At 46.2% G+C, this 144179-nt stretch overlaps 1 protein-coding gene across 2 annotated transcripts; it reads left to right on the plus strand.

Annotated features, from left to right (window-relative positions):
* Window positions 9838-119506, plus strand: CRTC3 (CREB regulated transcription coactivator 3). 2 transcript variants are annotated; one of them, XM_021098911.1, is made up of 15 exons: window positions 9838-10225; window positions 19892-19990; window positions 73806-73925; window positions 82690-82751; window positions 84379-84441; window positions 87168-87268; window positions 94794-94829; window positions 97805-97890; window positions 99867-99916; window positions 105472-105689; window positions 108094-108392; window positions 112713-112913; window positions 112999-113079; window positions 115165-115267; window positions 115769-119506. In XM_021098911.1, exons 1-15 carry the CDS (start codon window positions 10094-10096, stop codon window positions 115975-115977), a joined length of 1860 nt encoding a protein of 619 aa, XP_020954570.1. In that variant the 5' UTR covers window positions 9838-10093; the 3' UTR covers window positions 115978-119506. The 2 variants fall into 2 exon arrangements, with proteins under 2 accessions (XP_020954570.1, XP_020954571.1); XM_021098912.1 differs by having other exon boundaries at window positions 115772-119506.

Raw genomic sequence — 144179 nt, forward strand, 5'->3', positions numbered from 1 at the left:
GACAGCCATCTGGGCCCTTCTGCATCAACCCTGTGGGACTCAGTGGGCAAGAGGATTTGATGCCTATGCTTGTTGCTGTGCAGTGTCTCTGACCCAGGAATCTCATGCCTCCTGCCAGCACTCATGAAGTAGTAACAGGTTAAGGTACTAGTTTGTAAGTAGGGTAAAATCCCAGCCTGAAAGGGTAAACTCTACCATAGCAAAAGTGAACAAGGAAGCTTGATTATCTCTGGCTGGGCTCTGGGAAGTGGGGTGGGGAGCCCCTTGAGAAAGCCCAAACTTGGCCCTTCATGGGTTTAGGGTCCAAAATCTACAGTCTATATATAATAAAATTCTAACGTCTAGTAATTGATTCCCTTGCAGCTTATGGAACAAAATAGATCATATTCCCAACTACTCAGGATACCCATGGGATAAAATAATCAAGCGTTCCTAAAGATGAAAACATGATTAGAAACATTAGGAAACAGTCTACCATAAATAAGAGCCAGCAAATACAACAAACAGGATTAGAGTCCTCCAAATTTGAAATGAGAGAAATACATGCTGAAAGAGAATATAAAATTGGTATAAACAGGAGTTCCCATCATGGCGCAGTGGTTAACAAATCCGACCAGGAACCATGAGGTTGCAGGTTTGATCCCTGGCCTTGCTCAGTGGGTTAACGATCCGGTGTTGCCGTGAGCTGTGTAGGTTGCAGATGCGCTTGGATCCCGTGTTGCTGTGGCTCTGGCATAGGCTGGCGGCTACAGCTCTGATTAGACCCCTAGCCTGGGAACCTCCATATGCCACGGGAGCAGCCCAAGAAATGGGAAAAAGACCAAAAAAAAAAAAATTAGTATAAACAAAAGCATAAAAGAAGGAATAAAAAATAAGAACAGGACTCTGAGTAAATGAGTAGGCAGATTTGAAAAAGAACTAAATTGAGTTTACAGATGGAAAAATATAGTTCTTGAAGAAGAAAAAACTTGATGGATAAGTTAAACAGCAGATTAGACACAGCTGAGAGGAGAAGTTAATAAAGTGGAAGATAGATCTGATGAAATTACCTGGAATATAGTACAAAAATAAAGAGTGGAAGAATATGAAAAGGAAGTAAAAAGACATGAAGAATAGAATGGAAATGTTTAATATGCATCTAACTGAACTTACAGAGGGAAAGAACAAAGAATGGGGAGAAGAAGCAATATTTAAAGAGATTTTAGAAAAATTTCTTGAACATTTGAAAGACATGTAGCAGAGTCTTCCAGTTGTTCTCTAGTAGCTGTTCTCCTGGTGTCTCAAAGTAATGCACCACAAAGTGATGTCCCAGAGCAGGCATCCTCAGCATCACCTGAGAACCTGTTAAAAATGCAAATTCTCCCTACTATCCAAGATATATTGAGTCAGAAACCCAAAGGTTTCTGAGCTCAGAAGAATTTGAGCCTCAAAAGGTGCTCAGCTATCTGTGTATTAACAAGCTCCCCAGTGATTGGGATGGGTGCTAAAATTTGAGAGCCACTGTTCTATTGCCCTAGAGTCTTGATTTTTAGTTGGACACATGTTTACTTTGTATCTAGGTGTGGCCATGTAACTAAGTTCTATTCAATGTGGTGGATATAGAAGGAAGTTCATGTAGCAACTTCGGAGAACCTCTCTTAAGAGACAAAACCGGGCTCTGTACACATCTCCCTTTCTTTTCACCCTCCTATGCTGCTTAGAATGTTAATGTTTTCATCTTGCATCTTGACATTGAGGGCGTGAATGGCAGCACAACAAGACAATACTTAACTTTTACACAAGAGAGAAATAATTTTTTTTTTTTTTTTTTGCTTTTTAGGGGTGAACCTGCAGCACATGGGAGTTCCTAAGCTAGGGGTCAAATTGGAGCTGCGGCTGCTGGCCTACACCACAGCCACAGCAACTCGGGATCCAGACCACATCTGCGACCTACACCACAGCTCATGGCAATGCCTGATCCTTAACCCACTTATCGAGGCCAGGGATCAGACCCACGTCCTCATGGATGCTAGTCGAGTTCGTTACCACCGAGCCACAGTGGGAACTTCCTACTTTCATTTTTTTAAGGATACTTCTTGGGAGGTTTTCTGTTACAGCTAAATCCAATCAGAAATGGTACAATTATTCAGAATGAAATAGACTGAGTTCCAAACAAGAAAACAAAACAAAACAAAACAAAACAAAAAATCCATATCTCAACATACTGTTACAAAACTACAAAGTAGTGCAGAAAAGGAGACAGATTATCTACAAAGGAAAAGAAATTAAGCTAAGAGCAACAGCGACAAAAGAGACTGGAAGACCACATAAAGTACTCAAAGTTCTGAGATCGATCTGAAAATAGCTGATAGTCACAGATAGTGAGCAATTTTCTTACAGTCTTTATGAAGAATGAAAAGGTATGAGAACGACTTAGACCAGGGGTCAGCAAGCAATTGCAAAGTGGGTCAAATCTGTCCCTCTGTCTCTCGTTGTAAATAAAGTTGTATTAGAACACAGCTGTGTCCATTTATTTCTGTGTTGACTGTGGCTGCTTTCATGATACAATGGCAAAGGTGAGTAGCTACAAGGAGATAAGACAAGATGCCCTGCAAAACATAAAATGTTGATTATCTGGATCTTTACAGGAAAAAAGTTTTCCAATCCCTGACTTACCAATCCCAGCAACTGGAAAACTTTTTTCCTGTAAAGGTCCAGATAGTCTCAGTGAGGGTGGATTCCCAGTGTCTTCCTTCTATTTCTCTTAGAGGGATGCTCAGATGGTAGCAGCAGTGGTCAACAGGACTGAGAGAAGCACATGGGGAAGTGACTTTGCCACTCTGCAAGCGAGGTCACCTGGATTCTGAGACTGGGTTCACAGTCCTGAAATTTGTGGTGTGTCCAGCTTATGCAATCTCTCCTTGCCCATGCCTTAACTTTTAACTTTTATCCAGTCAGGGGCTTTCCTGTGGCCCCACACATGTGGACCGATGGTAACTGACAAAGCAGAGCATAAAAAGCTGAAACCAAAGTGCATGAGAACCAGGGCAGAGGGGAAAAACTCATAAGAAGCAAGATGATTTGGAGTTTTCATTGCGGCTCAGCCGACTGGTCTCCAGGAGGATGCAGGTTAGATCCCTGGCCTCACTCAGTAAGTTAAGGATCTGGCATTGCTGTGAGCTGCAGTGTAGGTCGCAGACATGGCTCAGATCCCGCATTGCTGGATCCCGCATTGCTGTGGCTGTGGTGTAGGCTGGCAGCTGTAGCTCCGATTAGGGCCTCTAGCCTGGGACCGAGGCACCAGAGGAGGGGAAGGGTAGAGCTGCAAATACAAACACTGGTCAAAAGCAGGTACAAGGAGCAGTCAGACGCCCAGATCCCCTCCCCGATGTTCAAAGTAAGATGGTGACTCCTTTCCACCATGACTGTAGATGGGAGGTTAACTCTGGGGAAATGGAGCCAGAGCAGTTCTGGAGTTAGGATGAGGCAGAGAAAAGGCTGGGAGTGAGGTGCCATCTGAACACCAAGAGGTTAAGATCAAGTCAACACACATCAAAGACTGAGATCCTTAGCTCTTTTTTTCCCACGAGACTCTCAGAATCCCAACAGCTTATTTATGCTCCTGGATAGTCAACTGGAAGATTCCTTAGGCAGGGGAAACTGACCTGCCCAAGAAAAAAAAAACAAAAACAAAACCAAAAAACCTCCTCAAATCCTAGGGATGTTGTTATTTGCGGAACATGAAATGAAAATTCTGGGTCTCTGTCCCACTATCCCACAGTGAGCTCTCTAAGCCTCACACATGCACAGAGCTGTTTAAAAATAAATGATATTTGTCTTTCTCCTGATTTTACTAGTACTATATATTCATACATAATGAATTGCATATAATTTAGAAATGTTTTACACATTTCTTGGAGTTCTTGTCGTGGCACAGCAGAAGTGAATCTGACTAGGAACCATGAGGTTTCAGGTTCGATCCCTGGCCTTGCTCAGTGGGTTAAGGATCCAGCATTGCCGTAAGCTGTGGTGTAAGATTGCAGACACGGCTCGGATCTGATGCAACTGTGGCTGTGGTGTAGGCCGGCAGCTGCAGCTCTGATTGGACCCCTAGCCTGGGAATCTCCATATGTGGCAGGGTGGCCCTAAAAAGCAAAAAAAAAAAAAAAAAAAGAGAGAGAGAGAGAAAGGTTTACACATTTCTAAAGTGCAACATCCTCAAAGACAACAATTATTAAACCATCTCTCTATATGTTTACAAAATTTTTTCAATTTAAGTATAGCAAGTTCTGTTTCACTTCTTGAAAAAAAAAAGAAGGCCAAAATAACCAGGCTTTAAGCAAAATTGATGCTTCTCTCTCAGCCATGTTATAGTTCAGAAGCAGTCTAGTGCTCATATTGTGGCTCCACAGGGCTGGGAACTCAGGTACCTTTGCTACCATCGTTCTGACACTCTCAACACATCATTTGCATCTAATGGTCTAAGAGCTGCTCCTGATCTAGTTCCCAGATCCATACACCAGCCAGTGAGAAGAAGAAAAAGGCCATTCTCTTTTTCTTTCTTTCTTTCTTTTTTTTTTTTTTTTGTTGTTGTTGTTGTTATAGTTGCTATTTCTTGGGCCGCTCCCGCGGCATATGGAGGTTCCCAGGCTAGGGGTTGAATCGGAGCTGTAGCCACCGGCCTACGCCAGAGCCACAGCAACGCTGGATCCGAGCCGCGTCTGCAACCTACACCACAGCTCACGGCAACGCCGGATCGTTAACCCACTGAGCAAGGGCAGGGACCGAACCCGCAACCTCATGGTTTCTAGTCGGATTCGTTAACCACTGCGCCACGACGGGAACTCCTATTCTCTTTTTCTTATTTAAGGGCATGAGCCCCAAAATACCTGTATTTTTTCTGGAAACATCTGTTGGGCAGAACACAACACATGACCATACCTATTTGCAAGGGCGAATGGGAAATGCAGTCTCTATTTTTTTATTTTGTTGTCTTTTTAGGGCCGCACCCACGGCATATGGAGGTTCCCAGGTTAGGGGTCAAATCAGAGCTGCAGCTGCTGGCCTATATCACAGCCACAGCAACGCTGGATCTGAGCTGAGTCTGAGAACTACACCAAAACTCATGGCAACGCCAGATCACTAACCCACTAAGCAAGGCCAGGAATGAACCTGCATCCTCACGGATGCCAGTCAGATTCATTTCCTCTGAGCCACAATGGGAACTCTGGGACATGTAGCCTTTAGCTGACATTAGCTGGCAGTAAAATCCCAGTATATCTTTTAATAAAGGAAGGAGGGGAGACGGAATATTGAGAGACCATTTGCAACCTATACCACCGAATATATAAAAATACTTATTTAAAAATATTTTAGGAATTCCTATTGTGGCACAGTGGGTTGAGAATCCAATTGCAGCGGCTCAGGTTGCTATGGAGATGCAGGTTCGATCCCTGGCCAGCGAGGTGGGTTAAAGGGTCTGGTGTTGCCACAGCTTCTGTGCAGGTCACAGCTGCAGTTTGGATTCAATCCCTGGCCTAGGAACTTCCACATGCCGTGGGTGAGGCCCCCCAGATTTCTGGAAACACGTGTTTCTGTTGTGGCTCAGGGGTAATGAACTGGCTAGTATCCATGAAGACTTGTGCTTGATCCCTGGCCTTGCTCAGTGGGTCGGGGATCTGGCATTGCCATGAGCTGTGGTGTACGCCGCAGACACAGCCTGGATCCCTCGTTGCTGTGGCTGTGGTGTAGGCTGGCAGCTACAGCTCCAATTTGACCCCTATCCTGGGAATCTCCATAGGCTGAGAATGTGGCCCTAAAAATCAAAGAAAGAAGGAAAGAAAGAAGGAAGGAAGGAAGGAAAGAAGGAAGGAAGGAAAGAAAGAAAGGTTGATTCAGAAATCAGGAAGAGCATTTAGAAATTAAAAACACAATCACAGAAATAAAAGTTCACCACAAGGGTTGAGACTGAGCGACAAAGTCAAGAAACTTTATCAGGAAATAGAATGACAACAAAAGACAAAGAAATAGAAAACAGGAGAGAAAAGATGAGAAAGTTAGAAGAGCAATCTAGGGGATCCATGAACTGACCAACAAAATTTTCAGAAAGAACAAAGGAAGTAAAGAGAAGAAAACTCTCAAAAAGATAAAGACAATTTTCCAGAACTGAAGGTTATGAGAGTCCAGTTTCCACAAACATACCCAACGCCAGCACAGTCAACAAGCACAAAAGCCCTACACCGAGGCACATCATCATAAAATATTGGAACACTAAGCCTTCAGAGAAAGGGGAGGGGGGTTGAAACGAAAATAAATAAACAGTAACAGCCCTCAAAAAACCAGGTCACCTACAAAGGAAAGGGAAACAGAATGTGAGTGGCCTTCCCAACAGCAACACTGTAAGTGAGGAAACAGTGAAGCAACACATTCAAAGAACTAAATGAAAAGGATTTCCGATGAAGATGACTATTCTTAGCCAAAAGTCCCAACAAGTCTGGGGTGGGGGGGGGGGGAGTTAAAACACCTGCATATGTACAGTCTCAAAAATATGATATTTTATGTATTCTTTCTTTCCCAGGAAACTATCAGAGAATGTCTTGCACTAATATGAAGGTGTACACAAGAGGCCAACTTGGGATGCAGGCAGCAGACGTCAGAAGATAGGAGATGTCAGAAGAAAGGAGAATGGAACCCTTGGGATGATGGGAGGAGAGCCAGCAGCTAGCAGGGCAGCAGGCCTGGAGAGCCAAGAACAGGCAGTCCAGGATGGGGCAAGAGGGCAGAGTGCTCCAGGAGAGAGGTCTTCCCGCTCACCCCAAACTGACCATTCATAGGTTCAATAATGACTTTCACAGTTCAGGGAACTTTATTTTTTAAGGCCACACCTGTGGCATATGAAGGTTCCCGGGCTAGGGGTTGAATCGCAGCCTGCCGGCCTACACCACAGCCACAGCAACGCCAGATCTCAGCCACATCTTCGACCTACACCGTAGCTCAAGGCAACGCTGGATCCTTAACCCACTGAGCAAGGCCAGGGATTGAACCTGTGTCCTCATGGATACTAGTCGGATTTGTTTCCACTGAGCCACAGATGGGAACTTCCTAGAAAAAAGACTCTTAGGGGCACCAGAAGAGGGGAGGGACAAGGCTAAAAATCCAAATTTTATAAAATCAGAAAAGCATTTTTAATGAGTTGAGAGGAATCTAAGCAAATAAAAGATGAACTCAGAAAAATTCTGTAAAAACAGAACTATAGTTGGCTGTGTAAACATTTAATGATGACTTACCGAAAATTATATAACTACATTGAACGTGAGCAGGGACAATCATATTTTTTTGTTGGGGACACAAAAGAGCCAAAGTATCCTTTCCTATAACAGAAAATGAATTGTTAACATCTAAAATTGAAAAATAGGAGTTCCCATCATGACTCAGTGGTTAATGAATCCGACTGGGAACCATGAGGTTGTGGGTTTGATCCCTGGCCTTGCTCAGTGGGTTGAGAATCTGGCATTGCCGTGAGCTGTGGTATAGGTTGCAGATGCAGCTCGGATCAGGTGTGGCTGTGGCTCTAGTGCAGGCCAGTGGCTATGGCTCCGACTAGACCCCTAGCCTGGAAACCACCATATGCCTGGGTGTGGCCCTAAAAAGACCGAAAAAAAAAAAAAAGAAAAGAAAAGAAAAAAAGAAAAAGAATCACAAAACATTAGGAAAAACTTATTTACAGTGGGAATTAGGACTTATTTTAAAAGTATAGGCCTTGTAAAACTATTGTTAAACAAGGCATATGTATTTATTTGATCGAAAAATTAAATTGAAAATGATCAGATCAACCATAGTAAGAATACAAGTAGGATGTATTCTTCCAAATTAGGGGAAATATGGAAATAAAAAACAGTCATTCCATGTAACAGAATGTGGATACTACAGTTACAAGTACATTTCCTAAATGTTACTGCATCTAGGACTCTGTATCCAATTTGGCACTTCAAATCAAAGGTTCTCTTATTTGATAGGGAAGGTGGCAGTGAAGCTGAGTCTGTGTATGTGCTGTTTCTATTGGTGGGGACTGTGGTGGAGGTTTTCTGGCAGTGGTTCTTAGCACATGGTTCATAAGGGGCAAGTGTAGCGACAGCTCTCTAATTCAGCAAGTGGCTTCCAAATTTTAGAAGAGGCGGTGGCTCTTTTGCTGGATTGGTTTTGCAGCATGGCTGTCAAGGTCATTCCTGAACTGTTCAACCCAGAGTCAGCTTCCTTGGCCCTCCAAACAAGTCCTTAAAGCCATTTTATACTCTATAATAAATCCATTTGTACTTAAACTATCTAGAATGAATTCTGTTCTCTGAAACAGAACCAAATGTAACAGGAAAGCAGAAAATAAAAAAAAGATGCAGAAAAAGCATGTGTAAATCATAGCAAATAGTTCCCGTTGTGGAGCTGCAGAAACGAATCCGACTAGTAACCAGAAGGTTGCCGGTTTGATCCCTGGGCTTGATCAGTGGGTTGAGGATCTTGAGTTGTTGTGAGCTGTGGTGTAGGTTGAAAACACAGCTCGGATCCCACGTTGCTGTGGCTGTGGTGTAGGTCGGCAGCTATAGCTCTGATTCCACCCCTAGCTTGGAGACTTCCATGTGCCTCCGGTGGGCCTCTAAAAAGAAAAAAAAAAAAAAATCATACCAAATAAAATAGAAGAATTAAATCCAATTATAATTAATACAACAAGCTAACCTAGAGATTAGCTGATAAAGATATGCTCTCATATTACATTTTCTAAGAAAATCTGAGACATGAAAAACAGGTAAAATCCTACACAGTAGTTAAATGAATCAACACAAACGAATCTTTAAAACAATGGTAAATGAAAAAAGTTGCAAAAGATAATTCAGCATGATGTCATTTTTGTAAAGTTTAACCCCCATATTTGGTATCTGCAGTTTGTGGATCCATACATTATATGCAATAAAAGTGTAAAAACATGAATGTGAATGATATGCACCAAATTGAGCCCAGCGACAATCTCACAATCTCTACGGAGGAAGGAGAAATAATAAGGGCGGGGTTTTAATTCTGAAGAATTTTATACTTTAATGAATACCAAGTGAATGAAGCAAAATGTTTTGATATATTTAATCTTGATAGCGGAGGGCGTGGGTGTTGTTAATATCATTTTCTGCACTCTTCGGTGTGTCCCTAATGTTTCCTAACTTACAAAAAGCAGACACACTCTCAGAGCTGTCTGCACATCAGGAGAGGGAGGAGAACCCTTGAGGCTGACCGGCTGGGTATCCACGGGGAGTTGACACCTGGCCGGAGCTGGAGTTTGCAGAAGCCACGGAAACTGAAAATGCCATCCCCGCCTGGGGGTGAGGGGTGAAGAGGGTGCCCCCGGGCGGGGATGGCATCTCCAGTTCACGCAACTCGGGGAGATGGTCTTAAAAACCGAGATGCAGATTTAGTAACTTTTTCTCGGGTGGGCCTGAGGAGACTGTCAGCGACACACATCGAGGGAGGAAGCGGGCTGGGAGGCGGAGGACGGAGGACAGACATTAGGCCCCACGGTGTGGGAACTGAGGGAGAAACTGCTCAAGCGTAGGTCGCCCGGTTTTCACGCCCTGAAGGAAATCATCATAACGGGGGGGGGGGGAACGGGTGAGAAGGGTGTTAAAACTCTGTTCTAAAATTGCACTATAAATGCAAAGGCCGGGATGTCCCCACCCCGGAGCGTTTCAGTAAAATGGTACCCGAGCTGCTCCCTCACGTCGGATCCGTTTTGCTCGGCGGTCTGGGCTTTCCGCTGTGTCTGCGCAGCGGGTTGCGAGCGCAGCTCAGGACGCCGGGGAAAGCCCTCCCGCTGCGGGCGCGGGGCCGGGCAGCGGGCGCGGGGCCGGGCGGCGGGCGGGCCGCGCCGAGGGCGGGGCGGGGCCGGGCGCGCGGGGGCGGACCTCGGCGCGCTCCCGGCCGCTCGCTGGCGGTGGGGCCGCGGCGGCTCCTCTGCCGGGTCGCGCCGGAGGACGGGCTTCGGGCGGCGGCCCGGGCGGCCTGTGGACTGACCGGTGGGCCGAGGTGCAGGCCCCGCACCCGCCGTCTCCCCTCTTACCGGCCGCGGGCCCGCGCCATGGCTGCTTCGCCCGGCTCGGGCAGCGCCAACCCGCGGAAGTTCAGCGAGAAGATTGCGCTGCACACGCAGCGGCAGGCCGAGGAGACGCGGGCCTTCGAGCAGCTCATGACCGACCTCACCCTGTCGCGGGTGAGGGCCCGGGCCGGCGCGGGCGGGGGCGGCCACGGCCGCGGGCGGGCCCCGCGCGGCGGGTGAGAGGTCGCGGGGCCCAGGCGATGGCGGGGCCCGGCGGGGGCCGCGCCCGGGGAGCGGAGCCCAGGAGCGTGGCCGGCGCAGCCGCGGCCTCCGCGCTTCTCCGCCTTCCGACACCCGCTAGCCGTTCGCGATCGGCGTGGAGGTGGGAGGGTTGCGGGGCCGAGTGCGCGGGGAGATGGGAAGGGGCCGAGCCGGGGAGGGCGGGCCGCCGAGTGAAGGCGGCCTGAGGGGGAGGGTGCCCGGGAGCCCCGAGAGGAAATCACAAACAGCTCGGAGGCGGGCAGTGCGGCTTCTCACTGCTCCGAACATCCACCGGCCTCGAGCCCTTCTGGCTGCTCGGCGTGGAGGGCCCGAGGGTCCCACCCACTCCTTCGGGAAAGCTCCGCTCGCCAGGAGATCCAGGGCCCGCCCCGGGCTGCTCTGGGGTCTGTCTGGGTCCCGAGAGGTGACTCCGGGTCGAGTGTGGGGCTTTGCTACTCTCAACTCCTTGGAGGTGCTTTATCGGTCCGGTTTACTGAATTCAGCTCCCATATTTCATGACAACTGGCAAGGTGCACAACGTTGTTGCCGACTGAGGAGGGTCTCAGAGGAGTGAGTAAAGCGCCAGCCGGGACAAACACCCGGCGAGGTTAGGTAACTGTGGAGTGAGGCAGTGGAGGATGGAGAGCCTGCAGGAGTGTCGGCGTAGGGCTGTAGGGAAGGAGGGTCAGCGTGATCCTGAATGCTGACCTTGAAGGACCATCAGCAGGATGGGGGAGGTTATGTAGAGGCGGGGGCGGGGCGGGAGCAGCCTGAAGGAGGGCTGAGAGCAGAGTGGCAAACTGGTGGTCCCTGGCTCGCTGCGCTGCAGACGCGTTACTTTTGGGCCAGAAGAGTTTGGGAGGACTTCATGGATCTGTTGCCAGAATTGGGAGGTTTTCGTAGAAATCAAAACTGGAGGTTTTAATGTAAAAATCGAAATTTCTTTCTATTTTAAACAGTTATATACATTTCAAGTCGGGAGACCTAATTTCCCATATGACAGCCATTGGCTGGAGCTTGGTGGCGGCTGCCCCCGCAAATGGAGTGCTCATTCTCTAGCTGGCCACAGTTCGCACCAGGCCCTGTCGTGACTCCCTCATCCCCAGTGCTGAGGCTAGGTGTCACTTGCCATTTATCATTTTTAAAAAAGTTTTATTGTTGTATAGTTGACTTACAGTGTTGTGTTAGTTTCAGGTGTACGGTGGAGGGAATCAGTTATCATCTCTGATATCTGAAGAGTGAATCAGTTATCATATACACATATCCATTCTTTTTCAGATTCTTTTCCTGTGGTTATTACAGAGTACTGAGTAGATTTGCCTGTTCTATAAGTAGGTCCTTGTTACTTATCTATTTTATATATAGTAGTGTGTATATGTTGGTCCTAACCTCCTAATTTATCCCTACCCCCCCCATCATTTCCCCTTTGGTAACCTTAAGTTTGGTTTCGAAATCTTTGAGCCTGTTTCTGTTTCGTATTATTTTTTTTTAGATTCCATATAGTAGTGATCTCAGATAATATTTGTCTTTATCTGACTGACTTCACTTAGTATGATAATCTCTAGGTCCATCTATGTGGCTGCAAATATTTTGTTCTTTTTCATGGCCGGGTAATATTCCATTGTATCATATTTTTTTGATGGTGTTTCCTTTTAGTGAAGTTAAGGGGAAAGTGAAGTATTCCTTATGCCTACATTTCTATCATGAGAAAAAAAATACATAGGTAAAAAAGACTGAGGACTTATAAAGAAATTTTTTTTCTCATGCTCCAGCTGGCTTTACTCATTTATTACCTGCCTGGTATCCACAGGCATTTGCATTTGTGACCTTGGTTAGATTCAGGGATGAGCATGACAAGCTCAGAGCACATTGATGAGAATGAGTGAAAGTTGAGGATTTAATGCAACTTTGTGCGTTAAGTATGTGAAGTGTACATATAGAAATACATGAATGCTACATGTCCATATATCTAGAGTTGATCTAATTTCTCATCTAGTTCAAGAATCCCCTTTAAAGCGTCCTGAACAGATGAGGCCATGAGTAATGTACAGATTTTTAAAGGCAGAACATTTCCACAGATCCTGTGTTCATTGAAATGAGTTGATTATGTTACTCAAATATGTTCAGTCATAAATTTGTATATAAGGTCCTTTGCTTATAGCTGTGATACAACCGTAAACTAAAACACAGGTACCAAATAAACCAAAGTTACAAGTGCAATAAATTCAAATGGACAGTAATTTAATGTGCTAAGTGCCATTTTGCTGAGCCGAATTGAGGCTCTTAGTGTGAATCTAGTGCTAAACCCTATAGCTCAGTTCTCTTGAGCTTAGCAAGCCTTATCAACTGTGCCCCCATGGTAACCCGATTGGACCACCACTTTTCACTATTCTAATTACTATAAAATTCTGATGTCATTCTGGCCCTCACCTTGTACAGGGCATTATTTACATGTTAATTCTGCCTGTGTTCTTTTTTCCTCTACCAATTGCAAGTAAAATAATAAGTGCTACTTGTCTACCCTGTGTTCATAAACACAAAGGCTAATAATAAGTAAATTTTCCCAGTGGTGTAAGTTCATTTAAAATTACAAGGGTAATTTTCATAATGAAATCACAAAACTGAAAGACTTCTCACAGAGAACTCAGGTCCCCAAGCATGTGTCTGTGAACCTCCAGGGTCCAAAGATTCCCAGATGGGGAAGAATCCATCTAGTTCATTCTTGGTAACCAGATGGAAGATAGGACTGACTTTCCACTACCAGCCCATGGCAGACAAGCTTATGGATGGGACAGACATCACCATCAATCTAGGTACTCTTTCCTTTCTGAATCTCTGTTGGGCTTCAAGTCTTTCTCTGCATACTCAGAGCCAGTCCTTGAGATGTAGAGTTAAATCCTCTGTGCTTAGTAGGTGGGATAGGCTAGATCATGCAGAATTCTTCACTCTAGCTTTAGGGGCTCAGCCTTATCACAAAGCAGTGGAAAATTTTTGAGAAGAGAATGTCAGGAGGATTACTTCGGTGGTGGTACCTGGGATGATAAGGAGAGGGAAGAAAGTGGAGGCAGATATGCCTGAAAAGAGTCTGTTCCTTTGTTCATTCATTAATTTGTTGGTACTTGAGTGCCCAGTGGGGGATGTGCGTGTGTGTCGGAGTGGGGGAGGGTAAGAGTGGGGATGGGCGGGGGGAGGTGAAGATAAGTTGCTTTCAGAGATCTTATTCATTTGTTTAGCAAATACTTTTTGACTCTCTAGTGTGAGCTGGAGGTTAGGATGGACACTGGGACGCTCATAGATTTCAGGGTTTAATGGGGAAGACATTCATTTGACAAGTAAGGATATATTTTGATGAATATTTCAAAAGGGGACACAGATGGAGCTCAGGAGCATAAGGTGGGGAGTCCTCACCTCTCCTGATGGCCCAAAGGATCAGAGAGAGTGAGGAAGGCTTTTGAGGGTATATGCTTTTGTGTGGAGGGAGGGAGAATGTTTTAGGCACAGGGAACCAAGGTTCACCAAGGGCCTCAGGTAAGTTGACTGTAGAGACAGGATTTAGGACTTGATCCTAAGAACAATGAAAGGTCGTTGAAGGGGTTGAACTGGGGGAGATTTGCATTTTAAAAGAATGCACTGAGGGTTTGGGATGGAATTGCTATAAAATTTGGTTGTGATGATTGTAGTACCACTATAAATGTAATAAAATTCTTTGAGTTAAAAAAAAAAAATAAAAGAATGCCTCCAGCTCCACAAAGTAGGATAGATCGGAGAAGGAGGTAGCAGAGAAATTGTTTGGAGTCTAGGAGCTGTGATGATAGCATTGACAAGGGTGGTAGCACAGGGAGGCAGAGAGGTGAACAGATTTGAGGTGGAGAGGACCAGACTTGGTGAATGGATGAGGGACGTGAGAGAGAGGGAGGACTGCGGGATGATCCTGGTGCTCCAGTAGCAGAGGGAGCACTGGCAGGAGCAAGGTGGAACAGGCTCAGTGTCAGGAGGTGCTGCGTTCAAGGTGTCTGCGGAGCAGGCAGATAGTTGTGTATGTGTGGTCCTGGAGCTCAGGAGGGAAGACAAGGCTAGTGATGTACATATGGGAGTCTTTGGTGTATAACAGCAGGAGTGGATTCGGCTGCCTAGGAAGAATCTCTAGAACCCATCTTACACGTTGGTCACCCAAATTCTAATTTAGCCCTCTGGTATTTTTTTTTTTTTTTTGAGGGGAGGGGCCAGTTTTTTAAAATTAGGGCCAACAATGTCTATTGATATTTTTACCTTAAAATCTGGACTCTGGCTTCTTTTGAAAAAATGGGATCATCTCGGAGTTCCCATGGTGGCACAGAGGAAGTGAATCTGACTAGGAACCATGAGATTGTGGGTTCGATCCCTGGCCTCGCTCAGTGGGTTAAGGATCTGGCGTTGCTGTGAGCTGTGGTGTAGGCTGGCAGCTACAGCTCCAATTCGACCCCTAGCCTGGGAACCTCCATATGCCGCAGGAGCGGCCCTAAAAAGACAAAAGGAAAAGAAAAAAGAAAAATGAGATCATCTAACAACACTTACCCTACATTCCTGCATGACAGTGATTGCCTGAAGTGGAGTAGTGGCTGCCTCCCCTTCAGTTTGTCACCGGCCCCATCACTCCCATGGTTTTCTCATAGTGATTCTAGCCCCTTTCACTCACTCACCTTCCTGATGTCACGCTGGTCGGCATTTGAATTGGAACCCCTGCTATAGAATGAAGTGCAAAAAGGGTCTAGGAGGAGCCCCAGGAGCTCCATTATTTACAGGGGAGGTAGAGGAGAAGGAGCCAGCAAAGAAGACTGAAGAGCAACCAGAGAGGCAGGAGAAAAGCCAGGAGGATTGTGGGTAAGAGGAAGGAATGTGGACCCGCTGAGCCCAGTGCAGCTGCCTCGGTCCGAGGTGATAAGGATGCATCCTTTGGTCTAGTCCTGTCTTGGTGACAGCCACTGCATCCACGGGGTGCTGGGTGGATGGGGTTGTGAGGCTTGGAGGACTTGCATGGAGGAAATTGGGACAGGGTGGGGCACTTGTTGAAGAAGTTTGGCTTTGAAGGAGAACTTGCAGTGTGGAGAAACTACAGGATAAATAGCACATCAGTCCGAAGTGTTAATTTCGCCTGACCCTTTGGGAAAAACCATGGCTTTTATATTAAACAATAGATACTTTACGGAGTAGTGAGGCCTCTGAGAGAGGACTAGAGAGATTAGATTTAGGCTAAATTATCTCTTTGCCAGGCACTGTGCTGATCATCTTACATTCGTTATCTCATGTAGTCTCACAATAACCCTATGGAATGTGTATCTAGAATGTTCCTTGCTTTGCAGAAGAGCAAACTGAGACTTGAAATGTACCTGGCTGGTTGCGTGACTGGTCAGTGGCAGAGCTGGGGTTTGAGCATGGTTGTCACACACAAGGTCTATATGCTCGGCTACTTTTTTCTTCCATAGGGGTATCTAATTGTACCAGCAGCATTTGTTGAAAACCCTTTTCTGTCCCCATTAAATTGCTATGGCACTTTTGTAAAAAATCAATTGGCCATATGGATATGGGTCTATTTTTCTTCCCCCTCTTTGGTAATTTTATGGGTCTATTTTTGGATCTTTTTGTTGTTCTGTTGGTCTGTACATCTCTCTTTTTTTAATTTTTAAAATGATTTTTATTTTTTTCCATTATAGTTGGTTTACAGAACCAACTCTCTTTTTAAGATCTCTCTTTTTTTTTTTTTTAAGATCGATCCATGGACTATGATAGCTTTATACTAAGTCTTGAAATGATGTACCTTAAAGCTTCCATCTGTGCTTTTTAAAAAATGTTTTGGGTACTGTAGGTCATCCACATATCCATAAATTTTAGAATTGTTTTGTCATTTTCTGTGAAAAGGTCTGCTAGGCTTTTGCTTGGGATTATAAGACTTTTTCAACAAGGAATTAGACTTAAGTCTCATTTTATATAGACATTGAAGGAAATTCCACCATGGTGTGTGACTATAGGCCACAGGTGCTAACTCAAGGTACCAGGTGAGGCAGGTGAGGAACATGAGTGGAGAGGCCTGGAATGAGATGATAAAAGGGTAGCTGATCTCAGGCCAGAGTGAAGGAATGACAGGATACAGGAGGGACTTGGGCAAATAGGAGAACCCAAACCTTGTCTAAGGGGGCTGCCACTTCTTAGCTCCATGCATGGTTGCCATGCAAGAATATGTGTTCAGTGTTTCAATCAAGGGAAATGGAAATGCAGCTTTTTATGCATTCTTGAAAATTTAAGATTTAAAACACTGGATGGGTCAGTATCATGTGGCTCAAACAGGACTCTCTGGGCTAAACGTGGCCTATGGCTTACCAGTCTGTGACGTCCGCCTTGGGCTAGTCATTCTTTGGCCCTCGTTCTCCTCATCAACTAGTATCCATGAGGACGCAGGTTTGACCCCTGGCCTTGCTCAGTGGGTTAAGGATCCAGCATTGCTGTGGCTGTGGTGTAAGCTGCCAGCTCAGCTCCAATTCGACCCCTAGCCTGGGAACCTCCATATGCCGCAGGTGTGGCTTTTCAACATTAAAAAAAAAAAAAAAAGTGTCAGAATTACTCAAGGGTTTAGGAGGTGGTTGAGGATATCAACAATAATAATATTTTGAGAGGCTGTCCATCAGACTTTTACATGTTACACACCCCGCTGTCCTGTCTGTTCTCTGTGTTAATCCTCATGTCACCTTTGTGAAGTTGCTGAATAATTTGCCGAAGCTCTTGGGAGCCCCAGGTTACAAAATCAGGTCTCCCATTCCAAATCCAATGCTCTTTTTACTGTAGCGCAACAGTCCTTGAAGATTCTAGAAACGGGCACTTTGGTGGGGACAGCAGGGATGGGAGAACACGAGAGAGCCTCGGGCTGAGTTGAAGGCAGGTCTCTAGCTAGATTTAGAACTTATCTTGGTTGAAGTGTCAAGGCTTTTGGGTCAGAGTTCAAGCCTCTCTGAGACTTCCCTGAAGGTAGGAACTTTGGCACACATTCATTCTTACTAAGCCAGTGCCTGGCACAGTACTTGTCACCAGTTACAAGTTTTTATGTAAGTGAATAAGTGGATGGATTGATGGAAGAATCAAAGGCTTTAGATCAGGGGTGGCGGGGTGGGGCTGAGAATTTTGTCCGGAGAATTTTAAGAACAGGGAGCAAAATGCTTCTGAGTGAGAATGCTAAGGTCAAAGGCTGAGACTTGATGCTTCTAACTTAACTGATGGATGAGGAAAGCTCACCAGGGCCTCCTTCTCCTGTTTGACTCTCAGATCTGGATTTTGATTAATAGATTATAACTGTTTCCCAGGGCAATATGTTTGAGAAATCACATACCGTGGGTATGAGGAAGCTGCCAAAGGGTTTTTTTATGCCTTAAAAATCTTCCAAACAGGTACAAGTTCTTATCTTGGGGGATGTGTATTGGAAATACGGAATGATAGGATGTCTGGACTTCTCTCAGCGGGGTGCTACGGGTAGGGGAGGAGGTAAAGATGAGTCAAGACTGGACATAATTCATCATTGTTGGAGCTGGAAGACGAGGAGGTGGGGTCTCACTGTACTCATCTCTATTTTGTATGTATTGGAAAAAGCTCATAGTAAATGTAAAAACAAAGCAAAATAGGAGAGCTTCCTAGGCTCAGCGATGGTTTTGGTTCCCCAAACTTCACTTCTCTTGGAGCTTTGAATCGTATGATCATTGAGGGAGGGAGAAGTGGGACAAAGGAATGTGGCAGAAACAAGAATGTAGGTTTTGAGCCTGTCATCGCTGGGCCTCCTCCAGCTGTGTGGCCTTGGGCACATCTCTGAACTTCCCCAAGTCTGGGTCTCCAGGTTTGTAAAAGCAGAGTCACGTGGTCTCCCTTAGTGGTTGTTAAGAAGGGTAGAGATAAAGTGGGCGGAGCTTCTGAGGGCAGCTTCTGGCTCATCTTAGGGGCTGGTATCTAATAGTTTCTATTATTATCAGACGGAGACGGAGAGTAATGAAAGGGGAAGAAGCTGCGATAGGGTTCCCACCTAGCTTTTCTTCCCTACATGAATTACAAGTGCCAAGGGTTATATAACCACAGAAGTAATTTATTATTTCAGAAACAGAACTCTTAAAGACCAAATTGGACCACTTTCGGGTTTACAAGAACTGTAAGCAGTTTACTGCCTTTTGAAAAATGAAGCAAGTAAGAACTTACAGAAGAAAAGCATATTAAAACAGCAGGGTACCATTTTATACCTGTCAAATCGGCCTTCTTCTTTACCCCAATTAGGAATAACATCCCCTGTTACTGAGTTTTTGGTGAAACTGTTTTCTCATATATTCATTGGTATACCCTTTGGGAAAACATTTTGGCAGTGTGTCTTGAGAGCCATCAAAAGGCCCAAACCCAGAGACTTAGTAATCACTCTTTGGAATGTCTTCTAAGGAGGTAATTCAGAAGAAAAAAGTTAGGTAGCCATTGAAAGTGATTGTGTAATATCATAGAAAAAAGTTATGCTGTAAGCATGCAGGATTATACCTATATTCTGTCCACCACACTGCAGTTCTTCCGCATAAGTGTTAACTGAGACCGGAAAAGGGAGCACAGGCAATGTGTTACAGTCATGGACAGTGGCTTGGTCTTTTTTAAGAAATTCTTTTATTGGAGTTCCCGTCGTGGCGCAGTGGTTAACGAATCCGACTAGGAACCATGAGGTTTGCGGGTTCGGTCCCTGCCCTTGCTCAGTGGGTTAAGGATCCGGCATTGCCGTGAGCTGTGGTGTAGGTTGCAGACGCCGCTCGGATCCAGCGTTGCTGTGGCTCTGGCGTAGGCCGGTGGCTACGGCTCCGATTAGACCCCTAGCCTGGGAATCTCCATATGCCGCGGGAGTGGCTTAAGAAATAGCAAAAAGACAAAAAAAAAAAAAAGAAATTCTTTTATTGCTGGAGTTCCCATCCTGGCTGCCCGATGGGTCCATGAAGATGTGTGTTCGATCCCTGGCCTCGCTGAGTGGGTAAAGGATCCAGCGTTGCCGTGATCTGTGGTGTAGGTTGCAGACAGCATTGCTGTGTTGCTGTGACTGTGGTGTAAGCTGGCAGCTGTAGCTCCAATTCCACCCCTAGCCTGGGAACTTCCATATGCCACTGGTGCAGCCCTAAAAGGCCAAAAAAAAAAAAAAGAAAAAAGAAATTATTTTGTTGATTTTATTGCTGTTAAAGATTGTGTCTGCACGCCTACCCACACACACAGACACACACGTACACGTACGTACGTGCGCACACAGACAGACAGACAGACACACACACACACACAGACAGACACACATTCAAAGACCTCCCTGTCATGGCCGGGATATTTAGAACATGTGTAAATTCTTTCCAGAAATGCACTAATAAAAAACCCAGGAAGCACTGGAAACATGAAGATTTTTTTTTGTTTTTTGTTTATTTCTGAAGGTTTTAAGAAGAGAAGAAATCGAAACCAAGACTTTCACTCTTGAGCCATTTTACTGCGGAACACCATACTTTGATGCTTCTTTCAGATCTTTGCCGTCATCTCTCATCAGCTTTGAAATCTCTCTCTCCCCAGGTTCAATTTCAGAAGCTTCAACAACTACGCCTTACACAGTACCACGGAGGGTCCTTACCCAACGTGAGCCAGCTGCGGAGCAGTGCCCCTGACTTTCAGGTACCTGTGAAACTTAACTTTCTTCAAGCTGAGTGGAGTGTAAAAAGATAGGCCACACATTTCCCTTGGAAAGATGAAGATAAACTGGGCTTAGATATAATTCAGTCCTCTTTGGAGAAGTCCATTGTTCTTTTTCCTAGTTGCTGCATGGTAAGACAATGTTATTGCACAGTTGGTCTAAGGCAGCGCTGTCTAATGAAAATATAATGTGTGCCATGTCTGTAATTTATACTTTTCTAGCAGCCACATTAAAGGAAAAGAAAGCCATGTCATTAATTTTAATATTAAATAATTACTTGACCCAATATATTCAAGATACTATTATTTCAACATATAATCAGTATAAAAACATCGATGAGATCACATTTTTTTTGCATCTTCTTTGATTGAAATCAGATGTGTATTTTACACTTAAAGCACATCTTAATTTGTACCAGTTATGTTTCACTACCTTCATGTGGCTAGTTTGTATCGTATTGGACAGCACAGATCTGTATTGCATTTAGATTAGTGCAGTGTCACAGATGCTTCAGTCATTCATATTAGTGAAGAGTCTTGTTCAAAACAATGTGGAATTAGTGATTCAGACAATGGTGTTTGATACCGTTGTAAAGATCTAAATGAGATTTACACATCCTAGTCTCTGAAAAATTAGGCGTCTGACATTCTGATTACATAGTTTAAGATTTGGGGTTAAATCTGAGATATAAACTTTAAGGTGAAGTGTATCTTTGTTCATTTGGATGCCTCTTCATTTTAAAACTACTCTCTCCTTTTTTTTTTTTTTTTTTTTTTTTTTTTGGTCTTTTTTTTTAGAGCCATGCCCTGGCATATGGAGGTTCCCAGGCTAGGGTTCAAATTGGAGCTGTAGCCGCTGGCCTACACTGTAGCCACAGCAACACCAGATCCAAGCTTAGTCTGTGACCTACACCACAGTTCACGGCAACACTGGATGCTCAACCCACCGAGCAAGGCCAGGGATCGAACCCGTGTCCTCATGGTTCCTAGTCAGATTCGTTTCTGCTGAGCCACCATGGGAACTCCACACTCTGGTCTTTCTTTGCTGTGAGATCAGGTTCATTTGTTTGATGATGTCCCATAAAAGAAAAGTATTCCTTAAATGGAAACTTCCATTTGAGAGTGCTGATAGGAACTCTTAAATATAATATGATTAGAAAAAGCACTATGTGAGTATGTTTGTACCTTATTACACTGGAATCTTGTCTTTAATATAATGAATTGGAATCCTATATTAGAAACTTCTCTTTATAGCTCAAACTCTCCTACATATTGGCCTCTGTCCAAATAAAGCAGATCTCTGTTTTATACTGGATTTCATCCTTCAGAAAATAGTACGTTGTCAAGGTATGCTGTGTTTGAGATGCTGATTTTGTGGTACTTTCCTTTAGAGGAATACGGAATTTGCTGTAGTAAATAGGATGCAGTGATAGTCCCTGGATTTCCTAGGATTCTTTCTTGGGGTGCTTTTAAAAGTTTGAAATAGTCACAGTCTTACAGAAAAGTTGAAAGTACAGTGAAAGTAATTTTTTTTTCTTTCCCTGTGCTGACCTGATGCCCTATCTAACCTCAAACACTTCACTATTAGTATTTCCTGCAAGCAAGGACATTGTTCTGCATGACCTAAACAGAGCCATCAAAATCAGGAAATTGACAGTGATGCGTTACCATTTGATCCTGAGACCCATTTAAGTTTCCCCAGATGTCCCATTACTGGCATCTGTAGAGCACATACATTGACTTTAGTCTCCTTCAGTCTAGAATAATTTTTCAGTCTTTTTTTTTTTTTTTTTTTTTTTTTTTTTTTTTTTTTTTTTTTTTTGTTGTTGTTGTTGCTATCTCTTGGGCCGCTTCTGCGGCATATGGAGGTTCCCAGGCTAGGGGTTGAATCGGAGCTGTAGCCACTGGCCTACGCCAGAGCCACAGCAACGCAGGATCCGAGCCGCGTCTGCAACCTACACCACAGCTCACGGCAACGCCGGATCGTTAACCCACTGAGCAAGGGCAGGGACCGAACCCGCAACCTCATGGTTCCTAGTCGGATTCGTTAACCACTGCGCCACGACGGGAACTCCCAGTCTTTTATTTTTGACATTAAAAAATTATTTTTGACTTTCAGTTCCTTGCCACCTGTGAAGGTCACAGGGCAATTACTGTGTAGAATATCTGTCAGTTCAGATTTGTCTGCTGTTTTTTTTTTTTTTTCCCCCCCAGGATTAGATTCAGATTATGCGCCTTTGGCAGGAATAGCCAAAGTAGTACTGATATTGTATCCCATTAAGCAGGTGATTTTTCATTTTCCTGATTACCTTTTTTTTTTTTTTCTTTTTAGGGCCACACCTGCAGCATATCGAAGTTCCCAGGCTAGGGATTGAATTGGTGCTGTGGCTGCTGGCAATGCTGGATCCAAGCTGCATCTGCAACCTACACTGTAGCTTGTGGCAATGCCAGACCCTCAACCTACTGAGCAAGGTCAGGGATCCAACTCGCATCATCACGGACACTATGTCGATTTCTTAACCTGCTAAGCCACAATGGGAACTCTTCATGTTCACTTTTATCACTTAATTAAGGTAGTTTTTGTCAGTCTTCTCCACTCTAAAGCTACTCTTCTCCTTTGTTAATTATACATACTTTGTGAGGAGATACTTTATCCTGATTCTCCTCAACTTTCAATTTGTGCATGTCTTTATTTCTATGCATATGGTTTTATGATTTCTTATTTTATTCAGTGGGTTATGATCTATAACTAGTACTGTTATTTTGACCCTCACATTATCCTGATTCGGCCAGTAGGAACCCCCTCCCAGGATTTTTGTTAAACTGATAAAAAAAAGAGAATCCCAGAGGCATAGAATTTTTTTTTTGAGCAAACATTTTTGAGGAGTAATGTACATAAATTGCAATTGACCTTTTTTAGATTTATGGTTTTGGGTTGTGTAATTACCACCACAATCAAGATATAGAACAATTTTATCATCCTTAAGAAGTTTCCTTAATATTCTTTTGTAATCTCTTTCCACCTCCCTCTGGAACCACCGATCTGTAGTTTTGCCTTTTTCAGCGTGTCCTGTAAATGGATTCAAAAGTATGTTGATGGAGTTCCAATTGTGGCATAGTGGAAGCAATTTCGCCTAGGAACCATGAGGTTGTGGGTTTGATCACTGGCCTCGATCAGTGGGTTAAGGATCTGTCTGGTGTTGCTGTCAGCTGTGGTGTAGGTGACAGACTGAGGCTTGGATCCCATGTTGCTGTGGCTGTGGTGCAGGCTGGTGGCTGTAGCTCCAATTTGACCCCTAGCCTGGGAACCTCCATATGCTGCGGGTGTGGCCCTAAAAAGACAAAAGACCAAAAAAAAAAAAAAAAAAGGTATATAGTTGTTTGAGTTCTTCTTTCACTTAGCATATTGCATTTGAGACTCCTCCATGTTGTGGCCACAAACTGGGTGGCTTAAAACAAGTTTCTCTCCCACTTCTGAGGCTGGGAGTCTGAAGTCAAGGTGTCTCCGTGCTCTCTGGAGACTCTAGGGAAGAACTCTTCCTGGTTGCGTCCTTGCGTCGTGTTGGCTGCCACGGGCCCTGGCGTCCATTGGCTTGTAGCTGTCACTCCACTTTCTGCCTCCATTGCACGTGACCTCCTTTTCTGTTTGTCTATGTCTCTGTGTCCCAGTCTCCCCCTCCCTTCTCTTAGAAAGACACCAGCCATTGCATTTGGGGCCCACCGTACTCCAGTGTGACGTCATGTTAACTTGTTTACACCTGCAAAGATTCTCCTCAAATAAAGTCACATTCCCAGGTATTTGGTGTTGAGACTTGAGCACATATTTTGGGGAGAACATGATTCAGCCCATGACAGTGCAGTTATCAGTAGTTCATTCTTTTTATTCCCGAGAGGTCCTTGACTGGCAGTACTATAATTCATTTATCCCTTCATCACTTAATGGGCATTTAGATTGTTCCAATAAAGAGAATCACAGCCAGTTTCTGTGTAAACGCCTAGTGGGGGAACTGCCGGATCATACGGTAAGTATGTATTTCACTTTGTAAGAGACTGCCAGACTGTTTGACAATGTGGCCCTGCCATCTCATTTCCACCAGCAATGTGTAAGGGTTCCAGTGACTCTGCATTCTCTCCTTGGTATCTCAGTTGTTTTTTTTAATTGTGGTCACACACACACACACACACACACACACACACCATAAAATTTATCATCTTAACTATTTTTGAGTGTACAGTTCAGTAGTGTTAAGTATATCTACATTATTGTGCAACTCATCTCCTGAATTTTTTCATCTTATAAAACTGAAACTTCATACTCATTAAACAACAGCTTCCTATTCGCTCATTCCCCAGCCGCTGGCAACCACAGTCCACTTTCTGTCTCTATGAATTTGACTACGCTAGGTACCTTATGTAAGTGGAGTCACGCAATGCTTGTCTTTTTGTGACTGGCTGATTTCATCTAGCATGATGTCCTCAAGGCTCATCCATGTTGTAGCAGGTGACAGGCTTTCCTTCCTCTTTAAGGCTGAATAATACTTCATTGTATATATATGCCACATTTGTTTATCCATTCATCCATGGATGGACACTTGGGTTGCTTCCACAATTTGGCTGTTGTGAATAATGCTGTTATGAACATGGGTGAGATCCTGCCTTCAATTCTTTTTGATACATACCCAGGAGAGGAATTGCCGGATCCTATGGGAATTCTGTTTTTAATGTTTGAAGAACGCCCATGCTGTTTTCCACAATGGCTGTACCATTTTATATTCCTGCCAGCAGTATGCAAGTGTTCCAGTTTCTCCATGTTATTATTTTGTTTTATTTGTTTCATTGGTTCTGTTTGTTTGTTTTGTTTTGTTTGATAGAGTAGTCATCCCAATGGGTGTGAGGTGGTGATGTGTCAGTTTAAAGGCTGTGATCATGCTGGTACATGTTTAGTGGTATCCTGTGGCATTTTTTTGTTTTATGTCCTTTTGTCTTTTTAGGGCCATACCCTCGGCCATTCCCAGGCTAGGGGTCTAATTGGAACTGTAGCCGCAGGCCTACGCCACAGCCACAGCAACGCCAGATCCTTAACCCACTGAGCGAGGCCAGAGTTTGAACCCTCAACCTCATGGTTCCTAGTCGGATTCGAGAGCCACAACGGGAACTCCTTGGTATCCTGTGGCTTTAATTTGCATCTTCCTGATGACTAATGATGTTGAGCATCTTTTTAATGCTTATTTGCCACTCTTCTTTGGATAAGTATCTGTTTTTTTTTTTTTTTTTTTTTTGTCTTTTTGCCTTTTCTAGGGCCGCTCCTGCGGCATATGGAGATTCCCAGGCTAGGGGTCTAATCGGAGCTGTAGCCGCCAGCCTACACCAGAGGCACAGCAACTCAGAATCCGAGCCTTGTCTGCAACCTATGCCACAGCTCACGGCAACGCCAGATCCTTAACCCACTGATCGAGGCCAGGGATCAAACCTGTAACCTCATGGTTCCTGGTTGGATTTGTTAACCACTGCTCCACAACGGGAACTCCTGGATAAGTATCTGTTTAAATCTTCTGCCCAGTTTTTAAATTGAGTGTTTATTTTCTAATTATTGAATTGTAAGAGTTCTTGATTTTTTTTTTTCTTAGGGTCACACCTGTAGCATATGTAGGTTCCCAGGCTAGGGGTCGAATCAGAGCCGAAGCCACCAGCCAGCACCACAGTCGCAGCAACTTGGGATCCGAATCTTGTCTGCAACCTATACCACAGCCCACGGAAAAGCCAGATCCTTAACCCACTGAGCGAGGCCAGGGCTCGAACCCACATCCTCATGGATGCTAGTCGGGTTCGTTAACTGCTGAGCCACGGCGATGAGAACTCCTCTTGATGTGTTTTGGATATCTGCATCAGATATGTATTTTGCAAATGTTTTATCCTAGTCTGTGGCTTATATTTTCATTTTCTTTTTTGTTGTTGTTGTTGTTGTTGTTGTTGTTGTTTTTGTTGCTATTTCTTGGGCCGCTCCCACGGCATATGGAGGTTCCCAGGCTAGGGGTCAAATCAGAGCTGTAGCCACTGGCCTACGCCAGAGCCACAGCAACGCGGGATCCGAGCCGCGTCTGCAGCCTACACCACAGCTCACGGCAATGCCGGATCGTCAACCCACTGAGCAAGGGCAGGGACCGAACCCGCAACCTCATGATTCCTAGTCGGATTCGTTAACCACTGCGCCACGACGGGAACTCCTATATTTTCATTTTCTTAAAGAGCAGGAGTTTTACATTTTGATGAGGTCCAATTTACCAATTATGTTCTTTTGTGATTTGTGCCTTTTATGTTTTGTGTCTAAGAAGTCTTTGCTTAACTCAAGGTCACAAAGTTTTTTCCTATGTGTTCATTTAGAAGTTTTATAGTTTTAGCTTTTACAGTTAGGTGCAATTTTTATTTATTTATTTATTTATATTTATTTATTGTCTTTTTGCCTTTTCTAGGGCTGCTCCCACAGCATATGGAGATTCCCAGGCTAGGGGTCAAATTGGAGCTGCAGCTGCCAGCCAATACCACAGCCACAGCAACGCAGGATCTGAGCTGAGTCTGCGACCTACACCACAGCTCACGGCAACACTGGATCCTTAACCCACTGAGCAAGGCCAGGGATCGAACCCGCCACCTCGTGGTTTCCAGTCGGATTCGTTAACTGCTGTGCCACGACGGGGACTCTACTTGTGTGTAATTTCAAGTTAACTTTTTTATGTGATGCAAAGTATGGGTTGGAGGACCACTCTTTTTGCATATGGATGTTGAATTGTTCTAGTGCCATTTATTGAGAAGATTTTCTTTTCCCTATTGCCTTAGCACTTTTTTTTTTTTTAAAAGCGTTTACAGGTATGTTTTATTTTATTTCATTTGCTTCTTAGGGCCACACCTGCAGCATGTGGAAGTTCCCAGGCTAGGGGTCAAATTGGAGCTGCAGCCGCCGGCCTACACCACAGCCACAGCAATGCGGGATCTGAGCGGAGTCTGTGACCTACACTACAACTCACAGCAACACAGGATCCTTAACCCACTGAGGGAGGCCAGGGATCAAACCTGCATCCTCATGGATCCTAGTTGGGTTCATTAACTGCTGAGCCACAAAGGGAACTCCACTTTGGCACCTTTGACCACATATGTGTGGGTCTGTTTCTGAACTCAGTTCTTCTGCTCCGTCGATCTCTGTGCCTGTCATTTTGCTGTGTCACATTGTCTCAACTGCTCTATCTTTATATGGAGGCTTGGAATCAGGTAGCAAGTGTCCTTCACCTTTGTGCTTTTTCAAAGTTGATTTGCTTATTTTAGTTTCTTTGTTTATCTGTAGAATTTTAGACTCAGCTTGTTGATTTGTACAGAAAACCCTGCTGGGATTTTATTTTATTTTATTTTTTTGTCTTTTTGCCTTTTGAGGGCTGCTCCCGAGGCATATGGAGGTTCCCAGGCTAGGGGTCAAGTGGGAGCTGTAGCCACCAGCCTACACCAGAGCCACAACAATGTGGGATCCAAGCCACGTCTGGAACCTACCCCCAGCTCACTCAATGCCAGATCCTTAACCCACTGAGCAAGGCCAGGAATTGAACCCGCAACCTCATGGTTCCTAGTCGAATTCGTTCACCACTGAGCCACAATGGGAACTCCCCTGCTGGGATTTTAAATGGGGTTGCACTGAATCTGTAATCAGGTTGGGAAAAATCTGACATCTTAATACTGAGTTTTCTAATCCGTGAACATGGTACAGAAGCAGAAATTTTGATTCAAGTTAAGTTGCTTATAATTACTTATTTAAACACAATCTGCTTCTTTTAGGTCATTTTAGAGTTTACAAAATATTTTCACATCTATTATTCTACTCGATCTTTCATATGTTAGTAGCATAACACTGTGTTAATATTGAGTAAAGACCAATTTTCTATTCCAGTGGAGGATCTAAAAGCACATTCTTTTCCTCTAACCCATTGGGCCCTTATTCAGAGAACACAAACTTATCAGATGAGTAAACCAAAGGAAGCTTTTCAGGCTGCCTTCTCATAATCCTTAGCAAGAGGCAGGCCATCAGTCAGAGGCAGCTAGGGATACAGCCCTCCTCTCTCTAGGCAGGACCAGGCACATGAACACTGAAGGCAGAGAGAGGAAGTGGGCATTATCTGCTTCTCTGAGGGCTCGGACTGTCTCTTCTGGTTCTTCCGTTCTTGAGCCTATTCGGGCCTGCAAAACTGCAAGAGCACCTGCTGGCTGTGCAGCCTGATTGGCAGGCAGCTACAGAGAGAGGGACAGAGGGCGTGTCTTTGTACACCTCTGTCTGGGTCCGGCTTCAGCCTCTCATTGTAGAACCCACCCTCCTTTCCAATGCTAGCTGTAAAAACTAATCGCACTTTTTACTTTTCTGACTACCAACAAAAGCGATTTAACAAAAGTGTGCCATCTTGTTTATAACTGAAGTTTTACAAGTTCTCACTAATTTAGGGAGCAATCTAGTGGCCAAAGGAAGAAAGCCCTGTTGCAAGGCAGTAAAGACCTGGATGACCAGATCCAGAATGGTGATTTTTCTGAGACCCCTGGCCAATACAAGTGGGTATAATGAGGCCTAGAGTAGGCATAGCAAGTCTGTAAGAGAAACAAAACTTAAAGATTTTGAGTCTTTGACTCCGAGTTCAATGTTAATGGCTTTCCTTTGCTGCATTTCCTTTAAATTTTTTTATAAGATTCTTTTAAAAATGATTGGCTAAAGATATATCTGTTCAATTCAAACAAATGAAAAACATAAGTAGGAATATTAACCTCAAAATATTACTACTAAAAATAGCTAACATTTTGTGAGTGTGTCCTGTGTGCCGGACACTGCATTAAGCTCACTATATAGTTACTTAATTTTCGCAAAAACCCATTGGGATTGGATATGTATTTGGTAGTTGTCAGAGCCATTATTTACACAGCAACAAATTGCAAAAAGCAAAAACGAGTAAAATGATGGGAATTCCTGTTGTGGTGCAGTGGAAACGAATCCAACTAGGAACCATGAGGTCTTGGGTTTGATCTGTGGCCTCCCTCAGTGGGTTAAGGATCCGGTGTTGCCATGAGCTGTGGTGTAGGTTGCAGACATGGCTCGGATCTGGCATGGCTGTGGCTGTGGTGTAGGCTGGCAGCTGTAGCTCCAATTTGACCCCTAGCCTGGGAACCTCCATATGCTGTGGGTGCAGCCCTGAAAAGACAAAAAAAAAAAAAAAAAAAAAAGAAAGAAAGAAAAATGAAAATTAAAAAAAAAAAGGTACCATCATGATGATTGCAAGCACCATCGCTCTCTGCAGTCCCAGTGCACCTCTCAGAGCTCTTCCAGGCCCTGGTCCTCCCCAGTGCGGGCCGTGAGGGCCTCACCAGGGAGAAGGGGCAGCAGAAGCAGGTTCGGACAGAGGGTGGAGATCTGTGCACTCAGCACACAGCTCAGGGCCCCCTCCGAGCTTTAAGGAGCTGAATTCCAAGAAGATGAGAAGCTAGTATAGTGAGACAAGAGAACCTGCTTCTCCCTGAATATCCGGAAGCTAATGCAGCTTATGTAGGGCCGGATGGTGAGGTGACAGGGCACCTCTTCCTGATGGAAGAGCTGAGCTTCCCTGACGCTCCCTGGACAGCCTGGTGTTAAAGGACCCCAGGCCCTTCAGTTCCCCCTCCCACTGAGCCTCCTCCGACCACCTGCAGAATTCTCCTACCCGCATCTCTCCATCACAATAATAAAAGTCACGTATTAGAGTTGTTGTGAGCATCTAATGAATGCAGGATAAATGCAGAAGCGCTTTGGAAACTGTAAAGTGCTAAGCACCCATCAGTTATCAACACAAACAGTGCTCAGGAACAAATTTTAAAGTAGGAAGTTGGTATTTATCATTTTCTACTTTTTTTTTCTCCCTGTGCTCTTCTCCTTTCCATCCCGCCACAATGTGTGCTGTCTGGTATGGTCGTCACTAGCCATATTTAAATCTTTAAGATGAAATGAAATCGGAGTCCCCTCTCTGGCACTCTAGGTTAAGAATCCAACTGTAGCGGTTCAGATCCCTGCAAAGGTGCAGGTTCCATCCCCCAGCCCAGCGCAGTGGGTTAAGGGGTCTGGCACTGCCGCAGAAGAGGCTTGGATGCAGTCTGTGGCCCAGGAACTTCTATATGTCATGGGTGTGGCCATAAAAAGGAAAAAAAAAAGGATGAAATGAAATGAAAGTTTCAGTTTCTCTGTCATACAAGCCGCAGTTCAAGTGCTCTGGAGCCCTGTGTGGCTACTCGAGCATTCGGCACTCTCACACAGCGCCCAAGTCCCCATTTCAGCACTGGCTTAAGCCTTCACCTGCCCCTAAAGTCCTCTCCCTCCTTTCCTTCATCAGCTAGTCAGATTTCTTTTTTTTTTTTTTTTGTCTTTTTTTGCTATTTCTTTGGGCCGCTCCCGTGGCATATGGAGGTTCCCAGGCTAGGGGTCTATTGGAGTTGTAGCCCGGGGCCTACGCCAGAGCCACAGCAACGCCAGATCCGAGCTGCATCTGCAACCTACACCACAGCCCACGGCAACGCCAGATCATTAACCCACTGAGCAAGGGCAGGGACCGAACCCGCAACCTCATGGTTCCTAGTCGGATTCGTTAACAACTGTGCCACTACGGGAACTCCAGATTTCTTTTTTCTTTCTTTCTTTTTTTTTTTTTTTTTTTTTGTCTTGTTTTTTTAGGGTTGCACCTGAGGCTCATGGAAGTTCCCAGGCTAGGGCTCTAATCGGAGCTACAGCTGCCAGCATATACCCCAGCCACAGCAATGCCAGGTCCAAGCCGAGCCTTCGACCCACACCACAGCTCATGGCAACGCTGGATCCTTAACCCGCTGATCGAGGCCAAGGATCAAACCCGCAACCTCATGGTTCCTAGTTGGATTCGTTTCTGCTGTGCCACGATGGGAACTCCAGCTAGTCAGATTTCTGTGTCTTGGCTAAAGCACTTGTTTGGATTACAAGAAAAGTGTTCTGATTAAATTTCACTAAAAAATTATAGGATCGTCCTAGAGGTTATCTTACTAAGTAAGTCAGAACAAGCCAAATACCGTATGATATCAGTCATCCATGGAATCTAAAGTATGACACACATGAATTTATTTACAGGGCAGAAACAGACTCACAGGCATAGAAAACCAATTTTTGGTTACCAGAGGGGAAAAGAGGTGGGAAAGGGGTAAATTAGGAGTTTGGGATTACAACTACTGTATATCACATAGATAAACAACAAGGTCCCACTGGATAGCACAGGGAACTAGAGTCAATATTCTATAAGCAACCATAAAGGAAAAGAATATATATGTGTATATGTTTAGCTCAGTCACTTTACTGTTCCCCTGAAACTAGTACAGCAGTACCAGCCAACTATACCTCAATTTAAAAAATAAATAAATAAAAAATTTCAACCTCCACTTCCCTACTCTGAGGCACCTGCATTTCAAACGAGGATGCCTGCAAAATCAAATCTCCACTTGGCAGAATTCCCCACAATAAATGGTGGAAGTTAACCTGGAAGACTGTGTAGTTTTCTAAATCTCATCCAGAAGCCCAAGGTCACTGCCATGTCTCATTATATCTAATAGTATTTGGCAGTGACCTTGGGCTTCTGGATGAGATTTAGAAAACTACACTTACAAATTATTTTAGCATGCATTATTTCTAGGAAAGATTCTCACTGATTGCTAATATCTATCTTATGATACATCCTAGTTTCTTTTTCAGAGAGTGATATTTTTCTGACTTTGTCCCTAAACTGGGTTGAGGAGTTTGTACCTCCAAAACTAGGTGCACTTTGCAACTGTTATTTTTTTTATTTTTATTTTTTTACTATCAATCTCTGTGTTTAATTTGCTTCCTGGTTTGCCTTTGATTTTGACTTCCAGTGGGATGTTCTTCTCTTCTGCCTTAGGAAATAGAAGCACAGAAAGTTAGGGACTTACTTAATAGCTTTGGAATGTGCCTCTGTCCCAGAATAGGAACTGTGACCAAGAATATGGTTGTCATATTTTTAATACAGATTTGAGTAGTACTTTTCCCCCTTCCTTTGTATCTAACCATACATGTTGAATAGAAAACTTATATAGAGCGAAAGAGAAAAGTAGACAACTCATGAATCTCTAGTCGTTGGGAATTATACAAGGGGCAAGGTAACACTGGCCCTACACACTGAATTAGGAGCATCTGCATCCCTGAGAACTTGAACAAGAGACCTGGCACGTTGACCCTTTCATTCTGCCTTTCAGGCACTCCCAATTGTTCATACGATGGTGGGTCAGGACTAGCATGGAGACTCCAAATAATGCTTTCAAGACTGAAGTGCATTTCATTCATTTAAATTTTGTATATGCCAAAAAAGTGGAAAGAGACGAGAACTTGTCCTGAGAAGTCCATCCATAGGATAAAACCAGTGGTCTGTTTGAAAAGAAATACTGAGAGGACTGCAGTGTACATTTTGCTCTCAAAGAAGAGCTTTAGCTCAGTACAGAGGCTGCATAGTATGATGGCCAAAAGGTCAGACTCTGCATCACATCTGGCCTCTGCCACCTTTCAGCTGGGTGACCTGGGACAAATCATTTAGTATCTGAGCCTCAGTTTCCCCACCTGTAAAGTGAGGATGGTAGTAATGCTGATATCAGGGTTTTGTCACGAGAGAATGAATGAGTTCATATATATATATATATGAAACACTTGCCTGGCACGTTAGAGGTCTCTCCTCTTGTCATCAGTGCCCCCCACCCCACCGCTACCACCACTGTAATAACTGCTAGCACCACCTCTGTTGCCGCCTCTAGCCACTACTGCCTCCTGGGCTTTGGCATCAGCCTGAGTTGAGTTCTAGCTCTGCTACCATTTAACTCCTCGTCTGCATTTGTCAAATAGGAGTGTTAATAGTGTCCTTCCCAGGGTCCTGGTGAAGATGACACCGGGATGATGTGTGTGGGGGGCTCTGTGCCCACACCTGGAGCCATCAGCAGCTTGTTGCTGTGGCATCGTTACTGCTGCAGCTCTCAGCCAAGGTGTCACCCACCACAGAGTGCCGGGCTCCGTGGTGCATTGCGTCACAAGTAATTTGTTCTTATTAATAAGCTGCCAATGCTTGAGAATTATTTCCAAAGGTAATTGGAGCTAAGTCAAGGTGATCCCCACGTAGCATTGCTGCTCGCTTCCCTTTTGAAATGTGGAAGGGTGCCTGGGGGGTGGGGCCACCCTGGGTACACCTGCTGCTTTCTTGCAGCTGAAAGTTGAGTGCTTCGTGTGAGGCAGAAAGCAAGTGTGAGACATGTAGGTCTGGGGGTGTTGTCCTTTCTGCCACAGAAGGTACTGTTCGCAATCTCCCACATTCATGCCCCTCCACATGGCAGACCTCTGTTCCTGCTGCTTGTCAGACCAAGTGCCACGGTCCCCAGCCCAGCCACTCTTATGCTATCCAAACATATGTAGATAGTAGGATAGTACTTGTTTTGACTGTTACAATCTCTTTCCTTATATGTGAAACTGCTCCTGTGACTTGCCCCGACTTTATCCATTAATAAATATCTACTGAGTGCCTGTTAGGAGTAAGCTAATATTGGGCTTACAAAGATAACGTAGAGAATATCCATTTAAGATCTTATAAGAAGTTTGAGAGACAGGTTGTGTACACAAGAACTGTAGCAGGAAAACATTGGCTCTAGTGTTCTTTTTCTATTTTAGCGTTCATTTTTAAACTTTTTTATTTAGGAGAAGTACTATATTGTGTCTTCATTATAAAAGTAATGCATGTTCATTGTGTAAAATTTGGATAATATGTTAAAAAAGGAACAAAAATTTTCCATATTTCAACAACTAGAAATTACCATTTTAAGCTTTCTTTTTTCCTCCCTTTTTATGGCTGTACCCATGGCATATGGAAGTTCCCATGCCAGGAATTGAATTTGAGCTACACCTGTGACCTACACCAGATCCTTTAACTCATTGTGTTGGGCCAGGGATCAAACCCGTACCTCTGCAGTAACCTGAGCTGCTGCAGGCAGATTCTTAACCCACTGCACCATGGCAGGAAATGCACCATTTTAATGTTTTCAGTTATTTAAGTTATTTTTCACGTGTATTTTTTTTGGTAGCACCTGAGGCATGTGGAATTTCCTGGGCCAGGGATTGAACCTGTGCTGTAGCAGCAACCAGAGCTGTTGCCATGACAACGCCGGATCGTTAATCCCCTGTGCCACAAGGGACCTCCTCATGCATCATTTTTATAGGTAATTCTCCATGTTTATACACTTTTAAAAAAATTTCAGCTATGGAGTTGCCATTGTGGCTTGTTGTTAAGAACCCGACTAGTATCCATAAGGATGCAAGTTCAATCCCTGGCTCTGCTCAGTGGGTTAAGGATCTGGCATAGCTGTGAGCTGCAGTTGTAGGTCACGGATGCAGCTTGGATTGGCATTGCTGTGGCTGTGGCTGTGGTAGAGGCCACGAGCTTCAGCTCAGATTCGACCCCTGGCTTGGGAACTTCCATATGCCGCAGATGCAGCCTTAAAAAGATGGAAAAAATTCAACTATTATATATTCATTATTTCCCTAAGTTATTAAGATGCTTTATAAGTATAATTTTAATAACTAAGTAATATCTTAATCACAGATGACTTCTCATTGATAACTGCTCCGCCTCTATATTGGATATTTTGGTTGATTCTGATTTAAACATCTTTTGAGTCATCTGTGTCTCTTATCACAGATTCTCATAGGTAGAATTATTCACAGAGTAGAAATACCTGTAAGATGATTAATACGTGTGGCTTTGCGAGTTTTGCAAAGATGTTTAACCTCGCAAAAATTTTGACTCCGATGTGAACATTTGTTGCCTTAATATTTGTTACCTCAGGTTCTCAGCCTTTGTAGAGCTGACATCCCAAGTGTTGACTACTGAAGAATGACTCCAAAGTTCATGGCTTGAGTAGTTTGCATATTGACTGAAGCACAAAATGTAATCACACGAACCTTGAGGCTGGTGTGCAGATTGGGTCCCTTGGCTAGTAAGTGACCAAGGCTGCCCTGCACGTGTTTCACTGGGGCTTCATGGTGCTGTCTGCAATATCTCTTGTATATTGCTTTTATTTTATTTTATTTAAAAAATTTTTATAATGATTTTTATTTTTTCCATCATAGTTTATATTGCTTTTAAAACATTATTTTTTTTAACACACAGAGAACCTTTGTGAAAACTAAAATGGTCATTAATTTATGTCGTACACGTAGGCGTAGAAAAATCTGACTGTCGGAGAAATCTGACTAAGGAAAAAATGAGGAGTTCCCATCATGGCGCAGCAGAAATGAATCCGACTAGGAACCATGAGGTTGCAGGTTCGGTCCCTGGCCTTGCTCAGTGGGTTGGGGATCTGGCATTGCTGTGAGCTGTGGTGTGTGTCGCAGACGCGGCTCGTATCCTGCATGGCTGTGGCTGTGGTGTAGGCCGACGGCTACAGCTGTGATTGGACCCCTAGCCTGGGAACCTCCATATGCCACGGGTGCAGCCCTAAAAAGACAAAAAAAAAAAAAAAAGAAAAAGAAAAAATAAAAAAATGAATTTGCACAGCTATTTCCCTATTAGAAAATTGAAGATTTACTTTCTCATTGGTTTGCTACTATGTGTTAACCTGTCACTTCTAGAAAATAAGTACAATTTTGTTTTTGGTGCCAAGCGAAGAAATTATTCTCTTTATAGTAAGTCATAAAATGGTTGTATGTCTATTTGTCATAAAATATGAAAAGAAATACATTAATGAAGTCATCAGACAATGAGCTGCACAGATATGTCCCTCTTTGTTTTAATTTTAAAAGAAGTTCTTTGTATTTTGGTGGAAGTGTCTTACATTCTAGCTGGGAGAGAAAGGGATTAGAAAGCAGTTTAATCAATGTCTAGGAGTCAGAGAACACACTGAGGAAAAGAGGCGTTGCTTAAACCAGTCACACGTTAATCTCCACTTGACTTTGTACTTTTCAGTGGAACCACCCACCCTCCAGCTCCTAACACCACAATCTCGAGCAGTTTCCCCACTTTGTTTGAACTGCTCCCCTGTCTCTCTTTTTGGTGACAGGAAGGTGGTGGTAGCTACAGTTGCTTCCTGCCTGGTCCCCAAAACATTTCTTGCTTTATTTCGCAGGCCCTTGGCAAACGAGCACCCCCAACTCTTCTGATCGCAGGACCTGCCTCGCCCCCCCGCCTCCCGACTAAGGTCTCAGACACTTGCAAAGCCTAGGGGGGGGGAGGGGCTCTCGAAGGGACTCCTATTTCTGCACACCTGGGGCTTTCATATAGTGACCTGATCTTGTGGCCCTGCCCAGTAGGTTAAAGGCCTAGACTCAGTCTGCAATATGCCAATATCACCTGGATGATATGGCTGCAGGCAGAGATGGAGTCAGGTCTGTCTGGTTTCTGGCTTCTGGTGGGGCCTTCTTCCCCAGGCTCCAGAGGCCACATGACCCCTGACTAGCCAGCCTCTTGCTGTCTCTAAATCCCAGCTGGAGCTGAGCAGAGGGCCTGAGACTGCCTCACACACTGTAATTTGGCTTCAAATCACCATTGTTGGCCTTGCGCCTCAGCTTTGATAACTGGACTCTTGTCTGCTTCTGGGTGCCAGAATCCCATGGTAACCTGCCTTGTATCCCTGCGCCTTGTTTTTGTCAACCTCCCTCCCAGAGACTGAAGTCCTGCCCTGAAACAGTGACCAAGGCACTTTCCTGAGGTCAGCCACCCATTCGGTCTTTCTGCTCGGATTCCAGAGTGCCCCAGATTTCTCGTTGTCCCGCAGTGCCTACAGTCAGGAAGCCTCTGTTCTGGATACTTATCTCAGCAAATGGCCACTCTGTTCTTCCAGTTAACTCAGGCCAAAACCTTGCAGTCATCCCTAACTCCTCCCATTCTCTCACCTCCCACATCTGAGCCTTCAGCAAATCCTTGGTTCTATGTTAAAAATATATCCAGCATCTGGAGAAAGACAAACACCATGTGATACCATTTATATCTGGAATCTAATATATGACACAAATGAACCTCTCTGCAGAAAAGAAACAAACTCATGGACATGGAGAACAGACTTGTGGTTCCAAGAGGGAGGGGGAAGGAGTAGGAGGGCCTGGGATTGGGGGTTAGTAGATGCAAACTGTAGCATTTGGAATGGGTAAGCAATGAGATGCTGTATAGCACAGGGAACTATATCTGATCGCTTGTGATGGAACATGATAGAGGATAATGTGAAAAAAAAGAATGTATATGGATGTATGGCTGTGTCACTTTGCTATGCAGCAGAAATTGACAGAACATCGTAAATCAGCTAAAATAAAAAATTGATATATGTGTGTGTGTATATACATATATATATATCCAGAATCTAACTACCCAGGTCTGAACCACTGTGGTGTCTCTGCCCCAAATTCTTGCCAAGAGCCTCTGGATTTGTGTCCTGGCTTCGGCTTTCACCCTTTTCAGTTTTTCTCAACACTGCCATCTGAGTGATCCTTTTCAAAGATGAACCAAATTATATCACTTCTCTTTTCAGAATCCTCCCTCAGCCTCCCATCTCTCAGCGTAAACCCAAATGCCAGTGCAGTCCCAGCCCCGTAAGGCCTGCTACCTCTCTACTCTTACCTGGTATACCCTTTGCTCTTACCTGTGTAGTATCCTTTCTCGCTCACTCGCTCCACTCTGGCCACCCTGGCTTTTTTCTCTGCTCCTTGGACCCTTTCTAGGATCTCACTGGCAGGAATGCTCTTCCTCCAGATGTCTTAGTGGCTTTCTTCCTCACTTCTCTTAGCTCTTTAATCAAGTATCTCCTTTTTGGTGAGGCGCTCCCTCTTTTCTTTCTTTCTTTTTTTTTTTTTTTTGCTTTTTTAGGGCTGCACCTGCAGCATATGGAGGTTCCCAGGCTAGGGGTCCAGTTGGAGCTGTAGCCACCGGCCTACAAACAGCCATAGTGATGTGGGATCCGAGCCATGTCTTTGACCTACACCACAGCTCACAGCAACACCAGATCCTCAACCCGCTGAGCGAGGCCAGGGATTGAATCCACAACCTCATGGTTGCTAGTCAGGCTCACTAACCACTGAGCCATGACGGGAACTCCAGGCCCTCCCTCTTTAAAATCACAACTTCACATCCTCTTTCCTGCTTCATTTTTTTTCTCCTTCTCACTATCTCAACATACTATATATTTCTCTTTATTTATCTTATTTATATTCTGTTTCCTCCATTGGAATGTAAGCCCCATGAGATCAAGGGCACTTTGGTTCACTGCTGGTTTTTGAGTCTGGAACAGTGGCTGGCCAGGGTGTGAATTCATTAAATATTTGCTGAATGAATGAATCGGGTAGTTGAGTATTTGCCGTGTGTCAGCACTGTTCCCAGCACTTTATTGCATTACCTCATTTAATTCTCAAAATAACCTTATGTGATGGTACTTTTGTGAGTCCCATTTTGCTAGTGAGAAAACTGAGTCTTTTTTTTTTTTTTTTTTTTTTTTGGTGTTTTTTTTTTTTGCTATTTCTTTGGGCTGCTTCCTCGGCACATGGAGGTCCCCAGGCTAGGGGTCTAATCGGAGCTGTAGCCGTTGGCCTACACCAGGGCCACAGCAACGCGGGATTCGAGCCGCGTCTGCGACCTACACCACAGCTCACGGCAACGCTGGATCGTTAACCCACTGAGCAAGGCCAGGGATCGAACCCGAAACCTCATGGTTCCTAGTCGGATTCGTTAACCACTGCGCCATGACGGGAACTCCAGAAAACTGAGTCTTATTATAATAAGAGAGGTTAATTGACTTGATGAAGAGAATCCAAGCAACTATACAAATAATTAGATAGAGCATCATGTTAGAACAAACATAGATTTTTAAATTAGACAAATCCACATTTTGCTCCCAGCTCTGTCAGTTATTGGTTAGGTTAAAAATTCCTTAAGTTTCAGTTTCCTTAATTATAAACTATGGACAATGGTTCTACCTCTCAGGTAGAAGGATTGCATGAGATCATAGATAAGTTATTTTTGTTTATATTTTCCTGATTCAGTAGTCAACAAGGTTGATATTTTTTTCACATATTTATTGGCCACTCAGATTTCTTCCGGAATTTCCTATTTATAAACTTTGCCTAGTTTTCTTTCTTTTCTTTTTTCTTTGTTTCTTGTCAAGTTGCAGGAGTTCTTTGAATCTTAGGTATATACATTGTCCTCTGTGTTGGCAAATAATTTTCCTCACAGTGTCGTTTGCCTTTTTTTTTTTTTTTTTTTTTGCCACATCCATGGCATGCAGAAGTTCCTGGACCAGGGATCAAACCTATGCCACAGCAGTGACAGGGCCAGATCTTTAATCTGCTGAGCCATGAGGGAACACCTATCATTTGTCTTTTTTTTTTTTTTTTTTTTGTCTTTCTTTTTTTGGCCATACCCATGGCATATGGAAGTTCCCAGGCTAGAGATTGAATCTGAGCCAGAGCTGTGACAACACTGGATACTTAACGCACTGTGCCACGCCAGGGATTGAACCTGCATCACCTCAGAGACAAGCCGGATTCTTAACCTGCTGTGCCGCAGCAGGAACTCCTCATTTGTCTTTTGATAATGTGTTGGAAACTTCCTTAATTCATATAAATGCATACCTCAGTGTATACATACTCTCTGAGATATATATACTGTGAATTCAGTTGTGAATTCAGTTTCAGACAACTGCAATAAAGCAAATATCAAAATAAAGTGAGTCACACAAATTTTTTGTTTCCAAGTGCACATACAAGTTATTTATACACTATATTGTAGTCTATTAAGTATCAATGTGCACACATTAATTAAAAAATACTTTGGGGAGTTCCCATCATAGCACAATGGAAATGAATCCGACTAGGAACCATGAGGTTGTGGGTTCAATCCCTGGCCTTGATCAGTGGGTTAAGGATCCGTCGTTGCCCCAAGCTGTGGTGTAGATTGCAGGCACAGCTCGGATCTGGCATTGTTGTGGCTCTGGTGTAGGCCAGCAGCAGCGGCTCCAATTGAACCCCTAGCCTGGGAACCTCCATGTGCTGTGGGTGTGGCCCTAAAAAAAGACAAAGGAAAAAAAAAAAAAAGATACTTTGGAAGTTCCCATCATGGTATAGCAGAAATGAATCTGACTAGTATCTATGGGGATGCAGGTTTGATCTCTGGCCTTGCTCAGTGGGTTAAGGATCCAGCATTGCACAGAGCTGTGGTATAGGTTGCAGAGGTGGCTCGGATCTTGCATTGCTGTGGCTGTAGCAGCTATAGCTCTGATTCCACCCCAAGCCTGAAAATTTCCATGTGCCTTGAGTGCAGCTCTAAAAAGACAAAAACAAAAAAACAAAACAAACAAACAAACAAAAAACAGCTTTGCAGTTCCCTGGTGGCTCAGTGGGTTAAGGGTCTGGTGTCACTGCTGTGGCATGGGTTCATTTCCTGGCCTGGGAACTTCTGTATGCTACAGATGTGGCCAAAAAAAAAAAAAAACAACAACAAAAAAAACCCAAACAAAACAACTCTATTGCTAAAAAATGCTCACCATTTTCTGAGTCTTTTGCATGTGGTCATCTTTTTGCTTATGGAGGGTCTCGCCTCCATGTTGATGGCTGCAGTTTGATCAGGATGATAGTTGCTGAAGGCGGGGGTGGCTGTGGCAATGTCTTAAAATAAGATAGCAATGAAGTTTGCTACATGGATTGACACTTCCTTTCATGAATGGTTTCTCTGTAGCAGGCAAGGCTGTTTGATAACATTTTGCTCACAGTAGAACTTTCAAAGTTGGAGTCAGTTGTCTCAAACTCTGCTGCTATTTTATCAACTAAGTTTATGTACTACTCCAAATCCTGTGTTGTCATTTCAACAGCCTTCGCAGCATCTTTACCAGGAGTGGACTCCATCTCAAGAAACCTCTTTCTTTGCTCATCCGTATGAAGCAACTTCTATTAGTTTTATCATGAGATGGCAGCAATTCAGTTATATCTGCTAGCTCCACTTCTGATTCTTGTTCTCTTGCCTTTTCCACCTTATCTGCAGTTACTTCCTCCACTAAAGTCTAGAATCCCTCAGAGTCGTCCTGGAGGGTTGAGATCAACTTTTTTTTTTTTTTTTTTTTTTTTGTCTTTTTTGCTATTTCTTGGACCGCTCCCACGGCACATGGAGGTTCCCAGGCTAGGGGTCCAATCGGAGCTGTAGACACCGGCCTATGCCAGAGCCACAGCAACGCAGGATCCGAGCCGCGTCTGCAACCTACACCACAGCTCACGGCAACGCCGGATTGTTAACCCACTGAGCAAGGGCAGGGATCGAACCCTCAACCTCATGGTTCCTAGTCGGATTTGTTAACCACTGCGCCACGACGGGAACTCCTGTTTTTTTTTTTTTTTTTTTGAGATTAACTTCTTTTAATGTTGCTCTTTTGACCTCTTCCCATGAATCATGAATGTTCTTTTTATTTATTTATTTATTTTTTGGTCTTTTTTTTTGTCTTTTAGGCTGCACCTGAGGCATATGGAGGTTCCTGTTTGGGGTCCAATCAGAACTGTAGCCAGCAGTCTACGCCACAGCCACAGCAATGCGAGATCCGAGCCACCACTACCTACACCGCAGCTCACGGCAGTGCCAGATCCTTAACCCACTGAGCGAGGCAAGGGATCAAACCTGAGTCCTCATGGATGCTAGTCGGGTTCGCTAACCACTGAGCCATGATAGGAACTCCAAATCATGAATGTTCTTAATGGCACTAGAATCGTGAATCTTTTCCAGCAGGTTTTCAACTGACTTTTGTTCAGATCCTTCAGAGGAATCACTGTCTCTAGCAGCCGTAGCCTTACGAAGTATACGTCTTAAAATAATAAGACTTAAAAGTTGAAATTATTCCTTGATCCATGGGCTGCAGAGTGGCTCTATGTTAGCAGGCATGAAAATAGCATTAGTCTAATGCATCTCCGTCAGAGCTCTTGGGTGCCTTGTCAATGAGCAGGAAAACCTTACTGAATGGAATCTTTTTTTCTGAGTAGTAGGTCTCTACAGTGGGGTTAAAATATTCAGCAAACATGTTGCCAACAGATGTGCTGTCCCCCAGGCTTTGTTGTTCCATTTAGAGCCCACAGGCAGAGTAAATTTAGCATAATTCTTAAGGGCCCTAGAATTCCCAGAATGGTAAGTGAGTGTTGGCTTCAGCTGAAAGTTTCCAGCTGCATTGACCCCTAATAGGAAAGTTAGCTTGTCCTTTGAAGCTTTGAAGCCAGGCATTGACTTCTCCTCTCTAGCTGTGAAAGTCCTAGATGGCATCTTCCAATAGAAGGCTGTTCCATCTGCGTTGAAAATCTGTGGCCACCTTTGTTAATGATCTTAGCTAGATCTTCGGGATAACTTGCTGGCGCTTCTCCATCAACACTGCTGCTTTACTTTGCTCTTTCATGTTATGAAGATGGCTTCTTACCTTAAACCTCCTGAACCAACGTCTGCTAGTTTCAGACCTTTCTTCTGCATCATCCTCACCTCTCTCAGCCTTCATAGAATTGGAGAGTTAGGGCCTTACTCTGGATTAGGCTTTGGCTTAACATAATGTTGTGACTGGTTTGATCTTTTATCCAGACCACTCAGACTTTCTCCATGTCAGCAACAGGGCTGTTTCCCTCTCTGAACATTCATGTGTTCACTGGGATAGCACTTCTGATTTCCTTCAGGAACTTTTCCTTTGCATTTACAACTTAGCTACCTGTTTGGTGCAAGAGGCCTAAATTTCTGTCCCTCCTGGCTTTCGTCATGCCTTCCTCCCTGAGCTTGATCATTTCTAGTTTTTGATTTAAAGTAAGAGATGTGTGACTCTTCCTTTCACTTGATCACTTAGGGGTTATTAATTGACCTCACTTCAATGTTGTTGTGTCTCAGAGAATAGTGAGGCTGAGGAGAGAGAGAGATGGGGGAACGGCTGGTTGGTGGAGCAGTCAGAAGACACTCACATACTGCTTACATTTATTGTCTTCTATGGGCATGGCCTGTGGTGCCCCATACCAGTTACAATAATGGGACTCCCATGGTGGCTCAGAGGTTGACGAACCCAACTGTTATCCATGAGGATGTGGGTTTGACCCCTTGCCTCACTCAGTTGGTGCAGGATCTGGAGTTGCCCAGATCTCTGGTGTAGGTAGTAGACGTGGCTCAGATCCCGCCGTGTTGTGGCCGACAGCTGTGGCTCTGATTGGACCCCTAGCCTGGGAACTTCCATATGCTGCAGGTGTGGCCCTAAAAAGCAACAACAACAACAACAAAACCCAATTTCAATAGTGACATCACTGATCACAGATCACCGCAGCAAATACACTAATAATGAAAAAGTTTGACGTATTGTGAAAATTACTAAAATGTGACATAGAGATGAAGTGAGCAAATACTGTTGGCAAAATGGTGCCAGTGGACTTGCTCCATGCAAGGTTCCTACAAATCTTCAATTTATAAAAAAACACATCTGCAAAGCGTAGTGAAACCACGTGTATCTGTAGTTAGAGGTCCAGTGTTAGTGATTGATCAAACCAGTAAGAATACAGATTTATTCATTCAGCATATATTTACTGAGTGCTAGAACTTCATGGCATGGTCATTCAGTTAGGACAGCTCTGAATCCTGACTTTCAATTTGTGATGGTGGCTCTCAGCTTCAGTTTTAGCAGATCCTTGAAAGAAAATGTGTGTTCTCAGAGTCAAGTAGACCCCAAACACTTCCCAGACCTCAGCCACATAATCAGAAATTTCACAAGAGCCCTGGAATTTGTGGTCGTGGCTCCAAATGATCAGGCAGACCGTGTCTGTTCTCTCCCTGCAACTCCGCCTCGTTAATGGAGCAGATGGGAGACTGCCCTATGAGACTTGCCCTGTGGGGTGTGCGCCAAAAGCAGCCTCAGAAACTAGATGCATCCTTCAGGCGGTCAGAACCTGGGAGGCTCTTCTGCAAATATGGGACATGTTATCAGGCCACCAGCTGTGCAAGTCCTCAAAGGCCTGGGCAGTGTGGCAGTGGGGACTAAGAGCAGCAATCAGATGCCGCCTGCCCAGCCTGCAGGTCCAGTGTCTCTGAATAGCATATGTCCTGAGAACGAGCTATGACCAGGTTTCACCCTCTGGTCCAGGTTAATTTTGTGGAGACATCTCACACAAGAACTTTTTTTTAAGCCCCTTGGGGGTTCCGCAGAATGGGTCTCTCAGAAACCTTTAATAGCGCAGAAGTAAGTGCTTGTTTTGAAAAAGCAGCTTCAGTAAATCTCTTCCATAAACTTCTACAACCTGCCATCCAGTGCATCGACATAAACACAGTTTTCATGCTCTGCTTCACTATCTCAGCATGTGGTCAAGAGTGCAGTCCTGGGAGTCAGACTGGGGTTGTCATCACCAGTTTCACCACTAACTAGCGTTGGGATTTTAGACAAGATCCCTAACCTCTCTGTGCCTCAGCTCACTCATCTGAGACGTGGCTACTGAGTAAAACCTAATGGAACATTGTTGTGAGGATTTCATTCACATATCTCTAGGACAATGCCCAACACATAGTTATTGCTCGAGAAATGTTGCAAAGTTCCTGGTGCAAACTCTCTTATTGGATGAAATACTAGAAGCTCGGCCTAGTGCTCTAATTTGACTTCAATATATTGTTGGTCTTATTTCTCTCTCTTTCATTGCAAGTACCCTATATAGGGCTAGTGAACTACGTTTTTGCTATTTATATAAAGCCACTTAAATTCCAGGCAGGCTAGTTATGTCCTATTCATTCTTCACTGACGAGATGGAAAGACTTTTTGCTGAAAGTCTTCACTGGCTCATCCTGTGGTCAGCCAGGCTGTGTTTTGATCCCCTGACCCAGTGCAGCTTCCAGGAAAGGCAGAAGGAAGACAGACCTGAGTGGGGGCAGAGCCAGCACCCAGGCAGGGCCCTGGTCTCCTGATTACCTCATGCTGATTTCATGTTAATCCGTTCAAACCACATTAAGATGAAATAATCCTCTTACTTTTCTCCTGCAATTCAGCCTCTGAGTGCCAGATCATACAGAGAGATGGAGAAGAGGCACTGCATTTAGAGCACTGATTGTCTCTCCCTAAACTTTTACGTTCTCACATTTTGGGGCATTAAAAACAGCCAAAGTTTTGTTCTGATTCCCTGCAAAGTTCCAGCATAGTCAGGAGTCAGAATGGGTCCCTGTGTTATGAAACAGCCAGTTTTTACACTTTAGACTTTAAAAATGAAGGTTTAGTTGTTTATGTTTACTTTGGATGTTTTCCAAGAGTCAGATTCAAGACTCTACCCCTGATGCAAGGTCCCATAGTGGTTTTCCCATTCAAAGGCAGTAGTCTGTGCGTCAAGGAATTCCCTGGATATGGAAATTGGCTGCCTTGGTAACAGCTAGTTAACTAACATCTTAGCCCAACCTTTAGGGAACGTGAGTTCAGAAAGCTCTCCCCATCCATTTTCTCTTGCTTTGGAGGCAGTTACCATGGTAACCACCTTCTTTTTTTTTTTTTTAATGGACACACCTGGAAGTCCCAGGCTAGGGGGTCGAATCAGAGCTGCAGCTGCCAGCCACAGCCACAGCAGTGCCAGATCTGAGCCATGTCTGAGACCTACACCTCAGCTCACGGCAACACCGTATCCTTAACCCACTGAGCGAGGCCAGGGATCAAACCTGCATCCTTGTGAATACTAGTCGGGTTCTTAACCCACTGAGCCACAGGGAGAACTCCAGTAACCACCTTTTTTAATGCTAGTTTGCTTGAGTACAAGGGGGAAAAACACTTCCCCACAGACAGTCATTAGATAGAAGGTTAACAGTGGTGAGAAGAGTACAAGCAGTTTCTGAATACCTGACTATTTGGGTACCTTGTGTTGTTTAATCCTCACATCAGCCCTCTGAGATAAGTATCATTATCCCCATCTTGCCGGTGCTTAAACAGTAACATGCCCAGAGTCACACAAGCGGTAAATGATGGAGACAGGATTCAAACTCAAGTTTATTTTTCTCAGGCTTTTGCTCTTATTTTGCAAATTCAGTAGTATGGACAAAGTCAGTTCATTTTCAGTTAGGAAAATGTTTCATTCTTTCTTTTTCTCAGTCTTGGTAGTCTTGGGGTCTTTTTCTAGTCCCCTGGGGCCATCAGATGCCCAGTCGAATATGACTTTCTCTTGGTTCCTTCTCTTAGATTGTTTGTTCGCTTGTCAGCCACCCGAGAAATCTTTTTGCCAGTTTAATCCTACTTTCAGTCCTTTCCTTGACTGAGTATGATATCTGTCCTTGGGTTAATCTTTTTTTTTTTTTTTTTTTTTTTTTTTTTTTGTCTTTTTGCCTTTTCTAGGCCCGCACTCTCAGCTTATGGAGGTTCCCAGGCTAGGGGTCAAATTGGAGCTGTAGCCACCGGCCTACGCCAGAGCCAGAGCCACGTCTGCGACCTATTCCACAGCTCACGGCAACCCACTGAGCTGTGATCCTTAACCCACCGAGCGAGGCCAGGGCTCGAACCTGGGTCCTCATGGATGCTAGTCAGATTTGTTTCCGGTGAGCCACAATGGGAGCGCCTGTCCTTGGGTTAATCGTAACTGAACAGAGATTTTCACACCGGAACTTGGTCGGGAAAGGCTAGAGCTGGGAGGCTAGAGCCAGGTCAAGGGGGGAGGCATCAGGTAACAGGAAAGAGTGAGACCAGGAAGGCAGGCAGGGTCCAAACGATCAAAGAGCTAGTGAGGATGGGGAGGGTGGTCCCCCAGAGCAGATGGGGCCCCACAGGCTGTGACTCTTTCCCTGCTGCCGAGGCTGCTGAGTCCGCCAGGACGCCTGTGGCCTAAAGGAGCTCAGGGACTTGTTGTTGAATTAGAGGCCATCCTTATCTCTTCTCACTATCTCTCACCCACCCTCTTGTCATTCATGAAATTGCTCAAGACATGCTTTCTACTAGTCTGTGCCTGTTCAGCCTCTAAACAGTTTGAGGGGTTAATTTAGAATTAATTAATTGAGAACTATCATTCAGAAGGTTTGAAGCAGCTTGTATGTTAAAATGTAACTCAAAATGAAGCAGAGAGCAGGCTATTAGAAGGATAACATTTAAGGGAAGCAAAGCATACCCTTGACTGGGCTTCCGCCAGTAACGATGACTGTAATTTGGAACACAGGTCTTTCTGTGAAGACTGCTTGCCCTGGCAGATGAAGCAGAAGTCTTAGAACCAGGATAGGCCCTGTAGCTCTTTTGATGCAACACTCTTGCATTATAGGTGAGAAAATTGTGAGCAGGAAAAATTAGATGATCAGCTTAATGGTTCTCATCTAGTAAGTAGCTGATACTTGCAGCAAATCATACTTACTTCATTCTGGAGTTTTTCAGCCACTGCATACCAACTGTTTGTTTGTTTGTTTGTTTTGCTTTTTAGGGCCACACCTGTGGCATATGGAAGCTCCCAGGTCAGGGGCCGAATTGGAGCTGCAGCCACTGGCCTACACCACAGCCACAGCAATGCAGGATCCAAGCTGCATCTTCGATCTACACCACACCTCATGGCAACGCTGGATCCTTAACCCACTGAGCGAGGCCAGGGATCGAACCCGCCACCTCATGGTTCCTAGTCAGATTCATTAACCACTGAGCCACAACGGGAACTCCCCCCACTGTGTTTCTGAACGCAGTGCAAAAGATTTGCTCCTCCCACCCTCAGTCCTTTTTCCTCCCTTCCTTTCAAACAAGAATACTACTGTTTGTACCTTAGTGCTGCCACTTCTACCACTACCTCTGCTGGGGGAAAAGGTACCGCATTTGAATCAGGCATCAGGCACTCTTGCAAAGTGCTTTGCATATATGATTTACTCTTCCCAGTGACCCCAGGAGTAGGAACGGTTACCGTCTAGTTACAGAGGAACAGCGGAGGCTAAGAAGGATCAATTAAGCAGCTTCCCTGGATCCCAGTCGTAAACAGTAGAGCCCGATTCCAAGTCGTGGCTCTTTGATCGTGGCACTCGTGCTCAGAACCCCTCGCCATCCTCCTGGCAGTGTTTAGTTCTTTTGTTGGATTCCTAAAACAGAACTGTTTTCTCTGAATGCAGAAGTTGAAACCTGTTGAGGAAATTTAACCAGAGTATTTCTTGAAGAAAAAAGAAACCATTTCCTGATTTCTTCATTTGTTAACCGTGTGATGTCATCGGGGCTGGGCCGATCTGCCCTCTTGCCTTTACACACACGGATGGCATGCGATTGTTCTGTAGGAACTTCTGAGGCTGTTTAGGGGGCCAGATGCTTAACCTTCCCCTTTGATTCTCTCTGCCCCTCATCTGGCCCTTGACGTCTCGCCATCCCAGCCACTGGGGAAAGCTAGATGTCAGAGGCCCCAGGTCTCGTCCCCATGGTGACGGTAGACATGCTTTTCTTGACTCTGACCTGCTTTGACTATAAACCTTGTCTTGCCCCGTATCAAAACCTTGGCTCTGAAATCCTGATTTTCAAGCCCCCTCTGACCCTCTGGACTTGTTTGTATTTGTCATGGATAGAAAAATCAGGGACTGGGAAATTCACCCAGCAAAGAAATCTTTGGGAGCAAGTTTGACACTATGAGCAATGCCATGTGCAGTAACACAGTAAGGAGAGACCACGGGCAGAAGGGGTCGGCGTATGGACTCAGGCTTTAGACAGTTTGAGTTGAAAGCCTGCCTCCCCTGTTGCCAAGCTTGGCACCCAAGAGCGTAAGCTTCCTAAGCCTCGGTTTCCTTATCCCGAAGATGGGGTAACACCAGTACCGTCTCACAGGGCTGTCATGAGAGGAAATGAGATGACATACATGAAGCATCCAGCACTGTGCCTGGAGTGGTGTAAGTGCCAGTGGAGGTTAATTATAATCAAAGGAATTCAGCCTTTTTGCTCATTAAATTAGGAAAAAATTAGCGTTCATACTGAATTTTGGTGAGGGAGTAATTCAATTGTCCTTTTATGCATTATTACAGACATTGTAGATTTATATACCTCTTTTTGAAAGCAGTTTAAGAATATGTATGAAATGGGAGTTCCCTCATGGCTCAGCAGTTAAGGCACCCAACTAGGAACCATGAGGTTGCAGGTTCAATCCCTGGCCTCGCTCAGTGGGTTAAGGATCAGGCATTGCTGTGAGCTGTGGTGTAGGTTGCAGACGTGGCTCAAATCTGGCATTGCTGTGTCTGTGGTGTAGGCTGGCAGCTGTAGCTCCAATTTGACTCCTAGCCTGGGAACCTCCATATGCTGTGGGTGCAGCCCTAAAAAGCAAAAAAAAAAAAAAAAAAAAAAAAAAAGCAAAAAAAGAAAATATATGAAGTGTTAAGATATTCATATTCTTTGTTGAATTCTACTTTGGGGACTCTATCCTAAGAAAGTAATCTCAGGTATGAAAAGAAAATTTTAGACCTAATAATGCTGCCGTATTATTTATCATAGTGAATAATTGACTGGGTAAAACATGATACATCTGCTCAGCACAGTTTAAAACTATGAATGTAATTACTCTGTAGCTACATGGAAAACTGCTTATGTTACCATATTAAGGAAACAATTTAAAAGGAGGTACAAAATTGTATGCACTGATGGTTATAGGAGTATATGAAGTTTCCACATGGCTCCTGGGACATAGCTGGTTTGTCCTCTGGGTCTTTTTGACACTGCCACTGTGACACTAGTTTTTCGGTTTTGTCTTTTGTCTTTTTATTTTATTTGTTTATTTATTTATTTACTTTTTAGGGCCACACCTGCAGCTTATGGAGGTTTCCAGGCTAGGGGTCTAATCAGAGCTGTCGCCAACAGCCTGCACCACAGCCACAGCAACATGGGATCTGAGCTGTGTCTTCGACCTACACCACAGCTCATGGCAACGCCAGATCCTTAACCCACTGAACGAGGCCAGGGATTGAACCTGCAACCTCATGGTTCCTAGTCGGATTTGTTTCCGCTGCGCCACAGTGGGAATTCCTGGCTTTTGTCTTTTCAGTGTGGCTGGAAAAAAAAAAAAAAAAAAAAAAGTCAGGTAATGAGCAAAACATAGAAACCAATCTCATGCCTGGGCGCTGTCCCCCGTTGTCAGTTTCTAATCTCAGGCCAGGGGTTAGGGATGCAGGGTAGTGAGGGATGAGGCAGGGTCCTGAGATGCTCTAGGGAGTCACTTGCGTCTTCTGTGGATTTCTTCTCAAATTCTCGAATTTCTCTTTGCAGACCTGGGTAGGGCGGTGGGGAGCGCTGTCAGGACCTCAGTGTGGGCTTTTACTCTTTGACTTCACCACTCTCGGGAGCATCTCAGTGAAACTCCTAACAACTCCTTCAGCCACACGTACACTATATGGATATTTTAACACTTCTTTATAGTGATTATTTGGGGGAAGGAATAATAATTTTTTAGAAGTTAACCAGGTAGGCTGTAAATGAAATTATTGCTTATTTTAAAATTAAAAAAATAGTAAAGTAGTAAAGCAAACAGTAAGAATTTTTTTTTTTTTTTTTGTCTTTTTGCCTTTTCCAGGGCTGCTCCCGTGGCATATGGAGGTTCCTAGGCTAGTGGTCTAATCGGAGCTGTAGCCACTGGCCTATGCCACAGCCGCAGCAACGTGGGATTCGAGCTGCATCTGTAACCTATACCACAGCTCACAGCAATGCCGGATCCTTAACCCACTGAGCAAGGCCAGGGATCAAACCTGCAACCTCATGGTTCCTAGTCGGATTCAATAACCACTAAGCCATGACAAACTCCAAGAATTTTTAAATTAAAAAAAAATAGTAATCCATCCTCATAAGAGTTCAAACAATCCAGTAATTTACAGGGGTACAAAGTAAAAGTTCCTGAGAGGTAGGTTACTGATGAGAAAGGGTCTGGAATGTGTGTGCGCTCTCTCTCTCTCTCTCTCTCTTTTTTTTTTTTTTTTTTTTTTTTTTTTGGTCTTTTTAGGGCTGAACCTGCAGCATATGGAAGTTCCCAGGCTAGGGGTCAAATTGGAGCTGCAGCTGCCAGCCTCCACCACAGCCAAAATGCAGGATCTGAGCCAGGTCACAGCAGGGCTGGATCCTTCACCTGCTGAGCAAGGCCAGGGATTGAACCCGAGTCCCCATGGATGCTAGTTGGGGTCATTACCACAGAGCCACAGTGGGAATGTGTGTGGTCTCTTGTACACGTTACTTGATTATAAAAACAGCAAACTTTACTTTGGCTGATAAAAGCCTCATGTTTTGACAGTGTGCAGCAAAACATTCCCTGACCAAAATGTCTGTGTGTCAGAAGAGTTGTCAAAATGTCTAGCTTGGGGATACAGCTGTGAAAAAAACACACACAGGGAACAAAAACACTGGGTGAAACAGAGGTGGTGTTTGGACAGTAGGATTATAATTCCACCTCCCCTCTTCGTGTTCCTAAATTGGCTGTGATGTGGTTATGTTTCTTTTGTAGTGGAAGTCCAGTTTGACAGATACGTGTTAGATGCTGTCCACGTGTTAAACCTCATGCTTGACGCTGGAGGTAGGATAGCGACCCACGCAGGCATGGTCACTGCGTGGAGGAACTTCAGTCCAGCGGGAAAAGTGAATGATTTTACGAGTCATTATGAGACTGTGTGATAAACCCAGGGCAAGCAGGTTCAGCGAGCAGCTGGAACACGTCCGAGTGGCGCCTAATCCAGACTAGGGGTGGCGGTGGGGGCGCCAGGGAAGGCTTCCTGGAGGAAAAAAACTGCGCAGGGACTAGAGGGCTGCATGACTGAAGGTTGCAGTGGGGTGTTCCAAGCAAAAGAAACAGCCCTTGGCAAAGCGTGCAGGCAAGAGAAAGCGTGTCCTGTTTGAGGAACTGGAGGTTTTGTGAGACTGGGACATAGATGGAGTGTGAAGTGGGGGTGGTGAGAGACGAGGCTAGAGCATGAAACAGGAACCAGATCGTGAAGGATTTTACTTTCTTTTTAAGGGATTCAGATTTTGTCCTAAAGGTACTGCAGCGATACTGGAGGAATGTCTACTCACTTGCCTGCTTGCTCACTTATTTACCCTTCCAAATTAATTTTTATGTGAAATAAACATGGATTTGTTATATAAAAACACAAATAAAATAGAACTATATAAAATGAAAAGCAAAAGTCCCCCTTTCCCTCCATCATACCCTCTCCCAGCCTAAGACCCTGAGGTCCATATGGCCAAGGATTGCTTTTATAGCCTCCCAGAAGTTTTCTATGTATGTGTAAGCATATATTGTGTGTGCAAGTGTGTGTGTGTGTATATGCTTTCCCCTTACACAAACGGAACCACGCCGTACTCAATCATTCCCACCTTAAAAACAGAACTTGAATGTCTCGGACACCTTTCCGTATCAGTTCATGAAAAAACATAAATAATTAAAAACCCATAACATGAAATTTACAGTCTTTACCTTTTTTTTTTTTTTCTTTTTTTGGCTGCATCATAGATGTTAACACAGCGATTCCCTCATTTACTTAACCAGTCTCTTGCTGGGGGCCACTTAGATCGTCTAAGTTTTGACTATTATTACAAAGCAAAACGGCAGTGAACATTCTTGTTCTATATGTCTTTGGGTATTTATGTACGGGTATCTGTAGGAGATGTTTCTAGAAGTAAAATAGCTGGGTTACGAGGGTTTGTACATTTATAATTAAGGTAGCTGTTACTGAATTAGTCCCTGTAAAGGCAGTTACACCTTCTGCTCCCACCAGCTTTATGAGCGTGTCTCTTTCTTCCTATTGTCTGCCCTATGGGATATACCTACTTTAAAAAAAAAGGTGGTAAATAATTAAAAACCCATAACATGAAGTTTACCATCTTTACTTTTTTTTTTCCTTCTTTTTTGGCTGCCCCACGGCATATGGAATTCCCAGGCCAGAGATCAGATCTGTGCCACAGTTGTAGCCTACACCACGGCTAGAGCAAAGCCAGATCCTTTAACCCGCTGCGCCAAACGAGGGATGCAGCCTGCATCCTGGCACTGCAGAGACACCGCCAATCCCATTGCACCACAGTGGGAACTGGCATCTTTACCATTTTAAACCATATAGTTCAGTAATGTTAATTGTATTTGCATTGTTGGGCAACCAATCTCCAGAACTTTTTCATCTTGCGAAATAAGTTACAACTTCCCATTTACCCCTCCCTCCAGCCCTTGGTAACCACCATTCTACTTCTCTTGCTGTGAATTTGACCCCTCGAAGTACCTCGTATTAGTAAAATCATACAGCATTTGTGTCTTTGTGACTGGCTTATTTCATTTAGCATAATGTCCTCTAGGTTCACTCATGCTGTGGCATGTGACAGGATTTCCTTTTTACAGGCTGAATAGTATTCCTTTGTAGTATGTACCACATTGTGTTTACTCACTCATTTGTGGAAGGACAGTCATGTTGCTTCCACATCTTGACTATTATGAATGATGTTCTATGAACATAGGTATGCAAATACCTCTTTGAAATCCTGCTCTCAATTCATTTTGATATACTCTTAGAATTGGGATGCTGGATCATATGGTAATTCTAGTTTATGTTTTGGGGAACAGCCATACTGTCTTCCATACTGTCTATACCATTTTACATTCCTGCCAACAATGTACAAGAGTTCTAATTTCTCCATATCCACTCCAACCCTTATTTCCTGTGTTTTTGGTAGGAGCCATCCTAACGTATGTGAGATGATATCTCATTGTAGTTGATTTGCGTTTCTATTGAAATGTGATGTTGAACATCTTTTCATGTGCTTATTGGACATTTGTGTGTTATCTTTGGAGAAATGTCTTTTCAAGTTATCTCCATCTTTTTAATATTTGCTAATCTCGTGTAAAAAAATGGCATCGCATTGTTTTAATTGGGATTTCTTTAATTATGAGTGAAATTTATTCCTTCATTCAACAGATTAATATTGAGTGGCCTCTACCTGTTTGGCACTGTTCTAAGTTGCTGAGGACATAACACAAAAGACAGGTTGACTATCTCTTCCTGTGTCTTTGACCATTTGTATTTTCTATTCTGTAGACTATGTTTTTAAGCATTTTGCTTATTTTTCTATTGAATACTTTATTGGTTTTTAAGACCTCTTTATTATATATTAAGGAAATTGGTTTTTTGTATATTAGATTTCTTTCACTGCGTAACAAATTACCATGAGCTTAGAGGCTTAAAACAACATGCATTTTATTATCTGACAGTTTCTGTAGGTCAGAAGTCTGGTTATAGCTCATCGGAGTTTTTTTTACTTCAGAGTCTCACCAGGCTGCAGTTCAGCTATTGGCTAATCCGATGGGCTCATCGGTGGCTAAACTGAGAATGTGCTTCCAGGCTCCCTTGGGTCATTGGCAGAATTTATTTCCTTGTGGTTGCAGCACTGAGGCACCTTACCGGGGACTCCCCTCAGCATCTACAGGCCACCCACACTTCCTTGCCACGTGGGCTTTTCCAACCACGGCCACTGTCTTCATGGTAGCTCATTTCCACCCGGCCAGTGAGGAGGAGTCTCTCTTGCACCTCCGCTAGCAAGACAGGAGTCTTATAAATATCAGAACAGAATCCCTCCATTGCCATATCCTACTGGGTAGAAAAAAGTCGCAGGTCCTGCCCACCCTCCGGGGCAGGGGAGTACACACCTTGCGAACACTGGGAGGTGGGGCTCCTGGGGGACACCTTAGCGTCTGTCCACCACAATCTGCCGTATGTATTCCACATATTTTCTCCACGTAGTAAATTTTATTTGTTTGGCAGTTTTCTACTCTGATTTTTAGGAGACAAATGTATTGGTCTTTACATAGCTTCTTTGTTATAACTTGTGTTTAGAATGGTCTTTATCACTTCAAGTTTTCTCAAGTCCCCTGTTCACCTGTACTATATTCTAATACTATTATTACTTGGGATTGATGATGCTGTGAGCCTTGAGCAGAGAGCCCACTCTTTTTCTTCTATGGCCAACCTGTTGTCTCAATTCTTTTTTTTTTTTTGTCTTATTAGAGCCGCACCCGAGGCATATGGAGGTTCCCAGGCTAGGAGTTGAATCAGAGCTACAGCTGCCGGCCTCCACCACAGCCACGGCAACGCCAGGTCCAAGCCTCGTCTGCAACCTACACTGCAGCTCACAGCAACACTGGATCCTTAACCCACTGAGCAAGACCAGGGATCACACCCATATCCACATGGATACTAGTTGGGTTTGTTACCACTAAGCCACAATGGCAACTCCCTCAATTCTTGAATAATTTATTTTTTATATGATTCTCTTTTTTAAAAATAATTTTTATTTTTTCCATTATAGCTGTTTTACAGTGTTCCATCAATTTTCTACTGTACAGTGAAGTTGACCCAGTCATATGTACATATATACATTTCTTTTTTCTCACATTATCCTCCATCATGTTCCATCATAAGTGACTAGATAGAGTTCCCTGTGCTCTACAGCAGGATCTCATTGCTTATCCACATATGATTCTTTTTTTTTTTGTTTTGTTGCATTGGTATGGCTGCCCATTTCCTCTGTTCATTTCCACATCAGTCTAGTTACTGTGGCTTTATAATACGGTTTTCTATTTAATTTTAGCTGTTTTTTAATATATATGTATATATAGGTATATTATGAAAAAAATATATATGTTCATGTGGCTCAAGATTAAATAGAATCAGAAGAGTGCAGTGAAAATATCTCTTTCATCTCTGTCCTTGTCACCCAGGTCACTCCCCTCAGACAATCAATGTTACCATGTTTGTTTGCTCTTTGAGGGGTGTGTTATGTAGTATCAGCAAATGTGAATATATAATCCACTTTATACCACCCACTTACCCATATGGTAGCCAACCATAAACATTTCTGTACCTTGGATCTTTTACTAGTGTATTTGGGAGATCTTTCCATATCAGCTCACCAAGAGCATCCTCTTTCTTGTTTTTTTTTTTGTTTGTTTGTTTGTTTTTTCAAGTGGACAGGATTCTGTTGTATAGATTTACCATAATTTATTCAACTAATTCTCCATTGATGAACATTTATTTACAGACTTTTAAAAAACAGACAGGGGGTTTTCCATGTGGCTCAGCAATAATGAACCTGACTAGTATCCATGAGGACTCAGGTTCTGTCCGAGAACTCTGGTTCTATCCCTGGCCTTGCTCAGTGGGTTAAGGATACGGTGTTGCCATGAGCTCTGGTGTAGGTTACAGACGTGGGTTGGATCCTGCGTTGCTGTGGCTGTGGTATAGGACAGCAGCTGTAGCTCTGATTTGACCCCTAGCCTGGGAACTTTCATATGCCGCACATGTGGCCCTAAGAAGCAATAAACAAATAAATAATATACAAATTGCAGTTCCTGTTATGGCTCAACAGGTTAAGGACCTGATGCTGTCTCTTGAGGATATGGGTTTGATCCCTAGCCTCACTCACTAGGTTAAGAATCCAGCTTTGCCACAAGCTGTGGCATAGGTCACAGAGGCAGCTCAGATCTGGCGTGGCTGTGGCTGTGGTGTAGGCCTCAGCTGCAGCTCCAGTTTCACCCCTGGCTCAGGAACTTCCATATGCCACAGGTGCAGCCATAAAAAGAAAAAAAATATAAAAACTAAGTCGCAATGAACAACCTTCTACATATATCATTTTATACACATGAAAATATAGCTTCAAGAAAGATTTCTAGAAGTGGAATTGCTGGGGCAATGAGTATATACATTTATAGTTTGGATAAGTAGTCTCAGTTTGCCCACCATAGAAGTTGTACCAATTTACATCCCTACCTGCTACCTATGCACATGCCTGTTTGCCCACATCCTTCTCAACTCAGTATTTTATCAGACTGATCTTTGTCAGTCATATAGATGCAAAATCATGTTTCTGTGTACTTTTAAATTACATTTCTCTTATGATGAGGTGCATTTTTCTATGTTTATGGATTATGTATTATCTTTACTGCGAACAAACTGTTCATATATTTTTTTGTCCTTAATTCTTTTTTTTCTTTTTATGGCCACACCTGTGGCATATGGATGTTCCTGGGCCAGGGCTTGAATTGGAGCTGCAGCTGCCAGCCTATGCCACAGCCATAGCAACATTGGATCCAAGCCACATCTGCAACCAATGCCACAGCTTGCACCAATGCTGGATACTTAACCCACTGAGCGAGGCCAGGGATCAAACCCACATCCTCACAGACAACTATGTTGGGTTCTTAGCCTGTTGAGTCACAACTGGAACTTCTCTAATTCTTTAGGGTGATTGATTTTTTTTTTTTTTTTGCCACACCCACAGCATGTGGAAGTTCCTGGGCCAGGGATCAAACCTGCACCACAGCAGAGACCTGAGCCACTGCAGTGACAACACTGGATCCTTAACCCACTCTGCCACAAGGGAACTCCCAGTTAGTCTTTTTCTTATTGATTTTTTTTCCTTTTTTGGCTGCCTCATGGCATATGAAGTTCATAGGCCAGGGGCCGAATGCAAGCCAGAATTGTGACCTACGCCACAGCTTTGGCAATGATGGATCCTTAACCTACTGCACCAAGCCGAGGATCAAACCTGTATCCCGGCCACTGCAGAGACACTGTTGATCCCATTGTGCTACAGTAGGAACTCCATCTTATTGATTTTTTTTGGAGCTCTTTACGTATTAAAAAAAAATTAGTTAAAAAAAAAAGGTAAGGGAGTTCCCGTCGTGGCGCAGTGGTTAATGAATCCGACTAGGAACCATGAGGTTGCGGGTTTGGTCCCTGCCCTTGCTCAGTGGGTTAACGATCCAGCGTTGCCGTGAGCTGTGGTGTAGGTTGCAGACACGGCTCGGATCCTGCGTTGCTGTGGCTCTGGCGTAGGCCGGTGGCTGCAGCTCCGATTCAACCCCTAGCCTGGGAACCTCCATATGCCGCGGGAGCAGCCCAAGAAATAGCAACAACAACAACAGCAACAACAAAAAAAGACAAAAGACCAAAAAAAAAAAAAAAAAAAAAAAAAAAAAGGTAAGGAGCTCCTTCCATGGCTCAGAAGTTATCAAACCCAACTAGGATCCATAAGGATTTGGGTTCGATCCCTGGGCTCTCTCAGCGAGGTAAGGATCTGGTGTTGCCATGAGCTGTGGTGCAGGTCACAGATGTGGCTTGGATCTGGTATTGCTGGGGCTGTGGTGTAGGCTGGCAGCTGTAGGTCTGATTTAACCCCTAGCCTGGGAACTTCCATATGCTGCAGGAGTGGCCCTAAAAAGCAAAAAAAAAAAAAAAAAAGTAACTGTTCCCTGAAGACCTGGCTGTTAAGGACTTGGTGTTGTCACTGCTGTGGCTCAGGTTACTGCTTCAGCTCAGCTTCGATCCCTGGTCTGGGAATCTGTATGTCTCAGGTGCGGCCAAAAAAAGAGTGGATATTTATCTGTTGTGAGTTGTAAATATTTTCCCAGGTTTTTTTTGTTTTTTTGTATTTTTTCTTTTTTGGCTGCCCCACAACATATGGAGTTTCCAGGTCAGGGATCAGAGCTGAACCTAAGCTGCAGCTGTGGCAACACCAGATCCTTAACTGGCTGTGCTGGTCGGGATGGAACCTGTGTCCCTGGTCTCCAGAGATGCTGCCATCCCATTGCATCACAGTGGGAACTCTGATTTTCCCAGTTTCCCATTTATCTTTTGACTTTTTTTATGATGGTTTTCTTTTCTCCCATGCAGACATTTACATTTTTTATGCATCATAATTTAATGTTTTTCAGTGGCTCCTAGGTTTTTGTAAAAAGTCTCCTTCTCTTTGTTTCCTGTAATACTTCGTGCTTTCATTTTTAGATTTAAAATCTTTGATCCATCAGGAGCTTATGCTAATGCAAGGTGTGTAGTGTGGCTCTGACTTAATTTTTTTTTTTTTAGTTTGCTATCCAGTTGTCCCTATACTGTGTACTAAATAATCATCTTTTTTTCCAGTAATTTAAAATGCCGCCTTTATCATATGTCCCCACATGTGTTTGATTACATTTTGAAATATTCTGTTCTCTTTTATTGATTTATGTGTCTATTCACACAGCAGAATCACACGCTGTTTTAACTGATTACTGTAGCTTTATATCCCATTTTAAAATTCTGGTACGGTTCACTCTCATGCTTCTTTTCAGTGATTTTTCCAGGCTATTCTTGCATGTTTATTTTTCCAGGTGAACTTTACAGTAGGCTTGTTAGGATCTATTTTTAAAAACCCTATCATTAATGGGTTTTATGCAGCTGAATGATGTGATCAGATTTGTGTTTTTAGGAAGATTACTCTGGCTACATTGTGGAAACTAGGTTGAAAGAAACAAGATTGGAGTTCCCGTCGTGGCGCAGTGGTTAACGAATCCGACTAGGAACCATGAGGTTGCGGCTTCGATCCCTGCCCTTGCTCAGTGGGTTAACGATCCAGCGTTGCCGTGAGCTGTGGTGTAGGTTGCAGACTCGGCTCGGATCCCGCGTTGCTGTGGCTCTGGCGTAGGCTGGTGGCTATAGCTCCAATTCAACCCCTAGCCTGGGAACCTCCATATGCCGCGGGAGCGGCCTAAGAAATAGCAACAATAACAACAACAACAACAACAAAAGATAAAAAGACAAAAAAAAAAAAAAAAAAAAAAAAAGAAACAAGATTAGAGGCAAAGAGGAGTTCCCATCGTGGCGCAGCAGAAACAATCCAACTAGGAACCATGAGGCTGCGGGTTCGATCCCTGGCCTCGCTCAGTGGGTCAAGGATCTGGCGTTGCCATGAGCTGTGGTGTAGGTCGCAGATGCAGCTCAGATCTGGCATTGCTGTGGCTGTGGTGTAGGCCGGGGCTATAGCTCCAATTAGACCCCTAGCCTGGGAACCTCCATATGCCACAGGTGTGGCCCTAAAAATACAAAAAGACAAAAGAAAAAAAAGGTTAGAGGCAAAAAGACCAATTACAAGGCTGTTGCAGTAATCCTGGGGAGTGGGTAGAGGGGAAATTGAGGATGGTAGTGGGTTTGAGAGGCGTTTGGAAGGTCAGAGTGACCAGACTTGGCCTTGCCTAGGGGGAAGTGCTCAAGGAGGACCCCAGGCTTCCAGGGCTAGGCTGTGGGGGATGCTGTTCCCAGATTCAAAACACAGAGACAGAGACAGAGCTGGTGTGGGAGGAAAGTGACAAATTTGGTTCTGAGATGCTGAGTTTGAAATGCCTCAGGCCGTCCTCCTAGAGGAGTTGTCCTATGGGGTTTTTTTTGGGGGGGGGCAGGCGGGGGTGCTGTACCTGAGGCATATGGAGGTTGCCAGGCTAGGGCTTGAATTGGAGCTGCAGCTGCCAGCCACAGCAACGCAGGATCCAAGCCGTATCTGCAACCTACACCACAGCTCACGGCAAAGCCGGATCCTTAACCCACTGAGTGGAGCCAGGGATCAAACCCTCATCTTCATGGATTGCAGTCGGGTTCATTACTGCTGAGCCACAACAGTAACTCCAGTCCTATGGGATGTTGAACTCCAAGTCTAAAGCTTTGGTAAGAGGTCTGTGCTGTATGACGGAGCCCCGAAGAAGCCCAGCACTTAAAGGATGGTCAGAAAGTTCAGGGGCCGGCATGGAAGACTGGAAAGAAATACCCAGAGTGGCAGGAGGAAGACGGGAGAGCATGGAGTCGTAGAAGCCAGGAGAGGAACGTTTTCAAAAGAGAAGAAATAGCCAAGAATTTGAGATGCTTCTAAGAGGTCAAGTAACTTAAGAGCTGAAAAAATCCAGTTGGATTTAGTAACAAGGGAAGTCCATGGTTATTGTGGGGGAGAGAAATTTCACTGGAGTGAAGGAGAAGAGGGCTGGGGGTGGGGGACACTGAGAGTTGAGGTGGTGGTTGAGGCGACTCCTTCATCAAGAAGCTTGGCTGTGAAGAGGAGAAGGGACCCAGAAGAATGGAGCCTCAGGCTATATTTCAAACCCCACCCACACCCTCACACAGGATAAGCCTGGCTGTGGTTAGAGATGAGAGGGAGCCAGTGGAGGGGAAGAGGGTTGTGATCCCAGGCTTCGAGGACCTGAGATGGATACAAGGGCTTAGAGAAGGTGGCCAGCATCAGCTGTCTGGAAGGGAGTAATCCAGTTATCAACTCGGTGTATGTTCTCTGACGGTTTCTACTTTTACTTTGGTTGAGTTTTCCAATATTTTTATTTGGCTGTTTTACTTTTTCTTTTTAGGGCCGCACCTGCAGCATATGGAAGTTCCCAGGCTAGAGGTCAAATCGGAGCTGCCACTGCTGGCCTATGCCACAGTCACAGCAGTGCCAGATCTGAGCAGCGCAAGTGAAGCCAGGGTTTGAACCTGCATCAGGTGACACAGGCTGAGGGCTCAGTCCTACAAGACTGCCCCCCTCCGCACTTCAGACACCCATCACAAGTCTAGGTCCCCAGGTTACCTACAACTCTGTCCAACGTGGCTACAAATCAGAGATGCCCATGAACTCCTCTTCCTTTGGAGTCAATTAATATGATAGAACTGCTCACAGAACCCAGGGAATGACTTACTTATCTTTACCAGTTGATTAGAAAAGAGTATGATCAAGGAGTTCCCGATGTGGCATAATAGTGTTGATGGTATCTCTGCAGTGCCAGGATGCAGGTTCGATCCCCAGCCCAGCACGGTGGGTTAAAGAGCTGTGGCGTAGGTTGCAACCGTGGCTCAGATCCGATGCCTGGCCCAGGAACTCCATATGCCACAGGGGGCCAAAAAAGAAAGAAAGAAGCACAAGAATAGGATAAAGGATACAGATGAACATCCAGATGTAAGAGGTACAGAGAGCCAGGCCTGTGGGAAGGGCACAGCTTCCATGCCCTCCAGAGCACACCACTCCCTTCTCAGCTCCGTGTGTTCACCCACCCAAGCGTTCTCCAGACCCTGTCCTTTGGGGGTTTTATGGAGGTTTCGTTCCATAAACACGGATGATTAAATCATTGGCCACTGGCGATTAATTCAACTTCGGGTCCCTCTCCCCTCCATGGTGGCGCCGATGGGGGCTCTGAAAGTTGCAACCCTCTCATCACAGGGTTGGTCCTCCTGACATCCAGGCCCTACCCTTAGGTGTGTTCCAGAAGTCACCTAATTACCAGAGACACCTTTGCTGCTCTCTCTCTTAGGAAATTTCAAAGGCTTTAGAAGCTTTGTACCAGAAATGGGGAGGAAGACCAGATATACTCTTATTAAAAATCACAGGGGAAGTTCCCGTCATGGCTCAATGGTTAACGAACTCAACCAGTATCCACGAGAGCACGGGTTTGATCCCTGGCCTCACTCAGTGGGTTAAGGATCCAGCATTGCCGTGAGCTGCAGCACGAAAATGACGCTGGAGTCCTGAGTTGCTGTGGCTCTGGTGGAGGCCGGTGGTTTCAGCTCCAATTGGACCCCTAGCCTGGGAACCTCCATATGCCACAGGCACAGCCCTAAAAAGACAAAAGAATTTTTTAAAAAAATCACAAGACCACAACTATAAGCTGGCTTCTAGGGCAGGGAAAGGAGATGGGGGCAGTCGTTATCCTGACACAGGCAGAAGTCTCACACTGGTTTTCCCCTTCCCAGCTGTGGCACATCCCAGGGACACTTAACCCTATGACTTTTCGTTCTCTCCATTACCATAAATAATTTCCAGAAATGCCAAAATTTTTCAAAAAACATCAATGCTTTTCCCAAGAATAAACAAGTTGAACTACACAGAAAGTGAAAAAAATATTTTTAGCATTTTTCAGTATGTTTCTTGGTGGCTTTAGAGGAACTATCCGAATTATTGCATTAATCTGCATCACACTGGAAACGTTTTACTTTTAATCTCTAGGTTTATATTCCATGCTGATTGCCCTCCTCCACTCTAGAGCAGCAGATGAAATATAGTCACCTCGAAACTTGGAAATCCCAAATTCCCTACTGATAACTTTCCATATCCATTTTTCAGTGCACCAGGTAATGTAGTTCTTTAGGGCTGTGTTAATGGCGCCTAATCTGAGTCAGCCGAACCTTATCTTTGGGGCAATTGAGGAAGCCGATTGGTCCCTGTTTCTTTTTCTGGGTTCTCCCTGGTAGGAACCCATCCAGGGAGCTGACAGGGCTTCAGATCTTTAGCTTTATCAGCTGTATCACCTGCTGCTCGGCAGCTCCCAGGGCCCTTTTGGGCAGGGCTCTGGGGTCAAAATAGGACACCCCTCCCCACTCCCTCTTCCTGGAAGTGAGGCCACCTGAGCTTGTACAGGCAGGCTTACCTCCCCAGCCACAGGCTGGAGCTGGAGAAGGGCCTACCTTCCTCGTAGGTAGCCCCGCTCTTGGGAAGCAAGAAACAGTAGGTAGCACATTCCCCCATCCGAAGGAATGGCCGGGTTCAGGATAGCAGCTCTCACCAGCTCATGTCTGAATGTTTTTTTTTTCCTCTCTCCCCTGTCTGTAGGCAGGGAGAGTGGGGCACTTGCAGATGAGAAGAAAAGCCTTCCTCCGCAGGACCCCTGCCAGTTTTTTTTTTTTTTCGGGGGGAGGGGTTGTCTTTTTATGGCCGCATGTGTGGCATATGGAAGATCCCAGGCTAAGGGTCGAATTGGAGCTGCAGCTACCAGCCTATACCACAGCCACAGCAACACCAGATCTGAGCTGCATCTGTGACCTACACCACAGCTCACGGCAATGCCAGATCCTTAACCTACTGAGTGAGGCCAGGGATTGAACCTGCATCCTCATGGATACAAGTCAGATTCGTTTCCGCCGAGCCACGAAGGGAACTCCCAGCCCTGCCAGTTTTTATGTTAGATGACAAAAGGAATGAATGCCAGACCAACTTAACTCAGAGGCTCCGAACAAGCAGTCAGGCTCATTTGCTGTTTTAACTCAAGTTGAACGGAGAATCTGGTCCCACATTCCAGTCCTTCCACTTTTGGTAGCTTGGTTCCTCATGGAGAAGGAGGAATTTTTAGAAACCTCTCATGTGGGCAGATTTCCCCCAAGAGATCCCCCCAAGGACAGTGCACAGCTCAGCCTCAGGGAAAACATACCGGAAGCAGAGCTGTATGAAAAAGGAGTGGCCTGCCTGGGAAAGTCATGGGTTCCCATCTCCCCCGGTGGGGGGTGGGGGGGTCCAGCAGAGGCTGGATGGCCACGGACTGGTTGACTAGAAGGGCATAACTAACTCTTGTGACTGACTGCAGGAGTCCAGCAGGAACAGGACACTGTGTGCCCCTCTTCATGAGCACGTGGTCAGATGAGGAAGAGGACCCAAGGCTCTTTTAAATCAAAAACAGGATGTACATTTTGCTTTTGTTTTTTTAAAACTCAATATGCTTTATTTGGAATTGCCATGTGCTGTTATATCTAACTCAGTATTCCATATTATTTGGTTTCCTCTAGAAACATTTTCTTTTATAATTCTTTTCTAGTTCCTTTGTGGAAGTATATACTTGTTTTGTCCTTTTAAAGTCATGCAAAAAAAAATTTCAGTAATAATTTTTGTAGACCATATGGTAAACCACTTAGCTTTCATCTCTCTCTCTCTCTTTTTTTTCTTTTTTGAATATCTATAGACGTTATGGGAGGTTAAAGCACCCTTAATTTATTATAGTGTCACAATTTTAATTTTTAAAATTAAACCTTTTACTTGAAAATTTAAATTACCCCAAAGAGAGAATAGAATAATAAGACTCCCTTATACCCATCACCAGTTTTAGTAATATTTTCCCATTTTATTGAGATATGATTGACACCTAACATTGTATTAGTTTAAGCATATGTATCAGTGTGTATGTATGATTTGCTATATGTATATACTGAAAAATGGTTACTACAATAAGCATAGGTAACATCCATCACCACAGTTACAGATTTTTTTTTTTTTGCGCTGTTGATAAGAACTTTGAGAGAGTTCCCGTCGTGGCGCAGTGGTTAACGAATCCGACTAGGAACCATGAGGTTGCGGGTTCGATCCCTGCCCTTGCTCAGTGGGTTAAGGATCCGGCGTTGCCGTGAGCTGTGGTGTAGGTTGCAGACGTGGCTCGGATCCCGTGTTGCTGTGGCTCTGGCGTAGGCCGGTGGCTACAGCTCCGATTAGACCCCTAGCCTGGGAAACCTCCATATACCGTGGGAGCGGCCCAAGAAATAGCAAAAAAAGACAAAAAAAAAAAAAAAAAAAAAAGAATTTTGAAGATCTACTCTCATAGCAACTTTCAAATATATAATATGATATTAGCTCTAATTTCCGTGCTGGACATTATATCCCAGAATTTGTTTCTCTTAAAACTTCAGGTTTGTACCTTTTGACCACCTTCATCCATTTCCCTCAGTAATTTTCAATACTTTGTCAGTTTTGTTTATCATCCCCCCCCTTTTTTTTATTCCAAATTACAGATCTCTTTTACACTCAGTGTAGTGCCTTGCCAGGTCTAATGGCAGTGGTATATCTGGCGTGGTTTGGGGCACGGCGAGACTGAAGGGAGGGGGGAGAAGGAGGTCCCTGCCAGGATGGGACTATTCCTCACCTCCATCTCCTGTGGTAGGAGAGGCAGTTGAGGGGGTGAAGCCAGGCTCAGGTGCTTTGACTCCTTTCCTGCTGGACCTAAAGTACCTACCTACCCCACTGACCTCTGAAGACACTGTCGGCCTTACTCTACTGGCCAGTTGCTTTCCTGTTCAGCCTACCTCCAGGCCAGGCTCCTGCTGCCCTGCCCTATCACTGCTCAGGTCTTAGCTTTTACAACAAACTAATTCCTCCCCTCCATAGTTCCTTTCCATCATTCTGTCATCACATAAGAATCCAATCAGGAGTTCCCAGTGTGGCTCAGTGGAAATGAATCTGACCAGCATCCATGAGGATGCAGGTTTGATCACCGGCCTCGCTCAGTGGGATAAGCACTGCCGTGAGCTATGGTGTAGGTCGCAGGTGTGGCTCGAATCTGGCGTTGCTGTGGCTGCGGTATAAGCTGGCAACTGTAGCTCCGATTCGACCCCTAGTCTGGGAACCTCCATATGCCTCAGGTACGGCCCTAAAAAGCCCCCCCCCCCAAAAGAGCCAATCAGCTTCTTCTAGAAAAAAATCAGTGGACAGAACCCAATTTACCCAGAACTAATTTCTCAAGCTGTGATCATATTAGCAGCTGAAAGGGAGCTACACTCAACAGAAGGCCTGTCTTTCCACCAGACATTGCACGAGGCAGGAAGGTGGGGCTGGGAGTGGACAGTTTCGAACCTCTCCCTCTGTGTGGGCTTGTGTGGCATTTCCATTTTATAAGGTAGAATTAAAATGCTTCTTTTAACCCCAAGGAAATGAATTAATAGCCTCTTCTTTGTCATGGGCAGGTCTTCCTGACTCCCACCCTTCAACCCGGGACCCAAAGGAGCTGTAGCTGGAATGGTCTCCAGTTGGGCTCCCAATAGAGGCACGGTTGTCCCTTTGTTAGACTTACCCTGCGGTACAAGAGGAGACCCATCACATCTTCCATTAACTGTAGCCTGATATAAATCAAAAGCCTGCAAGCTCAAAGAATCTGCCTTACTTGCTGCCCTTGTAACTCTCCACTCTTCCCTCCAGAGAAATTTCCTCGGCACCAGGGGCCAGTCTTTCACACATTTACCAGGAACGACAGAAGAGCTAAGCAGCATTCTGGGCAGGCTGGAGGTCCTGCAGAGCAAAATAGTGAGTGCAAGTGTGACCTCAGGGCTCAGCATTAAGTCACCGTGTTTCCCCCCAGTCTCCTATCCCACCTAAGCTTTCCTGGGGAGCAAGGAAACAGATGGGAGCTCAGATATATAGAGAAATTGAGAATGATTGAGGTAGCATTTTAATTCTGTAGGAGGAAGCATGGGATGGTCAATAATAAATAGGCTTGGGACTTACAGCTAACCTTTTATGAAATAGGAAGTTAGCCACCTGCCCCAACGAGGCTACTGGATTCAATATCAAGTTGGAGGCATTGCCGTAAGCTGTGGTGTAGGTTGCAGATGTGGCTCGAATCTGCAGATATGGCTTGAATCACAGCCACAGCAACGCCAGATCCAAGCCATGTCTGCTGTTTATACCAGAAGATAGCCAGATACCTCAGCAGGGTTGCTATGCTTTAGTTGAATCTGGGGTCTTCAGTAGATTTATGAGAACATAATAAAATTTTATCTGCAAAGTTTCCGGAGAAATCTTTTTAACTTTTTTTCTGAATATGTCAGCAGAAGTCCACTTACAATCTCAGAAATAACTGGTTTCATGTGGGCCACCTAGCAGAGGAAGAAAATGGCGAGGTGAAGAGAACTCGCAAAGACACTCGGTAGAACTTTTTACGATGTAAGAACATACTTGGGCTTTTTATTAGCATTTAGAAATCTATATTTCACCTTGAGGGAATTTGCAAATTGCATTTCTCCCGCTTTTAACAGCATTGTATAGAAATACATGCGCATAAGCTAGAATTGGTTTTGCTGCAATTAAAAAAGTGTGGCTTGGTCATTCATGTATAAAGAACACACTATAGCATATTGCACCTCGAATAATGATAATCTTCTTTGAGTTGGCAGCAAACAACTTCCCAGTTCTCAGACCTCAGCTCATTTGATGACTAAACATGGGCTTCGTAGGAATCTGCTTGCGGCTCATTAGTCATGTGAGAAAGATTTGGGGTTTCTAATTAACCACAGACTTAATGACATGCCAGCCATGTGGTCTGTCTGCCAGAAGAATCAATGCAAACGTGGGTCACATTGATAGATTGATAGTGCCTACTCAGAGGAAGGGGTCTTCCTCCCCAGGACAGGTAAGAAGTCCAGTGCCCGCCACGTTCAGCCATTCACCCCAGGCTGTAGCTTTCAGAGGTGATGGGAAGTAGCAGTCGATGGTGTTGCATGTAAAGATACGTGCCTGGGGTCTCAGTCCTCTGAGAATGTGCTCCCCTCTGCCCTGGGCCTGGAAATCCACAGGGCGGCTGCTGCTGCTGCTTTTTTTTTTTTTTTTTTTTTTTTTTTAGGGCCGTACCCACAGCAAATGGAAATTCCCAGGCTAGGGGTCAAATGAGAGTTGCAGCTGCTAGCCTACACCACAGCCCCAGCAACACCAGATCTGAGCCACGTCTGCAACCCACACCATAGCCCACGGCAATGCCGGATCCTTAACCCACTGATCAAGGCCAGGGATCGAACCCGCATCCTCATGTATACTAGTCGGGTTTGTTACTGCTGAGCCATGACAGGAGCTCCCCACAGTGCTGCTTCTTTTGTGTTTCATCTCAGAAAGAGTTCTTCTATCAGCATTAGCCGTGTCACTGCCACCGCAGTACCTACAAACCTGTAACCAGTTTGCGATCTACGTAGAGATACTTTCAGAAACAGTCAGGGCGTTCCTGTCGTGGCGAAGCGGAAATGAATCCGACTAGGAACCATGAGGTTGCGGGTTCGATCTCTGGCCTCGTTCAGTGGGTTAAGGATCCACCGTTGCTGTCAGCTGTGGTGTAGGTCACAGACTCGGCTTGGATCTGACATTGCCCTGGCTGTGGCGTAGGTCTGTAGCAACAGCTCTGATTTCACCCCTAGCCTGGGAACCTCCATATGCCGGGGTGCAACCCTAAAAAAGACAAAAAGACAAAAACAAAAACAAAAAAACCCAGGAACAGTCAGGAGTGTGCAGTTTGGCAAAGTGGGGAGAGTCTGAGCCCAGGGCTATCTGCAAATGGGCAGATGGGTGCCTAGTGGAGATCGGGGTGCTTGGAGATTACTGTGGGAGGCTCTGAATGCTGCAGGAGACCCTAACAGCGATGCCAGTCCTGCTGTCCACAGAACGGCTCTGCAGAGTGGCCTCACCTTTAATAAGGTGCTTCCCAGTGTCCTGCCACCTGGACGTCCATCCTCCTTCTGATGCCCAAGGTAGCAGTGTATTGGTCTGCTTGGGCCTCCCTAACAGAATACCACAGACTGGGTGCTTTAAACAACAGAAATTTATTTTCTCATAGTGCTGGAGGCTGGAAAATTTAAAGTCGAGGTGTTGGTTGTGTTGGTTTCTATTGCGGACTCTTCCTGGCTTTGCAGATGGTGCCTGCCTGCTGTGTCCTCACACGGCCTCTCATCTGTGTGCGTGTCTTCCTGGTGTCTCTTCCTCTTCTTATAAGGACACCAGTCCTATTGGATGAGAGCCTACCTTGTGACCTCATTCAACCTTAATGACTTCCTTGAAGGCCCCATCTCTAAATACAATCACACCGGGGGTTAGGGCTTTAACCTATGAATTTGGGGGGGCACAATTAAGTCCGTAACACCCAGTATCCTTGGGACAAGGTGGCTTTCACAGACATAATCTAATTTTGTTTTCTCAACAAGCCTGTAAGGAAGTTATCAAGTCATCATTTCCACTTGACAGATAAAGAAGATGAAGTAACTTTTTTTTTTTTAATTTGCTTTTTAGGGCTGCACCTGTGGCATATGGAAGTAACTTGTTAGTAAGTGGAGGATTCTCAACTGAGACTGTTTCTTTGATCCAAATAACGTGTTTTTTTAAACTGCATCATGGAGTGTGGGCCTTACAAGCATTAAAAATGAGATATTGTACACTTACTGAATTCCTAACTACAAGGATTACATGAAATATGGAAGATTATTTACAAAATGCAAAGATTGCTTATGAAAATATTAAGCTCAGAAAGCAGATCACAAAAATATATGTGCTGTTGGTACAATCATGTAAAAACTATGGCTAAAACTTGAAAAGAAACAGAAAAAATGAAGTGCTTGGCCCTTAGGGTTGCAGGGTTATATTTCTTTTTTGTAAGAAAGTTGGCTTAAGAAGTACATTTTTACTTAAATTTTTCTGTAGTTCCTGCCATGTCTCAGCAGTAACGAACCCAACTAGTATCCATGAGGATGTGGGTTCAATCCCCGGCCCCGCTCAGTGGGTTAAGGATCCGGTGTTGCCATGAGCTGTGGTGTAGGTTGCAGACATGGCTTGAATCTGGTGTTGCTGTGGCTATAGCCTAGGCTGGCAGCTGCAGCTCCGATTCGCCATCTAGCCTGGGAACTTCCATATAACCAAAAAAAAAAAAAAAAAAAAAATTTCTTTTTCAGCCACACTGGGAAATGGAATATGGAATTTTTGATATGTGGATATTTCCAGGCCAGGGATCAAATCCAAGCTGCAGCTTCAACCTACACCACAGCTGCGGCAACATCAGATCCTTAACCCATTGTGTTGGGTTGGGAATTGAACCCATGCTGCCTCAGAGACAACACCAGGTTCTTAACCCCCTGCACCAAAGCAGGAACTCCATGAAATAAATTTTTAAGTAACAGAATTTTAGCTCTTAGCAGGGAAGAGATTGGAAGTTGGTGGAAACAGGAGAATCACATGTCTATCCCTAGCTTTTCAGGATCCAGAGTCTTAGGCTGTCTACCAAATGCCCTAGTGTTTAACAGACTCCACTGTGAAGCCTGCTTCCATCCCAGCTTCCCCAACTGAACCGCTCTAACTGTTTTGATGAGCAGGACAGCTCCCTGTGAACGGAAAAGGCTAAAGCCAAATAGTTTGGAAGAATATCAGCTACTGCAGAGGCAGAGAAGTGATGTTTATGTTGCAAGGAGGAAGAGAAGAAAATATCAAATTGAAGCAGAGGTGATCCCCTGAACTGAGACCAAGTAGTAATACGGGATCTGCGCCAGGAGGGGTTAAGGGAAAAGAGGCGAGTATAAATAGAAAACACAGGGAGTTCCCTTCATGGCTCAGTGGTTAACAAACCTGACTAGGATCCACGAGGGTGCGGGTTCGATCCCTGGCCTCACTCAGTGGGTTGGGGATCCGGCGTTGCTGTGAACCATGGTGTGGGTCACAGACCCCAAGTGGCTCAGATGGTGTGGGTCACAGACCCCAAGTGGCTCAGATCCCAAGTTGCTGTGGCTGTGGCTGGCAGCTGCGGCTCCGATTGGACCCCTGGCCTGGGAACTTCCATATGCCGCAGGTGTGGCCCTAAAAAGCAAGATAGATAGATAGATAGATAGATAGATAGATAGATAGATAGATAGATAGATAGAAAGAAAGAAATGTAGATGGATGGGTAGAAAGAAAGAAAGAAAAGAAAGAAATGTAGATGGATGGAAAGAAAGAAAGAAAGGGAGAAAGAGAAAGAAAAAAAAGGAAAGAGGGAAAAGAAAGAAAGAAAGAAAGAGAAAAAGAAAAAGAAAGAGAATACATGTGCGGTAGGAAGCCTGGAAGACATTCCAAGAGCTTTCCACTTTTTGGAACCCCTTCTAAAGGCCCTCAGCCCCCACCGCTGAGGGCTGGCCTCTGGGAGCCAGTTTGGGGAGCAGTTGTGCTCTGACTGCAAGATAAATATGTTGTGTTTTCAAGTACCTTTAACATGATCGTGATTACATTACCAGAGAGTTCTCCCTTTTCTTTTGACCTGGAACAAAGTCATCCGGCTCTAAAAACTTATGGCTACTGTGTAAATAAGTTCTGGCCAAGTGTGCTGTGGGCGTTCACCCCCTTAATTAACAGAGGTGCTTCAGTGCATCCCTCCCGAGAATGCTGTGCCCTGTTGTCCGAGGTCAACAGCCAGCTCCCCAGTCACAAGGGATGGTTTTCTTCCAGACCAGAGGTCGTTCCTCACTGAGATAAGATGTCTTTATTTTAGGAGTTAATAGATTTAGAGTATAGAGTTAGAACTGTGTGACTTAATTAGCCCAGATGTTTTATCAGCCCACTCAGGAGAAATAGAAGCAATCTCCCAAATCTAATAAGGGAAAACCTGTGTGTTTAACAATGAAAAATTAGCGACTGCTTCTTAGCTAAAACACACTCCCCTATAAAGACCTACTCGTCATAGGATCCTTTTCATAGTAAGTTGGCTGTTTGGCATATGATTCAATATATGTGCAAGAAAATCCATTTTCATATATTTCACATCTTGGCATAATATTGTATACACCTTGCCCTGTTACGTGAGATGTAATGGTCTAGCCTCGTATTTGCTTTTTGCCAATTAAAAAGGTTGCCTTGTATGATGCCAAACTCAAAAGTGTAAAGGATGGGGAGTTCCCATCATGGCTCAGTGGAAACTAGCATCCATGAGGACGCAGGTTCCATCCCTGGCCTCGCTCAGTGGGTTAAGGATCCAGCATTGCTGTGAGCTGTGGTGTAGGTCGCAGACACAGCTCGGATCTGGCGTTGCTCTGGCTGTGGCGTAGGCTGGCAGCTATAGCTCCAATTGGACCCCTAGTCTGGGGACCTCCATATGTTGCAGGTTCAGTCTTAAAAAAACAAAACAAAACAAAACAAAAGTGAAGAGTGTACTCCAGCCCTCTCTAACAAAAGATTTTGGGTTTACTGACCATGGATTTGTCTTGAGTCTGTTTATATTTTCATTTGTGCCATTTGAGGGAATAATGAGTTGCTTGTTTTCCATTTGTACTGAGGTAAAGTTCTTTTTTCCCTCCTAGACTCAGGGCTCACAAACGTCTAACGTAAGAAGTCCTTAAAGGGATCTGGTGTCCCACTTGCACAGAGCAGCTACTCTCATTGTCACCCGCTATTGCCACGTGGGGATTTGGGACCAGTGTGGTCAGGATGTTCAGATTTTTCACTAGAAGCCCCAAACGTGAATTTTTAAGCATGGTTGGTTCAATCAAAAATTCGAAAAGACGCTGTAGAGTACAAGGAGTCCCCAGTCTGCAGTCTCATTTTATTTCTGGATGCCCCGTCCGTGTTATGCACACGGGACAGTTTGTTCCTGTCCTAACTACACCTCTTACATCTCACGGGCGCCTGCTAGTTCCTGGTATCTGATGTACCAATCCGTAATCTAATTGTGACAACTTTATTTTTAATTTAAAAAATTTTTTTGTCTTTCGTCTTTTTAGGGCTGCACCTGTGGCATATGAGGGTCCCAGGCTAGGGGTCGAATCAGAACTACAGCTGCCGGCCTACACCACAGCCACAGCAACACGGGATCCAAGCTGTATCTGTGACCTACACCACAGCTCACGGCAACGCCTGATCCTCAGCCCATTGAGTGAGGCCTTGGATGGAACCTGCAACCTCATGGTTAATAGTCGGGTTCGTTAACCGCTGAGCCACAGACGGGAACTCCTAATTGTGACAACTTTAAATGTGTCATTCTTTCAGCTTTCATCTTCACTAAAGACTATTTTTATTTATTTATTTATTTATTTTTGTCTTTTTAGGGCCAAATCTGCGGCATATGGAAGTTCCCAGGCTAGGGGTCAAATCGGAGTTAACAGCCAACAGCAACAAAGGATCCGAGCCACATCTGTGACCTACACAGCTCACGGCAACGCCGGATACTTAAGCCACTGAACGAGGCCAGGGATCAAACCCACAACCTCATGGTTCCTAGTTGGGTTCATTCCCCCTGAGCCACACTGGGAACTCCACTAAAGACTATTTTATTTTATTTTTTATTTTTTATTTTTATGTCTTTTTACCTTTTCTAGGGCCGCTTCCGTGGCATATGGAGATTCCCAAGCTAGGGGTCGAATCGGAGCTGTAGCCGCCACCCTACGCCACAGCCACAGCAATGCAGGATCCAAGCTGCGTCTGCAACCTACACCACAGCTCACGGCAACGCCAGATCCTTAACCCACTGAGCAAGGCCAGGGATCGAACCCGCAATCTCATGGTTCCTACTCGGATTCGTTAACCACTGTGCGCCACGACGGGAACTCCACAATCCTATAATTGTGTAGAATCTGCTCCATGTGCTGCATTTTATTTATCTTAACTCAAGGCGCAGTCAGAGACATCAGTAAAATTATAAAGTCGGTCTTTTCATCTGTTGCTCTCATCAGTTGGCTGCTCTTAAGGGTGAGTGGTGATGTCCCAGTCACAGACCACCTCTTCTCCCTTCTCTCCGCAGCCGGCGTTCCACCCAGCTGACAGCGTGCGGGGAACCCGCCACCATGGGCTGGTGGAGAGGCCATCCCGGACCCGCTTCCACCCCCTCCACCGCCGGTCTGGAGACAAGCCAGGACGACAGATATCCTTTTCATTTTCTGAGGAGAGTGCAAGTTTTGCAAGGTTTGAAAGCTTTTCAGGGTTTGTCTTCCCAGCAGTCCCTCTTTGGCCTCACAGATCTTCATTTATCTGATGAACAGAGGCAGGAAAGCTAAGTGAGTTGGAAAACCAGAAACATCTCTGCAACTAAAAATTGGAGGTGTTTACTTTATGAAAGAATCGATAAAGTTCAGTTAAACGAAGTAACTGAACATAATATGTAATTCAGCCCCATCGCAAGCCTTTCTCAGCCTTTTCTTTAGAAATCAGCCAAGTCAGAACTAAACCTGACTTCGAATCAGGTTAGACAGAGTTAATGTATCCAGCTAAAACAGACATACGGACAGGTGCTTTATTTTTTATTTCTGTTGAGCCCCTGACCTGCTGCTAGAACGTACAGAAGAAATTCTACATAATTTTCTATGGAGTTTCAAACTCAATAAATGACAACTGAAATGGAAAGCTGGTATTTAGGAAAATTCTCATGTAATGATACAACAAATCCTATGCTGTTAAGTAGGAATAAAGAAAATGGGGAGTTCCCTTCGTGGTTCAGCAGTAACGAATCTGACTGGCATCCATGAGGACACAGGTTCCATCCCTGGCCTTGCTCAGTGGGTTAAGGATCCAGCATTGCTGTGAGCTGTGGTGTAGGTTGCAGACACAGCTTGAATCTGGTATTCCTTTGGCTGTGGCGTAGGCCGGCAGCTGTAACTCCGATTCGACCCCTAGCCTTGGAACCTCCATATGTCGCGAATGCAGCCCTAAAAAGCAAAGGAGATTGTGAATTCATCTGACAGTTTTATTTGTGGCCCAGAGTGGGGTGTGCTGCTGCGTGGCTTGCATGGTGCTCAGGGCTTTGGGGACAGACCTGAGCTGGATTTTGTGGGAGGGGACCCAGAATAAGTGTGCCGGCAGGGCCTGCACTCTCACTTCACTCTTCTCGCCCACAGGGGTGGAGGGAGACGAGAAAGGCGGGGTGAGTCCTGTGCAGAGCTGAATTCCTGGCAGTGATGGTGGAGTTGGCTTCCCCAGCCTAGAAACCAGGAAGTGGGGGAGGGCACTCATGTTTACTGAGCACCTACCCGGGCCAGGCCTTGTGCTGGGCAACTCACACGTCACTTGGTCCTCAAAACTCACTGAGCAGTTTACTTTTTTAACCCCCATTTTCCACTGTGGAAACTGAGTTATCAAAGTAACTTGCCCAAGATTCCACTGCTGAGGTTGGAGGGGCCCAGGCTCAGCCCTGGCCAGGCTGACCACCACACCCCCAACCCCAGGCCTGGGCCCCTCCCTCCCTCCAGCGCTCTGCCATTCCCAGGACCGAGGGCTTCAGAGAGACCCCAGGGGAGGACTTGAGGGGATGCACAGAGAGGAGATCTCTGCTTTTCTTGCCCTGGGGCTGCTTGAAATTTGACATCTGTCTGGGGACAGTAGCGACCCCAGTGCATAGTTACTTTTCCTCTCTTCCATCCCCTGGGACACGCCACCTGATCCACCGAGATACCTCGACTTCTCATCTTGTGTATGATGTGACTATTTTCAGGGAAAGTGGAAATGATAACTGGGATTCCAGCTCCTTTTTGGGAGGCGAGAATTCTTCGAGGTGGTGCATTAAACCACCAATGCACCCCTCAAATTCCTTTCTGGAACGTGTAATAATGTTTACATAGATTGCAAAAGAGAAAAGGATAATTGAGGCAATTCTTCAGCTAATTCACACATGTGGGCATAGAGAAGTACATGGAACCATTGTCTAAATTGCTTGGAATTTTCAAGTAAAAGTGTGTCTCTTTGCTTGATGTAACATTATATCTTTTTCTAGCTTCTCAATTCCTTCTTTCTCATGTAGGTGTTCTCTCTAAATATTATAATACACACAGATATCGTTATAACTACCTCCCATCTTTTTTCACCGCACGGGTAGTCTAAATATATGTATATACTCACAGCTTTTTTAACCAGGGGAATCTCTAGAAGAGGAGGAGATGGAAGAAAAGCAGAGCGAACATATTTCTCCACTTAAAAGCAGTGAGTGTCTGGTACCATTTAGACACTAGAGGTCTGAGGGCAGACATAATATAGTCCCTGCCCTCAGGGTGCTTATATTCAGGGCACAGGCAGCCAGGGGAGCATGTGGTCTCAGCTCACGCTCAGCTTATAGTTCAGGGTTGAGATAGCTTAGGGGCTGTGCGAGCTCACAGGAGGGCAGCCTGAACCAGTGCTGGGGGCACGGAGAAGCCCTCCTCAAGGAAAATCTGAGGCTTGAAGGATCGGTGACACATGAAGGGATATGTGTTTATTTATTTACAGATACTCACAGAGCCCCTTCCCCACACAAGGTACTATTCTAGGCACTGGGGGCTCAGTGGTGAATGAGACAGATGCGTCCCTGCCTTCTTGAGTTTACAGTCCTGTGGGAGGTGACAGACAGTAAACAGGTAATAAAAATGAAGGGGGGGGGGAGGGAGTTCCCGTTGTGGCTCAGCGGTTAACGAACCTGACTCGCATCCATGAGGCCACAGGTTCAATCCCTGGCCTCACTCAGTGGGTTGAGGATCCAGTGTGGCCGTGAACTGTGGTGTAGGTCACAGATGCGGCTTCAGATCTGGCATGGCTGTGGCAGTGGTATGGGCTGGCAGCTACAGCTCCGATTCGGACCCCTAGCCTGGGAACCTCCATATGCAGGTGGTTGTAGGTGATGAACAGGGAGGAAGACAGCCAGGGAGGGAGCGTTTCAGGGGAGGGGCATTGCTCTGCAAAGTGCTGGAGGGGAGACTTCACTGTGTGTTCCGGGGCTCTGTCTCTTTTCAGGTAGTAAATCCTCAGGTATAACCTGACCATGTACACGGGTCAACTCGTGAGAGCAGCAGCCAAGCAGATCAGCTCCTAAGGGCAGGAGAAGCGAGAGCCAGATACCTATACAGATAAATGAAAGTTGTTCATCAGTCAGTACGAGTCTGATTCACAGACCACGGGGCATCTCTCCTAAGCACTGACTGGGGTCCTGGGACTGAACATCTGCAGAGTCCACAGGGTTCTTCAGCGTAGGCCTGCCCATTAATAACCTGCGAGCCTCTTTTGAGGAATGACGGAGCTCCTAGTAAAATACAAAAGTGGGATGATTAATACATTCAGGAGAGCTTGGGGGAAGCCGGCTGTAATTCCATCTTTCCTTTCATGCTCTGCACTCATTCGATTTTGAAATAATTTGCTCAAAACAGTTGCCTTTCACACCAGTCTGTTACCTCCTTAATACAGTTTTATCATTTGAAGGTATCAGCACTGGTCTGAATCTTGGTTAGAACCAAGCAAAACTCCATGTTCCCAATTCTCTTCTTCCCACCTGTTTCTTGGCTTGGGTGTTATTTTGGAATGGGAGCACTGGCTTAGACAAGGCTTTGGTCCTGTGATCCAGTGATCCCCAATAAAATGAGCATTGTAATAGTGTGGGCAGCCACAAGCAGTACAGCTGAGGCCCCAGGGCATTCCTTCCGCAGTGGGTGGCAGTCGTTGCAGGGAAGGCTGGTACAGTGGGTTCTGCTGGTGGCAGGAGTGGCAGTCACAAGCAGAGACCAGGACCCTGCATAGCCAAGCTCTAACCTAGGGCTGCATTCAAGGCAGAGAGAGGCACTGCCTGGTCCCTGGACTTGACAGCTCAGCCTTCCTGCAGCTGCTCGTGTCTTCAGTAGCCCTTCTCACACGTGAGTCTTCAGGGGCAGCGAACATATATCCCAAATACCAGCTCGTTTGAATTTCTGAACTACTAGCATAAATTTACAGCAAATGTAATATTACCTCATACCTGTGGGTAATATGTTGAAGAAAGAAGGGGACACACTGAAGAATCATAGGAAATGCCTTCCTCTAAGAGAGATGTGTTTTTAGAAAGAGAGAAGAACAGATGTTTAGGAGTTCCCATTGTGGCTCAACAGAAACGAATCTGACTAGTAACCGTGAGGTCGCAGGTTCGATCCCTGGCCTCACTCAGTGGGTTAAGGATCCGGCACTGCCATGAGCTGAGGCGTAGGACACAGATGCAGCTCGGATCCCGCGTTGCTGTGGCTGTGGGCTAGGCTGGCAGCTGCAGCTCCAATTTGACCCCTAGTCTGGGAACTTCCATATGTCACAGGTGCGACCCTAAAAAAAAAAAGAAGAAAAATAAACCACAAATATTTAGAAATTCTCTGATTTACATTCCCAACGAGGTTTGAGAGTAGCATGAATAGTCATGAAGAGATACCTTAAGACCTTGCCTCTTTGGAATAGGCCTTGCTTTGATTCTTTTCACACAATGAGATGAAAATTTTCGGACATTAGTTTATGGAACCCTGTCTCTGAAATGCATGGCCTATTGTATTGAGAAACAGGATTTCTCTGCCGCTTCTTGAAGCTTCACAGTTTATATTAGCGCTGTGAGAAGCCTGGCAGTTAAGAAACTTCTTCTCCTTAACCCAGGGCTTCCACAATTTATTTGGTCACAAAAACTGATTTTTACCTAACATTCATTAGAGAGTTCCATCTCAAAGGAGAAGCAAATGCTGGTTTTCAGCATTTTAAGGGGAAAATATTCAGACTTCTAAAATCCACATGCTCCCTATTTGTGTGTGCTCAGGGAAACAGGAGGATGTTTTTATATATACAAGGACTCAAAAAGACCCCACTCCTGATGGAAATCCTGTGAAATTAGATTGTTATGATCATTATACAACTACAGATGTGATAAATTCATTTGAGTAATAAAGAAAAAAGACCCCACTCTTGTGTACCTCCCTTCATGTTTGGCTGTAAGATGTATCATAGCAGGACACGGTTGGAAGTAAAAGGACAGGAGGGAGGAGACAGATGGTGGAGACATGGTTGAGAAATTAGGAATGAATCAAACTGTGACCAGTTTTACTTTTTTTTGCTTTTTAGGGCTGCACCCACGGCATATGGAGGTGCCCAGGCTGGGGGTCAAATCGGAGTTCCAGCTGCTGGCCACAGCCACAGCAACACGGGGTCCGAGCCGCATCTGGGACCTACACCACAGCTCATGGAAACACCGGATCCTCAACCCACTGAGTGAGGCCAGAGATCAGACCCACAACCTCATGGTTCCTAGTCAGATTCGTTTCCACTGCACCACGATGGGAACTCCCAGTTTTACATATTAAGACTGACTCTGGCACTCATCTTGGTGCATGGGTTCCCTGAGGCAGACCTGGAGTTGACTTACCCCACCAGCTATGTGCAAGATCGAGGACCTGCCCCACAAACTCTGTCCCTGGTAGAACACAGAGCTCCAGAGGGTAGGAGAAAAAATGACCACCTCCAGGCTGTTTAGAAGGCAATTCCTGCGCCCTGCCCCAGGCGCCCTTAGCACCTGCGAACAGGAGGCCCAAAGAAGAACCTGGCTGTGTTCACCTGTCAAGAGCAGGCAACGCAAGAAAGAGACAGAGTGGGGTTTGTTTGGAGCTTCCGAGGCTCAATGACCCCACGCGTGGGGAAATGGGCCGGCAGATGTCCTGTCTGATCAGCATGAGGGCTACGCCCCTTCCTTTGGGCAGAGTGGGTGAGAACTCTTCCTCTGACACTCCCCGAGCTGAGAAGGAGGCCCTCGTCAGTGGACTGAGGCAGGAATGGGAGAAGGATTTTCCTTTCCAGAACTGCAGGGACCTGGGGAGAGGGAGAATGGGCTGGGATGGCTGGGATTTCCACCTGGAGCACCTGGGTGTGTGGCGCCCTCCGTTAAATGCAATGGACCACAGAAGTGCAGAAGAGAGGGAGGTGATGGGTTCGGTTTTAGGTAGAACTTGAGGTCCTTCTGATGGAGAAACTGAGTAGACAGTTGGAAGTGCCACTTTGGAGTTCATGAGCACTATTGGGAGCTGCAGGTATGGATTTAGGAGTTGCTGGGCTCTGGGTGATAGTTGGAACCTAAGGCACAGGCAGTGCCAACCAAGTCGAGCCTGGGGGACAGGGGTGAGGCTGGCGCTCAGAGTCTCCAAAGGTGCTCTTCCCATAGTGTCCGTGCCTCCCGCCCTCTCCTTCTCTGTGTGGTACCCGGTGACACTGAGGCCCTTCTCCCCACCCTGTCCTTTCACGAGCAGTGTGAGCAGATGTGAGCTGAGAGGTTTCGGGGCTGCAGAACTCCGGGGCCATTAGGATTGAAGACAGAAAAGGAGCTGAAAAAGAGTGCATGGAGCTAACTGAAAATGTCCATTAGAATGTGGGAAGTTTTTTGGCTTAGGTTTAACTAAGGTGGTAACGGGTAAGGAGCTGGTCTGGCTTATTAAAAACCCCGTCACCGATGCTGCTCTTCTGTTTGCTAGGAATTAGCAGGCACTCTAGAAATGTTGGTTAATTAAATGGAAATTCACATTTACAAATAAGAGTATTTTTTCTGTCTTCAGGATGTTCTTTAGGACATAGCAGCGTCGTGGGGAACTTAAAGCCCCCTGAACACAGTTTTCTGACATCCTCAGAAGAACACATCGTTTCTAGGTTTTCTTCCGTTGAGTTTAAGGTACTGACATGAGTGGTTACTAACTCGAGCGGTTCTCTTGATGCTGATGGTTCTTGGATTTTAAAATATCCATTGGAGTTCCCATTGCGGCTCAATGGTTAACGAATCTGACTAAGAACCATGAGGTTGTGGGTTCGATCCCTGGCCTCGCTCAGTGGGTTAAGGATCCAGCATTGCCGTGAGCTGTGGTGTAGGTCGCAGACGCATCTCAGATCCCGTGTTGCTGTGGCTCTGGTGTGGGCTGGTGGCTACAACTCTAATTAGACCCCTAGCCTGGGAACCTCCACATGCCGTGAGTGCGGCCCTAGAAAAGATAGAAAGACAATAAATAAGTAAATAAATAAATAAATAAATAATCCATTAAATGAGATATGAATGGTAAGAATTGAGAGCTCAGAGGTCACACCTTTTAACTTCTGATGCCTCAGCCTCGTCACATTAAAGCTTCAGGAATTTACTTCATTTCCATGTTGTTAACATCAGAAAGGCTAACATGCCAACTGTAACCTCACCATTGGAATAACTGATATTCAATTGTTGCATTGCTATTACACCACTGCATTCTTTTCCCTTTTTTTGGCGGGGGCGGGGGGGGGGGTGACGACTGAGGCATATGGAGGTTCCCAGGTGAGGGGTCAAATCAGAGCTGTAGCTGCCAGCCTCTGCCACAGCCACAGCAACACCAGATCCGAGCCGCATCTGGGATCTACACCACAGCTCACAGCAACGCTGGATCGTTCAGGGATGGAACCCACATCCTCATGGATACTAGTCGGATTCATTTCCGCTGCACCACACCAGGAATTCCTACACCCCTGCATTCTAATTTGTATTACCAGTTCCAGACAAGTGGACTTAATGACTTTGAGAGCGGCAGTGTCCTGAGAGAAGTGGTAAACTGTATTTCATGAAATTCAGCTTTTCTGGACAGAGATTCTTCAAACTCTGCAAGAACAAAAAAGGCTCAAAGCCTCCTCCGTGACGGCTCTTCCAGCAGAGATGCTGCTGTACTTCCTCCCTCCTTCTTATTTCTTTATCCCTGTTTCCTCCTGTCTCCTGCTGTGGGCTCTTCTAATCTGTACTTTGCATACGTGAGGCCTGCTAGTTAATATTGAAGAAATGCCTGGTGTCTCTTTTGGAAATATGTTTAATTGTATTGACCAAGATTCAGATTAAGAAATAAGGTAACTAGACGTGACAAAACAAACACACAGGAAGTGAAACTTGTGATCATAGTGCTTCTCCTGGCAGAGGAAATATTTCATAAGCACTCATCAGTTGCCCTGTTTTACTAACTCGAGATTCTGTCAGCCTAGTTTCTTTCTGCATCAAGGCCCCCATTTCCTCCTGAGCCCTCGCTGATGATGGCTTCTTTTGTACAGAATCATTCAGTGTTTTTTTAGCAGGAGAATGATCTGATTTAAAATGTTTTAAGAAGGCTTTTCTGTGGGTATTCATTAACTAAATTAACCAAAACGGCTCCACTGCCCTCAGCATGTGTAGCGTAGCCTCGCATTTGTGTCTCCATTTCATCTGGAATATGTCCTAAGGCAGGCGAGACCCAGCGAAGAGATCATAGAATTTATAAAACGGGGCCCCGACAACCCAAGGAAGTTAACGTTTCTCCACAGACCCAACACAGCTCTCTTTTGGTTGTAAGGAACAGGAACCCTCCACTTGAAAAAAAGGGGCAATTTATTGGCTCACTAGATCCAGGGGTTCGTACAGTAGCACTGAGACTGTGTATCCATGAGGTGCCACCTCTGAATTGACTTCCAGGGAGAGAAACCCAGGTCCACATGGTCCTCAACGCAGGGCATTCCTTTTTTTCTCCCCTTTGTTTCATGAGCCCATCCCTGAACCCATCCGAGGGAGATAAGTCGCCTCGACTGGAAATACTGGGACCCGGAGGCCTACACAGAATGACAGCCTTCCCAGGTTTCAGGTCAGCGTGGAGGCAGTTCTTAAAAGTAAGAGCTGTTGGGCAGGCAAAAAAAAAAAAAAAAAAAAAAAATTAGAAACACCTCACATGTGTCATGCAAAGATGGCCCTGGTTTGAAGATAGAAGAGTAGACTTTTCCAGAGGAAGTCGATAAGAGAAAGGAGGGAGGAAGAGCTCTCGAGTGTAGAGATAGAGATAAGAACGAACACCTCGGTCACTGAAACTCCCCACGATTCCAGTTCTTAACTCTGCATCAACTTTCCGTTCATTGTATTTTTCCTTTATTAAAAATTCTACTTTGATGGTAGTGCGTTTGGAGCTACTTATGCTTCGCAGCCCCTGGATGAGAGCTGGCCGAGGTAAGCAAGCCGGATGTGATGGGCATGTGCTCTGTTGGAATGGTTTCCCTTTATTTTATCCACCTTGAATGTTGTAGAAATGTCTCATCTAAAGCACAGACTCTTGTTTTCTCTTAATAAAACTTAAGTCTTTGCAGGTATAATCATAGGCTTCATATGAACGTCTAAAATGAAAAGTTATTTAAATAAATCTATATTTTCACTTTAAAGACCAAATAGAAGCACATTTGGAATACCTTTACCATCACAATACTGTGATGTGGTATTCTTCTATTTGGATATATAAGATGTCTTGGTAAAGCTACTGAAAGGGACAGAGGCTTTAGCAAGCTCCTAAAACTGTAATTTGTGCAGTGAATTTGATTTAGAGTCTCTTCGAGTATATGAGGAGTATATGAGTATATGAGGAGTATATGAGTATATATATATGAGTATATATATATGAGTATATAATGAGTATATATATGAGTATATATATGAGTATATGAGGAGTATATGAGGAGTATGTGAGGAATATACATCCCCCAAAATTGAGGGTTTTTTTGAATATGGAGGGTGACAAAAGATAAAATTAACTGAAAAGAGTGCTACATTCAGTGGATACGTGATCTCATTTTCAGATCACGTAGTCAGACTTAGGAGGCATTTGTTCTGATTTGTTTTTGTTTTTTGTCTTTTTAGGGTTGCACCCACAGCATCTGGAAGTTCCCAGGCTAGGGGTTGAATTGAAGCTATAGCTGCTGCTTTTCTATACCACAGCCACAGCAGCACCAGATCCTGGGCCCACTGAGTGAGGCCAGGGATCGAACCTGCATCCTCACTGGGTTCGTTTCTGCTGAGCCACAACGGGAACTCCCACCCTTTGAAATGTACATATCGAAAAAGTTTAGCTCTCTGGGTTGAGGTCTGCTTTCCATCCATTCTCTGGGCAAGTACTGACAGTACTTCCAGCAGGTGATGTGGTTAGGACCTAGGAAAGGTGGGTATGAAGATGGTAATAGCTGGCTCCTACCTCAAGTTGGTTTTCAGCTACCCTCAAGAATCTTGGGATCCATGATTGTAGGATAAACACAATGTTTTATTTTAAATCATAAGACAATATATCCAAACTGAGATTTTAAAAATTGGTATCCAAGAAAAATTGTTTTATGCTTTCCAGAGCATAAGGATTAGTTAGATTAATATTTTCATAAACTGGGTTACTGTAACAGTTATAATCCTCTTTATCGGAGATTTATCTGTATGGGAATGCAAAATTCCTTTTTTCTTGTCTTTTTTTTTTTTTTTTTCCTGCTTTTAGGACTTCACCTGCTTCATATGGAGATTCCCAGGCTAGGGGTCTCATTGGAACTGCATCTGCCAGCCTACACCACAGCTCATAGCAATGCCAGATCCTCAACCTACTGAGCAAGGCCAGGGATCGAACCCGCAACAGTTCCTAGTTGATTCGTTTCTGCTGCGCCACAACGGGAACTTCTAGGGTAGAGCGTTTTGAAGTGATTTTCCTCAGGCTGTACAGCCAGGTGACAAGAAGAGCCAGTTTTCAAAACCTGGGCTAGAGGTTCTCCTTTGCTCCCTGTGGACTGAACTCCTTTTGTGTTTATGTTGTTGTGTCTGGTTTTTAAAGGCAGCAGCCTCCTTGGAAGGAAGAGAAGCACCCTGGGTTCCGGCTAACATCTGCACTCAACAGGTATTTGGCTTGTTTCCTAGTAGACATCAACTTTAAAGAAAACCAATCGCCTTGATTGTCCCGATGTTTTTTTTATATGGCATCCATTTGCCAGGGCATGTTTATATCAGTTGTGTTTATATGAAGTGGTTAAAAAAAAAAAAAATCAACCCAAATCTCCCACCATATCCTGAACGTCTGCTCAGGGCAGTGTAGCCATGTGAGAACATGATCGGAGTGGATGTCAGGCTTGGCCTCTTCCTCTGTGCCCTTGAGCAAGTTATTAACTTCTCTATGCCTCAGTTTACTCTTCTGGAAAAGGGAGATAGCAGTACCTATATCAAGGGATGGTTGCAAGGATTAAATAAGATATTAAACATGGGATGCGTAAGTATTCAGTAAACATTCAGTATTAAATGATTGCTTTGCACTGGACCCCAGTGGTAAGTGTTCTACATAGGTTACGTTTTTCAATCCTCATAACATCCTACAAGAATGAATATTATTTTCTGCTTTAAGAGAGTATAAATGGCTTGTCCAAGGCCTCTTAGCTAATATGTGGAAAAACTGGGATTTTTTAAAAAAAATGTTTTAGTACAAAAAATTTTTTGGGGGAGGATGGTTAATTGTTTGTTTGTTTTCTGGCTGTGCTTGAGGCATGCAAAAGTTCCTGGGCCAGGGATCAAACCCTCGCCACAGCAGTGACAACACTGAATCCTTAACCACTGGGGTGCCAAGGAACTCCTTTAGTGTAAAATTTTAACATTCGCAAAAAGAATTGTAAGAACTCTGAGAATGGGGAGTTCTGCTCGTGGCGCAGCAGAAACGAATCTGACTAGGAACCATGAGGGTGTGGGTTGGATCCCTGGCCTTGCTCAGCAGGCTAGGGATCCACCGTTGCTGTGAGCTGTGGTGTAGATCACAGATGCGGCTCAGATCCTGCATTGCTATGGCTGTAGGCTGGCAGCTGCAGCTCCAATTGGACCCCTAGCCTGGGAACCTCCATATGCTGAAGGTGCGGCCCTTAAAAAAAAAAAAAAAAGAATTCAGTGTATGCATCCTGCAGCTTCAGTCTCTGTCAGCATTTAGTCTCAACCCTTGACCCTCCCACGTTTATTCCACCATCAGCCAGAAATTTCACCTCTAAATATCACTAATAGTATAAGGCTGATAAGAACCTCTAGGAGTTCCCACTATGGTGCAACAGAATCTACAGTGTCTTGGGAGCACTGGAACTCAGGTTCAGTCCCCAGCCCGGCATGCTGGTTTAAGGATCTGGCATTGCCGCAGCTGTGGCTTAGGTCACAGATCTGATCCCTGGCCTGGAAACTTCATGTGCCGCAGGGCAGCCAAAAAAAAAAAAAAAAAAAAAAAAAAGAAAAGAAAAGAAAGAAAAAAAGAACCTAAAAAAAACAAATGAAAAACCTACAATACCATTATTACACTTAACAAAATTAGCAGTAATTCCTAATATATCTAATACCTAGTTTCTATTAAGATTTTCCCAGTTGTCTCTCTGCGTTTGACTGATACTCTCTTGAGCCTCTTTGAATCTGCAAAGGATCTGGAATCTGAACCCAGAGCTCTCTGATCCCAGAGTCCATGCTCTTCCCAGGGCTTCAGGCAGGTTCAGAACTGTGTCTCCCCTGTCTGAACCCATAACAGCCACGGTACAGTCAGGCCATGTAGCTTAACAACTGCATGAGGCCATCACCTGAAACAGACAGGCTAAGTTGAAGTCTCTCCCAGGTTATTTTTATGGCAGATGGTTTGACCCTTAGATGAAATATATAAATAATCATCTCCTGGAGTTGAAGCTATGTATGAATGGAAGCTGTCTGGGAGAATTTCAGAAATTTGCTATAAATCCCTGATGCCAAACTTTTTGTCTTAAGATTCCTTTGCAATCTTAAAAACCACTGAAGCTCGGAAACAGTATTTGTTTACGTGGGTATATTTACTGCTATTTAGCTATTGATACTGGAAATTAAGTTGAGAGATTTATAGAAGATACTGGTTCATGCCCTTAGAAATAACAAACTAACAATAATAAACTCATATCAGCATAAATAATATCTTGTTTTAAGAAGCACAGTTATACTTTCTGAAACACAAAAAAATGTACTGCAAAGTGTGGCCATGCTGCACCCTTTACAAATCTCTTGAAGATGGCCAGCTTCTCCACTGTGCATTCAGGCCGCGGTGACACCACATGGCACATAGGCTGCTGGCAAAGTGCTGTGCCCATGAGAGAGCCAGAGTGAAAGGGCCAAGAAGACCTTAGTATTATCTTGAAAGTCGTCTCAACCTTGCATTCTCTCTGAAAGGGTTGGCGAATCATGCTATGGGTGATCCTTCATATAGGAGCAGTTGTTCTGAGATGACCTAGTGCAGCGGCAGAAAATATATTGGCCCACAGCCATCTTCTGAGTTGCAAGGGAAAAAATGGGAAGTTTCTTACAGGAAGCCGTAAATCCGAGGTCTACCTTGTTGAAACCTTTCATTACACCACTAGCTTCGAAGTGTAAGATCACACAAGTACCAATGAAAATCTTTGGCGTGTGGGCCACCCTCGAGGCCGTTACTGATGTGACGGACTTCAGGTAGGTCCAAGCCCCGCCTTTTATGGATGATTGTCAATCGGTTATTCTTGCCTTCTCTCCTGTTGGTCATTTTCAGCAAAGAATATTGCATTTTCACTAAGGAAAAACGGATTTTCAGCCAGACTCTCTCCTCCCCCCCCTTAGGACCAATTCTGATTCTGCTCTTCACACAAGTGCTCTGAGCACCAAGGCCCAGGACCCCTATGGAGGAGGGGGCCAGTCGGCCTGGCCCGCCTCATACATGGGTAAGACACGCAGGCCCACTGCCATCAGCGTCTGCGCCTTCTCATGCTGCCCCGTGGGGACCAGGAGAGAGAAGCTTAAACCGTGCGCACGTGTATTTTCCGGGTTTGTCATCTTCAGGGAAAAGCTCCTGGCAGAGGAGATGTGTGTCCTCTCGGTGAAGGGAGATGGAGCTTGTCTTCTGCCTCTTCCTCTGCACATTCTCTTTTGGCATCTCTGGGCCCCCAAGCTTCCTCTCCTGCATCCCGTCCCATTTTCAGGCCATCGTCCTTTTGACAGGGACTCATTATAACTTTCTAACTGATCTCTTAGTTCCAGTTTCTACATCCTCCCAATCCAATTTTATGTTGGGTTCTCTGAAAGTCCTTCTTTCCATCCAGAAGCTGGAGAAATTGAGAAATAAAAGCAGAAGTGACAGATGGAGGTGAAGTCCACCTTTATTCCTGACAAGAGGAAGTGGCTTCTTGCCGAGGGTCTGTGCCTATTATGACTGAGCCCTGGAAGGAAGTCAGCTCCCCGAGCAGGACTAGCCCAGGGCGGCCCCCACGGAGGAGGGCTGAGGTCAGCCCACAGGCCAGGGCCAGCCTGCTGTCCGAGGGGAGGCACACCCTGGGCAGGAGAAGCGGGAGCTGGGCTGCAGCCGGCACTGCCTGCCCACTGATCCCCACTTTGCCATCTCCCTGGGGCCAGAGTGAGAAAAGGGCTGGAGAGAAGCCAGGAGCTCCCAGGAGTGGGAAAAAGATTTATGCCAGCTTCTTCCAGGATGAACCCAAATCTGATCATATTACTCTCTTGCTGAAAATCTCATTTCCACTCACTCACCTCCTGGAGAGAGTCTGAACCTCTCAGTTTGGAGTGACCACAGCTCCAGGCTCTGGCCACCTATCTTCCTTTTCTCCTCACTCACCAGCTCCCCCGACCCCCGCAGGTCTGTGAACCACCCGGGGTTCTACCAGTGTTTCATCCTGTCCTCATCGCTTCCTCTCTTAACTTACTCCCGACCCGCGCCCTCAGCTTGGTCCCCACGTGTCTGGAGCCATCTTTGACCTTCCTCCCTGTGCCCGCTCAGAACTTCCATCCTTCTAACCTCCAGCAGCTGCTACCTGTAGAGGGCCGTCTCGGCACCTGTGACACCTGACTGCTTTCTCATGGATGTGCTTCTCTCCTTCTGCTCCATGTAGATCTCTCGCAGCTCAGCCTCTTATCGATCTCACCCTCCAGCATGGGCCTGGCCCAGAGGAGCCTCCAGTGAGGGAGAAGAGTGGAGAAATGACTCAATGGTTTATGTGTACAGAGCACACTCTAGTTGCTAACATCTAACCTGATGTGAAACAAGTCTGGTTCACTGAGACACATTCTAAGCCTGCCTTTGTGAGGTTTATAATCTACTAGGAACAATGGTCCTGGATTACCCGTTCCATATGCAGAATGACCTGTCCACAAACAGGGCTCTGTGTTTGGTCTTGAAACAGGGCAGCAAATAAATCTCTGGCCACGATGATTAGCTTTTATGCTTTTCTCTGTTTTTTTTCTTTTTAGGCCCACCCCTTCTGCACATGGAGGTTCCCAGGCCAGGGGTCGAACTGGAGCCAAAGTTGCTGGCCTACACCACAGCTACAGCAATGCAAAATCTGAGCTGCATCTGTGACCTACACCACAGCTCATGGCAACACCAGATCCTTAACCTACTGAGCGAGGCCAGGGATCAACCCTCATCCTCATGGATCTTAGTCAGGTTTCTTACTGCTGAGCCACAATGGGAACTCCTGGTTTTCTTTACTTTTTAGATGATTTAAAGCCTAAATAGTCTCCGTTCCTTCTGAGAAGAAAATTCTGGGTCTTCTTTCCTTGCCTGTAGAGAGCATGGGATTTTAATAATCCCTGTATTTGTTGTAATAATGCTGTATTTGTTCCCTTGGTGCAATTCAGAGAAGCTGTATTTTCCCAGTTTGTAAAGTATGGGAGCTTTGAGAATTGGTCAGGGTGGTCCAGCTATGTTCGCACACATGGGAATATGATAGTAAAGCTGGCAGTTGTTTTGGAATTGGATATGGGTCCACTGGGTCCACTGCTCACTGCTTAGAGAAGTAGGACATATGGGAAGATGGAAGTTTAGCTTCCGTATGGGTAGAGAGGTAGGTAGAGTATAGGAATATATAGGCCTAAAAAAGGCAGAGACTGTGATCTCACTGGCAGCGTGTCTCACTGGCAGACACATGCTGCCAGTGAGTGAAGCAAGATCTTAGTCTCCCTGGATCGAGAGGGGACCAGACTGATGGGTGTTTATCTGGAACCCCAAATAAAGAGCTGCATTCTTGCCTCTGCCATTCCTTAATTTGTGTTGCTGTCTCTTTAAAGTTTATGCTTCTCTAGAAAGGGTCAAAGGCCTAGAGAGAACACGGAAATCATAGGTAACTTAAGTAAGATTTTCGAGGCCTGCATGCAGTGAGAAAAAAAAAATTAAGAAAGTGATGAGTTGAGTCAGAGTCCCTCTGAGGGAAGAAGTGAGAAATGTCAGAAGGTGTGACTGAAGATGAATAAGAAAAGCAAAAGAGGAGTTCCCGTCGTGGTGCAGTGGTAAACGAATCCGACTAGGAACCATGAGGTTGCAGGTTCGATCCCTGGCCTTGCTCAGTGGGTTAAGGATCCAGCATTGCTGTGGCTGTGGCGTAGGCCAGCAGCTACAGCTCTGATTAGACCCCTAGCCTGGGAACCTCCATATGCCATGGGAGGGGCCCTAGAAAAGGCAAAAAAAAAAAAAAAAAAAAAAGAATAAGAAAAGCAAAAGAATGTAGATGTTGATCGGGTAGTGGAACCAGGAGAAAAGCAGAAAGAAAGAGATCCAAGAGCAGAATTCCTGGGTTGTCTTGAGAATCATGATGGTCCCTCCTTTTCACATTGGCAGTTAGAGGTTGTTGGGCCCCCGTATCTGACAACCGGGGAAGGTGGGCCGACCTCCAGCTTGAATGTCTGAATCGTGTGCCCGCTTCTGCACAGTTGCCATGCAAGTCTAGCAGAACTCAGAAACACATCCATATTTGGATGTGTTTACATGGGAAAGCCAGTGTGTTTAAAATATTATTCAAGTCTCCAAGGATAGGAATTATTTCTGGAGAATTATATTTGTTGGTGGGGAGCTATTTTAAATAGTTTCATGTATTTTCCCCCTGTAATTCATTAAAGTTTTTCATTTTCTTTCCTTTTGGACTTTAAAAATATCGACTAGCTTTGCAAAAAGGTATTTCTTATCCTAGGACCAACCAAATAAAGTCAAGATTTAAAAAGTGATGGGAAAATATAATTGTAGACCAGTGTTAGGCTCCATAGCAGAAGCAATAACTGCTCTTTCCCTGGGAATCTTTCCTGAGCGTAATGAGGTAGCCTCCACTAATGTTCCCACTGTGATTGGGGTTTTTTTTGTTTGTTTTTTTTTTTTTTTGGTTCTGAGCAGATGATCAGGAAGCATCTGCCCACAGCTTAACGACATGAGCAATAAACTATGATACATTCGTGAGCAGAGGTTTGTGTCCCAAGAAAACTAAAGCCATTAGACTGATACACGGTTAGTAGTTTTCATAATGGTTATTGAGTTTTAGGGCAATTAGGCATTCATGGTAAGGAGTTGATGTAAATGAGAGAAATAAACTTTGATGCCACCAGACAAGATTTTTATAATTTCCCTCTTCTTGTTTAATTATCCAGAATTTATAAAGAGAAATGTTGATCATTTCCCTGGCAGCATGTGCAGTTTAATTAGCATTTCTCTCTCTCCCTCTCTCTCTCTTTCTCTCTCTCTCTCTCTCTCTCTCTCTCTCTCTCTCTCTCTCACACACACACACACACACACACACACACACAGCCTGCCGAGTAAGCACGAGGGTGCCCTGTATCATTTGCCCTGTCTCAGAGCCTAGGACCGTCCCTAACTCCCCTCTGTGCATCATCAGTTAGTGGGGGAGGGGCAGGGGTGGTCCCTGTCCTTCCAGGGAGGACTCTAGAGCTAAGAGCAGGGGAGGGCATGATCGTTGTCTTCTTTGCAAACAGAGCTGCAAATGCCAAGTATCCCATCTCAGTATCTGCAGTACCTTTGAGAACCTCAGCCCTGAGCTCCTCCGTGGAAACTGTGCCTTGGCCTTCAGTGACCTTGCCACAGGCAATACATTTGACCAGCATAGTTAAAACAGTTTAAAATGCAAATAACTCTGAAAGAAGCCAGCCTATTAAAGACGCTTGATTGTACGGATAGGAGGGAGAGGAGGATGGCAAAGGCATTCCTGATCTGAGGAGGGGCAAGGAGGGGAGTTCCCCTGTGGCTCACTGGTAATGAACCTGACTAGTATCCGTGAGGACTCGGGTTTGATCCCTGGCCTCGATCAGTGGGTTAAGGATCTAGCGTTGCCGTGAGCTGTGGTGTAGGCTGCAGACACAGCTCGGATCCTGTGTTGCCCCGCGTTGCTGTGGCTGTGGCGTAGGCCAGCTGCTGCAGCTCCAATTCGACCCCTAGCCTGGGAACTTCCATATGCCATGGGTGTGGCCCTAAAAAAATAAACTAAAGAGGGGCAAGAAGGTCAACTAGATGACGGTGACATGATGTCAGGAGGGCCCAGAAGGGGGAGGCTGAAGCACCAGAGGCTTCTTGAAGGCCACACTCTGGTTAAGGGAACTGCTTCTTGCCTCCGCCTCTATTCAGTAAATCAAGACTGTGCTAGGACTTATTTTAGCTCCTTCAGGCATGGAAGTGGGGAGAGCAGACATGGTCTGGCTTACTTTTAGGAGGTCACTCCTCAGTGACCTTAGTGACCGCTAAGTGACCACTAAGTGACTTCAGTGGCTCTAAGACCACAAGGTCTCTTGGAACACAGAAGCAGCCTTAGTCAGTGGTATGCCACCCCTGTGGGACTGATAGGAGTTTCCTCTGTTTCTAGACATCCAGACACAATTCATTCCTTTTTATTTTTATCCCTTTATTTGTAGTTGTATCATATGATATTTTTTTATCCAGTAGTAAAAATCCGGGCTTGGATACTTAGCCACACACTAGCTTGGTGCTAATGTATCAGTTACTGCCACCACCATCCTTCTGGTTACCTAAACTCCAAACCTGGAGTTGGTTGTCTTACTTGAATCCCGTACCCCTCACAACCACTCAGTAGCCACATCCTCTTCCTGCTGTCCCCAGAGTGTCTTCGCTGTCCCTGAAGTTAGAGCAATAGGATGTACTCTTTTCTGCTGCCTCTTTTCTGTCCTCACTGCCAGTACCCACCCCGCTTCTCCCCCTCTTGCCTGGGCTGTTAGAGTGGTTTCCACTTGGTCCCCCTGCCTTTAGCATTTCTCCTTTCCATCCATCTCATGCTCTGCCATGAAAACATTCTCTCTCAAGCTTAGCTTTCATCGTGTCATTTGTCTAAGCAAAGCCTTCTATCCCCCGCGTCAGTGCCAAATTACTGGCTGATGGCTTCAATCCAACCTCATCTCCTCTTCTGTCCATCTTGAGCTCCCTCAGACTACACTGTTCTCTGCCCCTGCTGTACACCCCCTTCGCCCCCATCTTTACACTGGGGCATCCCCTTCATCCTCACTCCTGAGTGTCTAAATCCCTCCAGGTGCAGGAAGTTGGACATTCTGAAGGCACATAGGCCAGAGTTCTGAACTTAATAGCTGTGTGATTTGGGGGGGCTGATAATAGCACCTGCCTCGCTGAGTTGCTGTGGGGAAGACCTGAGATCATCTAAGTGCCTGGTGCATGGTGAGGGAACGGTCACATTGGCTCCTATTATTGTTATTAGTGCCTAACTCAGGTGCCACCTCCTGCAGGAAGCCTTCCCTCTGTTCCAGTCTGACAGAGAGGGTGGCACTAGTAGGATATTACAGGGGGGGTCTGTTTGCCACTCAGGCACTTCCACAGGTAGCCCTCAATTGAGTCTTGAAGTGCCAGGAACAGGTCAGACTTACTAATTAAAATGAAAACTGACCATCCCCATTAAATCCAGAGTGACTGGTGGCTTAGTGAGAAGGAGATGCTTCATACCATCTAGACTGCTGTGTAAAAACTTAGTTTTTTATCTGTGATAGAGAAATCACTTTTTAGTGACCCGCATGGTCAAGTTCCCCACATGAGGGTCCTAGGGACGCCAAAGTATGAATTGGAAACTCCTCACCCTCCTTTCGACAGTGCTGATTGTAGCACCACACCCCTCGTCTCTCTGCATGTTATCTTCACACTGCCTGTCTTGAGTCTGTGTTTTAGATTGTAATTAAGCTGTGGACTCGTCCATGTCCCTCCAAGAGACCACCTGCCGTGAAGGCCTCTGAGGTGATTATTAAAAGTGTAGATCCCTGGGGCCCATTCTCCGCCTCTAAATCAAAAACTGTGGGGCTGGGGCCCAGGAATCTGCATTTTAGCAAGCTTACTCAAGTAGTCTCTGTGTGTACTAAATAAAGTTCTAAATCACTAACTTGCATTCTGTTCCCGTGGGCCTAAGGGAACTTCTGTCTTTATGAGTGTACTTAGTTTTTAATTTTAGTGCTTCTGGGGGAGTCTCAGTATTGCCCACCCCCTGGGCATCACTAAAATCTTCCGCCTGTGTTAGACTTTGCTTCCTTCCACATTCTGTCTCCTCACCTACATGGTGAGGCCCGGCCACACCTAGCAGTCTGTGCAGGACCTTAATTATGTTGAGTGAATAATTATTACACATTAAGTTTTCTAGACTACTCAGGTTAGCTTGTAGATTAAGCTTATTCAGAAACATTTAAAGTTGAAGTAACCTATAGTTAAAGGCTTAGAACTTAGAAATCTGTTCCTGATTTTATACTGAATACTCACATGGTACATTTGATTGCTCCAAGGAGAATGCTAACGGATAATAACATCCTTGGCACAATGCTTCGGTTTTAGTTTAAAGCAATAGGATATACTCTGCTTGTCTTCTGCAATATTTTTATGGATTAAAAATACTGTATTCGTTCAAAATTTATTGTAAGTCAAATTTTTAAAACTCTGTGAATAGCTATCACATACACTGTTTAAACTGAGTGAGACTCTGGGTAACTTTCTTTCTAAAATGACTCTTTTCAAAAAGTATAAATAACAGTATACAGCCTGGACCCTCCAGTTTGTTCCTCTGAACACTTGCGGTGAGTGTGAAATAGTGAAGTAGACCTTTTTAAGTTACCTCCTCTTCCCCCCTGTTAAAGCATTTGGAAAAAGAGTTTTGATCTGTATACTTCTTTGTGATTTGGATAGAGGTTCTCAGACTTTGTAAACTGTTCTTTCAGGACAGAGGCAGTAAAAAAATTTAAGATAATTTTGAAGAAAAGTAGATAGGCACCAACTTTAAACTTAGCCATATCTATTTTAATTGTAGTGTAAATATAAATATGAATGCATTTTGGATGAATATCAGTGTACCAAAATTGCCTTGGAATTTTCAAAATCCTATTTTGAATCAGAAAGCCTTACTAATTCATGAAAAAGTAAAAATGAAAGCACCACATAAAAAAATTTTTCCCCCCTTTTCCCACTAGGTTTCTGTGATGGTGAGAATGATGTCCACGGGGAAGGTATGGATTGATTTCACCTACCTGTGCTGAGTGGGATACTGACTATAGTAAATCATAACGTTCTTGCAACATCTGCGCTGATACTCATCTTTTCAGGACTTAGCAAAATGATGACAGCTGCTGACTGGTTTACTTCTCTGAGATGCTCCATAAAATTAAGGCTGGCTATGATCAAGGCCACGAGAAAGGAAACGTGTGGTTAGATTACAAAGGCTCCTCATCAGCTGAGTCCCCACAGCCCCACAGTCACAAGATTGTGCAGGGAAGCAAAAGTTGTAATCACATGAAAATATTAATGAGTTGGTCACATAGGCCATTAGTTGTTCCACTGTCCTTCCTTCCTCAGCTGTCTTTCTCTGCCTGTTTAGAAACTTTTATGAGTCAGTAATTGACAGATATAAACAAAGTGAGGAAAATGCAAATTGATTGCAAAATGAAATTGCAGACCTTGCAGAAGTTAATGAGTTTCATAAAGCCGATTAGAGTCATGTTGGAGATCTACTAAATGACAAGCCACTGACAGATGAGGGTCTGACACCTGTTTTCTTTTCCCTAAAATTTTTGTTTGTTTGTTTGTTTCTTTCTTTCTTTCTTTTTTGGCTGTTTTTTGTCTTTTAGGGCTGTACTCGAAGCATATGGAGGTTCCCAGGCTAGGGGTCGAATCGGACTTGTAGCCGACAGCCTGCACCACAGCTCATGGCAACGCCAGATCCTTAACCCACTGAGTGAGGCCAGGGATCGAACCCAAGTCCTCATGGATGCTAGTCGGGTTTGTTAACTGCTGAGTCATGACAGGAACTCCTCTTTTCCCTAAAATTTTATAATCTGAAACTTAATTTTCATAATCCAGAGGTGAACAACTAAACTAGGTTTATGTATCACAGAGATCAGGACTTATGGGGAATATGATAAATGATAAATGAGGAGGCCCAATTCTCTTTCATTATCTTATATGCTCATTTCTGGGCAAGCCATTTTAGGCCATGAACAAAATCATGAAAAGTTGAAACAGCAATAAATATCTGATCCACTAAGAAATAAAGAAGTGGCTTCAAGATTGTTTGTAGTCCCCAGTGAGTTCTTTGAAGAATTCCCAACCGGTCTTAGATATGAAAGGAAACTAAAAACAATGATGAACGGCTGTAAGGAAACAGTCCCCTTTAAGGTGTCAAAGTACACTCCAGCCATATTCCTGTGACCCAGTTCTTAGGAGAAGTAGCCTTGAGTCATGAAGCCACCTCGCACAGCCCTTAAAACTTTTCCTATCATCTAATGGGATCTTTCAGAGCCATTTTTTATTCTGGAGTCATTGTATTGCTTTATAAAGGCTCTCAAAACTATTATTCCCATCTCTGCATTGAGAGAGGGCTGTAGGGTCAGGTACTGTTTTAAGCACTGCTCAGCAGGGAGTAAAAGAAAGGTCCTGCCCTCATGGAGCTGACCTTTCTGAAGCAGTTGACATTAACAGTTAGACAAGGTAATATTTGAAGAAAAGGAAGCCCAGCAAGGATGTTGACAAAATAAGCTTTTCAAAAGAGAGTGGTTTGAAAGTCAGGATTAAGGCAGACACCTGGGATCATTGATAAAGCCTAGAACATTTGAGGAGAAATAACTGCTGTTGAGTGGGTTAACTGTGAGGTGTGTTGCATCATTCTCAGAATTTACTCTCAGATTTCAGGCTCTAAGTGGCTTCCCTCTGGGGACCGCTTTCCTTCAGGAAACAGGCCAACCAGGGTGAGGTGAAGACAGGACAGTGGTGTGAGTCACATTGGAGCCTGCCCAGTCACCGGAACCTAACAGCATATGTAGTTCTGAGCAGTCACCCATCACTCTAATGAAACCCCTTACACAACAGCTCCCTTATTTCTGTCTTTTTTTTTTTTTTTGTCTTTTCCAGGGGTGCACCCACGGCATATGGAGGTTCCAAGGCTAGAGGTCGAATCAGAGCTGTAGCCGCCGGCCTACACCACAGCCATGGCTATGCAGGATCAGAGCTGCGTCTGCGACCTATACCACAGCTCACGGCAATGTCGGATCCTTAACTCGCTGAGGTCAGGGATCAAACCCGCAACCTCATGGTTCCTAGTCAGATTCGTTAACCACTGAGCCATGACGGGAACTCCATCTCCCTTATTTCTTGAGGGCTGGCCCTTGTCTTCTTGTCTCTCTCTGAGAACAAAGTTTTCCTTGTTTTAGGGCTCAGCACTCCCGTTTTACCTGGCAGGATGCTAAAGCAGAAAGCCCAGGATTGGTCCCCAGTACAGAGCCAGGCTGATTCACAGCATCGAAGAGCCAGGACAGGGCCCTTCGGGGGCCCAGCCTCCGTCCCGAGTTCTGAAGTCCTCCTTACCCCACTCCCACCCCCTGACCAGTAGCTTCACTGCCACCACCTCTTCCATACAACACTCCTCTGTTACCTTCCTTGTTTCATCTCGCCTTGACCTTTGTGGGTCTCTCCCCATCCCTTTTCTCCCATTCACTCCTCCCCAGGTTTGCAGGCCCGCCCTGACCTGGCCTGGCCTTGACCCTCCGACCCCTCTCCTGTACTCACCCTACACTCCAGTGGGAAAGAGTGGCTCTGCTCCGTGGTCGTCCACCACCTCCCCTCTCTCCAGGCCTTTGCTATTTTTCCCTCTCCAGGAATGCCCATTTCCTGTGTCCCTAAAGGGCTCCCCTCAGCACACGGGCTCTTCCTGGTCTGCCCAGGAGCAGCCTGGGCCCTTCGCGCTCCTGGGCCTCCCCCGCCCCCTTCTCCTTCCGGCCATGGGGATTCAGATGCTACCCTTTCCCTCCACTAGAGGTAAGGTCCTCAAAGGCCAAGTCCATGTCTTACTCATCTTTGCAGCCCCCACTGCCATGCTCAAAACACCTTCCCTGTGGACAGTCAGTAGATGTGCATTAAATCAATCATTTTTGCAAAGATATCTTGTTCGGCTGTCTTCTAACGCAGTGAATGTGCTTCTTCTCCCCTTCAGGCGTGTCCTTCCCCAGCCCGTTGAAGGAAGAGAATCTGTTAAATGTTCCCAAGCCGCTGCCAAAACAGCTGTGGGAGACCAAGGAGGTGGGTGGGCAGCACTTGGCTGTGTCTGTTGTCACCGAATATTTGCACTTCAGAGGTCATCTTCAAACCCTGCAGAGGAGAGAACAAGGAACGAGGGGAAAGGCAGAGCAGATGTCTGGGGACGGAAATAAGAAGAATCTACTAGGGAACGATGGTCCAAATGAAAATGATCACAGTTGTGTTGAGACATTAGTCCAGGGATCTCTTGTCTTTCTCGTTTTCACATAACTTGACTCATCCAGAAAAGCCTGTTGGTCCCTCATGTCTCATTTGTATTACTAGAAGCACTGAGACCTGGTTACAAGTCAGAGGCAGATGTTTCTGTTTTGTAGCCCACACCTTCCACCAGTCACCAGCTTCTATTCAGAATTCACCAGCTATTCCTTTCTGTAAGCAAGACCATTCGACCCGAGTCCTCTGGAAGCCAGTAAGGAAGTCCTCTGTTTAATGGTTTCCAAGAGCCTTTGAGTGTTTGTCCCTGTCTCACCATGATTCTCTCTGTAAACTCACCTGTGTGGAAGGGAAGATAGTCCCACACAGTACCTAAGCTGGCTTCTCATAGAGCATGTGTCGCCTTTGAAAGAAAACAGTGCATCTGCCCCAGCCCTGAGATGTGCTGCCGTAATTGCTTGTATCGTCTCATACTCGACCCTCCCCACCCATTCTGGCTACCCCTGGTCCAGCTCCAGTGTCTTTCCCCAAGTCTACCAAAGTCCTCATTAGCATTAGGGTAGGCTTGAAAGACCTTTTGTAAAAGCAGGATGTTTTGATGTTTAATCTTTGGGAAGGGGGGATGTGAAACATGATTTAAAATTCACATATTTAAACTCAGGAGAAGCAGCCCATGTCTTTTTGGCTGTGGGAGGCATAGATGGTTTTGGAGGCTTTTATCAGGGGACAACTATATCTTCCCACAAGGGGGGCAGTGGCACCCACTCTTCCCCGAGTACCAGGGACTCCTCTCTATGGGAAGAGGTGTTCATTTCTTAGTTCTAATGGATTTGCATTTCTCCATAAATCATTTCTGGGAGAAGAAGAGTTGAGTCAATAGGTTCATTCATTTTTTTCCCCAGCATATATTTATTGAGCACCCATTGCCAGGCATCCTAGGTGCAGGGATACAGCAATAAGCAAAATAAAAATTTCTCTACACCCTCCCCCGGAGCTTAGATTCTAATTGAAGTATTTATTTTCTTCTGACATTAATATTCTCTTTCTTAGGAGTTCCCGTCATGGCGCAGTGGTTAACGAATCCGACTAGGAACCATGAGGTTGCGGGTTCGATCCCCGGCCTTGCTCAGTGGGTTAAGGATCCGGCGTTGCCGTGAGCTGTGGTGTAGGTTGCAGACGCGGCTCGGATCCTGCGTTGCTGTGGCTCTGGTGTAGCCGGTGGCTACAGCTCCAATTGGACCCCTAGCCTGGGAATCTCCATATGCTGCGGGAGCAGCCCAAGAAATAGCAAAAAGACAAAAAAAAAAAAAAAAAAAAAATCCTCTTTCTTCACCGCGTTTTTTTTTTTTTTTCCCCTTTCCTCTCAGGCCAATTGGAAAATGAATATTTATTTAAAAGCTCTCTATGGAAAATATTGTCTTTTTGTAAGAAAATAATATTCGTCTAGAAGATAAATTAAGAAAGCATCAGAGTTCTTTGGTGGCTCAGGAAGTTAAGGATCCAGCGTTGCAGCTGCTGTAGCTTGGGTTCAGTCCCTGGTATGGGAACCTCTGCATGCTGTAGCTGCGAACAAAAAACAAAATAAAATGAAAGCCTCAAACTAAGAAAATTTATTAATATTATGCCTCCCCTTTGCCTGGAAAAGTTTAGTCAAAATTTAAATGGCTGCTTTGTAAGGATGCTATTTATATGTGCCGGCTCTCACTTCCATTAACTGGAGCTCCAATATACTTGCAAAGACACCTCTGAAAAACTTGAATTCGGCTTTTCAATGAGTAAGCCCGGATTTCCGTGTCTCTCCCCAGATCCAGTCCCTGTCAGGACGCCCTCGATCCTGTGACGTTGGAGGTGGCAGGTAAGTGACATCCTCTCAGTTCATGGCTTAGAGGTTTTCCCAAAAGGAAAGTCCTTGTTCATCAGAGAGGTCTGAGAAACTTTTATAGAGGTTGAATTTTCATAAGAACGGCTCTCTTTTGGTTCTCGTATTTCATTTGTTTAGTAGCATTCCATAACCACAACAGCAAGTAAAACTGCTGGAACTACATTGAGAGTAGCTCAACTGCCCCTCAGTGGACACCCAGCTCCACCGGAAGAGGCAGAAGGTGCAGGTATGGCACCTGGCAACTTGGTGACACAGAGGTTGGCCAAGCCAGTTTCTGCAAACGTACTGAATGCCCTAGAACTCCACACTGAAAGGGGAGAAATTTCATGTCATGTACATTTTACCACTATTTCAAAAATTAATGGGAGATGAATAACTGGGAAATTTTGCAATATAAAACGTTTCTGTGGAATAATTAATTAACGTATTTAGGAGGGTTTGGCTTTCTCCCAGAAAGCTTTGAACCAGCTCACAAAAATCAGTACAGGACTAAAAGATTAAGAGGTTCCCCAGGAATTTAAGACCAAGGAAGACCACGGAGAGGACAGAGACAATGAAGGCAACACATTGACAGACAGGAGGCGTGACGTTACACGTGACAGGAGGCAGGACGTGAGGCGTGGCATGGGACGTGACATGAGGTGTGGGTGAGGCAGGATGGGAGACATGGTGTGTGGTGTGACGTGAAGCGTGGTGTGGGACGGAGGGGTGAGGCATGACGTGAGACGTGGCACGAGGCGGGATGTGAGACGTGGCGGGAGGCGTGGTGCGGAACGTGACGCAAGCGAGGCGTGACGTGAGATGTGATGTGGGGCGATGGGAAGTGAGACGTAAAGGCGGAGCCTGCGGCGTCTGGGATGGCACAGGTGGCTGATGCGAGGCTGAGCCCGTCGTTCTTGCCGCTGTGACCCTGGGAGGCCTCTCTCCCGCGGGTCTTCACAGAGAGGACCGACCCCTGAGGACGCCCTCAAGGGCGCTGCTGGTGGCTGTGGACCCCGCATCCCTCAGAGCTGCCCCGTAGGCCTGGAACCCAAACCTGCTCAGGCCCAGAACACATGGCCTGAAAACGAGACCCTTGCCGGATGTCGCCAAATACAAGCCATATGTTGGAGGATCTGGCCGCCCTTCCTTATCATTTCGCTAATCATGCCTTCCATGCAGTGAGTTCCCGGCATTCCCTGCTGAGGAGCTGGAGTGCAGGCATTCTTTTTTGACTCCTTAAATGTAAACCCCTGTGATTAACAACCTGCTGAGCCGAGATGAGGGTCCATCCCTTTGGAAAGTCAGAAAGCCTGCCAGTTCACGTGCCGGGTAGACGACCCGCACCCCTGGGGTGGAGGATGTCCCCACAGCCAGGGCTGAGATTCTTCTCAACCTGTTTGGGCTCAATCCTCAGACAGGTACGTGCTCAAGGCCCTGAGGGTCTGTCTGCATTACAGAATGGGACTGCAGTGCTTTAAACCCCTGTCCCCACCTCCAAGAGCTTTGAAGCAGGTCTTTCTCTTTTTTTGTTTTTTGTTTTTTTGTTTTTTGTTTGTTTTTTGGGGCCGCACCCAGGGCATGTGGAGGTTCCCAGGCTAGGGGTCCAATTTAGCTACAGCCGGTAGCCTACACCATAGCCACAGCAACACCAGATCCGAGCCACGTCTGCGACTTATACCACAGCTCATGGCAACGCCAGATCCTTAACCCACTGAGGGAGGCCAGGGATTCGTTTCCGTGGCACCACGACAGGAACTCCATGAAGCAGGTGTTTCTTAAATAAGGAAAGTTGCTTTTTTGCTTTTATGTTAGAGGCAGAATTCTATTGAGTGATTCCTATTCATTCAGGTATTTTTTGACCCCGTAATTCTAGGCACTGGGGAGAGTAGTGAACAAAACACATCAAAGTCCCTGCTTTCAAAGAGCTAACGCTCTAGGGGAACGACGTAGGCAAAGACAATTAAGCGAATAAGTATATGTCATGTGCTGGTGAATGCGATAAAGAGAAAGGCAGCAAAGAAAGGAGATAGGCAACACTGGATGGCCGGGAGGGCTTTTGCTAGGATGGCCTGTGACCAGAATCTGGGATGAAGTAAAGGGACGGGCAGAGGGAACCTCAATGACAAGGACCCCGAGAGTACGAAGGTGGGTGTAGCCTGACTGAGAGTAAGGTCTGAGTTACTGGAGAGTTTTGAACCAGGGAGAATGATTAGCTGCCTTAGAATATCACTCACCTCACATCTTAGAGGTGTCTGTAGCAGGTCACAGCTGTATTTGGAAAGTTAGAATTTGCATTCCTCTCAACTAGAGAGAAATTGTCTTGAATGTCACTGACCATCTGAGTCACGTTGATTGCCGTTATCTTCTTCATCCTGGCTCTGTGCCACAAGACATGGTTTCTGCCATCCCTCTTCCTCCCTCTGCCCTCTTTGCCACCTGAGCACCCAGGGAGCCTTCTTCTCAGAGACCCCATCTGTCCTCATTGGGAGCAGCTCTGGGTTCTCAAGTTTATCTCCTACTCTTTGGCTTTTAGCCCTGCAAACAGGTTTTAAAAAATTATTTCTCATGTTCTTTTCCATTACAGATAATCACAGGATGTTGAATGTAGTTCCCTGCGCTATAGAGTAGGACCTTCTTGTTTATCTAGCCTATATATAGTTTGCCTCTGCTAATCCCAAACTCCCAATCCTTCTCTCCCCCCCCCCGCCACCCCCTTGGCAACCACATGTCTGTTCCGTACATCTGTGAGTCTGTCTGCTATCAGTTTTCTACATTCAGGCACCTGAGATACCACATTCAGTTTTCCTACAACCAAAATTATCCTTTCTCACCCATCAGATTGCATACTTTTCCTGAGTCCCCATTTCATTTCAAGTCTCCACAGTTATCCCAGCCCTACTTTTACCAAGAAAAGAGAGGCCATCAGGAATGAATGTTCAGCTGCCCGCTTGCCATCCTTTTTTTTCCCATAGTCTCAGAGACTCGGGTGTCCCTCTGATTCAAGGCCGTGTCCCAGGCCCTTTCTGAGGCCTCTCTCTCTCCTGCTTATCCTTCCCTTTCCCGTGTTTTCAGCCTTTCCCTCTCTACTAAGTTTTGTCTCTGTGTTTAAATGTACTTAAGGATCCTGCACTAAAAAGTCCTTCCATGACCCTGCATTCCATTGTAGTTACTTCTTTCTCATTTCTAGAATTCTCAGCCATGCTTTTTGAAAGAATATTTACTCTTGAGACTCCCTTACTGCTTGTCCATGTCTCAGCCCTCTGTGGCCTGGCTTCCACCCCCACCGTTCCAGTGGAACTGCCCTCACGAGGCATCCCATGACGTCTTCCCGTATTACAGAAACTCAGTGTCTAAAACAGAACTCGTTACCTTACCCATACCACCTACCCTTGTCCCCAGTCTACTCATACACCTCCGTGTTCCCTGTCCTGGTGGGGGTGGTTCCACCAGTCCCCAAGCCAGAAAATCAGGAGTCATTCCCGCATGCTTTCTGAAATATCTCTAGACTCCCTCCCTGTCTCTCCACCTCCTTGCTCTCCTTACATCTGGTTTGACTCTTCAGCGGCATCATAACTCACCTCTCCACCTCCAGGCTCTGCTCCTTTCGCCCTGCCCCCCCCCCCCAGCCTATCATCGTAAGGATGATTGTGTCTTTTCCCTGCTCTCAACCTTCCACTGGCTTCTCGTCATCAGTGTGCTGGTTTAAGGCTCATGTGCTTTCTGCCTGTTCCTCCGGTCCCATCTCCCATTACCTCTCCTAAACTTGACCTTCCTGGCGAAGTTCCTAGGGCCTGCTCTGTGGCTCCATGTCTCTCTGCTTTGCCTGTGCTGGGAACTCTACCAGAAATAGCTTTTCTGTCAGATCACCTGAATTCTTTGGCCTCCAAACTCAGCTGAGACATTCTGTAGGAAGCCCCCTCCAGCCTCCTGGTCACTCCTTCCACACCTTGTACCGTCAGGTTATGTCATTTCACTGCTGAATTGTATTATGTTGCAGGTTATTTTCTTTATGGCACTAGCCTCCTGCTTTGCCTGAGTGTCTTGAGGCCTTAAAGCTGGTGGCTGGCACTTGGCCTGGCTCTACTGCCGTGTGCTGTATGATACAGTGTTTTCCATCAAATTCATTATCTTCCCACGTTCCTGGCTAATGGCACCTTCACTTCTAACTAGCTGTCCCTCTCTCTCCCTCTGCTCCCTTAGGCCATCCTCCACGCTAACCACAGTGGCATTTCCAAAATGTTCTTTTCAAGGTTGAACCTCGGCTCCCTGTCTCCTGCCATCCCTGATCCAGACTCTTCAGAACAACTTGTCTTCTTGCCCTTGTTTTCTCACTCACCTGCCTCTCCCATCTCGTCTCCCCCCCACACACCCCTTTTCCACTCTGCTTTGGCCGTGCCATAAACACACAGTCGTGTACTTCATCAGGCCTTCCCCTCACCGTCTATCCTGCTTCTGCATTCCCAGTGTTACTTTTATCAGACCTGGCCCAGTAGGCTTCCTACAATACCGCGGCTGCTTGCCTTACCAGTGTGTCTCGGGCCTGCTGGTGAACCCCAAGAGCAGGGCCCCTCAGACCTGTGCTAGGCTGCACCCCCGTGGAGTAAGGAGTCCAAGGGGCTGCCTGGGAACCTACACCCTGGCCTGAGAGGGTGGCCAAGGGCATGTGGAGTGTGGCCAGAGCTGGGCCCCTAGGCTGGGATAGCCACGTGCACGCCCTGCAGTGCAGAATAGGGCTGGAGGAGAGTTGGTTGAGGGACACTGAGGGTTGGGACCACCCCTGTGTCTGTTCCAGCGCCAAACTCCAAGGAAAATTCTAAACTTGAATCTGGCCTTCCAGGCTCTTAATGTAGGTACAGTTGATCAGGACAGAACATAATTCCCTTGAAGGTTTGTTGATTTGACTTATAACTTTTAAAAACGTAGACAGGTGGTATGCAGGCCTCCATTTGTGCTCTTGCTCCAGGCCTGCGGATGTCAGGGATGGGCCTGACCGTGAGTGTGCACACGTTACTCACTCACACCTCCAGTGCTTGGCCTAGTGCCTGGGCGTAGGGTGACCATCCAACAGTTTCTGACAAATGAATGGTAACGTCTCTCGCTTTAAGGTATATGAAAACTGTATTGAAAAAAATACTTCTTGGAAGGTATCTGGTTGATATAGAGATAATTTGGGGGGGGGTAGGAAAGATAATTTAGAAATGTAAAAAAAAGAACCCCTTAAGTAACAAAGCAGTGTCTTACGTTTTATATAATGCTTTGTAATCTTCAAAGCTCTTTTGCAACAATCTAATCTCGTCTCAGAAAATATTCCTGTGACGTGGACATAGATGACATCCTTAGTCTGACTTAGCAGATAAGCAGATTGCACTGCCGAGAGGTTAAGCGAAGAATGCAAGTTCTCAGAATGAGGAAGCGGCAGAGTCCACACGAGGACCTAGATCTTTGATGCCCACTGCTTTCATGTAATAAGGAAAAATATCATACATGTCCTATCCCCCAGCAGCCAAATGCATTTTAGAAAGTAATACTTCTCTTTCTTTTTTCAGTGCTTTTCCACACAACGGTCAAAACATAGGCCTCTCACCCTTTCTGGGAACCCTAAACACTGGGGGATCATTGCCAGATCTAACCAACCTCCACTACTCAGCACCCCTGCCAGCCTCCCTGGACACCAGTGACCACCTCTTTGGTAGTATGAGTGTGGGGAATAGTGTGGGCAACCTTCCTGCTGCCATGACTCACCTGGGCATAAGAAGCTCTTCTGGTAAGTAGTCTCTGCTCCATAAGGCTCTTGCCTGGGTCCCCTGGTAGCTTAGCTGTAGGCACTACAGTTAAGGTGGCATGTTAGTAAATCATCGAATGAGAGTGACTGCTGCTGAGTTAGAGATAACAGCTTACTTGCTCTGGTAGCTCTCAACCCTGCTGACATATCACTTTGGCGATTCTCTTTCTGCTGGATTTGATGAGCTCTGGAGCAGCTCTGCTAAACCCCATTCTTCATTGTCTCCACCAGCCCATATGTTCTGGGGGCTTAGAGAATAAGATGTGAGAGTCAGGAAGTAAGTGTCCGATCTGTTCTTTGTTAGCTGAACAATGTTTGTGGCTCTTATCCACTCATGATATTAATAATGATAATTGTCTCTCTGGAGCCCTCCAACTTCCCATTGGATTTCAAAGGAGAATATTTTAGAAAATTTACAGTGGCTACAAGGAAAATATGTATCATTGATAGCTAAGTATATTAAATAGAAATCTACCATAGTTGAAAATCATTGGTTCAGATTTTCAGAAGTGCTTCAAGCTCTATTAAAAGCTGCCCACGTGCGATTGGGGTGTTTGTGTATGAGTTTGAGTGCCTGCTGCTCCCTCCCCTTGTTGAAACAGGACTACATTTGCTTAAACCCCAACAGATGTTTTCGTCAGTGTCTAGGGCAGGTATCAATCCCTCTCATTCCCAGTGCTGTACTACAGCCCCTGGCCCTAAGGGTTCTAGAAATGGTGGCATGGACCATTTCCTTTAGAAAGGATCCTTGGCGATGGGGTCTCAGGGAAGGAAGTGCTTGCTGGTTTACACCCTGGGTTCAACAAGACTTGTACGTGCAGAGCAGAACTTGCCATTCAAATGAAAGCGCGGTCACCTGCAAGGTTCTCTGATGATTATCGTGATACCTCCTGCCACCATCATGCTATGTAACTTTAGGTGTGAAGGGTTCATTTCAGAGACCACCTTTATTTGGGGGAGGGTGTCATTTTAGTATCCTGCTTCTTTGTTTATGTGACCTTGGTAAAGCCTCTGAACAAAGACATCCAAGGTCACATGAGTAAATCAGTATGGGCATTTAGCTCCCTTGGGTCTTGGGGAAGCTGGTGTTCTCCAGCACAGCCTCCACCTTTGCTTCGGCTGAAAATCTTGTGTTTAATCATTGGCTGTTATTTTTCTTAAACAAGCATTATTTTGTCCAGAATATGTCAGAAGCAGTGCTGAAGTTTCTATGCGCTCCTTAAAATGCATGGTATGCAAAGTTGCACATATATTTTTAAAGATGTTTTTGCTTTCTTTCTGAATGAGTGGGTTTTTTTTTTAAGTCTAAATCTGTATTTTTAGCTCTATTTTTAATTCTTATTTGAGCCAGCCGAATCTCTGACCTTTTCATGGGGAGTTGAGTGGTGAGATAACTACTTAAGAGTTTTATCAGAGACAACTTTCCTACCTTTTAAAAATCACTTGCCACTAATAATGCTTTCTTTTGTCATTTCTTCATTTCCATAATTTTAATCTAACCTCCACTTTTTATCAATGTGAAAACACACAGTTCTGCTCACCCAGCTGCTTGGTACAAGAATGGTGGGCTGAGCTCTGAGTCATGGGGATCACCCACTGAGACACAGCAGCAGCAGCAGCAGCAGCATTCACTCATGGAGTGAAGCCACTCTGCCAGGCCCCCCACCAGGTGCCAGGGAGCCATCAGGGCATGGGACAGGGGTCCCTGGCCTCTTTGAGGTTGTGTCCTTATAGGCTGTGCCATGGAAGTGCCTTTCTTAAACCCTCTTGCTGAAAATCACTACCTTCCCCTGCAAATAAAACAAAGTACCAGCAGAAATTTCCTTTTCCCTGAATTGGAATAGACTGTAATAAACAATTTCTCAGGAGCCAGAAAGACAAAAAGAAAGGAACCCTGGGGCAGGAGACATGGGTCAGTGTCCCTTCCTGTGATTCTCCTGAGCTGAGGGTATTTAAAGAGCCCACTGAGGCAGCTCCCTAAGAGCCACCACTCTCAGTAAAAGGGTATTTTCCAAAGGTGGCAGAGGGTCCTGGCTGTGCACCTGGAACAGATGCATTCAGGGCCCTACACAGAATTGCTTATACAATTCCTGAGGCCTATTCCTTGGGTTGGAGCAGTGCCTCCCCCTGCTTACCTAGTCCTGCCCTCCCAGCGGTTGTATGCACAGGATCTTATCTGTCTCATCCTGATGGCACTTCTTAGTCTGAGTGTGTCTTTTCCTTGCTCTTGGTACCATTTTCATTGGAGAGCTGCCCAGAGCTCCTTCTCACACAGAATAATCATCAAATACAAACAGTAGGGAGCTAAGTTTTCTTTAATCTTTGGAAAACAAAAGATTCGGCCTGAAATTATGACAAGTAACTTGTGAATTGTTCTGTTTTCTAGGTCTCCAGAGTTCTCGAAGCAACCCTTCCATCCAGGCCACGCTCAATAAGACAGCGCTTTCCTCTTCCCTCAATAGCCACCCACAGGCATCCGCTCCCAGCGCCTCTGCCCTTCACCCTTCACTCCGCCTCTTCTCCCTCAGCAACCCATCTCTTTCCACCACAAACCTGAGCGGCCCCTCTCGGCGTAGGCAGCCTCCTGTCAGCCCCCTCACACTTTCTCCTGGCCCTGAAGCACATCAAGGTTTCAGCAGACAGCTCTCTTCAACCAGCCCACTGAACCCATATCCTGCCTCACAGGTAAAAGCAAACAAACTGAAACTGACTGAAGCATATAGGAATTGGCCTGGGTCCTCACACCAGCCATTGTCCACAAGGTCTCCAATGCAGTCAGTTCTCACTTCTATGTAAAATTAAAGAATTCAGGATGCACTAATGCTTTTCTGATAGCAGATTTGTTGTATTGATTGCTCTTAGGCAAACACTGAACAGTTTGCAGTATTAACTCATGAAGTTGGGGGTTAGAAGAAAGGGTAGGGTGTAGAGGATATAGTCCAGGTAAGTCTAAGATAGCTGGGATTTTAAATTTGGTGTGGAAAATCAATAATTGACTCTCTGAAAAAAAGGGGGGGTTCCCACTGTAGCTCAGTGGGTTAAGGACCTGGTGTTGCCACAGCTGTGGTGTAGGTTGCAGCTGCAGCTCAGATTTGATTCCTGGCCTGGGAACTTCCATATGCTGCAGGTGCAGCCAAAAAAAAAAAGGACTCTATGAGTACTTTAAGCCATAAAGGAAAGCTGAGGAAGACATTTAAGTACCTTCCTGAGGCTTTGATATTGGATTAGACCTCCTCCCTAAGTATGATGACAGATTGAAGAAACAGTGCCTCTGGAGTTCCCTGGTGGCTCAGCAGGTTAAGGACCTGGCACTTGTGCTGTCCAAGCTATGGCTGGGGTTGCTGCTGTGGCATGGGTTCAATTCATGGCCCTGGGATTTCTGCACGCTGCAAGTGCAGCCAAAAAAAAAAAGAGAGAGAGAGAGAAAGAAAGGATGCTTCTATTGTTGCTGAAACACTAGGTACAATAGGGATTATATATGTATAAAAGAACCTGAAGAAGTCTGTTTAGAAAGAGGTACATTTTGAAGACTGTTACAGAAATTTAGGGTGGAAACATCATATTTTGACTTGTTGACTTTGTTTTTATTCTAAGATCTTAGGGTGGTTCTCCTTACCACGGTCATCAATGAATATGTTTTTAACCTGTTGGTCACTCCCTAGATACATTATAACATAGCTTACTCACCACTTCACTATAAATGAGTAATGATTTAGCACGAAAGAGCTGACAGAACACAACGGAAGGAGTTAGCAGATCCAGTTATTAGTCATTCTTTACCAATTATGAACTACGAGAGCTTCATTATATGAGTAATCCCTTTCGGGAGAGGGTAAGAGGATATTTCATAATCTTTTTTTTTTTTTAATGGTTCTTTTTCTATTATTGGATTGCCTTTAATTCTACATTGCAGATTATTTTATAGGATATAAAAATATTACTTTTGCTTTCTAGCTACATTTTAAGGAGACTGTAGGGATAGAGAGCATCCTTTTTCAGATGTTTTCATTTTTTGCTTAATATTTAGATTTTTTTTTTAAATCAATGTCACATTACTTGTGCACATAGTTTAAAAAGTCCCAATAGTTCTAAAGGGCTTGTTATGAAATAACAGTGTCTTCCCTTCCTCACAGCCATATTTCTCAGTGCCTGGAGATGGCTGCTTTCCACTATTTTAGCCAATCTCTTTGGTATAACAGTGTTATTTCATGCTTATTTTGTTCTAGATTTTTAGTATTAGGTATTATTGAATGACATCCGACATGAAAGATTAGGATTTAGTTCTCTTTCAACTCTCCCAGCCCTCTTACCCGGCAACACCTCCCCCCACCCCCCATGCATATTTCCTTCTCACTCTCCTCAGCTTAACAGTGTGGTTCAGTACAGTTTTGGTTAGAGCAGTGCTCAGTGTTTTCATGGTTATAATAATGCAATCAGAGTTGAATTATAGTGTTTACTATGAAATAACAAAACGAACATCTTTTTCTCCTGGGAGTTAATAAACGTCTTACTTGTTTCTTAGTCTGGTTTTACTCTGTGTGTATTACTTACTCAGTCCTAAACTCTCGGGATTGGGTCGATCTCTCAATACAGTTAAAAACAAATCTGCCGACAGCTTTATAAGAGTACATGTGACCTGGCATGACTTAAATGGATCTTCCTTCTGCGCACCATTTAGCTAATAATTGACCAAGTATAGAATTCAAAATCGCAATAATTTCTCTGGAAATTTTGAAGGTATTAATCCATTACCTTTTGTTTCTAGAGTCGTTGAGAAATCCAGTGCCATTCTGATTAATACTTGGAGTGAAAACTCCTTTTCTTCCTCAAGCTTGTAGGATCTTTTTGTTCCTGCTGTTATGAAACTTCAAGATGATGTGGCTTGATAAGAATCTGACTATTTGATGGATTTCTTCAACCTGGAAATTCATTTCCCTCATTTCTGGGAAATTTTCCTTAATTATTTCTTTGATGATTTCTTCTCCTCAGTTTCCCCTGTTCTCTCTTGAATGTATTAGTATTGGACAGCTACTTTTTTTCTCATTTTTTTATTTTTTCCTCCCTTCTTTTCTATCTCTTTTTTTCCCCCGGCTTTCTGGACGTTTCTCAGCATTATCTTCAACCCTTATGCTGAGGGTCTCATTTCTGCTCTCATACTTTTAAATTGCCAAGAATGTTTTGTTGTTGTTATTCTCTGAATATTCCTTTTTTATAGCATAAAACTTACTCCATAGATGCAATATCATCTTTGATCTTTCTGGGATTTTTAGTGGTAATTTTTGTTTCAGTTTCCTTTATTTTTTGTTATAGAGATTTTTCCAAATTGCATTAGAAGTAGAGAACATAATATAATGAATTCTTCCATACCCACCATCCACCCTCAATAATTACGAACATTTTTGTAATCTTGTTTTATCCATATCCCTACTTTAAAAAAATGCATATAGAGGTACATATTACAAGTGTTTTAACATGTATTTATAACAGATAAGAGTGTGTGTGTGTATGTGTGTTTAGGACTGCACCCACAACATATGGAGGTTCTCAGGCTAGGGGTCGAATTGGAGCTGTAGCTGCCGGCCCACATCACAGCCACAGCAACACAGGATCCGAGCCATGTCTGCGACCTACACCACAGCTCACAGCAACACCGGATCCTTAACTCACTGAGCCAGGCCAGGGATCAAACCTGCATCCTCATGAATACTAGTCAGATTTGTTTCTGCTGAGCCATGACAGGAACTCCTTTTTTTTTTTTTTTTTTTTTTAACAGATAAAGGTTTTTTAATAGCCCTAAATATTATAATGACAATTTTGTTTTTCATGACCGCTACTCCCTCCCTAGATTTCTCCAAGTTTCTTTTCTCTGTCTTCGGTCCCTGGCTTTCATTCAGATGCTTTCCTCATGGTCTGGTGATCCTTGTCACTCTGCTCATATTTAAGAACAGGACACACACACACCAAAACTGACTGGAAGCTCTGCGTGGCCGGGTGGGCTTGTTGTGTCTGGTCTTCACTGCAGAGTGATCTAGCTCAGCCATTTCCTTGGGGAAATGCAATTTTCTCCTAGGCTGGTCAGATCCCCATAGGGTACCATCCTGACCTTGCACCTGGTCTGTGCCAGGATTCCAGCTCTCGGAGGGCTGAGCTGGGAAAGAGGTGGAGGACACAGGATTCGATGGTGAACGTCCTCCTGAACCCAGTGTTTTCAGTAGCGCCTCGCCTCCTAGGGCCTGGCGCACCTCGTCCAGAGATCCTGAGCTGCCCTGTCTAGAGATAGCCCTCAGTCTCCATCCAGGCAAGGGCTCCTGGAGTCTGCCTGCTGCCCACCTAAACTTTGTCGAGAGCCTTCTGGCTTAGCTCCACCTTCACCTGCTGCAGCCCGTTGCCTCAGTTCCAGACCCTGTTAGGGATTCTGTGATGATGTAAGTCAGATTGCCTCTTGCTTGTCCCCGCTGCCAGCAAAGCATTTGGCTCTCTCAGCTCTGCTCAGCCAGCTACTGCGCGGCCATCTGCTTTTCATTTTCCAAATTTTGTTGCCATTTTCTTCTCTCCTATTATCTTCATCCTCGTGTTGTTTGTTATTGTTTTAGCGTTGTTTATTAATGTTTATTGTTGTTTAGTGTTGTTTCAGGGTTTTAGTAGAGTTTTGGGAGATAGCAGAGCTAAATGCCTTTTCCAGTCTTCCATTTTTAACCAGGAGTGATGGCTTTAAAAAGACAAGCACAATTTCAACTGAGAAAACTGAAAGGAAACTGGTTAAATTGGCTGAGTTTTGTTTTGTTTGTTTTTTAAGACAATAGAAATTGTCATTGCCTGGAAAATGCTTCGTGGGGAAGTGAGATTTGAAATATGCTTTGAAGGAGCAGAACTAGGCTTCTCAGAGAGTGGTGTAGACTACCAGCGTGAAGAAAATCTCAGGGTTTTTCCTCACTTTGACATTCCTAATCAGAAAGGACTTGCTCCTAGAACCTATAAGAAATAGCTGGTGGCTTTGTCTTTCAGATGGCGTCCTCAGATCGAAGTCCACTCTCCTTCCTGCCCACAGAAGCCCAAGCCCAGGTGTCCCCCCCACCCCCTTACCCCACACCCCAGGACCTCCCCCAGCCTCTGCTGCAGCAGCCCCGGGCCCAGGAGCCGCCTGCTCAGCAGCCCCAGGCAGCCTCCTCGCTGCCCCAGTCGGACTTCCAGCTCCTCCCAGCCCAGGTGAGTCCCACAGGTCCTCAGGATGGGAGGAGACGCTTGTGTTGCCCTGGGTTCCAGGCTAAATGGTCTCTCCTTGTGCCTGAAGGGCTCATCTTTGACCAGCTTCTTCCCAGATGTGAGCTTCGACCAGCCGTCCATGAGGCCAGGCCCAGCCTTCACTCAGCAGGTGAGTGACCCCCGGGGCCTGTCCCTTCCTTGGATTGAGAGCAGCCACGGTCAGGCTGCTCTGTGCATGGAACCCACGCTGAACAGACCGTGTACAGCACTCCTCTGACCAGGTGTGCTCAACGGCCCAGAGAGCCTGGCATTACCCTGAGCCCTAGAATGCTGCTGCTTGCTGCCTTATTCAGCATCAGGCCTCACCAGGGGACCTGTGGGAACAAGTGGTAGAAGGCTTGAGATGGCAGCCTAGCCATAGACTCGCAGGTCATTCATACTGGAAGGAGCCGTAGCAATCCCCAAATCTACCAGCTGAGACATAGGGCGGTGCTTTGTCCTGTGGAGCGGCTGTGCTCTGCACAGGGTGTGGCCTCCTGGGGGTGCCACCGGGCAGGGCTCCTTCTCCAGGATGCTTGCATTCAGCCATGTACTTTTGCTTTTTAGTTTCTACCTAATACTTTTTATGTGTGTGTCTTTTTAGGGCCACACTTGCAGTATATGGAAATTCCCAGGCTAGGGGTTGAACAGAGCTGCAGCTGCCAGCCTCCCAGTCGCATCTGCAGCTTACACCACAGCTCACCACTGAGCGAGGCCAGGGATCGAACCTGCGTCCTCATGGACATTAGTCGGGTTCGTTTCTGCTGAGCCACAATGGGAACTCCCATACTGACCATTTTTAATATCCCTAGATTTTATAGTATTCAATAATTATGGTTTGGGCTCCAAGACATAATAAGGAGAGAGGGAAGAGCAATTTCCAAAACTTAATAATAACAGTAAAATAAATAAAGACAGAGATATATTCTGGGAGTTCTCTTGTGGTGCAGCTGGTTAAGGATCCAGCATTGTCACTCCAGTGGCTCAGGTTGCTGCTGTGGCCCGGGTTGGATCGCTGGCCCAGGCACTAAGACAGATCTTTCCTGAGTAGGCCATAAGGAAGCCTCAGGGTAGGAACCAATAGTCTTTTTTGTTTGTTTGTTTGTTTTCTTGGGTTTTTTTTTTGCCATTTCTTGGGCCGCTTCCGCGGCATATGGAGGTTCCCAGGCTAGGGGTCTAATCGGAGCTGTAGCCTCTGGTCTACACCAGAGCCTACAGCTACGTGGGATCCAAGCCGAGTCTGCAACCTACACCACAGCTCACGGCAATACCGGATCCTTAACCCACTGAGCAAGGCCAGGGATCGAACCCACAACCTCATGGTTCTTAGTCGGATTCGTTAACCACTGAGCCACGACGGGAACTCCGGGAACCAATAGTCTTTGCTTCACCATTTTCTGAAGAAACCATTTCAGTCTAGGTGAGCCAGTCTCTCTGAAAAATGATAGAAACCTACTGTTAAGAGATTTTAAAAAATGGTTTAAAAATTAACTTCAGGAGTTTCTGTCTTGGCTTAGTGGTTAACGAACCTGACTGGTATCCATGAGAATGCGGGTTCCATCCCTGGCCTCACTGAGTGGGTTAAGGATCCAGCGTTTGCCATGAGCCATGGTGTAGGTCGCAGATGTGGTTTGGATCCCGTGTTGCTGTGGCTGTGGTGTAGGCCTGTGACTACAGCTCTGATTCAACCCCTAGCTTGGGAACCTCCATATATACCTTGGGTGCAGCCCTAAAGAAACAAAAAAAATTGATTTCAGGAACGGCATTTAAAATAGGCCCTAGTTCTAACCCATCCTCATAGAGGCTTTCTCATAGAGAGGGGCTTGCCTGTGGTTCCTCTCTCTGAATAAGAGAAGGAGAGGGTTCTACTTTCTTGTTTTTCTAGAACCCAAAGAGGGAAGGAGCCCATTACTTCCTTGACTTATAGATAGAGCCTTTGAAGTGTTCCCACAGACAGTGATTTCCAAAGGCGTCAATGTGCTGAGCCCAGGGGGCCGTGGCCAGCGGCATCACCTGGGATGGCAGAGTGGGCTGGGCAGTGTGCGTACCCCCAGCGTGGTTCCCAGGGACTCCTCCTGCACCCCGGCGTCCCCTTGCCTGAGCAGAAAGTTCTGTGTAGGCTGTCGCAGCAGCAGCGCACTCTGGGATCGTGGAGAGAAAGGGCCGTGAGGCAGTTTCATGTCTTCCCTTATAATGTGACCTTTGGTGCTTCCAGGTGCCCCTGGTACAACAAGGTGCCCGAGAGCCACAGGACTCCTTTCATTTGAGACCAAACCTGTATTCCAACTGCGGGAATTTCCCAAACACCAGCCTGACAGGTGAGTGTGGGCCACCTCTCAGCTGCTTTATTTTTCTGTGTGTCCACAGATGCCACTGAGAGATCTGTTTCTCCACAGATGCCACTGAGAGATCATTTAAAGGACTTGTCATTATACAAAGCACAATTGAACATCCCCCCCACTCTTCCCCCCCCCCTTCAGCTTTACCTTTTTGAGTTGCAGATGTCCAGCCCCAGAGCCTGGGAAGCAGTGGGGAAAGGGCCTGGAGACCTGAGCCTTTTCTGAGCTACTTAGTTTTCAGTGATTGACAGTTGGTCAAGGGAGAAAAACCTGCCAAAGTGGAAGTTATGGAACTCCCTGAAAATAGATTCCAGAGTAGAACTGTAGGCCTGGGAGTGGTTGGAACACAGGTGATCACTGTTCTGCTCAGGAAGACGACAGGAATGGCATTTGAGGGTTGTCATCAGTTGTGTCCTCTTTGTGGCCTGGGCCTCACCCCTCCTAATCCATGCTGTTTTCCCCTCCTGCTGCTCTTTCCAGAAGACTCGAGCACCAGCCTGTTCAAAGACCTCAGCAGTGCTCTGGCAGGCATGCCCGAGGTCAGCCTGAACGTGGACACTCCATTTCCACTGGAGGAAGAGCTCCAGATCGAACCCCTGAGCCTGGACGGACTCAACATGTTAAGTGATTCCAGCATGGGCCTGCTCGACCCGTCTGTGGAAGAGACGTTTCGAGCTGACCGACTGTGAACAGAAGGGAACCGAGCAGGAGAACTTATTTCTGAAACAGCTAAAATAGCACGGACTAGAACGGAGCCAGCAACACCCCTGGGCTTTAGGTATCTTGGGCTTCTGACGTGGAAGGAACCAATTGCCGGGCTCCCGGCTTGCAGGCGAGGTCCCTCTTGTTGGCTGCACCTTATTCTAGGCCACAGAGCTGGGCGCCTGCCCTCAGGCCTGCGGCTTGGGTCCTATGGCTGCAGGTGTGCTATTCTGGGGCTTCCAATGAATCAGTTATTACTGCAGTCATTACAGCCTCTCGTTGACCATCTAGTTGGTCACGTAAAAGTAGGAAAGATAACCAGTGGGCTCAGTAGCACTGTGTAGTGCCCGGAACCACTGATCTCCGTCAACACTGAAGCAAGGACCCGGAGCAGGGGACAGGCAGGGGTCACAGGCCCTGGGGAGTCAGCTCCGAATCCAGCAGCAGTACCACCGCCCCACGATGCCTCCTCTGACCCAGCCGTTGTGCCTCAGCACCGCTGGGCAGTGGCAAGCTGTTCCAGGGCAGGGCAGAGGGCCAGGGCTCTCCCAGAGGACTCGGTTCCAACACCAAGAAGGATTTTTACCCCAAGTCCAAAGACAGGCTTGAGTTAAGCAAACTGAATTCTAATTTGTCTCCTCCCGGTTTGCAATCTCTTTTCTGCTGCTTCAGTACACTTTTTCCTATGGACAAGAGGAAAAGGAAGACTATTTTATTCAGTCACTGAAGAAAAAAAAAAAAAATCCCCTGGTCCCAGATGAACCTGAAGAGAACAGTGCTTCTTGGTGGCTGGGGAAGAGAGAGGGGGCTACAGTTGTCTCACAGGCACACGCCATCCTCCGACAGCTCCAGACAGACAGGCCTCCTCTCCACAGACCAGCTGGAGGAAGCGGCTGGGGCTCTAAATCTGACCTCCCCGGCCCCCAGCAGCTGAGCAGCAGCGGAGGGAAGCTGTTTCTCTGTGGAATGGAAGTGTGAATGTCACCCCACCAGACCTAAGCTCCTCGAGGGCAGGGCCTGTGCCTTATTCCTCCCCAAGACCTAACAAGTGCCTGGCACCGAGCAGGTGCTACAGAACTGTGCCCTGCACACACATGCACGCACGCACACATGAATGAGTGGCGCCGGAATGAGTGAGCCTACCTTGCTGTAGGCAGTCTAGTTTTCACTGTCCTAGTCCTTACCAGATCTCTCGGAGCTTCAGCGTTTCTAACACTCATGCCTGTGGTTAAGCATGCACTTTAATATGCTTTTAACACTAGGTGACCAGATCTCCAGTTACTGCACGCACACCCTGTCGTCCTTGAGAGTATGCAGGTATAGGTGGAACCTGTCTTCTGAGTGCATCCAGAATAGCTGAGCAAACCGAGGCTGCCCACGTGCCAGGACCTCAGGAGTCCTAGCCACTGCAAAAGACCCTCCCTCTCAGACCTGTGTTTTGCTTTGGAAGAGATCCCTTCTAGGAATTCCCACTGTGGCTCAGGATGCTTAAGGACTCAGGTTCAATCCCTGGCCTCGCTTAGTGGGTTAAGGATCCGGCGTTGCCGTGAGCTGTGGTGTAGGTCGCAGACACGGCTCGGATCTGGTGTTGCTGTGGCTGTGGCGTAGGCTGGTGGCTGCAGCTCTGATTAGACCCCTAGCCTGGGAAACTCCATATGCCGTGGGAGTGGCCCTAAAAAGACAAAAGAGAGAGGTCCCTTCTCTGAAGTTGCAGAGAGTCTAGAATAAAATGAAGGCCTCAGTGATGACACCATCGCTAATAATCAGTACCTTAGCATAAAGTGGTATTGCTGGATTTCCACCATTGCCTGCCTCGTCTAACTTAGTCTATGCTGGCCCCTAACTCCCTAATGGGTGGGTTTGAAGGCCCTGGGGGAGGAGTCTGGGCAGGCCTGGGAAGACAGGACAGGGGTGGGGAGGGCAGGCACATGGAAGGAGAGAGAGATGCCAGAGCCTTGGCCCTGACAGCCCTGCCCTTCCAGGAGGCACCAGGGTTGTTGCCAGGGGTAGGGGCGCTCCAGATGGCTCCCCCCAGAGAAGCAAGGCCGTGCCCCATAGCTCTGAATCTGGCAGGTGTGCCTGGCAGTAGGAGGGCTCTGTCACAGGATCCTGGGCTGTTACCCTTCCAGACCCTGTCCTAGTTCCTTCTGTCTTCAAGGGGGAGTCCCTTCCCTCCAGTCTCTAGATAACCTGAGGGTCAGCACTCCATTTTCACTGTGAAGCCCAAGTCTTCCTGCCTCGCATTCGCCTGAACCACCCCCCCGCCTCCCTGGCTAATGAATCAGGAAGTCAAGACAGAGCCCTCCTGCCTGAGCTCTGGCTCGGGGTTGGGGGGGCCGGAGGCAGTGGGTCACCCCTTTAAAGCCTCACTTCCAGTTAAACTTCCAGATGCCTTTATATCTGACATCGCGGAGCCAGTAACGTGCTGTTAAAGTAAAAGGGCCTCTCATTCCGTACAGCGCCCGGTGTGCTGAAAGAGGCTGAAGCCTGGCTGCCTTTCCTGTGTCAGAGGCCCCCCAAATCTGATTTGGCCTCATCGACAGGGAGCAGTGCTGATGCTGTGAAGGTTTTTGAAAAAAGAAGGTCCCAGGATAACCTGCTCTTTACACAATGCCTTACCCATGGGGATTGCTGGTGTCAGGGCCCCAACTCCCTCTACACAGCAGCCCGGCCTCACAGCTGGAGACCCCGAAACCTACAGGACAAAGAGCGCTCCCCCTCGGCCTTCGCCAGGGACTCGTGGAAATGGAGGCTCCCAGGAAAAGTGACTTGTGTGTGGAGTATGATGATGACAATAAGGCTTAGCACTGAACTCAGTTTGTCCTTAGGTCCATCCGTCCCTTGTTGTCCTGTGAAAAGGTTTTATACATTATGCATTATTCAGCCCACCTTACTTACATGGTGTCGCCCTGACCTTCAGTGGGCAAATCTGTGCTCACTGCTGTCTTTGCAACAAACCAGGTGTCCTTTGTGTGGGAAGTGGCTGCAGACTTCATGGTAAACTATGTTTTCAATATTTAGTTTTTCACAAGAACTTGACCGTTGTATTGCTCTCATTTACTAGCAGTTAAACAGCATAGACTAAACACCTCTCTGTGTGTTTTTTTTTCCCCCTTCTGTACGGTTGTGGCTTTTAGAACACGCGGTGTCAGGAGAAACTTGATGTCAAGGTCAATATGAATTCTTCTCTGTCGTGTTTCATTTCTCCTAAGTCTGCTGTATATTACCTGAGCGGAAATGTTGTGTATTCCAGTCCATTTGCATATTTGAAGCCGTTTCCAACTCTGACTCTGATCGTCTCTTCTGATTCACACATAGACGGTTCCGAGCATGTTTCTTCCACTGCTTCGTGATGGAACCATCACAGCAACTAATCAGACTTCCCGCCAGTGTCCTAGTTCCCAGGTCCCCCTTGTTAAACAATATTTAAAGATTGGAATTTGTATAAAGTAGCTTCCAAGTTTTATAATGCATCATTTTACATCTTTCATAATTAAAAGCAGCACAATAAGCTTGTATGTGCATTTGGTGTTTTTCTTCAGCCTTGGGTGAGATGAACGGGTAGAAAGCCCCACTCTCTCCACTCAGCCTGCAGGTAGAGATTTCTGGTCTGTGGCCCAGCAGATCCACTCTCCCCTTGTCGGGTGTTCGTAACACAGGCTGCCGTGCCCGGTCCGGAGAGAGGTTCACTGAGAAGCAGACAGTTCTTTAGAAGGCATGTGTACCCAGACAGGGCATTGTGGCAGGGCTCAGGACAGGGCCGGCACCCCTTCCAGACCCTGCGCCCGCCGTCCCCGGAAACCCCTATCCTTCTCTTCCCCTCAGTGACTCTGCTGTCCTCTACTGATCTTGAGCCCTTTCCCCCACTTCACCATGGGCTCAGGCTCTGTTTTCTACCCCCAGCCTCCCTCCCCATGTCCTGACAGGGTTGATAGGCCCAGCCCATCCAACCGCAGACGGCCTCAGAGGCCTTCAGAGACCTGCTTCCTCAGCCGCACCCAGGGCCTGCCCTAAAGGTGACTCTTCTGAAATCCTACTCAGAAATCCCATCTCTGACTCCAACTTCTTGAGCCACTATTTCTAGTGCAAATACACCCTGTTCTTTGACCCCACTGAGAAGTCCGGCCCTCAGTCCGCCTCTTCTCTGCTGGGGTTCCTTCCTTCCCCAGTCTAGCCCATTGGTCAGAGACCTTCATGACAACCCACCAGCTCTCCTGCTTGGACACTTGGTATGTCTCTGTCACACACTGTCCATTAACTGTCTCCTCTCCTGCCACCCAGGGGCACTCCAGACCTCTGTTCTCCTCAAGACCCCATCAGGCCTTCTCACAACCAGAAATTCCAGGCCTTGGGGGATGGGGGTGGGGGGTTCCCTCAGCATCCCTCCTGCTCCCACTTGCTCCCCACTCCATCCCCTTTCCTGGTAAACTTGCCCAAATCTCTGCCCATCCTTGCCCTCAGCATCCTCCTCCTCCCCAGTGGCGCTTCCCCATCAGCCTATGCATAGTCTCCTCCTCGCTGAAAACAGAATGAAGCATACTCTCCTTACCCACGACCCTGCCCCCTCCCTCAGCTCCCTCTGGCCTGTCGGTCCTCCTCCTCAGCCCTTGTGGCCAAGCCCTGTGGCCACTCCCCCACACCCAAATCCTCCCTCTGGCTCCAGGAAATCCTTTCCCTCTTGTTCTCACAGGTCACATCCATCTCCTATGTGTACCCTCCTCTGCTGCCACCTTTCCTCGCAGATCACCTGTCTCCAGGCCACCACCTCCAAGTGGATACCCCATCCGGCCTCCTGCCCTGCCTGTCAGCTCAGGCCACCCACCCGGCCACCTGCTGCACCATCGGCACAGATCTGTGCACACCGGTGAGCCTTCATTTCACCTTGACATCAGCCCTCCCTCCCCACAGGGCTCTAAACCCTGCGAGGATAGGGCCGTGCCTGTCTACTTGAATTCTGCATCTCTGGTACCCAGCAGGTAGTAGGTGCTCAATAAATACATTCAAACTGCTATTATCCACCCATTCTGATCACGGCCTCCAAATAGAGCAATCTGGAGGGCAAGCCCTTCCATGCTGCCCTCCTCCTCCCCCCCAGACCCAGCCTGAGTCCCCTCTCAGCCCCTATTCTCTCTCTCCTGAACCTTCCACTTCCCCTCTGGCTCCCTCCTCATTTCTGGCCCACTAGGCAGCCCCTCCCTCCCCTCAGAAACTAGCAGAGTTGGAGTTCCCCTTGTGGCGCAGCGGAAACGAATCTGACCAGTATCCATGAGAACTTGGTTTCCATCCCTGGCCTTGCTCAGTGAGTTAGGATCTGGCGTTGCCAGATGTAGTAGTATTTCGCATATGCAGCTCCGATCCTGTGTTGCCGTGGCTGTGGTATAGGCCAGCAACTGCAGCTCCGATTGGACCTCTAGCCTAGGAACTTCCATATGCCGCAGGTGTGGCCCTAAAAAGCAAAGCAAAGCAAAACAAAACAAATTAGCAGAGTGAGAGATTTTACTTTTATCTTTATGTGACCCAGTGTTCTCTTAAAATGAACAATTAGCACCCTATTTCATAGCATTGCAATGAACTCATATAATTAACACACTTGGAATTGTGCTCAGGACATCATAAACAATAAGTGTCAATTATTGTAAGTATTATTTGTTGCACAAATATGCTTCCCTTTCAAGGGATACACAAATCTTTACAAGAACTGAATGTGTATAATGCTTGCTTTGAAAACCCAAATCTTAGCATGTGGGGGAGTGTCTTAAATGGGTCATATTTAGGGCCTGTCCACCAAATGAGAGCTTTACCATTTGCAAGTATAGAAATTCTAGCGAGCTACACGGGCCTGTGTGCACATGTGGACACTAGATGGAGCTGAGACATAAGAGTGGCTGCTAGGACCTAGAGCCAGCCCATAGTGCCACCTGCCTTGTCCTCTCTTGGGTGGGCGGCAGTGTTGGTTAGGAACGGAATCCTAGGAAGAAGTCTCTCTAGTGACCGCTCTACTGTGGATGCTCAGACCGTGCCCATCACACGTCCCTCCCAGCAGCCGGGAAGTGAGGCAGACTCAGGATGACTTCTTGGGTTTATGGAGGAGCAGGCAGGCTCAGAGCAACGCAGAGTCACTTGGCCGCACATGGGGCTCAGACCCTGAGGGCCGGTGGGCCTCTCCACCCGCGCAGCACTGACTCCCAGGAAAGCTCAAAATTGGGCGCCCGGAGCCCCGCGCCCTGCCTCAACCCCTAGGAAGGGGAGGAAGCAGCAGCGGGAGGGGAGGGCGGTGTTTTCCCTTATCCAGACATGTATTTTTAATTTTTTAAACAAAAGTCTTGCTTTTATAATTCAGTGCACGCATAATATAAGAAATTCAAGTAACACTAAAGAGCACACAAAAAAGGAAATTTTCAAGTGGTCCAGAAAGCCAGTACCCCCTGAAATATCCATGAATGGCCACATCTTTCTAGGCACCCATTCAGAGAAAAAGGTGGGTAGAAGGATGGAAATTTTTACAAAAAAGGGCTCACACAGTACATGCTCTTTATTTTCCTTTTTTCTTCCTTTTTTTTTTTTTTCTTCTTTTTTTTCCTTTTTAGGGCCACACCTGCGGTATACGGAAGTTCCCAGGCTAGGAGTCCAATTGGAGATGCAGCTGCCAGCCTACACCACAGCCACAGAAACCCTGAATCCAAGCCTCATCTGTGACCTACACCACAGCTCATGGCAGCACTGGATCCTTAACCCCCTGAGCAAGACAAGGGATGGAACCCGCATCCTCCTGTATGCTAGTCGGGTTCGTTACCACTGAGACACAACAGGGAACTCCCAGTACATGCTCTTTTTGGAAAAGAGTCTGTAACAAAAAGAAGAAGCCTAAATGGAACTAAAGAAATTGCAAATAATTAAAAGGAAAGAAAACTATCCAGAGATGGAACGTATGCTTTAAATATGTTTCAGCTGTAGATGGCATCTCTTGACAGCCTGTGATTTCGGGATGAGGAAATGAGCTCACCCACTTCCTATCTCCTCCCCCCTCCCAAATGCTGTGAGTTCTTATTTTTACATTGTCAAGGTTTGTACTACTTGCATCCTGTCCTGTAACCATCCTTCCCACCATTGTTTGGCCCCCTTTCTGTGTATGCGTGGGTCCCTGCTCCCTGCCAGTCCTTTTAGAGAGTCTCCCAGTCCTCCATTCCTGAGTTCTTTCTCTTTATGTATTTATTTATTTATTTTGCTTTTTAGGGCCACACCCTTGGCATATGGAGGCTCCCAGGCTAGGGGTCCAATCGGAGCTGTAGCCACCAGCCTACACCACAGCAATACAGGATCCGAGCCGCATCTGCGACCTACACCACAGCTCATGGCAATGCCGAATCCTTAACCCACTGAGTGAGAACAGGGATCGAACCCACAACGTCATGGTTCCTAGTCAGAGTCATTTCCGCTGAGCCACAATGGGAACTCCCTGAGTTCTTTGTTTTGATTCACCTTATGTCTGCCTTGACCTTGTTCCCAGGTACTCTATTCAGGAAGGGCTGTGGTGGTCACAGCCAAGGGCCGTGGTTTCTTGGAGCAAAGTTGATGACCTCAACTCCAAAAAAGGGGGTGGGCAGGCTATAAAATTGGCTGATTTAGGCCCAGGGAAACTGGCATGAATCCCCAGCGCAGGAAGCAGCACTAACACGTTCCAGTACATCTCCTTGCTGAAAACTGCGTCTTCAGCTCGTATTTGTTAGCACATAGTTGAAGTCTTAGAATTTGAAAATAAAGAAAATGACTGGGGAAAGGGGGCTGGAGAATATTGTGTTCAAAGAAAGGACACAGCTGATTTCTGGCTCAGGGGGCCTCTATGACCAGGCTACCACCACTACCCTAACAGCCCCCCAACCCCCCTCCCCACATACATGTCATCCCTTTGACAGCAATGGCCCATCCCATCTTTACTTGGAAATGTACAACTTCTCCTTTAAGGCCTAGGTCAAATGACACCTCCTCTGTGAAGCCTTTTGTGAGGTCTGTGTTATGGCTTAGCAAATATGTACTTCTCTGCCCTTGTACTTGGGGAATTGTTTACCTCCAGGCCCCTTTGCTCTTGGGCTCTGCCGTGTGACTTGCTTCAGCTGGTGACGTGTTGGAGGACAAGACCTGGAGCACAGCCTTGGCATGGGCTGGCGGCTTAGTCCCCCCACTCACAATTCTGCCATTGCCATGAGCACATCTTCCCTTGTGAGACCCAGAGGTTCCAGGAGAAAGAGAGGCAGGGGACACTTCAGCCTAACCCACCCCCGAGAACCAGTCTAGCCAGGCCCAGCTGAGATGAACGGGGCTGCCCCAATCGGTGTGCAGACAGGTGAGCCAGAAATAAATGCTTATAACAGGAAGCTGTTGAATTATGGGACCATTTGTTATGCAGCATTCTTGTGACAATGGGTGACTGATACACATTGTTTGTTCATGTCCTCTTTTGTGCTTGAGTTGCACTTTGTCCCTACCACTTTACTTACTAACTGTAGGGCTGATTTTGTTGCCCTTAACCTTGGAAGAAAGCACTGTCTCATTCACTTTTGATTCCTCTGTGCCCAACCAGATGGCACCCAATATCATCCTCTTCCTCTGCACCCCTCTGGGACAGCCCAGTCCAAGTGGAGATCCCACACCTCTGCTCCCAGGATTCACCTGCCAGTATGAACAAGATTCAAAAGCCCTAAGCTTCAGTATCCACTCTTGGGGAGGACACCTGGGGCAGGGGATGCATAGCTGCTTTCCCAGCCAGGTAATGTATGAAAACAGGGAAAAGACCCTCTCAGTAGATGTAAGGGGGGTGGGAACAAGGAGAAAGCTGAGCTCTTTGTCCAAATATAAACCAAGAGCCTTGGGGTATGGAAATCTCAGAAGGCTTCCTTGCAAAGTGCCCAAGTGCCCAGGGGGCAGTGAGGGTGCTGTCACTAACATCATATGGGCCCCCTGTCAGAATGAGCTCTGGGAGCCATAGTTCTGGGACAGGGAGGGCAGCTGTGGACTGGGTTTTCCAAAGACTGCCCATCAGCCTCTTGCTATGATAATCTTGGTTCTACCCAGCTAGTTTCCTTAAAATTTATCACCCAAACCAGTGATATTTAAACACTTTCGTAAGTGAATAATTTTTTGTGTGACTGAATATTAACAATCGCTTTTGTGAGTGTTAATAGTTGTGCCAGGACAACCGGTCAGCCTGTGTATAGGAGCAGGGCCTGCTCAGGGGCCAAGGGCCCAGGCCCTGGAGTTAGAGAGATGGGCTTCACATCTGCCTCCGCTCTTCCTGGCTGTGAAGACAGGGCCAGCCAGTGGCCTCCGCGTCCTTCCGTTTTCTGATCTATAAATAGGGATGATGCTGCCCACTTCACGGGTCGTGCCCGCCCCGTGGTGAGCACTTCCTAAATGTTAGGTATCACTTTCACTGTCATTCTTGTTACTAAATGGGTCCTTTCTTGCTAGACCTCAGAAATACAACAAAGGGACTTGTTGAGAAGACAAGCCCAGCCTTTGAAAGGCAATGCACAGAGAAGGCCTGTGGTGCCTCCACCCTCCTCCCTGAGGAACTAGTGTGATGACTGGTCTGACCAGGACGCCAGCAGCCAAACACAGATCTTCTGGAGGCACCTGCCTTTCCTGGCTCAGGAGCCCCAGGCCTAGCCTCAGATGACGCCTATTCTTGATCAGCTCAAAACCTGGCCTTGTAAGTGCTGAATCTTCCTCAACTGCTGTTTGTAAGGCAAGCCCTGCACGCTGCCTGGGGGCCTATTTTACTGGGTGCAGGAGGAGCCATGCAAACTGGAAGCTGCTGGGCTCCTCCCCTCCAAGAAGCCAGGCCAGCAGACAGGCTTCCCTGGCGAGGCTTCCTTGACCTAGCTGGCCAGTCAGATGTGCCCTCCCTGGAAGGTAAAGCTTGAATGGGGGAGACTCGGGAGTCTAGGGGTGGGGGTGGGGGTGGGGTCTCACTGAAAGGAGCCACATTAAAGGCAGTGCCTTGGCCATTATCCTGCCATCAGGAGGCCAGGCTGTTCCGCGTTTCTCCCAGCCTGTGTGCCACCCCGGTAACTTTTCCTAAGTCTCCTGGAGCCAATAGCTGCTTCAGCTCGCCAGCTTGTGAGGCTGTGCTTGCCCGCAAATCTCTGCAACTCTGTCCCTTGCCCGGGCCCTGCTGTCTGGGCTGCCGTGACTAGACTCTGCCTTGGCTTTCGGGTCAGGCAGTGGCCGTGGGAGCCAGTGAGAAGTGCCACTTTCAGCTCCATGTTCTTCCTGAAGAGAGGACTCCCTGGGCTTGCTCCGGGGACTTCCGCTGTTACCCTGGCACACACCTCTAGCCAGCTGCCCACAGGGCTGTTTAATCACTCCCCCACCCCTGCCCCGCCAGGGGGCCTGAGAATCAGGACTCCTGATGGCAAAGCCAGCGAATGCTGGTTCTGCAGAATGCTGCTAGGGGATGCGCACAGCAGCACCCTTGCACGCCGAGGGTACCGGCTGCTTCAACATGGTGTGGAGCTGTCCCCAGTGAAGAACAGACTTCCCAGAGGTGCCAGCCTACCTCCAAGGGCTTGATGCATTACTGAGCATTGCTCAAACGTGCTTGACCCCTGAGTCCTTTCTGTTGGTACCACCTTGTGAGGCTGATGTTCTGGGAAGCACACTGGGAGAAGCCTGGGGACAGGCAGGGATGGATGAGGGAAGGATGCAGGAGAGACTTCGACTTTGAAAGGACCAAAGAAGGAGAAGGGAAAGGATGGAGCCAAAAGAGGAAAAGCGAACAAGAAAAGGATAAGGAGGCATCCAGCACTTTCAACGTGGGAGATCCCAGGGCCTGAGAGAAGCCTCTAACTAATCCATGAATATTATTATTACATCTATTGATGTCTACAAGTCAGTCCATTTTTTTTTTTTTTTTTTTTTTTTACCTTTTCTTGAGCCGCTGGGCCACGACTGGAACTCCTATTTTTTTTTTTTTTTTCAATTCAAAAATATCTCCTTTGGAGGAGTTCCCGTTGTGGCGCAGTGGTTAACGAATCCGACTAGGAACCATGAGGTTGCGGGTTCGGTCCCTGCCCTTGCTCAGTGGGTTAAGGATCTGGTGTTGCCATGAGCTGTGGTGTAGGTCGAAGACGCGGCTCAGGCTCAGATCCCGCATTGCTGTGGCTGTGGTGTAGGCCAGCAGCTACAGCTCCAATTCGACCCCTAGCCTGGGAACCTCCATATGCCGCGGGAAGCGGCCCTAGAAAAGGCAAAAAGACAAAAAAAAAAAAAAAAAAAAAAAAAAGTCTCCACTGGAGTTCCTGTTGTGGCTCAGTGGGTTAAGAACTTGACTAGTATCCATGAGGATGTGGGTTCGATCCCTGGCCTCACTCAGCAGGTTAAGGATCCCGCTGACCTTTGCCGTGAGCTAAAATAATCATTTTACCAAATTATTTTGGGCCTGAAACTTGGAGAAAATAAAATTTAAAACCAGAAGAAACAAGAGAAATCAGTTATATGATTAGGTAAGAATTAATGGTAGAGAGATTGAATCAAGATGGCGCTTGAGCGCCTGTTCCGACCCAAGCAAAAAATATATGTTTTTTTTTTTTTTTAATTGGAATTCCCACTGTGGTGCAATGGAAGCAGACTAGTATCCATGAGGATGCGGGTTCAATCCCTGTCCTCCTTCAGTGGGTTGGGAATCCACCGCTGCCGTGAGCTGTGGTGTAAGTCGAAGATGTGGCTCGGATCCTGCGTTGCTGTGGTTGTTGTGTAGGCTGGCAGCTGCAGCTCTGATTTGGCCCCTAGCCTGGGAACCTCCATATGCCTCAGGTGCAGCCCTAAAAAGAAAAAAAATAAAAATAAAAAAAGAGAGAGAGAGACTTTTATCCATAAGTCTGACAGCCAACAGAAAAACCAGGGTGAAAATATTATTAGGCAGCTCACAGAGAAAGACATACGAATAACTAATACCCATATGAAAAGATCCTGGATCTCACTCATAATGAAACAAAGACTAATTAGAACAATGAGAAACAAATTGTTCACGATGGACAAAGATTTGAAAAGATCTCCGACACTCAGGGTTGGTGAGGGTGTGGGGAAATGCCTTCCACACTGTTGACTGTGTGTAAATTGGTACCACTTTTCTGGAGGACAATTTGACATCAGCTGTCAAACAGAATTATTTAGCTACTGAAAGAAAATAGGGCAAAAAATTTTTTTTGTTTGGTTTTCTTGGAGTGGGGAGAACTTTCCTAAGTAAAACAAAAATCCTAAAAGGGAAAAGTGGACAGACCCGACCTCATAAAAGTTTAAAGCTTCGGTAGGGCTAGAGACCATATCAAAGATGAAAGTCAGGAGTGTCTGTGGTGGCTCAGCAGTTAATGAACCCGACTAGGATCCATGAGGATGTGGGTTCGATCCCTGGCCTCGATCAGTGGGTTAAGGATCTGGTGTTGCCATGAGCTGTGGTGTAGGTCGAAGATGCATCTTGGATCTGGCATTGCTGTGGCTGTGGTGGAGGCCGGCAGCTGTAGCTTCGATTTGACCCCTAGTCCGGGAACCTCCCTATGCTGCAGGGGTGGCCCTAAAAAGACAAAAGGAAAGAAATGGATAACAGACAAAGGATAGACATTAAGTGCATAAACACCCTAAAATACACAGACTCTCAAAGGATGAAGCTTTATTTTCTACTATATAAATGGTCAAAGGACAAGAACAGGCAATTCATAGGAGAGAAAACTCAAATGGCTGCTAGTTGAGAGATGGCATTTATGCTCAGTAAGGATCAGAGAAATGTACGTTTTAAAACTAGTAATATCTAAAGGTGGCAAGAAGAAAGGAATCCCCCTCTATACTGTGGGCTCTCAGTGCCGGTACAGCCTTTTGAAGGACCATGGGGAGAACCCATCAGCCAGTAAGATGTGCAGATAAACTGGGATTCTCTCCTTTAGAAATACTTACTCAATGGAACATGGACACGTGAACAAGCATGCTCATCACAGAACTATTTGTATTAGAGAAAATCTAAAGATAATCTAAGTAATCAGTGAGTAGGAAGAAGTAAGAGAGGTTCACTTTTAATAGTTTTGTATTGCTTGAACTGTTTCTATCGTGTATTTGTTACTTTTATTCTGTTGTTGTTTTGTTTTGTTTGTTTGTTTTGCTTTTTAGGGATGAACCCCTGAACCCGTGGCATATGGAGGCTCGCAGACTAGGGGTCGAGTTGGAGCTGTAGCTGCTGGCCTACACCACAGCCTCAGCAACACAGGATCTGAGCCCTGTCTTCGACCTACACCATAGCTCACGGCAATGTGGGAACTGAGCAAGGCCAGGGATTGAACCCATGACCTCATGGATGACTAGTGGGGTTCTTAACCCACTGAGGCACAATGAGAACGCCTATTCTTTTTTTAAAAAAATCTGTAGTTGATTTACATAATTATATTATTTTCAACAAAAATAAAAAATAAAAATAAGGAGTTCCCATAGTGACATAGCAGAAACGAATCTGACTAGGAACCATGAGGTTGTGGGTTTGATCCCTGGCCTCAGTGGGTTAAGGATCTGGCGTTGCTGTGGCTGTGGTGTAGACCAGCAGCTACAGCTTCAACTTGACCCCTAGCCTGGGAACTTCCATATGCCACAGGTACAGCCCTAAAAAGACAAAAGACTAAAATCAAATAAAAAATAAAAATATTATTTTCAGGTGTTTAATGTAGTAATTCAGTACTTTTACAGATTACACTCCATTAAAAATTATTATGAATACTGGCTATAATTCCAGGATAATCTTGTTGCTAGTATTCTTTAAATTAAGGCCAAAGGTGGGGGGAATGCTATGAGTCAGATTTTCAGAAAATTATTTAGAGTAAGCTGAAATTCCAGCACCACCTACTCCTAAATGCCATTAAAATGTCCTTGAAATCAACCCCAGTAAACTCTCAGGCACAGCCAGAACATAAAAAGAAGGAGCAGAGCTTAGAATCTGAATCTGTATAATCTAGCCCTTCCTAATGGGAAGAGATTCAGAAGTGGGGTCCCTTCACACAGCCTTGAGCCCACATGGCTGGAGAGACTGATGAGCAGTGAGTATGTGGAGGGAAGGCAGCTCCTGCCGCCGGCCGATACCCAGTGCCCACATCTGAGCTGAGCTCTCTGCCCAGCCCTCAGAGAGGAAACCAGGGACACAGCCCAAACCCCCAGCCTCAGGTCAGGAACTGCTCTGAGTGGAACTGGGAAGAGAGGTCGCCCCATCAGCTCACGGGCTGGGACATTTACAGTAAGGACACCGCCTTGGAAACTCAGGAGAACAACCTGGATGCAGGAGCAGCCAAGCTGGGTTGCAGATCTTTCCTCTGTCCTCCTCCTCTTGGCATGAGTGACTCAGCCCTCCCAAGGTGCTGGCTCCACTGCTGGCTCTCCTCCACTCCTGCTTCTACCTCCTCTCTGTGGGCTGATACCTAAAAACGACCAAAGCATGGGCACCTGCCAAGCGGAACAGACACCAGCTGTAACAGTGGAGAGGAGTAGCCCAAACTTAGTGGCCTGGAACAACAAATATTTACAATCAAGAAGTCGGAGCTGCTTTGTTGGGTGGTCCTGGCTCAGGGCCTCTTGTGAACTTGTAGCCAGTGGTCAATGGGAGTTGTAGTCATTGAAGGCTTGACCAGGGCTGGAGGATCTGCTTCCAGGATGTCTCACTTGTGGGCTGTGAGCAGGAGGCCTCAGTGCCTCATCAGGGGGCATCTCCACAGGGCTGCTTGAGTGTCCTCACAACATGGCGGCTGGCTTCTCCAGACGGAATGGCACAAAAGAGCAAGGCAAAGTCATGGTGTCTTTGGTGACCCAGCCTTGAGAGTCACCCTCTCATTTCTGCCATATCTTAGGGGCTACATAGATCAGCTGTATTCTGTATGAGAGAGACTATACAACCATGTAAACAGCAGGGGGTGAGGCTTGTTGGAGGGAGGATTCTCCCAGGAAGGAGGCTGGGTATCACAGTACCCTATTACTCCCTCAGAATAAAATACAAATGCCCGGCCTTTGGCCTGAAAAGCCTGGCATGAACTGGCCCCTATCTACTGTCCAGTCTCATCCTGTCCTTCTTTTTAAGCAGGTTTTAAGTAGGGAGTGATAGGGTACTGTGGTACCCTCTTAGAATAAAATACAAATGCCTGGCCTTCAGCCTGAAAAGGCTGGCATGAACTGTCCAGTCTCATTCCGTCCTTCTTTACCCACTAAACACGATAACCTTCCCTCTGTCCCTCAGCTTCCCAAGTTCATCCTTTATATTTGCTGTGCCCTCTGCCTAGAAGTCTCCTTACCCAGATCTTTGCATGGCTGGTCCCTTCTCATCTTTCAGGTCTCAGCTCGGATGTTACCTCCTCAGCCAGGCTTCCCCGACCACCTCGTCAAAAATAGCTCCTGCCCTAGCCTGTCACTCTCTTTCTCACATCACCTTGTGGTCTTTTGGGTTTGGTTTGGTTTGGTTTTTGTTCGCTGTTACAAATCTGTAGATACTACATGAATGATGATACGGAATTTGCATTTTATGGTCTGCCAGTATGATGCATTTACACACACGCACAGTTTCAAGGTCAGCTCCGGTTCCTTAGGAGATGCTCATTCACATCACTTTGCGTTAATTTTTTCCTAGCACTGACCTCTATCTGAAATTATCTTGTTTACTGGATTATTGCCCTTCTCCCTTCATGTCCCAGCAAGCGTCCTTGTTTACAAGCAGCAGTCTCCTCTCTAGATGGTTAAAACCAAAGGAATTTGATAAAGGTTACTGGGGACCTCGTAACATCTCCAGAAAGGCAGAGAACTAGGCAGCGAGGCCATCTGTGGGGATAACCCCCACTGCACTAACACCACTTTCCCTGGTGCAGGGGGGCACTTGAAGATGGACACCCCCAATGGGGTGGCTACCGCTTCCTCCTCTGAGATCCAGATGGATCTGCTCTCCTCCTCTCCAGAGAAGATGCCTTAGCACTGGCTCCTCAGGGACCCTTAACCTCATGCAGGTGCATCTGGCTGGAGGTGTCTTAAGTGGCATGTCTGCCCCATCTGCAGGTGAGGCTGGGAAGGGATCTGGCTTCCACCTTGGGGAGGTGTGAGTCCATTGGGTGGAGGAATTCTCAAAGTGTAGGAAGCGTGTTCGTTGGTGTGGGGAAGCCAAAGTGAGCTGATGACATATATCCTCCACTATCTACCCCCCTTAGTTACTGGACCTCATCATCAACCCTTCTCCCATAATTGATCTTACAAACCACAGCAGAACCCAGGAGAAAGCTGAGAGCTGTGTCTCAAAAAGAGAAGAATTCCTTGAAAAGAGGATTCATGGCTTCACTCCAAAACTCAGGGCTTTCTGTTATCCTCTGACCGCCTCGCTCACGGATCTATTCCTTGCTTGCCTAGAGCTGCCCCTGGGTGAGTGCTCTGAGAGCAGGGACCTTGTTCATCTCTCCATCCTCAGAACCCAGAACAGTGCCCGGCCCACCAGAGGTACTGGAAAGGTTGAGTTACTGAGTTGTGTCCATGAATTGTCCCCTCCCACAGTGAATAGGGCTGACCTGTGTGACTAGTAAGGAAGGGCGGAAGTGACAGTGACTTTCAAACCTCAGCCTCCATGGCTAACAGCCTCCTTTGGCTCTTCCAGCTTCAGGTTTCAGAGAAGGAGAATCCGATTGGCTCATGTTGCCTATTTGTACCATGTCATAGATCATTAGGGGGCCTATAAACTGGGGGCTTTGGGGTGAGGTGTCTGCCCGCTTTGGTCGTCCGAAGGGGCTGATGGCCACCCAGACACTGCAGTTAACAAACAACAAGGGGGTCCCTTTACATGGATTTGAAAATCTCCATGTAAGACTTTCTCCCATAGAGTCAGAAATACTCATGAAAACCCCTTAAATTACCCCTAAATTTCTCTACTGTATAGGACTGTCTACTGAAAACCTAGTTCAGCCAGTTTTCCTTTCCAAGTAGGAAGAGGTGGCTGTTTATTTGGTTGCCTGCGGATGAAGTAGCTGGTTTACCTGATGGTCTTGTTGGATGAAAAATCCCATCTTCAGGAGTTCCCGTCATGGTGCGGTGGTTAATGAATCCGACTAGGAACCGTGAGGTTGCAGGTTCGATCCCTGCCCTTGCTCAGTGAGTTAAGGATCTGGTGTTGCTGTGAGCTGTGGTGTAGGTTGCAGACGCAGCTCTGATCCTGCGTTGCCATGGCTCTGGTGTAGGCCAGTGGCTACAGCTCAGATTAGACCCCTAGGCTGGGAACCTCCATATGCCATGGGAGCAACCCTAGAAAAGGCAAAAAGAAAGAAAGAAAGAAAGAAAGAAAGAAAGATCCCATTTTCAGAGTTCCTGTTGTGGCTCAGCGGTTAACGAACCTGACTAGCATCTATGAGGATTGGGGTTCAATCCCTGGCCTCCATCAGTGGTTAAGGATCCGGCGTTGCCATGAGCTGTGGTGTAGGTTGCAGCCTCGGCTTGGATCCTGTGGCGTAGACCAGCGGCTACAGCTCAGATTCTACCCCTAGCCTGGGAACCTCCATATGTCGAAGGTGCAGACCTAAAAAGACAAAAAGAAAAAGAAAAGCCCATCTTTAGACAGAGAGTCACAATGAGATGCTCGCATGTACAGCACTGGGCCTCGAGGCTCGTGGAGAGACCCATAGGTCCCCATCACATCTCCCATCTCTGCTCCTTGCAGGTCATACACTCTCTGAGTAGAATGGGAGGCAGAATCTCCAACCCTATTTAAATTGTCCTCTCTCGTCCCCTCCCCTCCTCTCCTTTCTTGGGTGGCAGGGGGTTGGGGGGCACACCTGCAGCATTCAGAAGTTCCCAGGGAGTTCCCGTCATGGTTCAGTGGTTAATGAATCCGACTAGGAACCATGAGGTTGCGGGTTTGATCCCTGGTCTTGCTCAGTGGGTTAAGGATCCAGTGTTGCGGTGTTGCGGTGAGCTGTGGTGTAGGTCACAGACGCAGCTCGGATCCCACATTGCTGTGGCTGTGGCGTAGGCCGGTGGCTACAGCTCCGATTAGACCCTTAGCCTGGGAACCTCCCTATGCCTCAGGAGCTGCTCAAGAAAAAAGGCAAAAAGGCAAAAAAAAAAGAAGTTCCCAGTCCAGGGTTGGAACCTGCACCACGGCAATGATCCACACCACTGCAGTGAAAATGCTAGATCCTTAACCACTAGGCCACTGGGAACCCCTTTCACCTCCCTTTTGTTTGTTTGGGGTTTTTGTTTTGTTTTGTTTTTGTCTTTTTAGGGCCACATCCACAGCATATGGAAGTTCCCAGGCTAGGGGTCCAATTGGAGCTGTAGCCACCGGCCTACACCACAGCCACAGCAATGTGGGATCTGAGCCACGTCTGCGACCTATACCACATCTCATGGCAATGCCAGATCCTTAACCCACTGAACAAAGCCAGGGATCAAACCCTCGTCCTCATGGTTCCTAGTCAGATTCGTTTCCGGTCTGCCACAAGGGAAAGTCCCGCTTTCACCTCCCTTTTGAACACATGTGTGCTACAAGGTTTAGTGATTAAAAAAAAAATAATAATCCACTTGCTCTTATTGGATTTGCACATGAATGGCAATGAAGTCTGAATATGAAAGGAAAAAAATCAATCTGATCCCAGTGAGGAAGCCCTGAGCACAGAAATGAAAGAAGAAAGCAGTGAAATTGTACTGATAATCCTCGTCTCTGAAAAGGATCTCTCGCGTGGACTGAAAGAAGATTTTAGAAAACAGCTATTACCTATTCTCAGGGCAATCAGACGAGGACAAGGCAGGTCAAGTGGCTGCCTTGTTGTGTTAGCTTGTCGCTGGAAGCTGCGATTAACAGGTTTCGAGGAGACTGGCTTGTTAGATGAGGTGGGCAAGGGAAACCTATGTGGCAAATGGGGGAAATTAATGGAGAGACGGAAGGAAAGCTGGGGGGACTGGTAGACATTTAGGATAAAGTGTGCAGAGTTAATGTAGGGGAAAAATCCCTCAAGTTTCTAAATAAATTAATGGAGCAGAATCAATCATCAAAACTTTGCTTTCTCTATTCCTCTCTCTCCCACCCTGCCCACTCCCCACTCCTCACTCTCACACACACACAGACACACACGAACATACACAAACACACACATACACAAAAACATACACACACAGACACACACATTCACATGAACACACACATATACACACATACAGACACACATACACGAACATACAGACACACACACAAACATACACAGACACACACAGACACACACACAGACACATACATACACACACATTCATATACACAGACACATATACACACAAAAATACACACACAAACACAGACACACACATACACACAAACATGCACACACATACACACGTGTACACGTACACACACACACACACACACACACACGGCAGAGTTTTTTCTGTTGGCTTCACTACTGTTTCCCCAGAACTTAAAATCGTGCCTAGCACATAGTCAGCCCTTAATATTTGCTACATAAATTGTTATAGTGAACCGAGATGGTTCTCTTGTACGAGTTAAAATGAGAAGCCAACTCGACCCTAAGATACATCCTGGTGAAATTCTTTAACCTGGTGGAAAAATAAAGACTTCTCTCAAATTTTAAGTGGAGAATGCAAAGTCAGATGACTTCCAAAATTTTTGATGATCAGGACAGCTTTGAACTTCACATGGCAACGGTCATTGCCTGAGACGACAGAGTGAAAACTAGAATCCTTGGGGGAAGAGGCCCCCCCAGGACCCCTGAAGCCAGGAAGACAATCAAAGGAAATCTTGGAACTGGAAACTCAAGAAAATGGCCTCTTTGGCAGAACTCGGAGACTAAAGGACATCCAAAGAGGGACCTCTTTGTCACTCCATTGATGTCCATGGCACACCTTCTGTGGGCTGCCTACTCCTTCTTCTGGGCCTGGGGTTTAGTGGGAAGAGGCAGCCTGTCAACAAACATTCGAAGGAACAATTGAATCAGCACTGGGAGAGCAGGGTTTGCTCTGCGGCCTTAACTGGGTGGGGCTGGTGGGGCTGGAAGCCTCAGCGCTCCTCACAGAGCAGCTGTGGAGGTTGCAGCCCAGCCCACTGCTGGCAACTGCAGCTCTGGGACACAGTGGGCCCCTTGGCCCTGGGTAGTGGCCAGAAGGACAGTCTTCCCAGACCCTGCATCCCTCTGCACAGCCGGGGTGGGCTTGGGCGGGACACCTGACTCTGCAGCATGGAGGGAAGGACACAGGGAGCAGCAGGGGGGAAAGATGGCCATGGCCTTCAGAGCCCAACCCAGCATGTTTGCTGTGATGAGAAGAGGGCCAGTGCCCTCGGTCACATCCCCGCGGCTCCCACCCTTGTGAGCTCAACCCTGGAGCCACCTCTAGCCCCCTGCCCTAAGCCAGACCAGAAGGGACCCAGCTCACTCCCACTTCCTCCTAAGCCTCGGCAGCTCACCCGCGTGACAGGAATGGGGCCACCGGAGTCCATCTGGAATGGGGGAGACCCTGAAGCCTAGAACCTCAGCCTCATGTTCTCTTTCCTTCCACTCCTGGGGCCCGGTTACATCCACGAACACTGTGTGTGTCCCTTGTCCATTCTTTCAACTGGATTTATTGGGTACCTACTATGCACTGCAAACTGGCCGGCAGAGCAGTCTCAGAACCTGCGGCTGTGGGACTTTTACGCCGCAGGGACGACCAGGCAGAGCACTCCAGGGCTCCACTGTTGCCGACTCTCTCAAGCTCCAGAAGAACCACCTTGAACACACACCCAACCAATGCACAGTAAGAAGGCAGGCAGTACTTTCTGTACCTTGGGAACAAAAATAAAACCCAGTCACTTAAGTGTCACTCCTACGGCAGCAGTGACTTAATGACTGAAGTAGAGGAAAAAATACCGTTGTCTGAACAGAGACATATTTAGCGAGTTTTGTGATACTGACTGACGTTCTTAATTCCCATCCCTTTGGGGGAAAAAAAAAAGCGCTTGTGTGCCCCTCCCCCCAAAAGGATAAAAATAAATTACCAGAGCAGACACACAACAGCAGCCTCACTCCCTTCTGTCCCAAGCTCTGTCTGGTGACTGAATCACCCAGATGTCCAACTCGGAGAAAGGGAGAGGAGAAATGGTAATTTACCCCCTGGGCAGAGGAGCAGCCAGGATGCAGGTGGGGGCACCGAGGGTGCCATCTCCCTGCCCCTTGGTCACCCAGGCTATGCTCTGTCTCTGTCATCTTTTTTCTTCATGTCCATGTCCTTCCATCGCTCTGCTGCTTGGGCTCTGTTTCCTGGCCTCTGCTGACTTCTGCCTGATGACCTGTATCTCCCAGAACAGAAAAGCTTGGAAGTCATCGTAGCTCAGCAGTCACAAGCCCGGCTAGTACCTATGAGGATTCAGCTTCGATCCCTGGCATCGCTCAGTAGGTTAAGGATCTGGTGTTGCCGTGAGCTGGGGTGTAGGCTGAAAAGGTATCCCGTGTTGCTGTGGCTGTGATGTAGGCCAGCAGCTAACGCTCCAATTGGACCCCTAGCCTGGGAACTTCCATAAGCCTTGGATGTGGCCCTAAAAATACAAAAAAAAAAAAAAAAAAAAAAAAGAACATGAGGTCTCCTCTGCTTCCCAGGGTATCTGCTGTCTCACCTCTGCTGAAACATGGTTGGTCTTTTCACGACCCTAGACTTTGGTGCCTATCCTAACTGACCCTGCTCTAGGTCACTCAATTTCTAATCCCCAGGGCAAGGAGGTCAATCAGCTCAGCCTCCAGAGCTTCCTCTGGGTCAGCCACCTCTCTGTTCTGTGGCTCTGTGTGTGTGTGCACGTGTACATGTCTAAGCGGAGCTCATGAGAGTTCTCAGATAAAAAGGCAAACTCTGGGGACCCACCTCAAAAAAATTCTTCTCCATGACAAACTTCACAGAATGAGGTGTTCCTGGAAAGCCGTGGGGCAGATCCCAAATGGCATATGCTCCCGCTTGTAGATTTTATAGATACATAAATTCCTAAGGCTTAAGACATATTTCACATGTGACTGTGAAATGAGACAGTGAAAATACATCCCTGTTCTACACGATTCAGCCTGAAAGGTTTTCTTTTCTTTTCTTTTTTTTTTTTTTTTTTTTTTTTGGCTTTTTAGGGCTGTACCTGCGGCATATGGACGTTCCCAGCCCAGGGGTCGAATCAGAGCTACAGCTGCCAGCCTACACCACAGTTCACAGCAACACCAGATCCTTAACCCACTGAGCAAGGCCAGGGATCGAACCCACGTCCTCATGGATCCTAGTCAGATTCGTTACCGCTGAGCCACAAAGGGAACTCCTGAAAGGTTTTCTAAATGCAGGAGGTTTGCGTTAGCATCTTCATGCAGCCTCTTCCTAATTTGAAGATACTATAAATACATACCATGCATTGACATTGCTGGAAATCTGTATAAAAACTTGGCCCGGAAAAGATCTAACCAAAATATGCAGTTTCCTTGGTTTAAACCAGCCAAGACTGTGTGCGAAAAATTCTACACATTGTCAGAGACAGCTCTGTGAATGGAGTTTTTCCCTCCGTGCTTTATCAAGACCTCCTCACGTCTCTGCGAAGGGCCAGGAAGGCACACCTTCAGCTGGGAGAAAACATCTCAAAAAAAAAAAAAAAAAGCAAAAAGGCAGCTCGTTCCTGTTGGTAGGTTTCAGGCAATACAGCCGGGGCGGGTGGTGGGGGTGTCTCCAGCTTCTTCTAGATTCTGAGTGCTGAATAAACTACACAAAGGAGAGATCTTCTCTGCAGCAACTACATACAGCAAAATTCTCTCCCCCTGAATCACAGAGACATTAATGGTTGTTTAAGCGGCTGTTTCTCATTCAAGGCATTTGGCGGTTCTCTCTTGTTTCCCAGGAATTTCTTGAAGCCATGCTTTGTCTAGTTTCAAATTAGGCAGTGAGAATGCCAGGGATGGGCTGGGGCCAGGGTCTGCCCCCCTAGCTGAACAGAGAGGCTCTGATTTGGGCCTTTGTTCCTTATTTCCCTAATTTAATTTTGACTCCAGCAGTTGTATGATAAACATTGGTTAACTAGCAACAGTATCCTACTCTAAGCCTGCAAAATTCGAACTCTTAAGTCAGTTCTTTTGGTATCTGCCTCCCTAATTTTCAAAATATGTTTATGTGCTTGTTGACTGACTTTTTTTTCTGTCTTTTTAGGGCTGCACCTGCGGCATATGGAAGTTCCTGGGCTAGGGGTTGAGTTGGAGCTGCAGCTGCCGGCCTGCACCGCAACTATAGCAGCGCCCCATCCGAGCAGCAATGCCGGATCCTTAACCCACTGAGCCACGCCTGGAATCGAACCTGCACTCTCACAGAGATTACGTCAGGTTCTCAACCCATTGAGCCACCATGGAAACTCCTGACTTTTCGGTTTGAACCATTCTCCACTGATTTCCAACCTCCTACCAAAGGTGAGATGAAGCCCTACACACTCCTCCAAACCCACCTTTTCCCTCCTTTCTTCCCAAGACAGTCCGTCATGATTTTCACTAAATCACTAGTATTTATATGATTATGACTGCGGAAGATGTTATTAATACCGTGTTTGTCATGGGTAGGGCCCCTAACTCCAAGCGGGGGTCAGAGAAGGATAAAAGTGAGGCTTGGGAGGTCCCGCTGTGACCCAAAGGGATCTGCAGTGTCTAGGGAGCAGTGGGATGCAGGTTTGATCCCCCGACTGGCACAGTGGGTTAAGGATCTGGTGATGCTGCAGCTATAGCTTAGGTGGCAACTGTGGCTCGGAATTGATTCCTGGCCCAGGAACTCTGTAGGCAGCGGGGCAGCCAAAAAAGGGAAATAAAATGAGCGAGACTTTAAGATGAGGCCAAAGATATCGAGGGGACAGGAGAGCCTGGGCAGAGGTGCACAGGCCCCAGAGAGCGGGGGCGGGGGGGGGTAGCCCCACCCACTGGGGAAGCCGACAGAGCGGAAAGGGCTGGAATGAGGGGTGGGGGGTGCAGGATAGGGAGCAGAGGGAGATGTGCTGGGATGTCAGCAGGCTGGGGGAGCCACTGGGGACTTTGATGCCGAGTGGGGCTGGGATCAGATGTGCACTTTAGTGAGAGGCCAGTGGCTGTCCTGTGAGGTTGGATGGAAGGGGTGTGCCCAGAAGCAGTTTATCCAGGCAAGGGGTGGCATTGGCCTTTGGAGGAAGCAGGCTGGGCGGCTGGAAAGGCCAATCATGAGAGCAAAGGAGAAGCTGGCTTAGACAGGAGGGTGATGATTTCACGTTTGGGTATATTGAGGTCAAGGTACCTACAGGCTGTGCGGGTCTGGAGCTAGAAGAAAAAGAGCAGGCCTGGAACAAGCTGGATAAATACTTTTTTTGTTAAGAGTGGGCTCCACAGAGTTCCCGTCATGGCTCAGCTGTAACGAATCTGACTAGGATCAATCCCTGGCCTTGCTCAGTGGGTTAAGGGTCTGGCATTGCTGTGAGCTGTGGTGTAGTTCACAGATGATGCTTGGATCTGGTGTGGCTGTGGCTGTGGCGTAGCTGCAGCTCTCAGTTGACCCCTAACCTAGGAACTTCCATATGCTGCAGGTGTGGCCCTAAAAAGAAAGAAAGAAAAAAAAAAGGGAGCAGCCCAGAATGTCGAGTGGCACTGGGAAGCCCAGAATGCTAACGCGTGACTAGATCCCACTGGATGGAGTGACAACGGAGGTGGTAAAGCCCCAGGGAGAGCTGCTTCCGTGGTGCTGAAACACAGCAGATGTTGGACTGAAGAGCAGATGAGGAGAGGATGGGAGACAGAGACAATAAAGCACAGAGGGTAGACAATGCTTTCCAGAAACTTGGCTTTCAAAGATGCTCCAGGAGCCCGGGAGTTAAATTCTCCTCCAAAGGTTTGTTTTCACCCTGTAATACCACCAGACAGCTATATTGTTTTCTTCTCTTTCTGGGGGGAAAAAAATTGATAAGCAAAGCAAATCGTGACTCTTTAAGTTGCAAAGTCTCACCCAAATCTGTTTCCCTTTCACACAAAGAAACATTTTTCATCTTTAGTACAAAATGGAGTGTTTTCCAAAATTCCTGGGGAAAGTCTCGTCCCCAAATTGTGCCCATGACTGAACAGAGAGGAGCCTGCCTTGATGGGGAAATGGCACTTTGATCGGAAGGTGTTCTTGCTAGAACCCCCTCCCTCTGAAACAGGTTGATGGGTTGTAGACCCTCGAGGGGCAGCTCCTCCAAAAGAGCTGGGGGACCCTATTCTCCTGGGATCTTTTTAATTTTTTTCCAGTCCATCAAGAAGACTGAAACCTGTGTGGTAACAACCAGATCTGCATGATGCTGTTGAACAGACCCTTCTAGGTTTCTTATTGTCTAGATAGTTCCACCCCATTTCTTATTTTTTTTAATTTTTAAAAATTCATCAGTATTTTATTTATTTTTTAAACAGTGCTTTATTTTTTTCCCCCCTCTTTGGCTGTGCCAGTGGCATGCGGAAGTTCCCCAGCCAGGGAATGAAGCCATAGTATAGCAGGGAAAATGCTGGTGCTCAACTGCCAAGCCACCAGGGAACTCCCAAATCTTTTTTTTTTTTTTTTTTTTTTTTTAGGGCCACACCTGAGGCATATGGAAGTTCCCAGGCTAGGGGTCAAATCAGAGCTGCAGCTGCCGGCCTACATCACAGCCACAGCAATGTGGGATCCAAGCCACGTCTGCGACCTACACCACAGCTCATGGCAATGCCAGATCCTTAACCCACTGAACAAAGCCAGGGATTGAACCCAAATTCTCATGGATACTAGTCAGATTCATTTCCTCTATGCCACAATGGGAACTCCCTCATTTCTTATTTTAACAGAAGTAAAAATTAGGCTGATCGTTGAGAAAGGAGCTCCCTCTTGCTTAGGTAGAAGGGGAGCAGAGAGATTGAAAGTAGCAGGAGAGAGAGATGGAGGCAGGGGGATAGTTTAATGGGAAGGACCTGAGCTTGTTTAAAGGCTGATGAGAGGAGATCTCTTGTGACACAGCAGGCTAAGGATCTGGTGTTGACCCAAGCCAGTGCAGTGGTGTGGATTTGATCCCTGGCTCCAGGAACTTCCAGCATGCCACCAGTGCAGCCTGAAATAACATATAACAGCATAACATAACATAACATCTCATGAGAAGCACATAGCTCAGAGGAAAGAGGCTAAAGACAATGGAGGTACTTCTTGGTTTTGAAGCTCCAGAACCAGCAGGAGAGGATGGATTGAGAGCTCAGGAGGAGGGCCTGGCCTTAGAGAGCAGAGTATGGGTGGGGTGTAGAGGTCAGTGAGCAGGTGAGGAGAGGAGAATAGGAGGTGGAAAGAAGTCCCATGTGAAGCGTGCCCTGCTCTGAGCATCCAGGAGGAAGCGTGTGCTCAGAGCAGTGGCAGGGAGATGCGGGGAGAGAGAGTTTGGAAAAGCTGGTGTGTGCAAAGGAATCAAGAGCTGACCCAGGAGGCATGGTGGGGTGTCATGCTAGGGACTGGGGGCCACAGCATCCATGGCCCCTTCTTCCACGGCGGTAGCAGGTTTAATGGTCGTCCAAGGACCAGAAACAAGGGTTGGGATTTTGTGTCTGTTCATTTGCTTAGTTTCTCCCCAGCTCGGCCACGTCCACCTTTCCAGATCTACCACGAGAAGCCCCTCTTTCTGACAGAGACCGGTGTCTGCAACTCGAGCCGTGCCCATCAAATATGGACCTGGTCCTCTGCACCGAGGGCAACTTGCCCAGGACTCTGCACCCACGTGCAGAGGTTCCAGCACTATCGATGGCCCATTTTGCAAGGCGCCACGACTCAGGGCTTCGCTGGGAGGGAAGCAGGATGCTTGGCTCCACCACAGTGCAGGGAGTTCTGCTTCACACGCTAGCGGTAATATTCATGTACACCGACTTTTGGGGTGTTTTCATCTTTTTTACAAAGCTTTTATCAAACACAATATACAAAAAAGCATAAATAATGCAAAACACCCACATCCCTATCACCCAGTGTAAGGAGAACAAAACAACACGAAACAAACAACCACACTAAGCCCCAGAGGGTTTCTTTCTTTCTGTCTTGTCTTTTTTTTTTTTGTCTTTTTGTCTTTTTGCCTTTTCTAGGGCCACCCCTGCAGCATATGGAGGTTCCCAGGCTAGGAGTCTAATCGGAGCTGTAGCCACCAGCCTACACCACAGCCATAGCAACACCAGATCCTTAACCCACTGAGCAAGGCCAGGGATCAAACCTGCAACCTCACGGTTCCTAGTCAGATTCGTTAACCACTGCGCCATGACGGGAACTCCTGTCTGTCATTTTTTAGGGCCTTACATGTGGTATATGGAAGTTCCCAGGCTAGGAGTCCAATCGGAGCTGCAGCTGCCAGCCTCCACCTCAGCCACAGCAATGCCAGACCCCAGCCTCGTCTGTGACCTACACCACAGTTCACAGCAATGCAGATTTTTAACCTGCCTCCTCATGGATAGTAGTCGGGTTTGCTACTGCTGAGCCATGATGGGAACTCCCCAGAGGGTTCCTCTCTGACTGCATCCCTTCCCCCTGCCTCGGGGCACCTGCTACCTGGCAGTTGGGCTGTGTCCTTCCCACGCCTCCCACCGCGACCACCCAGAAAGCACTGCTGTCTCTGATGCGTCACATTGCTGGTAGGAGAAGGGGCTGCATCGCAGCATTGCTGTGACAAATAGGAAGAGAAATTGTGGAAGTAACAAAACAGCCTTTAGAGCTAGAAATAGAGCAGAGACCAGAAGCTCTCTTTCTGTCACTGACACAGAAGCTCTGACACAAGGAGTGACGAGTTCAGGGAGTGGCCGTCTGAGGGCGCAGACACCTATGAGTGGACAACCCACAGGACAATGACAGAGTTAGGGGGCCTGGTCAAGGATGTTCCAATATCCGGGTGAAGGGGGGGAGTTAACCGTTTAATAGCAGAGCCAAGTGCAGCAGAGTGGCTTTTTAGAACTGGTTCAGGATAATCTGACTAGTCAGGAGCACGAAGTCCATTCTGAGCTGAGGGCTTAGTTTTTCCTCACGCGTCAATGTTCAGATGGTTCTACCCACCAGGCTCACACTGGGATCAGGAAAACAACATCAAAGTCCTATTGGATTGTTGGGCCGTCTTGGAGCCCTTCCTAGGGGACAGATGAGCGAAAGGCTGTTAGTTGACATTTAACTGAAGTTCCACATTTGTCAGCAT

Source organism: Sus scrofa, chromosome 7 (assembly GCF_000003025.6).
Source record: "Sus scrofa isolate TJ Tabasco breed Duroc chromosome 7, Sscrofa11.1, whole genome shotgun sequence".
In the NCBI taxonomy this organism is placed as follows: Eukaryota; Metazoa; Chordata; class Mammalia; order Artiodactyla; family Suidae; genus Sus; species Sus scrofa.

What these genes read in the sequence shown, in the direction of transcription:
- CRTC3 (XM_021098911.1), top strand. Translation starts at nt 10,094, where the DNA reads ATGGCTGCTTCGCCCGGCTCGGGCAGCGCCAACCCGCGGAAGTTCAGC. An exon ending in GAGACAAGCCAGGACGACAG is followed by an intron (nt 73,926 to 82,689) that starts ATATCCTTTTCA and finishes TAAAAATTCTAC; the next exon opens with TTTGATGGTAGTGCGTTTGG. An exon ending in CTGGCCCGCCTCATACATGG is followed by an intron (nt 87,269 to 94,793) that starts GTAAGACACGCA and finishes TTTTCCCACTAG; the next exon opens with GTTTCTGTGATGGTGAGAAT.